The sequence below is a fragment of the Dromaius novaehollandiae genome, chromosome 9 (assembly GCF_036370855.1).
Source record: "Dromaius novaehollandiae isolate bDroNov1 chromosome 9, bDroNov1.hap1, whole genome shotgun sequence".
In the NCBI taxonomy this organism is placed as follows: Eukaryota; Metazoa; Chordata; class Aves; order Casuariiformes; family Dromaiidae; genus Dromaius; species Dromaius novaehollandiae.
In genome coordinates, this window is record NC_088106.1 from 14,604,966 (window position 1) to 14,748,014 (window position 143,049).

The 143,049-nt window shown below is 44.5% G+C and overlaps 3 protein-coding genes and 1 long non-coding RNA gene across 10 annotated transcripts in view; 2 read left to right on the forward strand and 2 right to left on the reverse strand.

The window, feature by feature from the left end:
• TMEM207 (transmembrane protein 207) overlaps positions 1-1,323 on the reverse strand; it is a 4,579-nt gene extending 3,256 nt beyond the window's left edge. Inside the window, exons 1-2 of one of the 2 annotated variants that reach the window (XM_026093459.2) lie at positions 1,213-1,323; positions 1,027-1,103 (exon numbers count right to left, since the gene is read on the reverse strand). In XM_026093459.2, coding sequence (XP_025949244.1) covers positions 1,027-1,101 — 75 coding nt within the window. In that variant the 5' untranslated portion in view covers positions 1,102-1,103; positions 1,213-1,323. The other variant, XM_026093460.2, reaches the window with a different exon arrangement.
• Positions 1,324-27,721: 26,398 nt separating this feature from the next.
• On the forward strand, positions 27,722-81,593 carry IL1RAP (interleukin 1 receptor accessory protein). Of its 6 annotated transcripts, XM_064516791.1 has the most exons (13): positions 28,222-28,357; positions 30,493-30,645; positions 30,901-31,008; positions 44,475-44,542; positions 58,129-58,414; positions 59,179-59,371; positions 61,035-61,200; positions 62,193-62,264; positions 63,452-63,581; positions 64,842-64,990; positions 68,672-68,821; positions 69,810-69,953; positions 80,206-81,593. In XM_064516791.1, the coding sequence occupies exons 3-13, from the start codon at positions 30,965-30,967 to the stop codon at positions 80,928-80,930; spliced, it is 2,127 nt and encodes a 708-aa protein (XP_064372861.1). In that variant the 5' UTR covers positions 28,222-28,357; positions 30,493-30,645; positions 30,901-30,964; the 3' UTR covers positions 80,931-81,593. The 6 variants fall into 6 exon arrangements, with proteins under 6 accessions (XP_025949282.2, XP_025949279.2, XP_025949284.2 ...); XM_026093496.2 differs by lacking the exon at positions 30,901-31,008; XM_026093497.2 differs by lacking the exons at positions 28,222-28,357; positions 30,493-30,645; positions 30,901-31,008 and adding an exon at positions 27,722-27,871.
• An 8,762-nt stretch (positions 81,594-90,355) lies between these two features.
• LOC112979398 (uncharacterized) lies at positions 90,356-96,681 on the forward strand. Its single transcript, XR_010390583.1, has 4 exons — positions 90,356-90,484; positions 91,610-91,746; positions 92,692-92,825; positions 96,483-96,681. It is a non-coding gene; the product is annotated as an uncharacterized LOC112979398 (long non-coding RNA).
• Positions 96,682-127,179: 30,498 nt separating this feature from the next.
• On the reverse strand, positions 127,180-136,322 carry GMNC (geminin coiled-coil domain containing). The gene is made up of 5 exons (XM_026093506.2): positions 136,245-136,322; positions 135,220-135,376; positions 134,987-135,072; positions 133,441-133,557; positions 127,180-131,955 (listed from the first exon to the last, which is right to left on the reverse strand). Exons 1-5 carry the CDS (start codon positions 136,320-136,322, stop codon positions 131,308-131,310), a joined length of 1,086 nt encoding a protein of 361 aa, XP_025949291.1. The 3' UTR covers positions 127,180-131,307.
• Between the last annotated feature and the right edge of the window lie 6,727 nt (positions 136,323-143,049).

The following is a 143,049-nucleotide window of genomic DNA, read 5'->3' on the forward strand; positions in this document are numbered from 1 at the left end:
TGAGGAAAAAAGAATAAGCAAGATGGAAGAAATTAGATTTATTAGCATATAATTTACGGATCATTACTTTACTTTGGATTTCCTTCTGCATATATCTAAAACATATATAGATTTCTGTCTTTCTTAGAGTCAACAGAATGCTCTGTTGTGTTTTAGAAATTTCTATATGGACAAATCTCATATTACAACTCTAATTAACAGGGCTTCTTTGTAAGAGTTTTGTTGTGCAAACCCTGTATCACTATAAACAACAAGATATCACCCCACAAATCTCTATAACATGCCTGATCATGTACACACTACCTTTCAGTTTAATGGGAGCAGGATCAGTCTCCGGTTTCAACAGAGGTCTTTAGGCATAACAAATCTTTCAAATAAAATATTATCCATGGAATTTAACGAACGGTTGAATCTTGGATGAAGAATAGGAAAAAAGACAGAAAATTCAAAATGAACTTTTCCAGATGCATCCTTTTAAAATTGAGCTAATTTGCCATGTCATACATGCACCACGGTGCAGAATATTTTGATTTTTTTTTCTCTTCGACTGATTATTAGAGTAACAGGTCAAAACCAGACAGCTGATTGCTGTGATTACATGTGGCCAGAGCACTCTTCATGGCTGTATGACAACCTCTGGATTCTCTTTTATCATTCTTTAAACAACCTCAGCAGAGCTTCCACAGCTTAGTTATATTGCAGCAAGGTGCATCCACTCTAAGGCAGTAGTCTATTAATGCCTCTAAACACCCACCTTTGCTGCTGAAGATCCATGATCTTCCATTTCAATAGCAATAGGTAGAATAACGGATTAATGTATTCATGTTTTCTCTGCTTTAATTAGAATTCTTGTGAATATTAAATCTTCCCCAAATTTACCAGGTCCTCCAAAAAACAAAAAAACAAAAAAAAACCCCACCTCTAAAAAAAAAAAGCACTGATGACTAAATTCTCCAGACGTGGAAATCTCCCCCTGCCCCCCAATCCCTAAAATCAAAATCTGGTCCCAGTGAAAGATTTGGTTACCTGGAAGAATGTTAAACACAGAATTCCAGTGCCTGTGATCCATGAAGTGAAACACAAAGCTTGCGGTCTCCACATCACTAACAAAAGAGATGCATGTAGAGCTTTGTTTGCAGCAATGTTTTACTCTTTGTTATCTGGAGCTTTTAAAACTCTACACATTGTGCCTTGAGCCACAGAATACATTACCCAATGGTTTCTTGTGCTTCAGAAATTACCGCTAGCCCAGGAATGAATTCTGGTTTGCGCAGACACACTCAAATGGCTGCTAGAAGTTAAATAGGCACTAATTTAAGGTCAGCACCTTGCAGTTTTTTCAGCTCTTTCATAGCCGTTCACAAATTCCTGTTGTTGCACCTCAGTTCAATATTAACCCATTGCTGTATTTAACAGGGCCTGCTACATATAAAGAACCAGTGGAGACTGTATCCTGAAGCCATGCTTTTGTTATATGTTGCCTTCAGCTGCAGTTCTGGCATTACAGTAAAAGTAGTGCTGCCTCCATCCATCTCTCATGTACTGTGCCAATGGGCTACTATCTCAAACACTGCACCCGGCGTGTAGGAAACCCCTCTCAGCCTGAGACAGCTTCCTCCAGCACTACAAAACTGGCTGATATGCAGTTGCCAGGGGTTGGCATCCCCAAAAAATGCATCAGAAAAAAAAAAAGTTTTTCATAAGGGACACAAAAATTCATCATACAATACAAGCAAAAGCCACCTGGGAGCCAAAAACTTATATGGCTTTGGTATGGATTTGATCCTGACTGGTAGATACATCCAAATGATGTAGGCAAACCAGAGATGGAAAATGGTTTGTACCACAGCTCTGATCACCTCAAAAAAGAAAACCCCAGTTTGTTCTACAGCCAGTAATAGATTGTCACTAAAGTTTACAGCCCATGGCTCAAATGCTCCATTAACTTTGGTTCTTCCAGGTTTAACACAAAAGGTGTTGCTGTGAATATGTTTAGTTGTTGATTCGGAAGTTAAACATTATGTCATGATGCCATTACTTTAGTAATGATTGACAAAACTGTTTTTCTTCAACTAAAAGTTTGAGAAGTTTAAGCAATAGCGATACACATACTCAAGCCAAGTTTGCTATCTATTTATTGTTTAAAGTTTCAGATAAACCCAGTCCAAACCCTGATGTTCTCAAACGTTTACTTTTAGTTCACTACTAATTAAAGGTAAGCCTCTAAAATGATGCACTCTGAGAAACAGCATCTCTTGTGATGCTGCTAAGTGCACACACTACTCAGTGTAAATGGTCTGAACATGCTGGTATCCTGGTTCAGGTGATTTCTGTTCAATTTTGTTCAATAGTGGATTGCCAAACCCATTTCTTAGTTTTTTTCTTAGAAGAAAAAGATCCGGCAGCATAAAAAGTGTGCACAGCCTTGCTGGGAACCTTGTGACTTTTACAGTTTCAGGCTTCAAAGAGATCATCCATCAGTGAGCTAATTTCAGATTTCTTCCTCTCACAATTACTTCCCTTGAAGCTCACCCCATGCTCCCGCGAGATACCTCTATCAGCATGCCAGTGCAGAACATCTCAGTGCTTTCAATTTAGAGCTACACAATGTATCATCCCCCAGTATTTTGGGGGGCACTGGCACTGAAAAATAACATGTAATTTCTGTTCTGGGTCCATTTCTGGAGGAAAAGGGAAAGAATTGAATTCTGCCACTACTTGGCTTCCTGGTCTAAAGGCAAATTTTGAAGTTTTTCGCCAGTTGGTCCCATACAGAGGTTTCAAATGATGGTGGCAATTTGTCGATCCTGTCCCTGTATTCTCAGTAATGAAGTCACAGAGGAGAGAGAGCTGGCTAAAAGAGGGGCCTAGGAACAGTCCCGACTTTTGCTTAAGGGGTGACCCACATACTGAAAAAAGATGTTGCTTCACAGTAGGGAAACTCTTCCTGACTGTGATCTGTTGAGCAGTTTGAACACATGAATATAATGAAGAGCCCTAGCACTGGCTCTGAGTGAGCTAGGCTCTGACAGAAAGCCAAGAGGAGCTTTGCACTGAAACCTGCAGAGGGCTGTGGACCCTCCTGCCAGCTCCGTGGTGCACGCTCCCCTTACTGCGATGCTGCTGCCTTCAGATTTTGCAATAGTGGGAGACTCGTTCTCTGAACAGCCTTGTGTCCAATGGTTAACTCCAGTCTGGGGGATTTTTCCAGACTTTTTGTCATCCTCCCCCCCAGAGGAGATATCTACACATATGTGTACGTATATGAAAGGTAACCCCTGATGCCTCCTCATCCACTTACTGATAAAAAGTTTGGCTTCTCCTTCCTCCTCAATGAATTACATACACCTCATCAGTGGACTTCGGAGGCTGCTCTCTGAGAGATGTTAACTCACAGTCATTAGATAAAAAATCTGTTATTTGCTAGTCACCTTATATCGTTGCTAGGTGACAAATGCATCTCCTATTCAGCATCAGGAACTATTGAAACATATAGCAATTTATGACTGCCCATTATCTCTTTGCTTAAAGTGCATGGTCTTTTTGATGGGAGGAAGATGTGCAATTCGAGGATCACCCAAAGGGTGACTTTCGGAATTGCTACAGTAACCACCTTCACCTAGGGCTGGGTCTTGCTGGGCTTCAAGAGAAGAGTTATAAGATGGGGAGACAGGAGGAATCTGGGGGAAGTTGATTTAACTTGCCAAATCTGACAGGGCCATGGCAGGATTAGGGGTCTGAATTTCAGGAACTGAGCTTGTCCTTGCATGCACATGCCCTAGAAAAGATGACATTTCCTTGCTTGACTGTAATACGATAATTTTCAGGTATGCTTTTGATTTCACCCAGTTTCAGAGAACACCACAGAGACTCTCTGAATTCTAGTGAGAACAGGAGGAAACTAATTTGTGGGCAAATAGGAGCCCACATGGATCCCCTGGCAGCTGATAAGCATAGTGAGCAGTTTAAACTACCTCCTTAGCTGTCTTCAGAACATTTGGTGGCTGCTTGGGACGCCTTTTGGGAAAGCAGTTGCCTTGCTAAGCTCTGATCACACTCCCAGTTCAGTCCAGAATGGGACTGTGAAATGCTCTTTTCCAGAAAGAAGGCAAGAAAAGAGACAGCAGGAGTCGGAGGGGTAGGACAGACACAAACCTGTATTGTGAGAGGGACGTGGGACGGGACGAGAATATGGAGAGATGCAATGCAGAAGGGAGATCAAGAAACGGAGGACAACCCTGCTTTCTGCATTGAGGTCAACTGACAAGAAGTGGCTACGTGCATGCAGGCTTTTTGATGTCTCAGTGTTTTCACATCATCATCACAATCAATTTTCCTCCAGCGCAAGTCTGCAGGGAGTTTTCCTCTCCACGTCCGATTCCCCTGCTGTGGCCGGCTTGGTCTTCCCTTTCACAGCCTCATTGTCATCATTTGGGCTCAACCAGGGTCCTCCCTCCCTGCCTGTCCTGGGAAGACTCAAGGCAAGTAAATTCAGATTAGCCCAAGAGAAGAGAAGGGTAACAAGGAAGACTGAGGAGCGGACCTTGTCTCTCTGCAGCAAGAGAACTAAAGGAGCTTGGTTACTTGTAGGGAAATGAAAGCTGCAAGGAGCTGCCCACTGTCTACAAATACACATGGAACAATATAAACATGGATAAATCCAGCGACAGGGAAGAGTTATTTAAACTAATGGCCACTGCTGGCACAGGAACAAGTAGGCGTTAACTGCTCATGAATAAAATGAGGCTGGAAATGCAAAGAAGGTTCACTCCAGCAGGGAGCAGTGGGGTTGTGCAGCAGCTCACCGGTGAGAAGAGGACAGGCAGGAAACCAAACAGCTCCCAGGATGAAAGCCTACAAGTTGTCACAGGGGATGCGATCGCTTCGGTTTGGCTCACTGACGCAGGGAGTCCTTTCCCATGCCATGAAAACCTTCCCGGATGGTCCATAAATCCCCAGCCCATCCACACGTACAGAAGTTAGATGGGAGAGTTCTGGGCCTGCGTGAACATGGCAGGATGAGCTCTTCAGAACAGGGCTTGGAAGAGCTGGCACACTCTGTTGTCTTTCAAAAGGATTATAACTAGCTACTGCTCACTGATGAATATGGCCCTTTGTGTGTGTGTGGCGGGGGTGGGGGGGTGGGGGGAAGTGCTGCGCTGGGGGAGGAAAGACTCCAGGACACTAATTTAAATGAGTGCAAACAATGATAACATTGTTCTGATGTATCCTCCCCAGGAGGAAAGCTCTGCAGGTCACACCAGGATCTAAGATAACCTCAGATAACTCTGTTGTTTCTGATGGTCCAGACAGCCCTTTTGTTTGTCTTGGTATATCAGCAGGGAAAATTCGGCAGAGAACAGGGTTCAGTGAAGCCTGTTGCCCAGCAGAAAGCTAAAGGGAAAGGAATTTTCGCCTAGGCTTGCATATTCTTTGTAATAGGGATTTCTCTTATTTGTGCGTGTGTATGCATATCTCAGAGTGAGAGCTATAGGATAACTGCTTTCAACACATAGCTATTCATGGAGTCCTCAAACTCTTAAACTGTGCATTCATGGGAAGTTCAAGCTTTAAGTATAAAGTCCACTGAACTGTTGTGAGAAATTGCTGTGAATTGTCCAAAATATCCCTGTTCCAATCCTATAATAAACACCTGACAAATAGATATTGCAACAACTGAAGCACTGAGTGTACCTAAAAGGATTTAGGCAAGAGCCTTCCTGCTCTGTAATTTGCAGGGGGAAGGAAGCAGCTTTGACAAGTGCACCTTTCCAGCAAGCATGTTTTGTGTGCCTAGGACTCTAGTACTGACTCTGCCCTCAACATTAGAAGGAGAAAGCCATGTGTGGTGTTGCAGTGCTGTGGGGAGCTGCGTTGTGAGGATACTGGGAAGCTGAAAGAATTGAGAAAAGTACTTCTTTTTCCCCTCTTTTTCTGCCCCTCCCCCCCTTTTTTCCAGTGGGTTTTGTTTTGAAAGCTTAAATTGGATCCTAAAAAGACAGTGCCACACCTAAGAGGATTTGGGCTAAGTCTAGAAGTTGTTAGCCTTTACAGGAGGTAGGAGAACTCAGAACTCACAGAGTTGTATTTTAAGATCTGCATCTGAGGAACTATTTTCATCTCTGTCACCAACTTCCAATCTGGCCATGAACTTCTACATATTACAGCTCACCCGTAAAAAAGGTGCAACAGACCTTTCTTTCATCTCACAAACTCTCCAGACAGGCACTGTCCCTCCCTTACAGCATGTCAGAAATCAGTTCAAAGGGCTGGATAGCCCTTGAGACTCCAGTAATAGAAAAGCAGAATTAGGGATAAAGCTGATAAAATGAAAAGCAGCTTGAATAAAGAGAAAGATGAAGGGGAATATCAGAAATACAGTTAAAGTAATCACTAGTAGAAGTTTTCCCCTTCAGGTTTTTAAATGTGAAATTGAAGCTGATTACAGCTACTCAAATCCTGAAGCCTGCTGCTGCCCCTTTGTGCTCAGACAGGTCCTCTTACTTTTAATCAGCTGAAATTGTATTTTAATCATTAGAAATTGTATTTGGTTTTTAATTCTTTCGCTTAATTTCCCTTCTTTTTTCGTTACTTCATTGCCAAGAGCTAAGAAATTACAGTTAAAAAATTAAATGTCTTTTGTATTTTAATCCCTGTAATTTACTTAGCTGCTGGATGTAAAAAGACAAAAGGAAAATAAATTGCTTGAAAGCAGATAGAGGCTTCATTTTCCCCTGCCTTTGAGTTACTGATATCACATTGGACACCACATGGGAGGTTTTGGCTGAGAAATTAGCATGAGAATATCTGGCACATCCTGAAACACATTTTCAAGTCAATTTTCCAGGCAGAATCACTTAGCAATGAAATGCTGAAATATATCATGGCTGACGGTCATTATCAGCTAGCACATGCACTATGTAGTGGAAAAAAACCCCACGGTCCTGGGCTTGGTAGAGCAAGAGGGGCTGCAGAGGCACAGGGGGACACACCTATCTCAGTGCCTCCCGCAGGACCCAAAGCTCAAGCACCAAAAGCTTTATGTGCCCTAAATGAAGACAACTACTGGCATTTCAGCTCAAGGCTAGCTTTTCCAAGTATCTATTGACTGTCACCACAGTTTATTGCTTAGCCATACTCTGAATCTTGAGTTCTTTCCAGTTACTCTTTACAGGCCTATTTCAAGTCGCCAGGGGTCTCAGGCAGGTGCAACCCATGCCCTGCTCAGGGCACCCTGCTTACAGCAGGAGAGAGCAATTCTTTCAGCACCTCTTCCTTGCAAGCAGAGCCAGCTCAGGGTATGCTGCACCTGCATATCAGGGCATCCAGAAATAGGGAGGATTCAAGAAATGTGGTGACAGCAAGCTGCTAATTTTTCTCTTGCTATAGGTGAAGACTCAAGAGCTCTGCCTGGGAACAAAGCACATTGGTGCCTACAGCACACAGCTGGGTACCAGCCTGCCTCGTTCTGCCTAAGTCCCCAGGCAGGCTGCAGCTGTGTAGGTAGGGACTGGGGTGAAGATCAGGGTGAGGAAGAGCTGACCAAACTCAGCTGTGTCCCTCCTCCCCACCAGCCTCTAGCAGCAAGCACCACACAGCCAGGCTGCCATCCTGCCACCGAGCCCGAGCTCCACTCCTCGCCAGGCTGGTGCCAGAGTGAGAAACACTAGCTAAAGGGACAGAAGGAGCACTCTTTTTCCTCCCTGTTCTGCAGGAGTTCACAGCATGTATCTAGAGACAGAGCCATGGGGAACAGTTCTTCCAGGGAGGACAGAGACTGCAAGCAAGACTGTGCAAGGGGCACTCCTCTCGGCATAGCCCCTCTCCCCCTCACCTTGCAACCCCCTTACCAGCTTTTCTGTTTTACTTCTTTCCTTAGTTTCACCGCTTTCCCTGGCAATATCATTGAAGAACACACTTCTTAAATTTAACACATTCAAATGTAGCTAGACTACTGCAATAACCCCTGTCTTTTAACTGCTCTCTAGACAGGCTCCGCATACTTCCTTCTCTTAAATTGTCCCTTAAAACTCACTTCCTCATTTCCCTGCTGGCTCCTGTTGCTGCTCCCTGAATTTCCCACTGGCCAAGTAACAACTTCTTAGTAACATGAATCTTCCCAAGCCCATCTCCCCTCTCTAGAGGCCTGGCTCAAATTCACCAGAAAGCTTCAGCTTGCCCTGAAGCAGGTTTTTATAATTCCCCCAGTTCCCACAGGCCTTTGCAGCTCTGCAAGCAAAGCATGCAAACACTCAGAGCTGCTCTTAAAACAGGTGAGGGTGTTTGTGTAGGACCTGCTCAGCAGGAGGTGAAAACGGTCTCCTCCCACTTTGCCCTGGTGTAATCTTCCTGTCCTCTAGCAAACATGCTCTAACTGGCTACTCTTATAAATTCCTTCCTTGTATTTGCAGTCGTCTTCTGTTTTGCTTTTGTGGAGTTTTCTTTTTGTTTTTTTTTGTTTTTTTTTTTTTTTGGCGTGTGTGTGTGTTACAATAGCATGTAGAGGCTTAGGCTGCAGGATGTTAGGGGCTGTATAAATGTAAGAGTCCTGATGTGCATGAGAATCCCTGTTTCTGTCTCCCAGTGAGCACAGTGTTTGGGACAGAGAGGGGACAAATGACCTATTCTATCAGTCTGAGAGATAATAATTGCAGCCCATCCCCAGGGCCTGGCACATGAATAAACCCGCAGGGACTGCGAGTCTGTCTCCAAGAGACCCAGACGCGTAGCCCATTTTAGGGAAGCCTTTAGGTCGTGCAGTGCTCTCTGCTCTGGGAACTGCTATCTGCTGGGGGCTCTGCTGAGAATTTCTGTGAGAAATAAAAGCATTTTACTACATAAGACAGAAGGATTTATCAACCCCCTTCTGGGCCTTTTAGCCTTCCTGTAACAGTCAAGATGTCAGGGAACTGACATTCTTCTCACTTTCACCTTGCCAGCAATCGATGTTAGATATGGACATATTTTTTAAACCTCACCATTCTTACAAGGTTCCCTCAGGCCAATGCCTTCACAAGCCCCATGATGCGAAGGAATGAAAAGGAAGGAAATGCAAAACTACCCCTCTGTAAGGAAATGCGTCAATTCCTTGACTGCATTGGAAAAGGGATTTCAAGCTATTGCCCACTGCTTGTGCTTCCTCCTCAAAATCTTACCTCATTTTCTCTGTTTCTCATCTTTCTTAGTGCAACAAATCTGTGGTGCCACAGGCACCCACCCCATCCGGCTGTGCGGGAGGAGTGCTGCCAGGAGGGCTCCACGGCTGGACTGGCAGCTGCGCGGGTGCAGCATCAGCACGCTTGAGATTCACCTCTATGGTCTCCACAGGCACAAGACCTGCTGGGAGCAGCTCCCTGTTGGAAATCTGGAGAAACCTACAAAGTCCTCAAAATTCATGGAGACACAGCTTCCACAAGGAAAAAGAGGAAATGTTCCAGAAAGCTTGGTAAATAATTACTCCTACAACTCTTCTCCCTGAGTTTCTCCAGTGTGCTACAGATACCAGTTAACCCCAATCCTGTGAGACCCCAGGGGCCTAACCCTGCACTTTCTACAGCCAGAGAGGGCGAAATGGGTCCTGAATGAAGCACAACCATCTGTGAATTTACTATTCCTTCTCAAATGCTAATTAGTTATTTACATAAAACTTTGGAACATTTTAATTAGTTGCATTAATTTAGAATTCACAAAAAGAGAGCTATAGAAGTCTATTATATGGGACGTTTATTCAAATGAAGCTTGAAATGGCACATGGTGGTGAACTCACAAATCTGCCAACACAGCGAGAAACAAGAAGGGGTGGCCAGGCTTTGAGTAAGGCAGCAGGGAGACTGGCATCTCTGCTGGACTGGGGAAGGCTGAGAAGCCTGTCCTGCTTAGGGAGATGTCCTTTCTCACTGAGGTCCATGCTTAACAGCTCCAGACTCATGTTGTCCCAAGATTGCTGCATTCGATATGTCCTTGGAGGCCTACAGAAAGTGTGTTGGTGGCCTTAAGCCATTTCCTAGTGGGTGGATATCTCTGTCAAGCATGTAGTTCCACACACAGGAGAGCTGTTTTTGTTTTCTGGTAGATTGGTGCCTCATAGTTGTATTCTCTCATGTTTGGTAAGACAGGTCTTTCTCTGCCATGGGGCCACGGGTAATTCTTTCTCTCTCCCTTTCTCCCTCTTCCTTGATGTCCAAGAAGTGCTGAACTCATATTGCAGACCTGCTCTCAGGGGAGCATTAACACTTCTCTCTTTCCTACTTAGCCTGTTATTTTTCCTCAACATGTAGGAATTTTCTGAAAGCATCCAAACTGGACTAAAACTGGACAGGATTTTCCAGAGCCATGGGAATGAGACTGATGGACAGAGATGCAGTATGATCATGCAGCCCTATGTCTTTAAGAGAGTAGGCAATGAAGACAAAAGCACTCCAGCACAATTTTGCCAGGTGGGCTATAATGCCCCCTTGTACTGCTTCAGAAATCTTTTCCTTTCAGCTCAAGCACTGGATGGGCACCATGTAGCTGCAGACCTCCCTCCTTCTCTGTGTAGACTCTGACTGCAACACTTTCCATGCCCAGACATGGTCCCTCTGCCGTCCGCCCGGCAGTTACCACCTGCATTGACAAGGCAGAGTGTGGTGGTCTTGCCTCAGCTGGACCTTTATTCTCAAGGCAGGTGGAGAAGGACTTTCTTTCATAAAGTTCTTCCTTTCCCCAGCACTAAATTCAATTAAAGCAAACCTGCATGTATGTGGTTAGACTGATAATTCAGTAAATCCATCTGTCTCAAGTTGTTACAGAATCTAAATTACACCATCACTATTAATCCCAAGAAAGAGAAATATCCAAGCAGTTACATAAAATAAGAGACACTCTGCCCTAAGATTTCATCTGCCAGGGAAAATTGTTTTCTGTATAAAATACAGCACAACTACCTCTTGAGGTTAAAGACTTGATTCAGTAAATCTGGAATTACCCCAAGCATACTTTTACTTGGAAACCATCTTCCTTGAAGGGGAGCTTCATCATATCAAGTTCTGATAGTGTTGCTGTCTGCCTGAAGAGCCTGAGGACAGCATGGAGAGAGGGGAATGCAAGGCTATATTCAAAACACTACAAACATAATTCACTAGAGAGGAAGTTAAAAGTGAGAGGGAGCCATAAACTGTTTTCTGCTCCATGACAAAACACCTGTTCTTTTGGGGCTCCCAAGAAGTCTAAGAATATTTTAATATGATTTTCTAAAAACAAACAGAACTGCCTTACAGTAGGAACATTACACTGAAATGGATCAATTCAACTAAAATCAATGGGTTAGCTGGGCTTCCTATACTTTTTTTCTGTCCCATACTGTGGCTCTTTGCAGACTGTTGGGCAAACAAGCCCAGAAAGGCTGTGTTTTCAAATAAGAAGGAAGGTTTTGGCTGTATAAACTCAAGGAAAACTAGTACTGTACACAGATATTGGAAAATGTAAGTCATCGCGCATAGCAGGAAAAGATCATAGAGGACTGTCATGAGAGGCAAGAGGTGACTATCAGGAGCAAATTACTTGTTCATTAGTTTATGAAATATTCTTGCAAGGCAAGAAGCAGAAGTCCTACTAAAAAAGCTGTTAAGAAGAGGAGCAGACTAAGGAAAATACGTTGTAAAGTTCAGTTCTGTGCCGTCTGGGAAAGCAGATGGACTAGTAAACCTAGAGATGGACTAGTTAACCTAGAGCTGGACTAGATAACCTGGAGATGGCTGCTTCCACCTCTAATGTTTTTGGCTCCAGGAGAGAGGACTGGGGCATAAACCAAGACTGTGATTCCGTGTGAGTAGATCTGTTGACTTGAGGGAGGTCAGCCTGGGGTTGTTGGTACAGTCTTTCTTAAAGATGAAGAGCCTGGAGGTAATCTTGGAGAATCACTGCCATTGTCAAGACAAAATGCAAATATCCTCTGGGCAAGAATTTGCTTGTTAGCAACAGCAGAAGGAAATGAAGCTAGAACTCACTGCCAGTGAACTAGCAGGTAGTTCATGGGTGTCAAATCCTTTAAACCAACCTTTTAAAGCTCATCAAAAGGGGCTGATTTTCCAGCCAGTGTATAAATGCCCTGTGGAATACAAGGCTGCTGGAAATTATTGAAGACAAGAGCCAAGCACAATTCAGAAAAGAATCAGACATCAGCATGGAAAAGGAAACCATGCAGAACAGTGGAGTATTTTTTGGAGAGCTTTTCTATTTTGATGCACCAACCAGGTTCACACCAACAGAGGTGAAAAAGAAATGTATCTTATAATTACTCTCTGCACTTTCTTCTAGCTGTTTTTGGAGCCAGGACACCAGAACTATGTTTAACAGAGCAATCCCTATTACCTATTCTGGGCTCCTGCTGTTTATTCAGAGCTCGTCCCATTGGCCTGTCTGCCTGTCATAAATTGATTAAGTGCACATGTCAGAAGGCTTGCCTGCAATATAAAGCAGTCAGTGAAAATGAAAAAGGGAACTGGAGGGTATAAAACAAATGGCTTTTTACTAGAGACTTCACCGTGAAGGGGCTGGAAGTCATGGCAAGGCAGTGCCACTTGTAAGAGCAGTCCAGAGGAAACACATGGAAACGCCCGGGGAGCTCAATCCAGGAAGGATGCACACAGTTATGATTGTCCTTCTCTGGAGATATAAAGAAAGGCAGGCTCCCTGGGTATCCTCTGGAAGGGCACTCCCAGGACAACCTCACTGTGTGCAGTAGGTCCATTCCAAACCTTGTTCCTCCTGCCCCCACTCTTCGTTGGTCTCAGCATTATCATACATGAAATCATCCTGATGTTTGGCTCCTAGGAGGCAGGGACATGCCATCTGACCACTCCACATGGAGGGAGCAAGCTGTCATCATGGCAAAAATTAATTGGCTTGGACTCAAAGAGTCTTCTTTGTGCCAGATTCAAACTGTGGTTTTAATTAAACTGAGGAGGAAAGGAAAGAGGATGAACGGTAAAATGTGGTTTGGAAGAGCATGGTAGAAGTCAGTGCTGGAGAGCGTTGGTTCCTAGCACTGCGTCACAGTGAGTTAGGAGACGTTGTCCCAGCACCTGACAGCTTGTGCCTTGAGCAAGAGTACAGCCATCTCCCCAATTTGTCAGGATTCCCCAGATCTACAGCCTGGGCAAGATGAAGAGCCTTAGTGAAACGGTAAATATTTCCTCAACAGCTGCGAAGGGTCAGTAGACCTAACTTTACACTTCATCAGAAAACAATTTTACAAAGCTTGTGTGTTCAGGTGCTGAAGAATTGCACTTGGCAGATAGCAAATGCACATGACATCCTGTAAATCTTTCTTAAAAGGGCATCACAGATTAATCCCTCTGCTGGAGTTCTTCATTTTTTAGAGCATCATTTATCAATTTAATTTAACATTACTTTAGCTGCTAAGGAGACATGATTGGAAACCTGAATCAAACATGTTTGAACACTAATGCTTGGGCATCTGATTAGAAAATATTCAAAACATCAAGCCGACGTCTATCCCCTCTAGCCACACTGTAAGCAGACACAGAAATGTTCCCTATTACATATGATAACACAGTTTATCAGTCAAGACTTGTAATTGTTGAGAGAGAGGAGCAAAATAACACAGGGTTTGAAAAAAGTGACTTGCAAATGAATCTCATTAGGTCTGAAATTGAACTGCTCTCTATGCTCCTGGCAGAGATGCTTCAAGGATACTGTAATTGCCTGTGCCTGTTGGATTGAGTTTCATATCATGATCCTTCTGCTTCACAGAGTAATGCATCAAGTCTCCATCATGCCAGTGATGGGAAGGGGGATGTTTACTTAGTGATGTGTGAAATGATGAATAAAACTTTAGGAAGTTTTTGGGGGAGGGGGCAGTGAGGGGAGACATTTATTATATTATTGGGTCATTGTCTGCTCCAGAAATTTTGCTTGACTTTGAAATCAGGAGCAGCAAATGGGAGAATGAAAGAAGGGTTTGATGTTTGTTCAGATTTGTACAGATCTGAAAATATATCTTCATCTGAATCAAATCTTGACCTATTTTTAATCAAAGGAGGCCAGAGTTTCTTGCAAACTCTGCTCTGCTCTGAAGGCTGGCGTTTCCAGCAATAAGCTGAAATCTCGGTGCTGGCTCGTGAGGGAGCAGCTGAGGCTCTCCGGTTGGGGACCAAGAGGCTCCCTGGTGTTGGTGAGGTGTGCGTGCAGAGGCTGCTCCATCAGGGCTGTGAACTGCCCTGCAAGGGTCTCAGGGCGCCGCTAATTATCACCGTCATCGCGGAGGAGGGTTGCAAGATGCACCAGGAATGAAATGACTTAGCTGTTGTCATATAGTAGCTCTCCACTGTGTCAGCAACTGGAGCCAAGAAAATGAATTGGGCCATCTAGCTCCCAGCCTGAGCATGACACAGGCTGTGGCATTGCATTGAAGTCCACTGAAGTGTCATGAAAAGGCAAGTCAGCTGTCCTAGAAAAGGACAAGACAGAGAGAGGACACTAATTTTTCTGCATGAATGTTTTCAAAAAAAAAAATAAGGAAGAGGAATGTTTTGAATATGATCCCACAAAATAAATGATAAATAAACAATATAGTATCTATGTACAGTCATACACACATACACACATACATATATGAATTATGAGGTGTTTTTCTTTACTCGTTATTTCCCTCAGGAGTTAGAAGATCATAGCTGGAAACAATCATTTGTATATGGAGATAGACAAAAATTTCTAGTTTTTACTCAGAAAATATTTTGGGAGAAAATCCCTAAATTATTGTGATTAATATTTCATTAATAACATTGGTTGAAAAAATAATGAAAAAGATATTTCGAAATAGGAAGGAAAGAAAAAAGCTGACTGATTTTGACATTTGTAATTTAATTTTATAAGTATTAATTTTATAACTTTATTCTTAAGAACTGACCTTTTCTGTTAATTCAACCCTTGTACAAGTCTTTTAAAAAATGGACAGTGAAACAAAAAGCATTGCACTGGGAGTGATTCAAAAACAAACAGCGGGAGAGTATTCACCAAAAAGAGGCAAAACCACTGGAATTTGACTTTAAGTTGTATCAGACCAATCCTTCCACTTTTCTGATTCATCTTCAAAGCCAAGAAATTCCCAGTTCTCCCAGGCATACTTGTGTTGTCTGACAACTGGGCAGCTGGGCCATAAGCCAGCAGCTCTGCTTGTTCCTGCCAGTCCCTGCATCACGGTCTCACCCTGGCAAAGGAGAACACAGTTGGGTCCACTTCCGTCCCAGCATTTCCACTTGTGTCCTGCATCTTCAAGCCATAAAGCAATAATCTCTGGGCTATACTATTTGCTCCAGGATCACATACTCTACTGAGCATGTAAAGATCAAGAAAACCAGAACAGTTCCTCTCTTCCATCAGGAGAACGAGTTTGACGTTACTGACTGATTAAAAGCAAGAAATTAATTAAAGCTTTTCCCTGGACCTGGGAGGATGAGATGCTCTCTGACTCTTGAAGTGGCTTTCAATCAGTGTTTCCTGCAGTTTTCCTGGCCTTTTGCAGTATCCCCCTAAGTTTATTTCTGATCTTAAACACTGAAGATTTAATCAATCATTGCTCCCCCTGCTTTTCGAGTTAAAGCAGTTCAAAGCGCTCACATTTGCTGAACATCATTAGGTCACTGTGATGAAGTAGCCATGCTTGTATCCTCAACCCACTGCTTATTAAAAGGCAATGTAAGATAAATCTCATTGCCTTACAGTGCTTTACCAAGTAAAGCCATGGACATGGTACCAAAACAGAATAGTGGGATGAGGAAAGGACAGATCTTCCACATTTCTCTAGGCTAATTTTAAAGGTTAATGAAAGGGGTACAAAAGATGTCTTGTGAGTTATTGCTTTGCATATTAAATCTTCTTTACTGTGTCGAATGTGAGGCTCAGGTATTGCTTATTTCATTGCAGAGACTGGTAGTGGTTGATTTTAGCCATAGTGCCTCCAAATTTTATCTACCTGGTGCCTGGAGAAGTGCTTCAGTAAGAGAGGACAAGCACTACCAGTGACAACAAAAGCACATGCCCTTTGGGTATGTATCTAACCAAAGTGCAAAGGATTCAACCAGCCACTTCCAGAAGTACAAGCACACCTGTTTACAGTGGGAGAGAAAAATTAAGAGCTGCTGAATGAGGCCTTGCAGCAGCTCCTTCCCTCCTCACATCGGCAGACGAGGAGGCCTGCAGAATTCACCGGCTCTCTGCTATACTGCGCACATGTGCAGCTGCTTTGGGAACAACAGCAAGTCTCCAGCAATCCGCCTTGCTCGATTTTTCACTATCTAGAGCAAGCCCCAGTGACAACTTCTGTTACAATTATGCCAGTGTCCCTGCCCCTCGGAGCTGCAAACAGGCATCCAAGCACAGTGCTGCTGCTGTCCTTTGCATACTGCAGCATAGGGAAAAGGAGAAGGAGACATGTTGAGCTGAGGATGAATATGCAAAAGAGCAAGGGTCTGTGCTGGATGCTCCTCCCGGGTAGGAGCAAGGGATGGCAACCCTAGCGTTGCTTTGGGAAGCTGGCATGACAGCAGCAGGCCTCCTCCCAAAGACAGCATCTTAAATCATCCATCTCATCTCTAATCCTTGTCTACGTGGCCATCCCTCCCTTACAGACTCTGCCCACTGCCAGTAGGACTGCATGGGCAACAAAGAGCACTCTTCTCTGATCATGATCTGCCAGGAGAAGGGAGTGAGGGAGACTGGCGGAGAGCGACCTGGGGAGAAGCAGCAGCCAAAGGTCTCCGTCCCACCTTCATCACTTCCTCTGGAAACCCACTAAGGCTTGTCTTTGCTCAGCAAGGGACCTGCATCCTACCTGACTGGCCTACGCCAAATTTGGTGAGACCTAGCTCTGAGGAGTCACTCAGATTACCCTGCAGTGAAGAGGGAACTTGAGGTGTTTTACTGTCCCCATTTCAGTGGCCTTGATAGGACCACTGAGTTTTTCCTCATGATCAAGATGAATAAATTAATTTATGGTCAGTTTTAAACAAAAGCTGATCAGTGGCCTGAATTCTAACCAGATGGGAATGTTGAAAGATTCACAGTCCCAGACACTCCCGTGTCAGGGCTCATCAGAATTTAAACTAACTACAATATTTGTTACAACTGCCTTTAGGGATGATAGAATTTTACTCCGTATTGCGCTCGTTGAGTAGTTCCCGTGGCCTCACTGTTCATAAACACATACTGAATACTCTGAGCAAATAATTCTTAGACTTTAGATTCCTCCCTTCAGGATGCTTCCTACTGACAATTACTGCTTCACGTTGAAATGGAACTGTTTCTTCAGTCAACAAATGAAATGTTTTCAAGCATGGTATAATAAGAAATCAGTCCTCTCTCCCCATCTACCATGAGGCAGGACCCAGTTTATCAGACTGAGGAAGGGATCGTGCCCCTGTTCAGCTGTCATCGCTTCATGTAGAAACTCCCCAAATGCCCTCCTTCCCTCTGTGCTCCTCCCTTGCATCTGTAACAAACACCATCGTAGTCACCATTTCTGAGGTGACTGTAGCTATGGCCTTTGGGGGCTGGATCCAGGATACACAGGACAGAGGCATCTGCCCAGAGTCACTATTTATTATAGAGACTGTAATACTGAAATACTGAAAGAATAGTCAATACTGAATATAATATTGAAATATTGAAATACTGAAATAAATACTGAAAAATACTGAAATAAAATTTCATAATACTGAAATACTTTCACAAGCAGGTGGAACATCTTTGAGTTCTTTTGCCTGGAACATCTGGAACATTTCTTTTCCTTGGGCAAGTAATTAAGAGAGTTTTACCCTCTTTTTCCATTAAAGATCACTTATGCTTGTCCTTAATATGGAGGATAGTATTAAAGGTTAAACTCACGTTAAACAACAAGCAGTTTTTTTCTTTTAATTAAGATTTATGCATGTTCTCATCTGTTGACTAAGCAATGAAGTCCGAATGAACAGAGATCCTAATTATGTAATCGAAATAATGGTGTGCCTCAGAATAAGACTGGTATGTTGCCAGATAATGGAAAAATGAGCTCCAAAGAAAGACTAAGTAAGGTCTATATGAGACTTTTGCAGTTCTTAGGAGGATGTGCATACTGGGAAACATCTAAACGTAGTATCCAAAAATGCATAAAGTGATATATAGCGTGACATGTCCAAAGATTTATAACAAGGTGTTGGTAATGGTTAAAGTTTAAGGGCATGCCTAAAAGTAATGGAATCAATTACTAATGCAAGACCGAAGAAAATAAGCCAGAGGAGGCTGCATGAAGTGATGTAGAGGAGAGAGAATAAGAGTATAAAAAGGGAAGTCAGTGGGAATCAGCACTGGTAAAAACAATCAACATCTGCCACAGTATTGGTCCCATCAGCTAAAGCCAGCTCCCTCCACACTCTGATTGATGAAATATACTTCAGTCTGATATTTTTTCTTGCCTAAATGACCAGCTGTAATCATGAGCTCCACACATTGCCACTCTCCTCATCGTTCAGCTGGTCAGGAAAAAAAGATAATTACAGAATGTTTGTTTAGTAATTGTCTAGTTCTATTTTGGAGTTCGCTTCTGGTGCTAACAAATGTGACTCCATTATGCCATTTATCATGTGAACAGTCAGGTTGAGGAACATTTTAAATCAGGAACTATTTTGGTTTGCATGAGAAATAACGCCACAGAACAACTGACAAGCATGTGTGAGCAGAAAAAAATCCATGCCTGAAAATGATAGGTTAGGTGGTTTCACAGAATAAAAAGCTTAAAGGAAGTCTCTTTTTTCATCGGCAGAGCAGAGTGTTCATTGGGAAGAGAACAGTTGTAGTCCCATATTTATCCTCACACAGAAGTCCAGATTACAAGTTATTTAATTGGCTTACTAGCAGACATTTGTTTTTTGTTACACTCTTTTACTATCATCCATTGTGAAGTAGACTTTTATTTAGATCTTTAACTTGCTAAATATCATACTCTAAACCTGACTTAAGTACAAGTGAAATATGTTGTAATTACATCTCAGATATGGCAACCTACATGGCAACTGGAAGGAAAATGGAAAGAGCAGAAAAGTGGAGCCTAAGGGAGGTCCCAGCCAGACAATGTATACAGATATGGTTAGAAAGTTGTGGGGGACTTGTCCAAGGCTTGTCCAAACAGCGCTCTTACCATAAAGCCATGTTAGATTCAGAAACATAAAATTCCCCATATTATAATGTAGCACCAGGTGCATGACATATTCCTGACTTAATATGGCCCAACGCAATGCACTTATCTATTAAGCTGGGATCTCTCATGTGGTTTTCATGTATTTTCTGTCCTATGGACAGGAGTCATCCTTGGTGAAGCCAAGCATGGTGATTTGGGATCAGCAAGAGAGAAAGGTGACTGGGAGAACCGCACTGTGTGAGAACAAACTGGAAATTTCCTCTAAGGGTATTTTCAACCTCAAAATAATTTGCTAATTGATTGCACAGCTGTGGAGTGAGAAACCTGGCTCAAGTGACTGGTCAAAGAAAAACTGTTCATTTAATAGGGTGCTCTTCCAGTAATAGTGGAACAGAAGTCGTTTGAGAATACTTTGGGTGATGTCTTGAAGGCTGTAAATGACTAATAATAGCAGTGCCTTTTTTCCAGAAATATGAAATTCACAAAAATGATGCTTTTGAGGGACCAAAACTATTTATAAACTGCAGAAGAATTCAGTGAAGAGTTTTGACTAAAAAGGAGTGGAGGAGAGAATTTTAATGTGCTTGAAATAGAAGTCAAATTTTAAAGAAAAAAAGGCAAATTTAAAGTATTTTAAATGTTTTTTGAAAGAAGTAAGTGGCTCAAACATGAAAGGAAGCTTTTTTTCAGATTAAATGAAGATTTTTAGTTTAGCAAAAATGATTTATTTTGCTTTGTTGAAAAGTTTCTATTTGAGTTTGACCCATATCAATTTCTTTCACCTACATTTTGGCTTCAAAAATGAAAAAAATCATCATTCATCCAGTCTTGGCCCCCTGTATAAGTTTCACTGCACTGAACCCACTTCTGAAATTTGCCAGCATTTGAATGAAACCTCAATTTTAGTGTACAGAATTATTCAAGGCTAGATTGGGAAGCAGGGAATATGTTGCCTCAGCCAGCATCAGAGCTGAAGAAAGAGCCTCCAGCTTGCAGGCACAAACACTTCAAAGGATTTCATAGTCCTACACCATGTCTGTCTACAGGTCTTACAGAACGCAAGTGCAGTAGTAACTGCACCTGGCACTCTTTCCCCTGGCATCTGCATGACACACTCACCATCACTACTGGCAAGAACTGGCAGATCTGAGCTTGCCTTCATCAAGGAGAATAGCTGTGGGCTCCTTGGTCCTTTGGCCGTATCTCCATGGTCATGGTCAGCGTCAGCAAGACAGGATGAGGGACTCTGCTTTGAAACTTCCTCCTACCTCAGCCTTCCGAGGATGGGCAGAGGTCGTCAGTTAGCAGAGCAATTCACACAGGACTTTTCATCCTTGCTATAGACAGAGAAATATAAACACAGAGAAATTTAACTGAAAAAATAATCAAAGGTTTTAGGAGCTTTTACTTGCACCATAGGGTAAATTGTGAGCTTACTGTTCATTTCACTTTGTTCATTTTACTCACATCGAAAGTTTCTCTGGCATGTTATGAAGACTAAGTGTTAAACCTATGAGGTCGTTTAACTTACAGCCTGTCGAGCACATCTTTACATCACTGGTTAGCAACTTGTAAACCTCATTGTCACATGCTGTTTACAGCTTTGCATCTCCCCATTAATGGCTTTCTGCTATGAGCCTGGCAACTGCCTGGTTTAGAGGGAGCCACTTGCCCCTGTGAAATTCAAGTTCGTTCTTTTTCTGCTCTCTTAACTCTCTCCCTGCAAATTTATGACTTGCTAACAAATGCATTGCTCTTGATTGCCTCCTCTTCAGTGATCTTTAAGATCTCTCATCTCATGAGAAAGAGACAGGTGGGTGATCTGCTTCAAAAAAGAAAAAAAAAAAAGAAAAAGAAAGAAAAGGAGTTCCCACAAGCATAGCTTGTATCTTAAGGCTGCCTGTAATTCCATTCAATTTCCCTTGGCTTAATTTGGTCTTTTTACATTGCAAAAATTAACTGCCCTAATCAAAGCATTTTCCTCAAAGGTGCCCACATTCCTGTGAGAGCTGTAGGTTGTTGTACCCACGCATGCATGCAGCATTCTTTCCTCATTCTTCATATAAATTGAATACTTCCTCTGATGATCTTTGCAACTGTTCTCTATCACCTTCAATTAATAAAATATTCTTGTGGCTCACCCAATGCTTCAAAAGCCTTTTTCCAAGCTTTTTATGCCCTGAGAGGCTAATAAAACTTATTGCAACCTTGCAAATTTTGGTTCAATCCCTCTTCCTGCTCCAGGAAAGAAAATAGTCCTATGGCCTTCTGATTTTCCCTTTAAGACAGAAGAAGCAGCCCAAGGCTGGAAGGGGCCCTGAGCGTCCCAGAGTCCTGTCCTCTGCTCTGACAGAGCACATGATGTCATTTATAATCATACCGGTTTCCGTTTAAGCAGCAGGGTGGGAGGAATGAGAGCACACTCTCAGTAACTGTGCAAATGCAAGGTTATCACACTTACAGCAAAGTCTTCTCTGATGCAAAGCCAGCGAGGTCAATGGATTTAGAGCAAAACTAGCCATTCTGCTTTGTCTGCTATGCCCATTTTCATAATGATAGATAACAGCTATTGAGAGAAAGGAACTTCCAAATGCCTGGAAATACACTAACCTGTGAAATGAGCTGCAGGAAAGCCAGGAATTGTTTTGTGCAGATGGGTATTCTGCGTAACCACAGCGCTCAGCGTTGCCAAAAACTTCCACTAGCATGAACTGTTACAGCTCCATTAGCTCAATGCTGATTAACAGGAGCTGAGGGTCCTGCCTCTTTGTTAAAACATGCCAGCATGTCACGGAGCAATTCTAGATTTTGGGAAGTAACATCATCTCTGTATATCTAGGCCTTGCTAACCTGCAGCCGCCCTCTCCAGGGACTGTGTAAGTTTTTTCTGCAGTTTCTGAGTTTGCTCCTAAAATCCTCTGTTACTTGTGTGACCTTTCTAGGAGTTACACAGAAGGACTGTTTTCCTTAAGAAATCCTTAACTTATTCACAGATAAACTGCCAGCCTAAAGGTTAGTGTTGCTTTATCACTGCTGAAGTGAAACGAAAGATTTAAAAGGCCATTCTGCAGAATGATCTTGCATTTTTAGGGGAAAAAATCTGTTACTGATTATAATAATAATTCTTTGGAATGTACAAATGGAAATTTCTTCATTCACCAAACATAATATTCTCTCTTCTCCATGACCACTGCAGTTTGTTATGGCACAGTTACTCAGAAAAGCTGTTTTTTTTGTTGAGAGAAAAGGCTATTGAAAAGACTATCAAAATATCAAAACATATACATAAACAGGTGTCAAGACTGGCAAAGACTTCACAATTAAATAGGACAAAAGCATGGTATATTAAGGCTTTTTCTGCTTTCATAAAGTCTTTTAATTGGCTCTGTTTTCTCAGAAAAGAGCAGTAAGAGTACAAACAGTAAGAGTAACTTACCGTTACTTCAGTGCTTTCCTCCTGCAATGGTCAGTAAAGTACTGTCAGCAAACCATCAGACAGACAGACAAGGTATCAAAAAACAACTGCAGAGACCACTCTGTGAAGAAATGTCCAGCAGTAGAGAACTGCCTACACAGCCAAGGAAGTATTCTGATTATCTAGCTTTATTAATCTGTTGACAGGCTGTCACTTGTCACTGGCCTCAGTGAGCAGGTGAGATAAGCTGCTGCTAATTAGTGCCCAGGTTAGATGCTTACTTCAAAGGCTGTTTGAGACAGAAGCTGGGCTTGTCCAGCTCAAACACCGACTCAGTTTACATCTGTGCAGACAGGACAAGTGTCCCTGCAAACTCCAAGCTCAGACAACTTGTACAAATTCTGTACATTCGAATGCATTGTGCTGAAGTATGTTCAGGTATCCTGAATACGAAATTTGTCCAACTTGTGTGTACATTTGGCTCAAACACCTGGCAAAAGTAGAAGCCTTTGGCAGAATAAGAAGATATTCCTCCCCAACGCTGATCTGAAATAGTTTTAGTTTGTATGAAGCACAGACTCATAGGACTGGAAAAGATCTCTGGCCCGAGGCAGTATCAAACCATTTGTGACAGATTTGAATGGACTTAGGTGCAAGTCATGTAAGGTCAAGTCCCCTTTCGAGAACTGCTCGCATTAGCAGTCCTACCACCACAGTAACACAATGAGAAGAGACACCAACAATACCCAGCGCATGAAAATCGACAACAGCTGTGTACTAGATCCTCAGGAATAAATGTAGATGAACTCATAATGAAGCTGCACTTCCGACAACTCATCATGTACTGTTTTTGTGTGTGTGTGTGTGTGTGTACAGAGGTTCATATAACATGCTTCACCTGGGAAGTAAGGTGATTTGAGATCTGGTTTGGATGTAGCGAATAGGGCTCATCATACATGAGTGTATTAGTAAAGATCAACTGAAGCAGGAATAGTTACAACTCTTTGTGCATTTTAGTAAATGAGCACTGCATACTTGTCTGAAAGTCATGCATGCCTACAAAGCCAGGCCCAAGTTCCTCACTGGAAAATGCTTTCAGCAGACAATATTCAGCCATTACACCTGAGTGTGGCTAACCTCAGCTTCCTTGACAAATGCAGATAGGAGGTCCATGTGCTGCTATGTTAGGAATATCTTTCATCCTCTGGTTTCTTCTATGTCCTGTATCTCAGGTTATCAGGCATGCTCTTCTCAATGCCATTCAAAGCGTAGGTGTAAAACACAGAAGGCACGTTCATTTATAACTACACAGACTATAATTATACAAGTCTAGGGCTTGTTTCCTGAACTAGGAAGGAGGAAAAATAGGTTAAGTGGGTGTGAGTAAAATAACAAGCAAGAACTTGTCTTTTAGACATTATGAAACTGCCTTGGTCTTCCAGTATCAGAAATGCTGGCTAAGAACAAATTAGAAAACCACAGGCAGGATGAGAGTTGGGACAAATGCAAGAGAACTGGAATCTGGCAAGGGAATAATAACAAGTTCCTGATATAATTTGGGAACTTACCATTGGAAGCAAGAGTAGAGGAGAAATATGAGTCTAATAATGGATCAAAGGATGATGAATGGGCCACCACTGCAGTTTAGCTGTGAAAAGATAAATGCAGTCCTGGGATCACCAGGTGAGATATTTTAGGGAAAAACAGGGCGTCTAATGTCATCGTGTAAAGCCTCAGTGAGACCTCCTCCCATTTAATACTGTAAATAAATTTGTAATCCATATGCAGTTTAAGATTAATGTAAATTGAAGCAGATGCAGGGAAGAGGTCCAAGGGGAATGGAGAGTCGTTTAGGAAAGGAGACTGAAAAGCTTGTCTTACGTAACTAGGGGGAAAAGGAGGCAAGAACAATTTCTATAAAAATACCTGAGTAAACAGCAGGGAGCAGAACTGAAATGAGAACCAATGCTGGTGCCAGTACACACGGGAATAAACTGGCCATGGGAGTGACAAGAAGGTTTCTGACCATTAGGGAGTTGGACAGTCTAGGAAAATCTCCTAAGAGGAGTAACAGGGACAGAAAATATGAACTTGTTTTAAGATGGAGCTTGGTCCATTCATGGAAAGGATTACAGGACATTGTGGTGGATGTGGCAGAGAACAGGACTGTGTGATCCAGGTTCTTTGTGTGTTTCTGGTTCTAAAGATAACTAACGGGAATAGGAGAATAGCTGCAAAACAAAGTGTTTGGCCACTTGTAACTGAAGATCTGTGGAACATTTTCCCAGCAGTTGCAATACCAGCAGCTCCAGTGTCTTGGCTACACTCCAACATATTCCTTTGCTATTGAAGTCCTCCCCTGTGGTTGCACTTAGTAAATGCTACACTTTGCTCCCTGCCTAAAATTGTGGCATAATGCTGCTTTTTTTGTGCTTAAAAATGTTTTATGTTTACTGAATTGCTCTTCAAACTGTAGTATAATTCACTCTAGGGTGTAACCATGTTGCATTTTAACCCTGCATAGAAATAGCACGCACTAGCATAGAGAGCGGATGGGAGAAAAAATAGCAATACAAAAATAATCCTTATGACAGCACTGAGCCCATGAGAGCAATATTACCCTCTTTTTACAGTAGGGAGTTGCTGATTTTTTTAATCTGTAAGCAAAAAAAGTCTGAAAAATTTCGCAAGAAAGCAAACAAGCAGGTGTGGTTTGGGATTTTGATACCGGCGTTAGTCTAAGAACAATCTCTGGAAACTTGGCCTTGAACCTTAGTTCATAAGCCTTTCAAGAAAGTCTAACGCTGAATTCTGGCTTTCCACCAAAATCAGAGAAAATTAATGACATTAGTGTAAAACCCCTCATTTGCACTGATGGAGGTAGGCTTTAAAATTTTGGAATTGTGCAAATTTCTCAGGGTGCATGTATGTATAGATGACTGTTAACCTGCAATACTAGTATTGCAACAGTGCCTAGATCCTCCCAAACAAGGGTAACAACATGTCCTATCCCAGATGTGTATCTATGGATGGAAGTCATTATATAGGGCAAGGTATCATTATTATTATTATTATTAAACTCTTATAACACATCAGCCACCAGAGCAGCAGAGGTACTCCCACAGCTGCATTAAGTATCACAACTAAAATATGCAATGCTTTTGTTATTTCATCCTCTGAGGAAAAGTGGACTGTCTTGTTTCGACAGAAGGTTTTAAGCGCATATATTTCTCTATAGGTACGTGGAAAATACAGATCACAAAATGTGCCTTACTACTCCAGTTTTGTCTGTATTCAACAATAAAGCTGAGGATACAGACACATAAAGTAACTCCAGACAAGCTAGTTCAGATCCTGGAGCTGTGCAGTTAGCATGGGGCAAAACACAAATTAATCTGCCCTGAAAGTACAGTAGATTAGCCTATACGGAACTCTGCCTTAACTTGTAACTTGAAATACTTGGATGGATTTAGGTTAGAGATGGCTAGAGTAGAGCTGACTCTAGACACAAGTCAAGTAGACAGTTTTTCAAGGGCATTAACCAAAGGGACAAGAAAGGTGCTAGGACAAGAAAGTTTCTCCCTACTTTTCCTGTGCCCTGGAAAGGAAAGGGTAGAAAGGTTCAAGACAAAGAGCTAATTCTGCAGGATGGTGCAGATGGAAAACACGAACCCTTCTGTCACACAAGAGCAGGAGAAGCAGCCAGCCTGGCCTCCCATCACAACTCGTTTTTGCCTTGTGGCATAGCCAGGCCACAGCCACTCTTCCTCGGAGGAGGAAAATTCTCATGTGCCCACCCTGACGAGCTGGGGTGGGCTGATGAGGACAAGGCCCTCCTTCCACAACAGCACAGCATGGGCAGTGTTCACCTACATGGCCTTGAGGAAAATGTGGGGAGACATGTGCTAGCATCAGCTGTGAGAGGTTGCGCCAGGTACCTTGACCAGGCCCTCCTGTCCAGGACAGGTTTGTTACAGGTGTGCTTCCACTGTGCCAGGAGCTGGATTCCCAGGGGCAGTCCCTGCACTGGGGCTTCAAGAGATGGAGTGAAATTTGGTCTTCTAGATTTCCTGGGCCCATGGCCTGGAGATAAGCACTGGGATCTTGAACTTGGTCCAGTGTGGAAGGAATATTGTAGCCAATATTGCTAAGATGTGCTGCAGCACTTTGAACTAATAGAACTTTCCTTAGTACTAAGGGCTTTGTGTCCAGATACATCGCTTTGCTGTCAGCTGGCCAAGAGGTGATAAAACCATGAATAAGGCCAGGTCATTTGTTGCCAGGATGGAACAGAGTCTCCTGGCCAACCTGGGAGGACAGAAAGTTTTCATCCCTGCTCAGGGTAAGAACACTCCTGCACTAGCGACTACATTGATTATTGCTGGCCGCTTTCGCCATGAGAAGGTGCTGGCACAAATTTCTGCAAATTCTTCTTCCACTGATCAGCGTCACTACTGTTTTCCTTGGAGTCAGCTTCAGGCATCTGTTCTTCATCCATGAAATATCTCAGTCTCATCAGGGCTATGTCTGTGGTGGAGATAAGGCAAAGGGTGCATGTCATGTTGGTACTGCTGATACAGAGCCGTGTGCCAGGTCTGCCAAGCAGCTCCTGTGGATATTGAAAAAGACCTGCGGGTGCTGAGGAAAGGGCCAGCTGGTGGCAGAGCCATTCCTCTCAGAGCCTCTAGACGTGTCCCACTGTGGCAGACCAGTCATATTTAACATGTTGGATTGAGTAGCTACCACGTCTCTGGGGTGAGGCTGCACTGCATCGCGCTAGGCACTGTGCAGTGCCACCGCTCCTGCTAACGCTGCTAGCACACCATGGAGGGGAGAAGCGGAAACGGCACAAAGCCACCTTTTCTCTGAGCCCTTTGCTTTCTCACAGGGCAAGTGACAAATGGGCAGCGGAGAGGGTGAGCAGCAGTATTAGGACTCTGCACACTATTCTGGTACTTTATTGACAGACTCAAAGAGCTCCAAATGTCATTTAGCCGCCTGGGAGATGGAGCTCTGAATTTAGACAGCTTCCTGCTTCCCGCTTCACTGCAAGAAGCTTAAAGTTGGGAGAACAAATTGAGCCAGGAGAGGGAGCCATGGCCCGTGCGTGGCCGTGTAACCCACCTCCTCCCCTGCAGGACCTCGCAAACTGGGAGATGGACATCGCGGGAGCTTTGCAGCTCGGCGGCCGGAGGAGCTGCTCCTTCCCCGCCGGGGACCCGCTCTCTGCAGGGGACAGGGCTGCGCGGCCGTGCCCAGAGCTCGCTCAGGGCCGGAGGAAGGTCCTGCATCGCCGACTGCCCTTACAGCCCCCGGCACAGGGTGAAGGGCCCCGTCCGCCTCGGTGCGGGGGGGGGGGGGGGGGGCGGCACCAAGCGGGCGCCCTTGCGCAGCGCCGCTTCCCCCGCGGGGGCCGCGGGCGAACATCTGGGGAGGCCCTTGCCTCCCGCTCAACAGCTGGAATAGCCGCCCCTCCCCCCCCGCGAGGGAGGGCTCTTGGCGGCCACATCTGGCAGAGGGGGGCGGCGCAGCTGGCGGGCGCGCCCCTGCCCCGCACATCTGGAAAGGCCCCGGGGGGGGGCTGTGGAAATGGGGAAATCCTCCTGATTTGCATAGCGGGCCCGGCCTGGCGGGGGGCGGGGCGGCGCGGGGGGGATGCGAGGGCCGAGGCGGCCCGAGGAGCAGGAGCGGGAGCAGCAGGAGGAAGAGGAGGAAGAGGAGAGCGCGGCGCGCGGGACGTGGCTGCGCGCGCCCTGCCGCGCGCCCAGGTGAGGCGGCCCCGCGCGCGTGTTTCCGCGGGGCGTGGGCGCGGGGCGGTGCGCGCGCGGGGCGGGCTGCGGGAAGCGCGGTCCCGCTGCGCGCCGCCGCCGGCCGGAGGCGCCGGGCCGCAGGGCGCCGGCGGGGCCCGCCCCGGCCCGGCCCGGCCGGGAACTTCTCCGCGCTCGCCGGGAAACTTTTGCGCGGAGAAGGCGCCGCGCCAGCGCTGCCCGCGTCCCGCCGCGCCGCTGCCGGCAGCCGGGGTAAGGCAGCAGCTCTGCGCTCCGCCGGCCGTCCGTGCACTTGGGAGAGTCGTTGCGCCCGGCGGAGGGGGTGTTTTGGGGGGGAGGCGTTGGGGAGCTGGGGCGCCGCGCCGCTTCGCGGGGAGGTCGGAGGTGCCCTGGCAGCTCGCGGCGGCGCCCTCGGTGGGGCCGCCCCGTCCCGTCCCGCCCCGTCCCGTCCCGTCCCGTCGCGGTGGGAGCAGCGGGACCGGGGCCGCCTCGCCGGGGGCTTCCCCGCTAGGCACCGTGGTCCCCCCGCGGGGCCGTGCGGGTCTGAACGGACGCGGAGCCGAACTGCAGGAGCACAAGTGCAGAGCTCAGCTGCTCCTGCGGCTCCGGGAAATTAGATGCGGAGCGGTTTGCTTGAATTCCCTCCCTTGGACCAGGGAAATTTGGGCATGTGCCTCCCTAGCTAGACTGCTGCAGGCGCTGATGGATGCAACTTTAATTTTCATCTGCATTTCCAATGTGTGAGCCTGTGATACCTGTCCCCTTCTGCTGTCAAACGGATCTTGGAAATGAAGGGGAGCGAGGAAGGGGGTCAGATTTAAGCCGCAGCAGGAAAATGAAGTGGAAAAGGCACATCTGAGAAGACAGCCTGAAAGCGATGAGACGCTGGCAGCAGGATGCTTTTTGCCATGTGTTTGTTGGGATCAGCTGCCCCCTTCCGCAAAACGTTTTGTGGGGGAGTCTGGATGGCAGCTGGCTGGTAGGAATGCTTTCCTGCAAAGGAAGGAGAAAATAGAGACCGTCAGGGCTCCAGTTCTTCAGGTGGCCCTTTTCCGTACCAGTGGCACTTCCCTTCGTTACGGTGGCTGTGCCTGGTCATCAGCCTAGGTAGGCTTCTCCATGTGCTTGTATAGCGCCTAGCACAGTGGGATCCTGATCTCAGGGTCCTAGCATGTTATTGCAAACCAGATTATAAATCCACTCTCACACACACACTCCCTTTCCATCCTAGCCTCTGCTTTGTGAATAGGTGGTTGTAATGCTTAGGGAAAATTCTGTTTTCCTTTACAGATCTTCTTTTCTTATTAAATGATGGTCTTTGTTTCATGTTTTTAGTTTTGTTGTCTCAGGAAGGGCTTTTTATTTCTGGACTTGGGAGATTGCAGCAAGCTCCTTATCTTTTTTACAAAATATTTGCAATTTAATTAAAAAGTAGTATTTTCCTGACACTCCATTTTTAACTCTGGCCCCTCTTGGGTAAGCAGAGCTGTCACTGAACCTATACTTCCACACACAGAAAGATCACAGGATATTATTTATTAGCTGTGTTGTAGAGAGTCCATATCTCATAATGTAGAGGGCCATTTATTACAGGTTGCTTTTGGCAGCTCCAGAAGATTTACTTGTATTGTGTACCTTGCAGGAAACACTTCTCCTGTATGCATGGGGAGAGCATCACTCCAACCCAAAGGCTCTGTGGTGGGAGGGCTCAGCGCTGGGGCAGTCCTGCTTTTCTGCCTCCCTATCCTACCTGGCTCTGATGAGCAGGGAAGGGCAGGCTGAAAGGGTTAATCTTTAAGACCTGGACACTTGGAAATAGATGCAGAGTTGTTCCTGCTGGTGGGAATACTTTCTCCGTAGGAGCCTTTGCTCCATTCCTGAAAGAGTAAGGAGGTAGGATAACAGGGGACTTGGAGAGTAAAGTCATGAGGAGGGACTTGGGGTGGTGGAAGCTTGCAGGGCATCCAAATTATCTGGAGACATGGAACTGGGAAGGTGGGAGCTGCTGCATGGAGATGAAGCAGGGAGCTGTGGGATGAGATGCTAAATTGCTGAAGAAATGCCTCTGTGCAAGACAGAGAGCCGGTTTACACACATGCAGCCCTGTGACCTTCTTCCCATGTCTCTGGATGTAGTTTGAGTTCAAAGCGTCGACATATTGCGTAGGATGAGCTGTGCGTGCTCTGGTCTGCCCATGCCCCATCCCTGCAGAGTCCATGAAGGAAAGCTTGCACCTCTGCTGACGGGCTGAGCAGCTCTGGGGTCCCTCCTCCCAGACCTCTGCGCAGGTACCCTCCGTCTGAGCGTTTGCTAGCGTGCAAAGAGGGTGGGTGCTGCACAAGGCTGGACTTGAACAGGCTCATGTCCGGGGTCGGGCATCAGGGTAGCTTGACCTTTAGGTGCCCAGAAGGAACAGAGAGACTGTAGGGGGTTGGGACAGCAGTGTGGTGGGAGGTTGGATGGTGCCTGGAAAAGTATGGGAATGGAGGACGCCTCCTTGCTGGCCCTGGTGCTGTAATTTTATCCTCTGAATATGCATATAGGAAGGAGGAGGAAGAGATAGAAAGCTTGTCCCAGCTTTATTTCTGCAAGACCTGCATATGCTAGATGCCAGCATCGGGGAGAAGCACTTCGCTCCTTCAGATTAAGAGGTGAAACATGTTCCTTATTTCTTCTTCTCTTTTATTGTTATGTTCTGAAGTCTTATGTTGGTTGTTTCGACAAGCAAATAATTTCCTTTCCTCCTCCCCATCTCTCCCAGGTTCCACTAAACTGTTGTCAAATGTCCTCCCATTTTAGCAAGACTCTGGGTTGCAGAAACTTGCTGTGGAGACCCTAGCAGCTGGCAGTGTGAGAGCAAAGGTGTCCCAGCTTGGCTCTGGGGGCATGGGTTGCATTAGCGAGGTGGACAGTTAGGAAGATTATAACCAGCATGCGAAGGCGTTCAGATATCTGTCAGCAGCTTCAGCCATGCTGTCCAGTCTTGCTTTTTATCATACAGTGACAGGGAATACTTTGGGAATAAAAATAGATGTATGGAAAAGCCTATATACGCTGAAATCTGTGAACAGCACTACGTTATCTGGGAACTGAAATACTTTTCACGGTGGAGCTCACAGTGCAGACACTGCCTGCCCTCCTCCTTCCTCCCCTGCCTGTCTCCTCACACAGCTCGGGGACTTCGCTGCCCTCGCAAGCAGAGCCGGGAGCTGGGTCCTCTATGCTGCCTGGTGGAGGCAGCTGGTTGGTAGCATCTTCGTACCTGGCAGATGTGAGCGGGTGCTGCTCCAGGTGTGCAGGGAAGGGCAGACGCAGGGGCAGAAGGAGAGCAGAGCTGCCCAGAGGTGACCTGCTGCCGCCCACCAGCTCTGGAGTCTGCTGCAGCGCCGAAGCCAAGGTGCCGGCGGGTTTCCTTCTTTCCGGGGTTTGTAACCGCTTTGTTCGGAGCTGCTGCTGTCGGTAGAGGGTATGGCCGTGATTTGGTCGCTGCTGAGCTGGAACGAAACAGCTGCTTATTTTTGGTGGGTTTAGGATTTCTTCTTCCCCTCAGAGTTTGCACAAAGCGGAAGGCTAATCTCACAATTCTCAGTCATAGTTTAGAAATAGTACGGTAAAAGGCTGGTAATTAGTTTGACATGAAACTCCTTGGACAGTTTTGTTGTGTGACTGAAAGGCAAAGAGACAACGTGAATCACACACTCAGGCAAATACTTCAGAAGCCTCTTCAGCTTTACTAAGCTGAGGTCTTATCAGAGCTGGAAAAAGACTTAAAAAATAAGTTTTTAATACCTTTCTGTCTCTGTAACAGAAAAGCTGCAATATGTTTCTTTTGCAGTTTTGCTTAACCCCTTGCATTAGTGGAATAAAACATTTTCTGTCTTCGGCCTCATCCTGTCCACTCATAAGGTTGTGATATTTTCATGATATTCGGAGGGACAATTCTTGTACATTCAATCAACTTGTATGTAAAATCTTGAAAACCGTGACCTAAATGTTTATCCTTAGTGCTGACAGGATGGTGTAGAATTCTGTTTAACTATATATTTATAACAATTATGTTGCTTGGTGAGAAAGGCGTGACATTTTCTTCTCGAAGGGAATTTTGGCCTGTTTCTGACTTTTTCTGCCTGTTGTTTCTGCTTATAGTTGTTTTTCTTTATCATTTTACCTTTTGTCCTATATGTAAATAATGAGCTAATTGCAGTTAATCTCAGTGCAATGGAATTAGATTTTTAAAGAGTGAAAAATAATTCCCATCTGTTAGATCTGCAGTAGTGTTTTGGGGAATTGCCTTCTACTCGGAAGGAAGCCAAAACTTCTCTTGCTCGATTTAAAGTTTTGCTTGCAATATTTAAACTGGATTTTTAATTATTTAGAAAACAAACAGAGATGGAAATAGCTTTTCAGATTATATTTGGCTGGGTTCTTAACATGCTGGTTAATAAACCTGAACAGTTCCATCATATTCCTACTAAAATCAGTTGAAATCTCACCGCCAAATTCTATCAGAGCAGATTAGACCCCTTATCCTGGAAGAAACATCTATTTTTCATAGTAGTATATTGCATTTCTGTGTTTCCTGTCTGCAGGGGCCCCTTTTGCCCAGCCAACCAACCCAAAAATGACTTCTTCCAAGGGAGCTGCTGCTTAAGTAGTTGCTATTTAAGACAGGCTCAGAACCCAAGTTTTCAGTGGCGAATACGTGGTACATTTATCCCCATCAGATGCAGTGACTGCTGAGCTCAGGGAATTGATCTATACTTTGCACTCATATGTTATCATTCATCTCAGCATCTCTAAGCACTTTAGAGACAGTAAGATGCATAGCTCTGGTGTGAGGTGGGGAGAGGTTATTCTAAATGTGGCTAGGGAAACAGAGGCACAGATTTCAGAAGCCTCTCCTAATGCGTTCAGTTTAGGGGATAGCCATCTGGAAGCTGTCTGGTGCCTCATTATCAGGGACTCACTACAGTTTTTCAAGCACTACAGTTGGTACTTGGTGCCTCTGTAGGTTTCATGTAGATCAGTCAGAAGCTCATATTGGTACCCTGCTAGCGGACTGTTTAAAAATCTTCAACCTTAGGGACTTATGAGAGCACAGTAAATGGCAGAGGCAGCAGTCCAAACTTCTAGTTATTTCTTTACCAAATAAGCCCTACTGCAAAAAGCAAACCTCACAAAGATCCAAAAGTAAAACAACCCCACCTCCATCCCACCACAGTAACATCCAGTCCTCCACCCACATAAATTTATCAGTGACTTATTGATTTAAAGCTCTGTGATCTGCAGAAAATGCTTATTCTGAAAGCAAGGGCTGTACAAATGCACTCTAATACAAATAATTGGATTTGTTTTCTTGAGAAATAACTGCCTCCCCCTCCCTCTTCAAGCATAAACATCTTCCAGCCCTTGTTTATAAGGGAACCGGATAGTGGGAGGAGGATGTGTGTGCTGCTGCCTAGTGTGATCGCGTTGGCAAGCTCTGAAGGGCTTGTAGGGCACCCATTCTTTTTGAATGGGCACAGATACCCTGCTGCATCCCAAACTGTGTTGCTCTAGGAGACTGTGCCAGTTACAGTTCAGCCAGCTGGGGCTGATGTTGTGTTGGGATGACTAAAAGACAAAATGCAGATCCCAGTGGAGTGATGGCCTCACAAATTTTGTCGTCTTTCCTCTTCCTCTGTCCTCCTGCAGAAATAGGCTGCAGTGCATTTTATCCATCTTCCTTATTCTCTCTAGAGTTGCTGTGTGGGCTTGAAGGAGCCTCAGTTCAGCTCTGGCTCCTTGGAAAGCAGCACACATGCAGATACCCCTAATCTGAGGCCACAGAGAGGGGCAATGCCTTTCTCCAGGTATAACAGGTCCTCCTCTTCCTCTGCACAAAGAGGATGCATGTTGGCAGTGGTGCATCACCCTCCTGCAAGTGTCCCTGGCATTTCAGCCCTGCTGAATAGCCCCAGACTGCGGCTACTCAAGAAGGCAGTATTTTCCCCTTTCTAAGAAGCTTCTTCTTGTCAGCCAGGTGCAATGACCCTGCAGCTGTTGACAAGAAGTGTCAAAAGTGAGAAGGGAACTCAACCCAACCTTCCAAAGATGCTCAGTGGCTCATCACTTCTTCTCTTCCTGCAAGGAGATGAACTGGCTCAGGGCTAGGGTCTGGCCGGAACAGGTTTAAGACTATTAAGGCACCTGCTTCCTAGTATTAAAAAAACTCGGAAATAAAAATTTTTGAGACTGCTCAGATTTTTGGCCCTTTGCAACAGAGTTTTAACACAAAGAGGTCTTTTCTCCTGTCCCTGCTCCTTGTAGCCTTTGGAAATGTCAGCAGTGCATACATTGCCTTTTGTTTGTCATTCAGCTGGAGAAATGAATTCATTGCCCTCGTGAGATCAATCATATTCTCCCCAAATAATTAATATTGATGACAATCACAGCATACTGTTGCCTGCAGTTCTGTCCCAGCCTTCCTGTCATGGAGGTGCTGTGGGTCACAAAGCAGACCTTCTCCTGGGAAGCTCCTAGCCTCAAAAATTCAGGATCCTGTTGTTTGAAGGTTGAATTTAGTGCTATTCTGGTAGGGTCAGTGCAGACAGAGCCAGAGCAAGTTCCCTGTTATGGGATAACCTCATATTTGCAGAAGGAAATGTTAGACACATCAGGAGCAAATGTGATAACACATGGCATGTGGATGATTATCTCGTTCTGTTTCTCTTTTCATCCTTTGTTTCTCTCTGTACCCAGGTTTGTCTAGCCCCCTTTGCAAAGTGCAGCTATGCTGTGTTGTCCAGGAAGAGGCAGGAACGCAGAAGCAAGTTGTCCTAGCTATCACTGGGAGGACAAAGTGGGTGGGTTGGGAGCACGTAGAATGGGAGGCCCAGGGAGAGCTGGAAGGACCTCTGGAGAGTGGTTTGTAAGTGAGTTTTGTGCTAGGGGAGGAAGGTGACTCCTAGGTTTTCAGTGTGTTTGCTATTCGTTTTCATAATGCTTTAATTTCTGTTCTTGATTGATGCATAAAGCGCACGTGCAATGCAGACTGTCTGAGCTGGGGGAGAGGGGATGAAGCATCTTCACATCTTATTTTTGTTTGTTTTTCTCATAAGACTAAATGTGTTTAAATTAATCTGACTGATAGAAGTGCCATGTGTGGAAATGCTGTGTGGCCAAAATTTGAATCAGGAAGACTGAACTGACTCTCTTTTATCCTTGAATATGTTGCTTATCCCAGGATAGCTGGATTCATTTGATGAAAACCTTCTTTATGCTGCAGGGAGAATTGGAGATCAGGTCTTTGCCACTAGCAGCAGCCTAGGTAAACCTGCCTGCGGAGTGGGAAACATTGCAGTCTGCACGAGGACTTTGTAGCAACGGCACAGTAAAAGAGGCGCTTGAAAAGGGAAGCAGAACACTGTGATGTTGCACTTCGGAGCACTGTGTTGCTTGGGGGCCTTTTGCCTGCTGTTTCCCTGTCTGGGGGAATGAGAATGAGAAGAGCTTGGGATAACAGCGAGATGCTGGCGTGCCGTGGGGTGCCAGTGTGCAGCACAGAGATGCCACTGAAGGTCCGGGCGGTGGTGTGTGCTGAATATAGAGCAGCCAGCCTGGGAATCAGGCTGCAAGCGCGGCGGTGGGGGGAGAGGAGGAGAGGGAATGAAGGAGCAGGTAGCTGGCAGTAAGGGCTTGCACTTACGAAAAGGAACTCTTGGAGCATATCTCGAGACTGAGAGCACATTGCAGCCAGGGGTCAGCAGAGCTGGACGCATCCCTGGTTGTGATGGGTGCTGGGCAATGGCACAGCTGCTCTCCAGCACGTACTCTACCAGGCAGTGCTTACAAGGAGACACCTCTCCTTCCTGGGAGATCTGCTCTGGGATCCAAGAGGCCCAAGCTGGTCCTGTGAAAGCTGGTAAGCCCAGCTGATGAGCCTGCTTGAGTCTGTATTATATTCTTTGGATTTAGAGACTTCGGCTGAGCTAGCTTGGGATTGCTGCTGTGCACTTCGTTGCACAGTGTGGACATGCCGGTGTATCTACAAAGACAGCAGAATAACCTTTCAGGGAAAGCAGTGGAGATGCTTACTTTTAAAAGTCATTAAAAAGGGAAATGGTCTGAAGGAAGAGTGCATAAACTGAATGCTGGTTCTCGGATGTCTATAGCTGCTTCGATGAGAGCTAATGCAGACTCTTCCAGTGGGGGAGGAATCGCCTTCTGGATTCCTGAAATCTCCTTACTTCTTTGAGCTGTGTTGGCTGTAGATGTCTCTCTTTCTATGCAAAGATTAGTTTGTCAGTTTATTTTGTGATAGCGTAATACATGGGTATTTCTCAGAGCTCTTCTTTCACTGTAACATTGCCATCCAAAATAGAAGCATTGTGTCGTGCTTCATGGAAGGTCTCAGCACTTGTTGAAGCTCTGTTGGAAGCTTTTTATTGCCTCGCTATTCAGACTTAAAAAATAGACTATCCTGGCTGGATACTTTTTGCTTGAGCACTGAAGTGCCCTTGTAGATTCATGTTTGAACTGTTCGGTAGCCAGCGTGTGTGTATTTGTGATCTGTGCTGTTTGATTTCATAGCTGTGGCTCAACCTGCCCCTCTTCAGCCCACTCCACAGATCTCTCAGTGATAGTCACAGATGTTTATTTGTCTTGTCCAGGTGTGCATATATTTCTGAGAGACGACAGATTATTGAGATAGTTTATTTTAAATGTATGAAATGCAGCGTGCTCTGCTTGTTAAACAGCTGCCAGGGCATAATCAGCAGCATGCTAGGCTCCAGCAGAGCAGTGTGTAAGATCTGTAGCGGTTTTGCTTAGCGAAGCCTTGAGAGGATCCCATGAGAACTGAAAAGGGAGGGAGGGGATCCTGACTTTCAAGCCACTCACACTTCTCTCTTCCCCTCCACCTGTCTAGGTCACATTTTTTTCCTTTTATTTTGTGGGGGGTAGCTACTTCTGATTAATTCTGATTATTAGTTTTAAATCTGTTGATCCTAGAAGATGCCAGAAGAAGATGGTATCTAAATGCCAAAAATGGATCACAAATTGCCTAGCAGTCTCCTGTACTGGCAGAGGCAAATCTTGCATTCCCATGGAGGCTCCCAGAAATGACTTCTTCTTAAAAAAATACCTTCCCACTTTCCCCAAGCCTCAGAACTTGAGGTTGGGCTGCCGAGTGCTCTGCACACTGGAGCCTGTGGCATTGCTGCTGCAGTTGGTGTTGGTGTTTTGAAGCAGAAATAGCTTGGGAGTCATCCTCTTTCAGGGGTGCAGCCCCTGAAGTGATGAACTGGTCTGTGCGTTCGTCCCCAGATTGGTGTGCGTAATGATTATTAAAGAGCAGAGGAAAAAAAATGTTTCTTGATTGTTTCTTTTTCCCCTCTTGCTCCATGGGTATCTTTAAAATTGCTTTGAGATGACAGAAGGGATCAGGTGTCCTCAGATAGCACGGCTTTAGGATGGTGAGAAGAAGGAAACAAAATCCCTCCTTCCTCCCACTCTGACACCTTTAGTGTGGGCAGATTGGCTTTGAGCAGGGCGGTGAACTCCAGTTTGCCTTTGGATCTGCTGCCACGCACTGCAGCCAAGCGAGGTCGCTGGCAGAAGGCGCCTGGGACTCCCGGGGGTTGCGTCAAAGCATGGTTCTGATGTTTGCAGCTTTCTGCTAGGACCTCAGGCAGGGCATGGACAGATCTTGCCAAACAGGCCTTGCCAGCAGACTGGAGCCCTTGCCCTGGACGCACGGTGCAGAAGGCCAGGGAGAGGCTGCAGTGGTGGCGGGTGGACGCTGAGGCCACCTTGGGCGTCCCATTGTCATCCTCTGGCTGCTGCAGTGCGTGGGGCTGGCCAGGGGGCATCTCATCCAGGTGGGCCCTGCTGGCTTAAATGCCAGCTCTGTCTACTATTTGGGGTAGAGGGGGTTTGGGCTTACTGACCTAGTTGGTTCCTTCCAGGTTTTCTTTTTCTGACTAAGCATCCATACACCAAATTTTGGCTATTCAGCGGAGCTGAGTATAAAGACTGTTAGCTGTCTGTGAGCACTGCTGATCTCAAGCATAGGAAGACATTGCTTCCAGGTCCTGTGTGACGGTGGCCAGTCCTGGCCAGAGGGACACAGGAGATGCTTTGTGCTAGCAATGGGGGGAGACCTCTCACCAGGGTAGCTTTCCATCTCACTCCCACTAGTTTCATTATTTTTTCCTCTGCGAAAGCAAGTGTATAATATTTGCTGTGAAACTATCACTTCTAGCTGACGAAAAGGTTTCAGTTTGATAAAATGTGAATGTTTCCTTTGGTTTTGAGGATATAAATTGCTTTTAGAATAAAAACATTTCAGAACAAAATGCTTTCAGCCCACTCTAGTGTTATGCACACAACACCCTAGTGAGTGCAGCTACCCCCATTCCCACAGACAGGAAGGCTGAGGCAGGGAAGCCATGGGCACAGCCAAAAGCAATGCACAAAACTTATGGCAAAAGCATCAATCTCGCAGGTCCCTGCACTGGACGTGTCTCGCCATCAGCTGCGCTGTTGGGGTCACTCTCCTATTCTCACCATATCCCTGATTCAGGGCCAGATTTCAGCCCTGGCTGATTCCTGCTGAAATGTGCCTGGCTGTTATGATGCTGCTGCCAAGACGAATTGGGCTCTCTGCCCTTAGAAGAGATGCGAATGCTTTTCTAAGGACAGCATTTAGGGCCCTTTGTCGGTCAGCGTGCCTGCATCTGAAATGACGAGTGTGGCATAGCGTGCAGGCGAACAGGGAAGTGCACTAAACTGTTCACTGTATTCATCACCAAATTGCTGCTGATTTCTTCCCCTGTTCCCTCCTGAGAAACAGCCTAGGAAGGAAAATGTTAATGAATGTGCTACTTCCTTCTGGAAAGGAAAGACTGGACTTTCAAAACCCATTGCCTGTCTTTCTGCCCGTGTCTTCAGGATATTTCAGTGTAACATTATGTTGCTGAGGACTTTCCATAGGACAGGCAAACTCACTACAAGAGTGATTTGCTTTGGGGAGGGATGTGAGTAGAAACGCTGAATGTGTAAGAAAGAGCAGTGCCGTTCAGTGCCCAAATTGCCTCCGGAAGAGAGGCAAAGAGAAGCTATTGCGAATCCCAGCTCAATGGCACCAAGATGGTTTATGCTACAGTAATTCCAGCCATTGTCTGCCTGACTTCTGCGTGTACTGAAAAGAAAGAGTGTTTCTTGGAGGGCTGAAGGGCCTTTTCCTGGTTTACATTAGTGTTTTTCCATTACTTTTTCTGCAGCTGCTTTTGCTGACTGCCTTTTGTCTGCCTTTTGGATTCTTTTAATTTGCTTTGACCGTACATACATTTTCCTTGTAAGAAAACCCAGCAACCTCATCGAGCAGCCTTCTCCAGTGCGTCTATGGGCAGATTCACAGATCTAGGCTTAGTGCATGCGGTGACATAAGAGGAGCTGTCCTGAGCGCCACCCCGCTCTGCAGCACATCCCCGCTGTGGCTGAACCAAGTGCAAATGAAGGGGGCAGACCTCACTGGCTCAAACATGCTGTGAAGCCCTGGCAGCGTCAGCCCAGGAGTGTGATGACTGCTTGTGCTGCCTGCCCCTTGTTTGCTAGCCTTGTTGCAGGCAAGTGCTGGAGAAGGGAGAGGAAAGCAGCCCTTGTGCTGCCTGGCTCTGGTGAGAGGCCATGTACGGGACCAAGATTGGGTGCCTTCAGCCCCAAGCCTACGTGGCTTAGAAAGGAGAACAACTCCTCAGGTCGCCCATCCTGTATCAGCCTCCCTACCCTTGGAGACAGTCCTGCACTCTTGAATCCCTTTGACTCAGCCTCTTGGCTGCTTGGGGCAGAATGACGTGAAGAAAATAATATGCCAAACCTCCTCTGGCCCATTTGAACGGTGTTATGTTTTTCCTCTTTCCAAAACTGTTCCATTATTTTAAATGCCCTTTCAGCCAGAGCACTTAGTGGCAAGGTTTTGAAGGATGCTTTTGTTCTGCATACAGTAGTGTGACTTCTCAGTGAAAAGCAAAAAATCTGTCAGATCTCTATAGGTGCTCGTGGTTAGAAGGGACAAAGGCAGTTTCTTGAGAAATGCAGCATTGTTCTTTAGAATTGGTGCAATACCTTTGAGAATAAGTGTGCAGTAGTTACTTTGACTGTCACTCTCTCCATTAATTATTTGTCATCTGTCTCGGTTCTTAAAATTGTTTGGAAAGTGTGGAGACTTTGTGGGGTCCACATTGCTGAAGGTGGAATCAAACAATTCCTCACCTAGGTCTGTTTGGAAAGGATGTTTTAATAAAAGATGTTTTATGTAAAAATATTCATGTTTTTTGTGACATTAAGTCCACTTCCTGCTAGTATCTATTAAAAAAACAAGCCTTCCCACTTCTTCAGCTTTTGAGAACACGATTCTCTTCCATGACCATATTATTTGCTCCCTAGTAAATAGGAGGTGAAAATTTAAAGGGAAGAATGCTCAGGAACCAAATTAAAACCATTTCCGATTTGAAACAAAATGAACATTTCAAATTTTCCTAAAAAAACATTCTATCAAAGGCTGTAATGGATTATTTTCCCCAATGTTTCTATTATTAAAATGTGAATTTATGGAGGCATTAAGAACACCTCAGAGCGTGTTGGTCTCGTGAGATGTTCCTGGAGCACTGAGAATGTATCTGAGCTTTCCAGTCTTGTTCTGGCAACCCTGATTATCTGGGTTTCTAGCTGTGGTATGGTTTCTGAACTGGTGTCTGCTTGCTAGTTTATTCCTGGTTCCCTTTAGTATTGGCTTTTTATTTTATTACATGATTTATCTATCACGCTAGATGTGAGCTCTGTGACCTTTTCGGGTGAACACAGCCTTGCAGGTTGGGGTTTGCACTCATTGACCTTTGGCTCCCTTGGTTGCAGCTGGAAGTGCCGATGTTTCAGAGTGGTGATGTGAAATTGTGTAAGACGTTAATCAGGCACTGCTGCAGTTTCATCACATACAAGCAAAATGGCATCATGCTTTCTGGTGTCATGAAACAAAGCAGCAGATTGCTGGAAGAGGCTGAGAAAACTTTTGCGTTCCTGGCAAGGCTGGGGTGGGTCATAGTCCTATGGCGCCATGTTCTTACAGTGTTACAACCCCCCCCCCCCCCCTTCTCTGCAAACAAATGGGTGCGTTTTGTGGTCTGATAGACAGAATCACGTTAACCTCCATGTTGAGAAATAAGCACACTATGTGACCCCAGGGCTGTTCTGGGAACACCTTTCTCTTTGGACATATCACAAATTTTGGGCCATTTAAATTAACGCCTCTTAGAGTACCGTCAGCACTAAGAGGTCTCTCAGTACACAAGAATTGGTCCCTGTACTATGTTAATAGTGCAGATCATCAGATTATGTGGCATTAATTTATTTTGGAACAATTATGTGCCACAAGAAAAGATTTGGACTTCGGGAGCTGTCCTGCCATACAGTCTCCTTTTCCTTCTTTGCTGTGTGTGAGAGCTCTCCATTTCTTAACCAAGGGAGGAGAAGCCTCTTCCTTCATTTCAGATGGTAAATGATGGCATGGGCAGGGCATCCGGGAGATGTGGTTTGTTCCCCTTGGCCAGCCTTTGATTCTCTGCGTATCCCTTCCACAGTCCTTTATATTTTGTTATATTTTGTAAAGTGTCAGAGCAGCCACGGCCATGGTCAAATGAGTCCCATTCCCATAATGGAGAAGTTGCTGTAATCTGACAAGCTCTGTGTCCATCTGTCTCCATTGATAAGATCTTCTTGGAAGAGCCTAGAATGAGCCAGAAGTAAATCGAGCTATGCAGCGCTTCTAATTCTATATCTGGGTAGGATAAGAAACAAGAGGTTTTCAAACTATCAGGCGGAGCGTGGAAATGTTAGCTACCTTGCCCAGCACCTTGCCCAGCACCTTGCCTGTAGGAACAGAGAGCCAGTGGTTCTGTTGAGACTGCTGCAAGGAGCATGTTCTTACGAGCATAGTTAATGGATGTAAATATTAACTCACTGCAGAGTTCATGTATCACTGGGTAAAACATAATAGTTTATTTTGGCCTCAGGCCATATAAATGGCCTTGCTGTAAGTGAGAGAAACTCATCCAAAGGCAGTAGTTGTTCCTGCTTGCTTGAGGGCTGAATTCAGTCCGATCTGTGCAAATGTAGGAGAGAATCACTGCAGAATAAAGGTGAGGTAGGACACACTGTGCATTTATCTAATCACCAGTGGAGAGGGAACTGTTAGGAATTTTTATTATGAAAATGATCCCCCTTTCCTATTTACAGTTCTTCCATTCCAGCAGCCAAATTCCCCAAAGTTCCTAAATTCCCAACCAAAGATGCAGCATGTTGATTCTGTCTGTTCAACCTTATGGCAGAAAGATGTTTTATCTTTCTTGAGCATTTCCAGAGGGTAGGAATACTTAATTTTGTTTCCTCTCCGTGGAGTCTTCCTATGTGATACTGGGAATTAGTTGTAGATGGCAGTAAAGAAGGGTTTGATTAGCAGCTGGCATTCCAGTTTGGATTAGAGAAGTAGGGGAAGACCTGCCCTCTTAGCTGAATCCCAGGGAAGAAAATGCACCAGTCTTCTTCCCTGCTTCTTGCAGGTTTGTGAAGGCCTCAGGACTTCCAAGGCAGTCTGCAATCCTTTGCATGGGTCTGTGCAGGGAAGAGTAAGCTTGCTTCAAATTTCCTTAACGCTTAGAGAGATGACCCCAACAGAGGGAAAGCATTGTGCCACAGCTTTTCAAATGCAAGTGCTGAAAATGAAGAATTCAATATCTGCTGCTGGATTTTCAGTAGTGCAGTTCACATATCCCATTCCCATTAATATCTGCAAATCTGTGCAGTCTTAGGGGCTCTCTGCTTATACTTGAGGACCTTTTGAGTAGTGTATATATCATGGACACACTTATAAGGGACATGTTTTAGGGAACTCTGTGGCTTCTCTCTGCAGTGTTTTAGCACATCCTGATGGAGCAGGTTTCCTTGTCATCTCATGAGCATACTCTTGACAGTATCACTATCCTCATTACCACATCTGCCCGGCAAAGTTGAGATTCTTTGATGAAGTTTAGCCTTTTAACTATCTTTCCTCCCCCTGTGATCTGACAGCACCCAGGAATATGCAGTGTAACCTTCACCCCGTTAATGAGAGCATATAGTAAATGTCAGCTTTCGTGACTAGCGGCTTATAGGTTGCATCCTGGAAAATCTAAAAAAAAAAAAAAGCAAAATTTATTCTAGCGAGTAAGCAGCTCTGAGGTTAGAATGCCAAATACCAGAGCATGGGGCACATGAACTGGCAGTCTGCATTTATCTGAAATCGCAGGAAATTGTACACTGTAGTGGGAGCTGAGAATTGTTGTGAAAAACAATCTGGGATGGTTTTCTGCCTGGCTATAGGTGCTTCTTTGGAAGTATAAGCCCTTGTTCAGGTCATTTCAGGAAAAGTATAAACATCTGGAACTTAATGACTCCTTCAAGGTGTCTGTTTTAAGGAGCATTTGACTGGAAGTAGCTGGAGCCATGTCCTGAGCAGAAATGCCTGCAGGAGCGGGGCGAAGCCACTGCTGTCTGACAGTCGCCCATGGCACAGACTGTCAGCAAACAGACCTTGCAGATTCGAACTGCGCGAGCGCATTTATTACTCCAAACTGTCAGACTTAGGTTCAGAGCAAAGGTGCTTCAGCCACTGCTCACTGTCACGAGTGCTGTGTGCACTTGTTCATATAAACAAGCAAGTACTTTGAGGTCTCAAGGAAGGACCTTGCTGTTTTGGGAGCCAAAACTTGGGGTTTGTACTCTGCCATATGTGACATACAAGCAGCTACCTTACTCCATGTGCACATGGACATGGACTATTGCTGGTGGCTTCAGTCAATAAGCCAGCCTTCCTGTTCTGCGCTGTCCCCTTCCAGGCTTGGAAAGCTCCCCTGCAGGCAGGATGGCATTTCCATACAAACACTTTTCTTGAGGAATCTTAATGAAATAAAAGACAACATACCAGAATTAAGGATCCATGGGAACAGAAGAATAAACACACACACTCAGAGTTAAGGAATTCTCTGCAGTGACAAAATGTTGTAAAATAACCAGAACCTCTTTGCGTGTTTTTTGTCAACAGGATGAAGATGATCGGTGCCCTGCTAGTTACTCTATGGCTGTGTATGATCACCCTCAGCAGCAGCTCCGGTAAGGATGTGGCATGCCTGCTTATCATGGGAAGAGCTGATCTAAAGCCAGAAAATTAGCTGAAGTAATTTGAAGCATTTACAGTAATCCTGGATGAAATGGTCATGTGTAAAATACTTCTGGAAAATGCATGAACGCTGTTTTCATTCTTTATATGTGCTGTATAATGCTCAGACATAATGGCTGTGAGCATGGTATAAATGGTTCTACAAACAAATAGATGGGAGTAAGCAACAGCTAAAAGTGCTTGGAAATTCAAGTTCCATGCTTGGTTAATACTGATATTCCCCTTCTGCAAGGGGTGAAACCAGGGCCCAGCACGTGGCATCAGCTTGTCAGTGAGTACAAGCAGGACCTGGGCTTGAACCTGAAATCTGCCTTTCGTGCCTGGATCCGGAGGGGGCTGAAATTCCGGCTCTCAAATTCTGACTCATGCCTCAGTAACGCAAGGGGAGAAGGGAACTTCTTGAATAAGATGAGCTCTCATAGCTGCCTCACTGAGTCACTTTCCTGACAGGAAATATGTTGTCATGCTCACCACTCCGCTGGCACACATTCAGCCGAGCTCTTGTGAAGAGGCAGATTGTGTGTGTCTCGGCTCTGGACTTCCTCTTTGGGGGCGGAAGGGAGACAGCACGATTTGCAGAAGGCAAGTGGAAAGAGGGAGGGAGGAGAGAACAAGCACCGGCTTTATGAGGGGGAAGCGTTCAGAAACGAGCACTGCAGGCTGGGCTGGGGGTTTCGCCAGTCCCCCCATGAGCACTTGCCCCTCTGCAGCATGGGCAAACTGGTTACAATGCCCAGCGCAGACGAGCAGCTCTTGTATCGTTGCATCTCCAGGGCCGGATTCACAACATCCTCCTCAACAAGGTTCATCTCAGTGCAGCGCAGAGGCTGAAGGCTGGGAGGCTTTTTTTCCCTAGGTTGCCATAGTGCTACTGGCATACTCAGAATAGTCATTAGTAGGGTATAGCAAATCCTGGATAATTGTGGAGCTGGCGAGCAATGGGGAAACAGCAGAGGGGAATGAATATATGGCCCAAGTCTCCGCCACTGAGCCCTGCATGGTCGGAGCGCCTAGGAAAGGGGGGATCCAGTTGTGCAAGTTGCTATTGCTCTTCTGGAAACTCCCTGCTTTGCGTGCGTTTCTGGACGTGCCCTTCTGCTCCGCGTCATTACTGCTGTCCATCAGCGCAATATCCTCCTGCTGCTGAGGTGGTATTTTGACACCTCAAGCGCAGTCATCTCAGGGTTTTTCAGAAATAGGAAGTAGCTGCAACTGAATCAGGACTGTCCAGGAGATTTTAGAGCAACTCCAGGCCAAGCCTGTCAGCTGGGAGCTACAAAATGAGTGTCCTGGCCTTTGGTCACACTGGCTCATGCCAGCTGATCTGGCAGAACCCTCTATGCATTTGTGTGAGGTGTCCAGTGTTTTTTAAATATTTCTCCTTTAGCAGAGGATTTCTGTGCAGGATGGCTGGGGTAGTTAGAGCCCTTGGAGGGTGCCTCAAAAACATAGGCATTGAAGGATGATGCATGGGACATGTGAATACTTAAAATATGTTTCCTCTGCAAGTCCACTGTGGTGTGTGTGTTTAATCTTCTGAACATCTGTGGATGACAGACCCACCCTTCAGTTCAGAGCTCCCTTCTTCTTCCATGGACACCATAAACCACTTTGGGCTGTGAAAACACCTATTGTTAATGCTAAAGAGCTTGTATGGCAGTTTGTGTTTGGATGGATGGGCAGCCCTCAGTTTTTAGTGTGGTTTTCTGTGATTGGCACCAAAAGGCAACTAAAGATTGTTCAATCCCTGCAAAGTCATAAATACAGTAAAATGTGGGAGACTGGACCTGCTCTGATACTGATATGGCATTTGAGCTTTCTTTTTCTCCATGCAGGGATTATAGGTGAGAGATGCAGAGTAGAGGTTATCTGGAGTGAAGCCAGAAGGGCTGTGTGAAGTCTGGGAGCTGCCCCAATGGTCTCCTAATACCGGCTGAGTTTGTATAGAGGGGTAGCTGCCACCAAGCTACCAGGCTTCTCAAACATTTAAAGTGCGTTTGGATGAGTTTTTTGAATACCTTGGAACTCACCCTCACAGGACTTGTAGTGGATATGAGCTTGCTCTGTGTGTACTCTCAGCCAACTCAGTACGAATTACTGGCCCAGGCACCTTGTCCTTGGTTAGGACGAGGCTGAGCCCCAGCTGAAAAGTCCTTCTGAGTAGCTAGTTGGGTTGTGTTTGTGCAAGGGCCTCATCAGCTTGGGAAGGACAGGAAAGGAGAGGTGATGAATGGAAGTGGCAAGCTGGTGAAAGTAGCAATACAGACTGGGGTGGGAGCAGGCCTGTGGAAGGGTACAGATGTGTCATTTCAGCTGAATTTCTTCTGTCACAAAGCAGGGTTGTGGAGTCATTCGCATGATGAAATCTGTTGAGTTTCCTGCTTTTTGGTTATCCCAGTTGCTTTTGTTACCTTCTCCATGCATTGTTATATTGGTCAAATGCTGTATTCTCAGGACCAGACCTCTCTCAGGCCCAGTCCTTGGGGCTGGCAGTGTGCTTGGGGAGGCTGGAGTCCTGACGGAGACCTCCATCCTAACTCCAGGCTGGAGACTTGATGTGGTTTGCTGCTGCCTCTCCTCCCTGCCTCTGCAGATGCTCATTGCTGGAAGAGCAGCGTAGGCAGCAGCACTGAACTGGCTGTCCTGAGCCAGGGTTACCCACTCTACCCGATCCTAAGCTTTCTGTGCTTACAGAGGGCCGACACTTATTAAAATTCCAGCTATAAAATCAACACTGCTCCAGCTGTAATGCTGAAAGCCTTTCTGTCCAGCTTAGTCAGCACGCCTGACTGTCTCCCTGGCAGCATGTCAGAAAGCTTCAGTGTTGTGTTTCACCCTGCTCTTCACTGGAGCAACACACCTGCAAACTCTTTTTTTCCAAAATTTTGACCGCAGCACCATGACGCTAAACATCCATCCCTTTGGTTCTGCTGTTTTTGCTTTGTGTGGAGGCTAATGCTGGAGCAAAATCATTTGCTGAAAGGGAGCTGCAGGTTGAAAGAGAAAGAGGTGTGATCTGTTTAGTTTAGAGTAAAAGACTTGGAGTCTGAGATTGAATTTGTGCCTAGCGCTACTACTAACTCATGCTGTATTCTTGGGCAGATCTCTTCTGGTCTTGAAAGTATATCTGATCTGCAGTGCCTTGGTTTGAATTCCTTACTTGTGACCTTTGGGGCATTATTTGCGATGGTGTTCAGACTCTTACTGCTTTTCTTGTCTCAGCTAAGCCATCCTTAAGATGGAAATAAGGCTTGTGTTGTAGGATGCTTAATGAACCCAAATGTTTTCGTATCCAGACAAGGATGGCAAAGGAGCCTATGTACCCAATTCTAGTCTTACAATGGTCTCTTTGATAGTACTGGAGTGATTTAGATACATACCGGCTTAAAAGAGGTGAAAAACTGGTCGGACAGAAAACATAATGGCCAGTATGAATAAGGAAATATGTTATCTGTTTGTTTTCCATCAAAGCTGGCCTGTCTTTGATACTGTCTTGTTTTAAGGACATGGCTATAGTGTGCTCCGTGTTCCATTTTCTCTCTCTGCTCTCTTATTCTTCAGGGGCTTCCAGCTTTTGCAAGGTGATACCTCAGGAGAGAATCACTGTTAGAGTTATTGTCCTGGGAATTAGAAAGGACTGGGCAAAGGCAGAAAAATACTGCTGCCAGGAGGGAAAGAATAGCCTTGTGCTGAGTGCTGATTATCTAAAGGATCCACCTAATGTTAACAAGTAGCTGCTGTACAGAAATGATCCTTTGGTGCCAGGAAGCACTGTGTTTGCATAGGAAACTCCTGTGAGTTCCCCTGGGCATTATCAGACAGGCTGTATGGTAGGATGATCCCAGGATTGGAGCCAACTTCTCCACTGATTTAACACTCCCAGTCATGGCAAACAGTGGTTGTAAGGCAGCCTGGAGCCTCTGGAAACTCCTGGGAGCTTTGTTTGGGGCTTTGTTGTTGATTTGCTGAGTTGTGAGTAGACCTGTTGCACTCCCCCATACCAGTGGTTTTGTTCCCTCTGAAGTTAGTACCAAAACACCAGACATCACCAGTGGTTCTGGGTTTAGGCTGGTCCTGGAGTAGCAAAAATCTGACCACAGTGAACCAGAGACCAAGATCAGGCTCAGGAGGTCAGAGCTGTCTCCTGCACAATCTCTATCAAGTACGAATTTGGGCTTTAAGTCTCTCTTGCACTTAGCAGAAAGGCAGAGTAGTTACTTATGGCCAGGGGAAATTTACAGATTAATAAATTACTGTCTGTAAAACACTTTGAAGATAGAATGCCCTGCACAGCTCCTCAGGATTATTGCTACATAGCTCTTACTTTACTGATGGGGTTCCAATAGCCTTATTTTCCTTATGATTTGTGACAGCCCCAGAAGCTGAGAAGCTTATTTTAGTGTGTAAAGTCAAAAGAAAAATAGATTAAGTTGCATTATTGTTTTCTAAAGAGACTAAATCCCTCCCCCATCTTCTTCTCCTGGGATTTCCTGATTTCCTCCTACTCTTCCAATCTCAGCTTCTTGCTGTCCTAATTTAGGACATGATTTTATAACCACCCATACCAGTTTGTGAGTTACTGCAATTGTAGAAGTTTATGGTGCTTGGGGGGATAAAGTTATTCACCACTGAAAGAAAAGTGCATAGCCTTGAATGGAGATAAAACCTGCAGAGCAGAGCTAGCCTGGGAGCAGACATGTAACCTGGAGCCATCAACCTCCATCCTAACCAGCCAGAATTGTGGCTTGGGAGGAGAAGAGAGGAGAGGAGAGCTCGCTTTTGCTTCCTGCCATCAGAGGAAATAGATAGTGAGGGGTGATTCTCGTGCAGATGAGAACGTGATGTGACCTGTCTGCTCACACCTTCTCAGAAATGCAGAAATGTGTAGAAGAAAGCAGCCCATTTTGTGTCCGTCACTGACATGGTATTGGGTGGTCGCCTTTACTCCTCTGTATGTATCAAATAGGCTATCAGGGAACATCTGTAATCAGTCTCCTACCCTGCTTAGCCATCACTTCCCACTAGCTGCAGACTCATGGCTGTGTAATGAAGTGTATGAGAGTGAGTGCACACAAGTGGCTTCTGCCAGGATGCCTGGGCACTTCCATCTATGTCTGGCCTTTTCTCTCGGCTCTCAGATACTAGTAAGGCACCTGGATGACAGCAGTGCAAACGGTGGTAGACAGGAGCACTTATTGCAGCCGCATGGCCGCCCTTGTCTTTGTCTAAACTGAGCAGGGCTGCTGCTGCTCACCGTGCGTGGCCCTGAGGGGACCAGAGGCAGGGGTGTGCATCGGTGGGGAGCACTGCTTGTTTGAACGGCTGCCAAGCTGTTCTCCGGAGAGCTGAGCCAGACTGCGGGAGAGACAGACATGGCAGGAAAGTAGAGAGGTGGAGGGCATTAAATGTAGGTGCTTTCACAAGGAGTGAGCATGTTAATGCCGGTGTGTGGACTCACATTCCAGCCAGCCATGGACCATTTCACCCTCTGCTGCACTCTTCAGTGTCTGTCCTCATCAGGTGTGCAGCGTCGCTTGTCCTGGCTGTTCCACACACGAAGTACCTGCTCTGCAGCTGGACTGCCTTGTGCTGTCCTCTGAGCATATCTCATACAGTTGTCATTCACTTATCACTGCCGTGCGGCGTTTGGTCTAATCTGCGTGCTGCTGGGCAGGGCACCGGGTCGGAGAGACTGTGATGTTTGCTGGCAGCCAAAGAGCACCTGGGCTTGAAAAAAGTATGGCTAAAATGAATGTTTGGAAGTGGGGGCTGAATCAAGACTTCTCTGGCAACCCTGTCTGGAGCTGCTTTATGCAGACATTACTGTGGACATTGGTGGTGGGCCGAGTGCAGAGCTGTTAGCTATGTTTTAAGCAGGGTGAGTGGCAACCAAGGTCCTGGTTAAGTGCGGTAATTAGGTTGCTACGGTTTAGTTAAATGAGTCCCTGGCAGAGGCAAGAGCTGAGCCTGGACTTTCTCAAGTTCCCATCTGATGTCCCGGCTGCACAAAGAGCCCTCATCAGCCTCAGCACAGCCCTACCACCAGTACTAATCAGGTTAACCACCTTTCCACACTGCCTCCTCTTACCAATGATTTTGCAATAGGCTGCTCCATTTCCTCTTTCTCTCTCTCCTCCTCCCATGCTTCTCTGCTTTACTTCATGCAGCAACTTCCTCAATGAAATGGGACAGAAAGTAGCTATTTACCTCTTTTTTCCTTCAGGCTTTGAGGCAGTTCATACCCCCATACCTTTATCATTTTGATCTCCACTTTAAAAAGGCCTCCAGGAAGACAGGTCTAGCTTGCCAGAGAAAACTGAATAGTATTTTTTCCTGCCCAGTTGCTGGAGGTAACGAAAACACTGTACCACATAGTGTAAACACAGCTTTAATCAGAGATCGAGAGTGAAGGCGTGGAGCTCACTGTGGAGCAGTTTTAAAAGACACAGATAAACAACTGCTTCTCCTCGTGTTACAGGCTATGCCGGATTGGATAAGGAAACTCAGAGTCAGGAGCTATGGGCTCCATTACAGAATCATAATTTTTGGAAGTCATGCTTTGGTTTCTTCTTATGAAGTCCTGGCTATGCTGAAGTCAGCAAAAGTTTACACAGTCAGCTTGTTTTTCATGAAGTTAGCAGAATGCAGATTGTCACACCTGTTTAAACTAGGTTTTCAGTGTCCAAAGTTGAACAACCACTGTGTGCAAGTGCTTTTGGAAATGCTGAGCCATTCTGCAACAGAAAATATGCTTTCTTCTTCCTTTTTTTGTCTGTTCTGTCTATTTAAATGATAAGCAGTTTGAGAGAGAGAGACTCCATCATCATGTGCAGCATCTAATGGAGCTTGCTTTCACTGGGGTGTTACAGCACAGCAGTGATACATGTGATGAATACTGTGAGACATGCTAGAAATGTAAAGGCATGCTGCCGGTGCCATTGCAGCAGAATTGCATGGAAAGGGCTAGACATGCTGCTGTGTGTTGGTGCGGAACTGGGTGCAGCACTGAGCATGGGGAGGTTCGTGCTAGGACCACTTCCAGTTGCTTGCTCTGTGGAAGAGGCTGTGTGAAGAAGGCAGTGAGGTTATAGGAGGGCCTTTTCGACATGGTCCCACTGGAAGTGAGGTTATAAGTTCCTGCAGAATTCGTAAAACTTCCTGGGTGGGCTTCCAAGGCAGTGCTGAGCTCCAGTCACTTTCTAGGCATCTGATCATTATTGCCACTTTGGAAATACTGGGAACAAAATCAGCTAGCTGATTTTGGTTTGGGCTGATGGAAGTCCTCTGATTTCAGTGGACCTAGATCAGTACTTCTCTTCTTCCAGTCCAGGGAGATAGTCTCGTAACTCTTTTTGCTCTGTGCCACCCTCCCCTCCCTTTGTTGTGCAGTCAGATGAGATACAGGCCAAGTGGGAAACGCTTTCCTACTGCACTGCTGTATTTCTCAGCTGTTGAGCAAAGTACACGGCCACAGAGCAGGCTGCTAAGGAACGGACTTGTGCCAATGTAAGTGTAAACATAAGAATGCGGACAGAGTTGGTACCGATGCAGTGTAAGAGTCGGTGCTCCTGCTACCAGTGTAAATAGAAAGTGCACTTACATGTGGCTGGCTGCTGGCCACAAACGGTACCTTCGTTATTCAAAGTGCGGCTCCTTTATTCAACCCAACTTCCTCTGGTGCTTTGTCACTGTCCTATCTGCTGTGAACTTGAAAGAGAGTGCAGGAATTTTTTTTAAGGTGGTAATGATTAATTCTCACTGAATTGCTTTGCATGACCAGCTTTTTCTGACTCCTTCATGCCGATTCTTCTATCAAGCTAACAGCTGGCCTACCTGCCCTCCCAGCTAACCCTGCATGGAGGCTGAGTCATATTAGCTTTACCTTATGATAATACAGCAGTGGCAGCTGAAGAAACTAGGAAGCTGTTAACATAGTGCTACCCTGTCCGATACTGTTGCTGCAATGATGTGGGGAGGGAGAGCTCAGAGCACTTGACTGTGTAATTCAACCAACACAGCTTCACGTCCTGCTATTGCTGCAAACCCAGTTCTGTGTGCAGGGTGGGCCCCCTTCTGAGGGTCGGAGGCAATGAAGAAGGGCTCATCGATTTGGCAAATGGAAGAGTAATTTATGCCGACATGATGGATGGCCTGTCAGAAGAGTGGCTCTTTATTATTTCTTCACAGAAATTTTAACTAGTGGAAGCCTTTGCTTGTAGCCCCAGGGGAGGCATAGGGAGAGAAGGGGTGGAAGCAGTGTGGAGCTCATCAAATTTCAGTGGCTGTAAGTTTTTGAAATGGAGGTACTGTGAAGATACTTGAAATGACTGCATAAAACTGCCAAACTGCAGAAAAATTGGGGTAGCATTTCTTGATTTGGCCTTACTCTATGGCTTTTTTAATCCCCCAGTTCAGCAGTTTGTCTCCCTTGACAATCCAAATAATTGCACCAGTTTCACCTGGGTGTTTTGAATGTGTGGATGCTTCTAATGGGTGCTGCAGATGCATCTCGGAAGGAGGTTTTTTGGATGTGTGTATTCAGAGCCTGTTCCCAAGTGGATAAATCAGTGCAGTAAGTGAAAGGTTGAGGAAGTTTTCCAGAAATGTCAGTTTTCACCTTTATGCAGCTGAGCAGCATCATTATTTTCCTTTCTATCCTTTCATTTTCTACTTTGCGTCTGGAGGAGCCACTTTCTTCATCTTCTTTTGGCTTCTGAGAAAGAATCTGGTTCAGGATGACTGATGTTTAAGGATGTTGTAGCACCAGATTTAGAAATGGGGCTGTTTTGACAATTTCTTTCACAGAAGAGATTGCTGTCCCTGCTATCAGTAGTAGATGTCCTCCATGGACAAGGGTCACAACATACAGTCCAAGCCAGGAAGATATTTGAAGTTAACTTTGCCAATTCACCCCCCCCCATGAAAACTATCATCAGAGGAGAACAGTAGAAGGCAGCAGTCTGCTCTCATCTTTATGTCCAAGCAGCTGAAACAAGATTGGCATCCTTACTGTGACCTTTCTGTCTGAGCTTTCTCCTCCTCCTGTACTGGAGGTGGGTTTTTTTCCTTCTAACATGCAGCCTCCTTCCTTCTTGTATAATCCTCATCCCTTTCCCTAAGCAGGACTACAGAAACACCCTCCTCTGTTTTGCCTACAACCTCTCAACAGCTGGTGTGGGCCACACACCAGTGCTTTTGTCATCTGGCTTTTCCTTCTCTCTCTGCTCCTCTTTCACTGCCATTCCAGATCTCCTTACTCTTCTGCAGCACATGATACTTCTTACCTAGTCCTTTCTGGGACTGGTGGCTTGGGGACTGGAGTTGGTTTGGTTCCCACCACGAACTCTGTTTCTGACCTTGGGTGAGTCAATCCCTTGCTGCCGGAGTTTGCTGTCAATGCAGTGAAAATTCAAAAAAAAAAGGTTCTTTGTCTTGCCTTTTTCCTGTGCTGTCTGTAAGTGGTAGGTATTATAGGAGATAGACTGCCCTGCTTTGTGGTTGTACAGCACCCAGCAGCAAAAAGGGTCAGCCGAGAGTTCTGCAGTACACATGATCAGTAATGAGAAAAGGGTGACTTCTTTCAAAGGTCTTTTGCAGAGGCATTTTGAGGAAAATGCATTTGTGGGATGGTGGATTTTTAGAATTTTATCATCTCCCTCTGTAATGTGTTTTGTGCTCCACTTGCTGCCATGTGGAAGGGACCATGGAAACACGTATAGCCTCCTTCCTACCTCTTGAGTAGGTTTCCGTTTGTCTAGTGAATTCCTGAAGTCACAGAGAGAATGCCAATCCCACTTGATTTTGCTACTCTTTAACTCCAGCAGCTCATTTGTGCAGGAAAAAATTCAAGAGAGAAGAAATTCATTTTCTTCAGCTTAGCCAGTGAAAGCAAGGGCATGAGTTGGTGCAAACTGGCATAGCACCATAGAATTTAGTGCTGTCTCTTACAGTGAGAACTGGGGTCTTGCACATTCTCTCACAGTGATCTGTCATGCCCTCTTGAATATTGTTGGGACCAGGATATATTGATATGTAAGTATATGTATTTTTTCCACAGTGGGAGCTGTGGAGCTTCCACTGAGGTTCAGTGTGAAGTCCCATGACCTTTCTTAAGCTATCTCCAGTTTAGACTGACATGCGTATTTGGATGCTGGTGTTAGCAGCAAATAGGCTTTGAATCTCCAATGAAGGTTAAAAGAGCAGAGAAGGCACAAAGCATCACAGGAAGCTGTTGAATGCAAATAAAATTATAGCAATAATAACCAAAGCATCCAACCCTCCCTCACAAATATGTGCAGGGAGTGTAACCAGCTGTCTGGACTTGACCCATCCAGCAGGATTTGCTACAAAAACATCATCATGGCAAAGGGTGTTGTTAACGCAGGGAGAGGAGCCATGTTCTAGCCGAGGAGGAAGAGGGCTCACAAAGTTGTGTCTGAGGGACACCGTGCACTCCCCTCGCTTGCTCTGTCAGGCAGAGCTAAGATGTCTCAGGCAAGAAGCACCCAATAAATTGAAATACTTGTGCTACTGTCAGGCTGGCACAGGGAGGAGGCAAGAAGAGAAGTTATGAGGAAAGTCACAGTTTCTGGCCTCAGTGGTTTGTGTGTGAGGGAGGTCTCCCTGCCACTCCCCACCCCATGCTGTGTCTGCCATCCCTGCAGTGAGCGAAGGATCGCAGCTTTGCTCCCTTGGACCTGGGCTTGGATTGACTTTCCTCTGACAGCCAGGAGGAGTAGTCCTTGCCAGCATGGTGGCAAACACAAACTGCACTCTCAAGCCATGTGTCTGCTTCTGTGGTCTGTGGTGTAGCTGCTCTTTCTCTTCACGGCTACGTGTGGCATTTGGGGCTAAGGTATGCAGCACCGCAAGGCAGGACACACCTAAACAGGTCCTGACAGTGGGAGCCTTAGGACTGGCCATTCAGTGTGACAATGTTTCTGAAGTGAGAATTAGCCAGCTCTGAGACAAAGTCTCCGTGTACGTCTCTTATCATAGTGAAGAACAATAACAGCTTCTTCTCCCAACCAAGAAAACAAGGCCCAGCCAACTTTTTTTCTTTTTCCTGAATTAGCTGAAAACAATGTATTTATTTTCAATTACTCTTTCAGGTAGAAGGGGTAAGTAGTTTTACAATGCTGATTTATGAGCTGTTGCGAAATGCAAAGAGCTGTTCATGATTGCAAAATTCATTGATTTTGACTCCAAGAATTTCAGTGCTATAATTTTTAGTACAGTTTTCTCACTCTCCAGTGCTGCCATTTGAAGTGATAAGGACAATTTGCCTTTATGCAGCCCAAGAGGACATAGCAAAGTCAGGTGCAGTGAAGAAAACCCCAGTGTCCTGATTTGCAGACCCGTAAGAATTCTTGAGACCTCATTCCTTTCAGAAGGAAAGGTTTTCTTTATAAAAACAAATGGCCTCACATGAATAGCAATCAGAGCTTTATCGTGCAATTAGCCGGCAGTCACTGGCAGACTCGTTTGTCTTGTTTGCCACTCTATGGAAACTTGACGGTGCCTAATCCAGTAGCTTGTCTCTGCCAGTAATAAGCAGCATACTGGTTCCAGTTGGCCTTGCCCGTGGCAGTGATTAGTGATTATGCACCTTCTCATGGTATGAGGCTTTCAGTAGTGGTTTTGGTTACTCAGAAAGTGCCTCTGGGCTGGCTGCGATAGCAAGGATGTTGGCTGATGCTGTGAACTTTTGAAATATCTGTGTGTTTCTAAGATGAAGAGGTAGTTGCACTCTCCAGCAGTTTGTTTTCTTGTTTGCTACTAGAGAATACCTGTATGCATTAGCTTCACCACCTCTTCCTAGCCCACTTCACTCTCTTTCTCTAGAAGCAGGACTCCATCATGTGGGTGTTTAGCATACCATAGGAGAAGCAGCTCAGTTTGCATTTACGTTTATATATAAAGCAGCCAGAAAACATTTCTATTCTTATTGGCTCAGATTCCTCCTCAATGTGACTAAACATTGCTGAGCCACACGAGTTTGCATTGCTGCCTTTAAGCACTGTGAGCCCCGTCTTCTCAAAGGTTTGTAAGCCTGTCTCTTTGCTTTTTTTAATTAAGTATGAATTTGGGGCCAAGCTATATTCCAGTGTCTATTTAAGGAAGATAAAATGCCAAGAATCCTGCTTTGGGCCTATGAAGTCAGTTCAGAAGAACTGGGCTCAAAGAACATATTGTACTCTGTTTTTCTCTCTGTCCAAGTTCTTCTAATATCTGCAAACCAGAGAGGCTTCGCAATGTCATCTCTGGTGTACCCGTGATATACTGAGACACCTCCCCAGGGACAGTTGTAGGTAGCGCAAGTGCGGCACCCCTTTTCTGTTTAACTTGTTTAGGGCTCTGAGGCATCAGGCTGCCCTAGCTAATGCCTCCCAGAAGCCACAAGAGATGCTCTGGGGAAGTGTGCTGTGCCATGCCATGCCTTGTCAGCACGGTAAGATGGGAAGTGCAAGGATGTCTGCTTCACTGTGCATCTCGGCGGCACAGGGAGTGTAGGATGCTCGCAGGTTAGCTGGTATCCTGGCACCGTGCTTCACTTGCAGCTGGTCCCTTTGTGACGGGGCATCCTGATGGGTGGGAGGAACGGGGTGGAAAGGAGCTCTCTGAAGACAAATGGGTTTGGAGTGTGCTATTTGTCCCAATCCTGTTCGCTAATGGCGAGAATCAATAAAAAATTCACTGAACAGGTTTTTTTCTTCCTGCTCAGTCTCTGTGTCAGTCCGTGTCTGCAGTGATCACACTAGTCCTGTTGGACAGTGCTCGGAGAGTGCACCTGGGGCTGCACGGTGATCTCCAGGTGAACCTATTGTACCCTCCTCCATACTGTCTCTCCTACCTCTCAGCCTCCATTCCCAAACTTTACTATAAACAGTTCCTAGGTGCCATTTGTTGCTGTTCTCAATTTTTGTGTTACCATAGTGCATAGGAGTCACATAACCAAAAAGACAGTAACATTACAGAAAAGACAGTCTTTGCTCCCAGAACACACAGTCCAGCTTCCTCAGCTTCCTCTGGCAGTGGCAATGGTTCATAGCTCTAAGAGTAGTTTGATGTGTGCAGTGTTAATTTTTTCTCTTCTTCCAACACCTCTCTTTCCATCCCCCTGCCACTGTGTGTGAACACACGGGCACACCTCCAATATTGTTTTCATGCAAATTTTATTTTCCCACAGTGATTATCTTTAGGCTTGAATTTTCTCAGAGATCTCAAGGAAGTCTCATGTTATGCAGGAATATCCCATCATATTGTCCAGGTGGGGGATAAATACCTTGGAAGAAATGTAGGAGGTGTACAAATAAAAGTAGAGGTTTCAACGTTTATCCAGAACAAAACACAGTCTGCTTGCACTGCTTTGTAACATCCAGGATTGCTTCCACTGAAAACACTAGATTACTGCCTGTGATTTCAGAGGGGACAGGACCAAGGGCTGTGGGGAACATGGGCAGAATTGTTTTTCTCCTGCAGACTTGCAAGCGAAGTCATCTGTTCTTCCTGGTTGCAGAACGCTGTGATGACTGGGGTGTGGACACCATGAAACAGATCCAGATTTACGATGGCGAACCTGCTAAGATCAAATGCCCGCTCTTCGAGACCTTCCTGAAGTACAACTACAGCACAGCCCATTCTGCTGGCTTAACCCTGATTTGGTACAGGATTGGACAGGACCGGGATCTGGAGGAGCCCATTAACTTCCGTCTCCCAGACAATCGCATCAGTAAGGAGAAAGACACCCTTTGGTTCTGGCCTGCCCTTCTAAATGACACTGGGAATTATACATGCATGCTCAGGTAGGTTGTGTGGTACAGCTTCTGTGTCAGACTTCAGGACAATCAAAGGACTTTCATGGAAACAGGAAAATTATGCTGTTAGCTTCAGATCTTTCTGTAGGGAGAAGACCATTTACATAAGCATTAATGTAAAAAAATGTTACAATTATAAGAATGTTCACTGCTGAGCCAATTTACATTGTAATAATGCTTGGAGCCTTGCAAGCATTAACGAACATGCTCTCCTTGCTAACTGCAAGTGTCCATGAAAATATTATTGCTGAGCCCATGGCAAAATCCACAGGCACTCACCATTAAGAAGTGATCTGTATGTCTAGAGTAAAAAATAACTTCAGATGCAGGGGTAATGTTTTGACTGGATGCTAATTTGGCGAAGATTCATGAGATTCAGACTTCTAGGAAATTAAAAGTGTCTCTAAGTGTGGTATAAAATGAACATAGCATCTGCTATGCACTGAGCACAAGGGCTTTTTCTGATCTCTTTCTCACGTTGTCTCTTGTTTGTCACGTCTTTGACCCTATTATCTGCTTTACCACCAGGAGAGTGGATGCTGCTTGTTAGTCATGTTTATAGGATTTTCTGAGGTACTGTGTGTCCATCTCTGACGATGTTTTCTTTCCCGTATGCAAATGAGTCAACTGAGGCTGTATATATCTCATCAGAGCTATGATGTTCATTAGCGCAGACATGTTTTTTATTTCATTCCACTACTACATAAGTAAATGAGTCTTGTTTAATCAAGCATATCCTCCTCTGTCCTTAGAAATACAACCTACTGCAGCAAAGTTGCGTTTCCCTTGGAGGTTGTTGCAAAAGACCAATACTCTTGTGTCAGTCATTCGATAAAACCAACTGAGGAGATGTTCTACCTGGAGCACGCTAATGAGAAGATTATATGTCCAGATATTGATGGGTTTTATCCTGCTAGTGTAACACCAACTGTCAAATGGTACCGGGTAAGAAGGACATAACTGTTATCTGGGCATTGGGGGAATGTGGTGTTTCATCTGAAAACACAGTGGTTGGCATGAGAATTGTGGAGCTATATTTCAGTGTCTCGTTAGAGATAAAACCCTTAAAATTAGCAAAGCTAGCATAAAGAACTTCGTTTCATTGAGTTCAAGGGTTAAATTGCTCTTGGAGGAATTTGTATAAAATTGAGAGCTAACTGGAATTTTTTGACCAGTGTGCACAAGTGGAGAACACTCTAACAGGGATTTAGGAACCTCGGTTCAGTTCCTAGCAGTATCCATCACTTGCTCTGTGGGCAAGTCACTGGCCTCATAAAGAAAGTTGTGACTCATTTCCCCTCTTCAGTAAAAAGCCCTCCTTGTGAGCTAATGATAGTAGCATCCTTTCTAAGATTCCTTGAGGTCATATAATGAAGTTGTACATGCAAGGGCTATGCAAGGACCATGAGAGACCAGTCTGACACAATTAAATGGAGCCCTTTCCTAAAGATGTGGACACTCCTTCCTCACTTTCCCTACTGTTCCGAAAACTAGACCGTTTCCAGCCATCTCCAGGCAAGCATACAGAGTTACTGCTCATTTTATTATATCTTGACCTCAGTGTCATTCTCTGGGTGGATGCCTTCAGTCAAGGGAGAATAAGAAATTTTCAGACGATGTGCAGCCAGGGGGTTATGGGACTGAATTCTCTGACTGCTTTAAAGCACTTTTAGATTTCTAGATAGAAGGTGCTGTATGAGGGAATTTAATAATAAAGTTGGCAACAAATATATCTGCTATAAAAAAGATACCCAACTCCAAAGCCCCTCAGGAAAACATTGTATTTGTAGCCAAGAGGAGCAGTTTCACTACAGTGGTTGAAGTGCCTTACTTGTACCAACCATTGAAATTCACATTTCAACAATCAATTAGCAGAATGAAACAAAAAGCCCCACAGAAATCATTTTGCAGGCAGCAAGTCACTGCTTGCCTAATAAAAACCATAGAAGATGTTGTATGACCTCTGTCTTAAACTGCCACATTAGGATATATCTGACTTGGAAATGTACCATTCAGAAATAATCTCTTAGGAAATGTGCAAATCTTTGGGTTTTATGACAATCAAGATGTCATCTGCATAGCCCCTTCCTGAAAAGGGATCTCTAGCTTGGTGCTTGGCAAGAGGTTTCCTGCCTCATCTGACAGGAAGAGAAGAGTTATTAAGGTTTCTGTACTATAGATTCTCTTTTGCCAGTTGCCCATTTTGGGGCCTCATCCTCAGCTGACGTCAGTCAGGGTAGCTTGATTAGCTGCAAAAGAGTTAGAGAAGCTGACATCAGCTGAGGACATGTTCTCTTTTTACATTCTCACTTCCTTCTGCTGAGGTGTTCACCTTTCTTGCAAATGTACTTCTAGATCATAACTCTGTCTTTTATAAAATTGTCCATGTTTAAGGTGGGATAAAACTATTAGAGTCATCTGCTTCATCACCTCATTTTCCAAGTGAACGTACCAGTTCCTGTTCCAACATGCTCAGGATTTGTGGCATTTAAGTCTAGCCTACATCATAATCCAAAGTACCATATTCATAGTTTCAAAACAGATCTTTATAGTAGTATTTAAATTTATCTGAGTCCTAAAACTCAAGTGTTTTTCTGCCTGACTCTAGAACTGCAAGCTGGTGGATGGCTTCTACGAGCGATATCCCCAAGGGCCCAAGCTTGTTATTGGCATTGTTCGCAGTGTGTATGAAGGGAATTACACTTGCATTGTGACATTCAAGGACCACGGAAGAACGTACAATCTCACTAGAACCATAAAGATGAAGGTTGTGGGTAAGAGTGGCTTTAGAAAAGTGCAAATTTCAAATGGATAGCAGCAGATGCGGTGGAAACAGTTTAAAAAGTCTGTCATGGGATCCATTTATGGATGTGTTCAGTCTGTATTACCCGGTTCACCTGTCACTGGTATATTTTTGCTTGCTGGGGTCAGCCTCGTGTGACTACCCAGTGCACGTCACACTGGAGGTCCTACCAACTGCCAGGCCAAATGCCCCAAAGAGCACAGCAGGCCATCAGGCTTAGGCTGGCAACATGCAGCCCATGACATGGTCAGGGGTACCCTCTGCTGGCATGTGAATGCATAACCCTGGCACTGTTAATATTTCTCTCCAGTGCCTTTTGCTTGTCATAAATTGTAGGATTGTCCCATCATAGCCAGCTTGCTTTAATCTTCCTTCAAACTTGAAGGTTTATGTGCTGAGGCTGAGGCTGCCACTCAGCCAGGCAGGACTGCTAACTCCAGTTAGCCAGCCCAGCGCTCGGAGAGGTCTGTGCCAGTGACAAGAGCTCAGTCTAACTGGCAGTGAATTGTAGAGGGAGCTTAGAAACCTGGTGAACAGTAGAGCACATGCTGAGTCCTATGGTGACTGCTGCTTTCAGAGAAGAATTAAATACCCATGGCAGGAAATCATGTTTGTATTTTATTTTTAGGAGCAGCAATAAGAAGAAACTCTGTTATAGATTGTGCCTCATGAGAGATGTACCCTCCAGGACCCAAAGGGACATGGGAGTGTTTTGATGTGGGAGGGACCAAAACCTTCCATCTGGATGTACCTAAACTTTGGAGGAGTTTCAAATTCTGTGTCTGGCACTGAATTTGGGGGCTGGGACTAGAGTTCTCATTGGATGAAACTCTGCAGCAGGGTTGTATCACAGGTTAGATCAGGGCAAGAGCAGTGGGGGGGTATCATGAGAGAGGCTGCAAGAATCCCAGAATCTCATGAAGTCTGGGCCCCCGGTGGGGGACTCTCTGCTTTCTCCTACAGGGTCTCCCAACAAGGCCTTGCCACCACAATTCACGTCTCCGAATGAGAAAGTTGTATACGAGCTGGACCCAGGTAAATTGCAATGCCAGTGGCTTGCTGTGCCTGCCCTGGCAGCCTGCCCGCAGGGATGGGGAGACACAGCCAGCCAAGCACAGAGGGGTTCCCCTTCCTCTGCTCCCGCAATGCTTTCCTTGACTATTTTCCTCACAGAGCAAGAAAGCTGCCATGAGTGGTCTAGCAGACAGTGTGGGGTGCCAGTTCTCAATGACAGAATAGGAGAGCACAGCTTTAAAAGTTTGTTTGAGCACACATTTTTTTGAGCTATTCAGGCATGGGGATGCAGGACTCCAGCAGGCTGGAGCAGCTGCAGAAGCAGACAAAACGGGGACTGTCAGCTGCTCAGAGAAGTTCCTGTAGGACTTTGTCTCAGCCTTGTCCCTGCCTGTTTGCTCCAACCCTCCCTCATTTGGCCCCTCAGTGGCTTCACTCTTCTGCCACATTTTGCTCATCTCCCCTCCCTTCTTCTTTTATCTGGTTACTTCCTAATTAATGGCAACCCTCCTTTTGCTGACCTCACAGCATTGTGTAATAATGTGTTGCACTCCTTCTCCCATCCCATCTGTTTAGACGGATAGCTCCTTGGAGCAGTTCCCTAAACTTGTCCCATTATGAGTTGATCTCAGTTGACTGCTGTAATAAATGTGGTGCCAATGATGATGATTAACTGCAGTCTTCACTTTTAAAGCACCGCTTTTTGGCTCAAAAGGTCAGAGTTCTCCCACAGCCTAGCTGTGAGACAAAGTCACTTAGGGTCCGGTTCGCAAAGATTTAGGCTCCAAAGCCTGATCTTGCTGGGAAGTTAAGTACCCGAACAAGTGTTCTCACACCAAAATGCTTCTGTGGAATTGACCCTGTTCCCTAAGGCAACTGCCCCCTGTGCAGTGGGAATCATTAACGCTGCCCTGCTTTCCAAGGAAGTGGTAGGCATGGACCATCTCCCATGGGTGGATCATTTAGTGCAGTCAAGGAATTTCTAAAGTAACTAGGAAGGCAGGATATTTTTTGCTATCTATTTGTCTGTCGCAAATCAGTGTGCCCAGGGTGTTCAACCATTATCAGTTGTTTGAAGGTGTATGCCCTCCTTGTTCCCTCCTGGGAGGAGGCAGAGCTCAGGCTGACAAGGTCACCAGAAAGCACAGGAGTCAGGATGGTGCTGTTCCTGCTGTGCCATCCCCCTCACTGTGTTCTCTTCTTCCCAGGAGATGACCTTGTTCTGTCCTGTGAAGTCTTCTTCACTTTCTTGAAGGACTCCCGGACTGAGGTGTGGTGGACCATAGATGGGAAAAACACAGATGACATCATGGACCCCAAGATAAAAGTCACACAAAGGTAACACTTAGTAGCATAGACCTTCATTTGTATCTCACCCTCTCTTTGGATCCTGCAGAGGGGTCCTGGGTACGGATGTGCGAGAGTACTGTACCTCTGCTGGAGCTGCCCAAAGTCCCTGACCATATATAGTGGATAGGTGTTGGCACATAGAGCCAGGAGGCAGCTCACTTCTGAATGGTAGTTCACAGATTGCTCCAGCAGATCTGTGTTTATGTGGCTATCCCAATCACCAGGGAAGTGTTTAGGTGAATGGTTCCAGACAAAAGAGCATCAGACCTTTGGAGGCCTCCTACCATCCCTCTACTCTTGCTCTTCCACCACAAATAATGAGGACCAAATATCCCAGTTGTTTCGTTTTCCCTTGCAAGGGAGGATGGAATTCCTCCCTCTGTTACTCAGAAAACCCTGTGTCCACACCACCCCATGATGAGGGCCAGGAGCTCTGGGGAAGAGGCCTGTGGGCCCTGCCAGTGCCTTGTCTTACAGAAGGATTCAAGGCAACTTTATCTGGCAGTTCACATCATCACTCATTCAGGTCCTGATAGGGTGACAACAGCTGGAAGTATCAAATCCTTAATTGCCCAGGTTTGCAAACTTACTGTGGGATTTCACTTCTAGAACATGGACAGACACAATTTTGTTTACAGGAATGTTCCAAAATAGCACAAATGAAAAAATGTTTCAAAAGCCAGAGGCTGAGAACAAAAATGTAGTATTATATGTAGTAGTTATTAGGAAGAATAGAGGTTCAATTACATGAAGAACCCAAATGAGGTTCAGAATCCCATTTGCTGGGTACTGAACCATGTGTTGAGGCAGTTGCTGCTCCAATCAGTTTGCAAATCTATGTAGAAAAATAAGAGGCAAAAGGAAATATTATTATCCCCTTTTTGCAGATGATAAGTTCAGGCACAAAGTGACTCATACAGGATTGTGCAAGGAATGTGCGATGGACTCTGAATCCAGAGTTCATAAAATGTGTTGCTTTGTAGGCAGGAAATTCTTTGTCACCAAAATACAATGTGATACATCTGCAATGAGAGAAGTATGAATGGCAAAATAACGTAAGCAAAATCAGATAAAGGAACAGTCACAGCTGAAATTTTCCAAGTTAAAATGTGAAATATGTATCAATTCTTAAGTGTCAGTTCAGGTGTTCTTTTAAAGAAAAGCACAGGTTCCATCACGGAAGGACTGTTCATCACTAAGAGCTCACTGCGTTTTCACATGTGTAATGTTCTAGCTTTTCTCTTCCAGTGAAACTATTGAAAGCTTTGAAGACAAAACTATCATAAGGACTCTAATGGTTGCAAAAGCCACACCAGAGGACTTGAAACGCAATTACACTTGCTACGCCAGAAATGCCAGAGGGGAGGACCATAGCCAGGCCATAGTGCGCATGAAAGGTAAAATACTTGCAGAGTATGGGTGTAAAATGAGGCACGCTCAAACAGGACTGTTGGTCCTACAGAACAAAAGGGGAACAAATAACTCCGTCAAGTGCTTTTCCCCAAAACACACTATTCTGTACACACTGCTGTATTACTGCTGCCCAGATTGCATTTCTTCTTGCAGAGGATGCATATCAGATACATCCTACTGTGGTTAAAGGTCTGGTGAGAAAGAAGGAGGCGTAGAACTGTTTTTTCATCCCATCCGTGTACCACAACTGAAGCAGACCCAGGGGCACAGGCTGTTTGTGCCAAAAATGATTTCAGATTACTTGATTTCCCTCTGAACAGGGAAGGAGCAAGGAAGGTGTTATGAAGTCCCTTCTCCAAGCAGATGTTGTGGTTTTACAGATAAGCAGATACACGGAAGCGAACCTCCATATAGCAGTGAGATGGAAGTCGAATATGTGAGCCTGGAGACAGCATGGTATGGCTGGGAGGGCTGATGGAAGGGGAGCACGGGCTGGTCCCCTTCAGAAGATGCTGTTGGTTCCCCAGGGATTGCACTGCTCCATGGCTGCACTGGGTGTAGGCAAATCTGGAGTGACTGCTGGGGTATCACTGTCCTTAGCAGGCCTGGCTGGCTCACTCCCTTGCATAGTTAGGATTCCCGCTGCCCCGCAGCCCACAGCCAATGCTGCTCTGTAGTCAGATGCATGAGATTTTTGTGTGACCCAAGAGCTACCAATTGGCCATCCGTCTTTTAGAGAGTGTAGACTTCAAGCCAAGACACCTTACACTGTACTGCATTGCTACAGCACAGCAGTTGCAGGACCTCTCTGGGTGATGCTTTCCCACCTAGTACTGAGAGTTTCCTGATTTCCTTTGCCCCCACATTCACTTCCAATTTCAGTGTGTGCAACACAGGGGAACACACATGTATCTCCTGCAGCAGACTAATCCAAGGCTCATTTCTTTCTAGTCCTGGCCTGTTTTACAGGGTACATATAGCAAGGGCCATCAGCACAGAACAGAGCAGCTCTCCCCATGCTGGGCAGTAGGAACTGAAACACAAACCCACCCACCACCAGAAAAGCATGGGTGAGTTGGACTCGTGTATCAAGGTACATTGAACTGTGAGCTGTCTTTCCCTTTGCAGATTAGCAGAGGTCAATATTCCAGAGAGTTCCTTGTGCCAGGGTTACTTTTTATCAAATTTTAAATACTACCGAAGCCCAGAAAACTCCTTCTGGACTGAATATGGAATTGTTTTAACTGAAGTTTGTCATCTTCTGTTAACACTTGCATTTGCAGCCTGGACCAAACTATCTTTTGCTTGTTGCATAGAACAGGCCCCTGAGATTGGACTTTACTGAAAAAAGCATTAGACATTGTTAAATCAGTGTTTGTTCTTGGAAAGCTGCCAGAAACTCTCCCTAAATAGGATCTCTGCACACTGGAGATGCCCATAGCTCTCTCCAAGCTTGGATTTATCAGCAGGTCTGCAGCAAGGAGGGTGTGAGGAACAAGCAATCTGCTGGGCTTGAGCTTTTCAGTGTGAGGCCCAAGACCTCCTCTAGAAGGCAGACTAAGCTCTTCGACATTCCTCCAGAAGTGGGACAGTCTAAGCGCAATGCCCAGGAGTTTTACTCCATGCTGTGATAATGTCCCGCTCTAGACACAGGCATCGCAGCATAATTGGCATGGACTGATCCAGCAAAGATAAAAAGGTCAATTCAGAGTGGTTTTTGCTTTTGACAGCTTTCTTTCATCAAATGTGCTTGTTTTTTCCTGTTTCAAAAACACATCTGACAGTAATAAGAACTGAGCCTTCAGTATGTGAGATTTCCTGACTAAGGTGGATATTTCTGCCTCCTTATCAACTTCCTCTAGACCTTTGGGACCTACTTGCTGCAACTTAGACCTCCCCTCTCCCATAAGAGATGCTGCCCTTCCTTGTATAGGTCATGCCAGACACTTTCTTCCTCCAATTCTGCCCTATTAACATGTGAGGGCTCACAGAGATCTTTACTGGGAGAGCTTTCCTTCTTTCGTACTGGTAATAGACTTATTACCAGTGTGGTTGCTGGAAGGATAGGTTGCAAAGTCTCCTTTTCACCAAGGCCAGTACATCCTTAGTCCTTGTCCTCTTTCAGTTTTAGTCCCGCTCATTTGAGATAACCTTTTTCTGGATCATTAGGAAGGAACAATAGACCAAGCACACAATTAAAAAAGGCTGGAATCATCTACCAGCATGTTGATCCTACATAATTTTTCTGGAATGGCAATATTTGTACATGTAACAGCAGAGAATCTAAAGCTTTCAAATTCTTTCTCTATACAGCAGCGCCTAAATGCTGTTTCCAACAGACTGATCTTTACTATCCACTCCCTGCTCTTCCTCTCCTGCTTGCTCCTGCTGCATCTGAGGCAGTTGAGTAGGTTCCCTTTGAGTAAGGCTGGTTACTTACAACCCTTCGTTTCTGCTCCATTCCACAGCAAATTGCAAGAACCGGCCCAGACCAATGCTGGCAGAACAACCTTAAGATAAGCTCAAGGCAGATCATCCCATCACGTATAGGAATATCAAGCATTCCAGAACCTAATCCCCCACTTGTCTTCCAGTTTTTAGCAAGTAGCTATACATGTTGGCTATAAGAAAATGTCTCTCTCCACCCCTGTCTTTATATTAGTTTATATATCTTTCCTACTTTTCTGGATGGTTTCCCTCTCCTTCTCTTGTACTGGTGCTGCTGCTGCTGCTTATCACCTGATGGAACTTGTTAAATTCCTTCCATTCTCTTTTTGGTGGTTTGGTTTCCAATAAAACTTATTAAATTTTGTAAATTTAATGTTTTAAATTTTGTAAATTTAATGTTTTGACTTACTGCTCTTCTGTTATCCTGCAGTTTACTAGTGTGCATGTCATCTGCCACCTGAATCACCATAAAAACTGAGTTGCCCAGAGATATAGTTAGCAGAGTTATTTCCTGTCCTTAATATAAGGAAACTGCAGTGCCATGTCAGACACTGTGTGGAAGGAGTCTGCCATGTTGTGGTTTGATGTGCACAAGCTGTCCTATTTGTTTGCCAGCATTTCAACTTTCCTGAGATGAACTCAGATTCTTCTTTCCTGACAGAAAAAAATCAGGTTGTGGCTAGTTACATCTTTGTTATCAGTCTGGGACAAGCCACAGGAACTGTGTATGTTTGATGGGGAGGGAAGATGGTGGCCATGGCTTTTATTTTGCTGCAGGTGAGCTTTGGTTGGCTTTTTGCTGTGGTAATGCTCTATGAGGTTTCACGTCCTCCTGAGAAGGCCACGGTCCATGAGCTGGCTTTGGAGTATAGAAGTAGTTTCCATCCACAGGTCGTTGTACCAGCTGGCTGCTCATAGCGCCTCACTCAGAAGCAGAAGTCCAACCCTTGCTCTGACTTGTATTCATGCCTGTGCCCTGCCAGTCCCACCCACACCTGGTATCCCAGAAAGTGCACTCTAGGATGGCCAGCCATTGCATGTCCTACCAGAAAAGCCTTGGCTTGGCCATGTTCCTGTGAAGGGCCAGCTTAGCTCTTGGCTGTTATTCCTAGTGTTCCACTTTGCTCCTTGGCTGCACGTAATACAGACTTGTTCGTACTTAGCTGAAGGCCCAACCTGTTCTGTAAAGCAGAACCCCTCTTTCTTTTCAAACTCAGTTGTGCCACCAAAGTACACCGTGGAGCTGGCCTGCGGACTGGGAGCAACCATCCTGCTTGTTGTGGTGCTGATAGTCGTCTATCACGTTTATTGGCTTGAAATGGTTCTCTTCTATCGGGCCCATTTTGGAACAGATGAAATCATTCTAGGTAAGGATTTAAAGACGTTATGTTCATTTTATCCTGCTACTGGCCAGACCCTTCATTTTATATAGGACTTTTCATATAAGCTCTTTTTAACCCTCTTCACAGCATAATATTTTGACCTTCCGTGTTTATACCTGCAGTTTTCTGGGTCATTTTAGAGCAAGAGGAGTCAGACTTGGGACTGGGGGAAAGAGAGAGAGGAGTCCTCCATGTTCTCGGCAGGGTGGAGTGTGGACATGTCAGGCTCCCTGGAAACTGCTTCACTGAAGGCTAGCTATTTCATGTGATCTGAACAGTCAGAGATAAGCTACCAAGTTTCAACAAGGCCATGGTTTCTCTGGTTACTCTGTGTAAGGATTAGAGAAGCAGGTGTGATTTGTTTTAAGATGGGGGAAGGCATCCGAAAGGGGGAGGTAATTAAGCATCTAAAGCACAGGCTCTGGAAATGACCCTTCTATCCTCAGTTTTGCCACAGCCTTCTCATGTTACTGGGAATTCACCTCTTAGGACTCGAAGCTGAGATTTCTCCCTCTGTAGGATGAGGAGGATGTTAATTTCTTGCCCTCGCAGCCTGTTGTGTGAACCTGCCGAGGGAGTGCTGAGGCTCTCAGAGTGTGTAGTCAGGGTGCAAATCTCTTGTTTGGTGGGATTGCTTATGGGACTTGACAGCAATGAGAGCAAGCAATGTCAGATATGTAAAAGTACAAGGGGAACTCTGGACAGAATGAGATGGTCATGTTGCTGCAGTCTTCTGCTTCAACAACACAGTGGTGTCTGGGTATCTGCACATTCAGGCTGGGTAGTCAAAGGAGCACCACTGCTCTCTTGTGACTATGGAGATCAGTGTGTCTTAATCCATGGTACCTGGAAAGCCCTGAGGGCTCAAAGTGGGCCTTCATATTTGATCTTCCTCTGAAGCAAGTCAAAGACTCAGCTGATATCACAAGTGTCTCTTCTGCTCTTTGTGGTTCTCTGTAATCGCAACGCTCAGATGGGAAGGAGTACGATGTATACGTGTCCTATGCACGAAATGCAGAAGAGGAAGAATTTGTGCTGCTGACGCTGCGGGGAGTCTTGGAGAATGAGTTTGGGTACAAGCTGTGTATCTTCGACAGAGACAGCCTCCCCGGGGGAAGTGAGTATTTCACAGGGTGCTGTGCTGCATGCACATCCTCTCTTCCTTATTGTCTTTGTGGTACTGATAACTGATAGGAGCTGGCCTCTCCAGCTTAACTTTATCCTTTATTTTCCCCATCTCTGTTAATCATCTCTTGTTGGTATCTTCTAGTATTTTTGCTTCACGTTATAATTTAGCAGATGCTCCAGGCTGCCTGAAAGTCTGCTGTGGTAAAGTGGTAGAGGTTGCTCATTTCCATTGCTCTCTCCAAGACTGATGTACAAGAAGTGATGGATCTATCAACACAAGGCAGCTGGCCCATTGACCTTTGTAGAAACTTCTGAGCTGCCTTAAGAAACAGGGGTAAAGTCAAAGCTAGAAAGGAAAGACGTGGGGAGAGTACGATACTGGACCAGACTGGTAGGCCTCAGACAGCATTAATGAGTGACCGTAAATACAGGAGTGTCTGCTTCAGGGAGGGTGGAGAGCACCCTACCAATCAGTGAGAAGATAATGTGTCATCCCAGGAGGCCTCCCACTCATCCTCATTAATTTGAGAGTCTATGTCTAAGATGACAGCATACAATTGATAGCTATGATTAAGAATACTTTGTTGCATGTAGTGGGACTCATCTCTTCACTAAGGTGTAGATATCCTTACTGTTGTTTCAAGCTAAATCGTATGCCAAAGCTCTGGTCAAAAAGTCCCCTACAAGGATGAAGGGAATCGCCAAAAATGGAAGTTTGTGGAACTCTCCAGATACACGTATAGTCACAGAGGTACCAGAGCAAGGACACAAATCTACCCAGCACTCTCAATTTCCAGTGTCTAGGGGGCCAAGATGGCTGTAGGGTCCCTGACCCAACTAAGAGTTTAAAGCCTAAGCCATTGTCAGTGCACATGCTCCACTTTGAACTCATGGGTTAAGGTCAGGACCCCATCAATGTCAGAACTTGTGCAGATGAAGTCTGGGGTTGGCTCATTTACTCACTTTTGGGTGGGACAGGTGGGACTGCTGGAGTCCCAGTCCAGCCTGAGCTGTGTGGGAGGAAGAAGAATCAATTCAGGATCCTTTTATCTTTCTCTCCTAGCTCATTGCCAGAGTACAGCATCTCAAAGTTTAAGGGCAAGTAAATACAAGTGCCCTAGGGATGGGAAGAGAGCTGTAATCCTGACACTGTTAGTTCTAAAGAAAGCCTGAATCACTGGCATGTCACCCTCCAGGCTCTGTTTGCTTGGTGCCAGTGTCAGGCTCAGAGCATGTTTGCAAGTGCTAATAGTTCAGGTTGTTTAATTTGGGAGGCTAATCAGTAGAGCAGCTTCACCCTCTCTGTGCTGCTTAAGACTGCTGTAGGCCAGTAGTGTATTCACAGGTTGAGTGAAGGAACTAGGTTTACTTGATAAGGCTTCTTGTCCTGTTGCAAATATTGCCTGCTGGCTGGCTAGCTGTGCTGCCTGCAGCCACCCAGCCTTTGGCATTTGCCCACCAGATTGTGGTCTCTGCCCATTTATCCATGGCTGCTGAAGTTTGAGGAGATCTCAACTGATGGCAGCAGGACTGCAGGCAGGCAGCTGCCTCCTTCCTCCCACTCAAACCTGATCCAATTTTCTGCCAGGTGAGAGAGAGAAAAAATAAAAGGCAGAGCTAAAAGATTAACATCAGCCAAACCATGCTGTGGTGAACAACAGCCTGTGTGGCAAAAGAAGAAGCCCTGAGTCAGGCTGCCATTTGTCTTGGTCATGGGTAGGTGTGAAGCGAACAGCTAGCAGAGTGGTTGTGGATGCATACCCTCCTCTGCCTCACTCTTCTGCTGTGTGCATGGTCAAGGACACACATGGCTGCACATTGAGCTGTGCTTGCCATAAGGAGATGCCCTGCTGAAAGCTTGGATCTTGTGCCTGGTCCAGAGATGTGTGTCCTCAGGTTGCCTTTGGCTTGTTCCAGCAGCTCTCTGTGAAACAGCAGTATTGGCATCATGATGCCCCAGTGCAGAGCTCCTGAGGGGAGTTGCAAGAAGGACATTGCAGCTTTACTGCAAAAGCTTGTCTGAACAGATGCTGGCCGCTGCCTGTTATAAAAGGGTTGCAAACTCATCAGCAAGGCTAATGGATAGATGCTAGCTCTGCCATTCCTCCACTTCTCTCCTGCTTATGCACAGACATGGAACTGTTGAAGGGAGAGGCATACTGTCTACCAGGCAGCCTGGCTGCTGAACTGGGCTTTCCAGAACCACCACGCGCTCAGAGCTCTAGACAGCCCCAGCTAGCTCCTACAGACACACCTGCTCTCACCAATTGTTCCTTGGGACTTACATCTCCCTCCTGTTCCACTCTGCCCCTTCTTTCCATCATTCCCTTTTTCTTCCCAACTCAGCTCTCTGCCCACAGCGCTGCAGGAAGTGCTCCCATCCCAGCACACAGCAGTGACCACTGGTTGCCTTATTCTGATGAACTCAAAGGCCAAGCCTTCCTGAGCGTTGAGAGGGTCACTTTTAATTGCAGTGCCATATGCAACAGTATTGTGGCTTCCCCACCGCTTCTTAGCTGGGATTTGACTAATCTCCTTCTTGGGGAAGCACGCCAGGCCAGGAAATAGCTTTTGGCAGCTGATGTCTTGCTTCTGGTGTGTGCATCTGTGTCATAGGTAGAGAATTATGTTGTCCTTCATGAAGAAACAGTGGGAGATGGATTATCCTGCTAGTGTGCTGACAGGAACTAATCAAACGTGCTTGACAGCTAAATGAATTTATGTGTCAGTGTTACTTTATTCTCCATTGTATTTTCTGACCAGTCAAGAGCATTCCCTTGTCAATGAAGCGTGGGAGATCCTGCAACAGAGGGAGCAACCACGGGGATTCACAGTTGCAAAGAGGCTTCACATTAATTACAGACAAGGCAATCTACCTGCAGATGTTAGAAAACCATAGAGGATCCACAGTTACCATGATATGTCTCCAGCTCTAAGGGTGTCATTTTTGGACACTTCATTAAAAATCCTCTGAGCAGTTGCACTTGTCACTTCTAGAAACACACAAATCTGCTTTCATCAGTGATGGTAACAGGAACAGCTCAGTGAAAAACAGTAGTTAGGATGACAGGATTTCCAAAGTAAATTAACCTGTAAAGACACTTAGGGAGGGCATAGATAATTCTTGTGCGTGTTTGCCGTTGGGAAACCAGTGTAAGAGAGATGAAAGGGTCACCCACAGTCGTTCTGGACATCAGCCAAAGGAGGATTTAAGCATAGTCTTCATGCTGCCTATTTGGACTGTCTTTTTTCACTTGAGGTCATGCATTGTTCAGCTGGTCGAGGGATCAGGCCCTGCAGTTTTTATGCTCTGCTCTGAACAGCCTCCTTTTCCACTGTCTCTAGAAGGAAGCTAAATCTGAGCCTACCAAAGCAGCCCCCTTTGCTGCTTGACATCGTCATGGCATCAAATGGTATCACTGCCATGCAGTACAGTGTTTTTTACATGTAGCTACCTCAGACACCTTGTCTACATATCATGGAGAGACAAGCAGACTGAGGCTGGGAGCATAGATGTCATCATCTGGGGCAGTGGGTACCAGCTGCAGGGTAGGAGGCCCTACCTAGGATCACTTGCAGTGTTGGGAAGCATCAGCATAGTCTCTGGAGAGGGCGTCCAAGGGATTTTATTGTCCTCTCTGAGAGGTACCTGGCATCATCTTAGCAGCTCAGCAGCCTGTTCTCACCCATCACTAATGACCTTGATGTTTCTTTCTCCCAGTTGTCACAGATGAAACCCTGAGCTTCATCCAGAAAAGCCGCCGCCTGCTTGTTGTCCTGAGCCCCAACTACGTCTTGCAGGGGACACAAGCCCTGCTGGAGCTCAAGGCTGGTCTAGAGAATATGGCCTCCAAGGGCAGCATCAAAGTCATTCTAGTGCAGTACAAAGCCATCAAGAAGAGCAAGGTGAAGGAGCTGAAGCAGGCCAAGGCAGCCTTGACTGTCATTAAATGGAAAGGCGAGAAATCCAAGTTTCCGAAGGGCAGGTTCTGGAAGCAGCTGCAGGTGGAAATGCCGGTAAAAAAAATGAGCAGGAGTTCAAGCCTCGATGGGCAAGAGCCTTCATATTTCTCCCTGAGAAATGTTTGACGCTATCATAAAAAAAAAATCCACAAGTTAGGCTGGGGAGTGGGATGGAACTCAGGGTTTGCCATGAAGGACCCTGTCCCAAACATTTCAGAGGACAGTCGTGCCTCCCTTCAGCTTTCCTACTGCCCTGACCAAAGATGGACACACCTCCTTTCTGCAAAAGCTAACACTTTAATCAACTACAAAAGTCCCAGGCCTAAGGTCTGAATTTGGACTGCGTAGGTGGGGTGCAGCCAGCACCTGGTGATAGCATAGCATTAGTACAGGCCAGTACTCCTAGCTCCAGTTTCTATTGGACCCTCTTTAAATTCCTGGGCAGGACTCTTTTCCTCTCCTAAGCAGCTTCACTCCTTCCTGTTCGCTGGTCCCCACTGTGGAGGCTGGGGAACGGTTTGAACAGTGTCTCCAACATGGAGCCTTTCACATGTGTCCCCACCTCATAGTCCTGCGGGATCGCAGATATCTGCTTCTGGGGGGGAAGCGCACTACAACCCCTATGCTCTTGAGGCTCCTCGTTGTCTGTCCCCACACTCCTGTAGGAGCAGACGCATTCAGGTAGTTTGCCAGTGTGAAATGGCTGTTACAGAAGCAAACCTTTTTGGTTTTTTAAAGCTCTGCTATGTGCTATTTGTACTGTATCATTTCTACTAATAAGTGGTCAGTCTCTGGGACTCTGCAGTCTTCCAAGTGTCTCAGATCCTTCAGGGCTGTAATGCTTTTAATCCAGGGGAATCTCCTGTTAGCACAGGTCATGGAGCATGCGTGAGAGGTGCTTATCTGTAGAATAAACTCAGGGACTTCACAAGCACTGCAGGAAACCCCAATTTACTACTGAACACCCCTGCTCTGTCTGTGCTGCTCCAGTGGGAAAGCATTGTGGAAAGTGCTGCCGAGGACACCAGCATAACACTAGATATCTGCCCAGCTTCCCAGGGGACCCCACAAACTTATCTGACCTTTCTTTCCCTTATTAAAAGCTATTAAGTCTATCCAGCTGGATAGTAGCTCTCGGATGATACTGCCTGGGTATGATGGGCATCACTGTTTTTGTAATTCAGGGCTCGGATTTAAACCCACCTCGTTTTTTACGGAGGAAACCTCTGCCCCTCTTGTTCTCAGTCCAGAGTTGCAGAACAGAAGCTCTATCTCAGCTTCTGCAGTCTTTCACAAAAGCCACAGAGTACCAGTCCTTGCTTAAATGGGAGGCAGTAGCATAGGAAAGGGCCTGTGTGTTAATGCACCTGCAGACGGCCCTTTCAGACGAAGGGGGAGTGTCCCCTCCCTTGTAGGACAGACCAAAGCACAGCAGGCCTTGGCTGGTACTGTTGTTCACGATGTTTTCACAGAATAGAACAGGCTCTGGGGGTGCCTCCATATTCCCGTAACTACCTATACAGGGACCTTCTCACGTAATTGTGGAATTCAGTGTTACACACACTAAATGCATGTTTAGTTTTTGTAGATAATGATCACTCTTGAGTCAGCTGTGACTCAGGCTTTCACTCTGCTGGTGTCCAGTGGATGAGGTGTAGCCATCCATAATGGCATTAAGAAAAGCACTACGAGTTGGAGTATATGCACTGTTCACTTAAGTGGGCTGCGAGGTTTGTGGGTGACCCAGCAAGCAGCCCAGCTTTAAAGGTGTGGGGCTGATTCCTGGTGTCAGCAAAGCCCCCTTGCCCGTATGATTGTATGTTTGCTAATGGTATTCCAGGGGAGCTGGGAGCCCCAGCCACCCACACCACTGGGCCAGGTACTGTAAAAACGTGGAACAAATAGAGCTTTCTTCTTTCTTGCCTTTGCCTTCATCTGCCCTCCCCCCCACCCCCAATAAGCTTTGTGTTAAGCAGGTGAAAAATTGCAGTCAGCTTCACTGAAGGCAGTGGAGCCTCTCATCTGCTCAGAGGTGCTTAAAACTTTTGCTGTTGCTGAGCCTTCCTGCTATGTCTGTCTGCAGAAAGGCAGAGCAGATTCCCACACTCCACGAAGCTTCGTTTGTATGAGACAGCACCCAAAAACATGCTAAGCTTTGTGAGGCCGTTGCAACTGCATCATTTTGCCCAGCTTCACCTTTTTGTTCATGTTTTCAGCATCTCTGTAAGCAGCTGCCAGATCTGCAGGCAGAGGGAAGGCCCTGAGGCCAAAGCAGAACTGTGTTAGATTCCAATTTGATTTTTAAAAAATTGTCTCAGAAACATGCATAAATTCAATTAACATCCCAGACCTCGCCACATTGCATCTCACTTTTGGCTGAGGCCCCAAGAAAGTTTCTGCTGATACTTTACTAAGTCTGATTATTTAGGAAATTAAAGCCCCCTGATTTACTTTGCTGTTTTTATTCTCAAAGTTTTCCAAATAAATAACGGGCCTGGTCTTTCTCTGGCATACAGTGCAATGGCCTTTGATGCCATTGCAACTCCAGAACAGGATTACCAAGAGATGTGAAGCAAAAGCTCAGCAGAGCACCCACAAGGCAAAAGGTGAGGTGATCTAAAATGGGCATGAGATGTCAAAAGGGAGCAGTGTGGAAGGAGTGGACTGGAGCTTGACCACTGGCTTCAGTGGGAGCTGCCAGACCAGGGGCAAACCCAAATGTCAGCTGCAATGCAGCTCTGCAAAGCTCCTCAAATAAACCTTCCGTTGCTTCCTATGCCACATGGGGTTTCCATTAGAGATGATCCTGTCACAGTGTCTGTCTAGTTCAGTTGATTCATTTGAGTCTCTGTGCTGTAACCTAACATTTATCAATATGCAGCTCGTGCAAAGTTCCTCATTGTTATTTCATGGGGAAACAGCTTTGCACAAATTGGAATGGATATTTTCCCCTGTGCTGTTAGATGTTTTACAGCTGTTCCAGAGTTTTCCCTTCTGTTTTCTGTATGTTTTTGCCTTTGTGTTATTTGGTCTGTGAAGTGTCAGTGTTATTTTATTTTGCTTTTCAATAAAACATTTTCACTTTTGCATTTCAGTCCTTGAGCATTTCTCATGAGTATCATTTTCCTCCCCATTACATCTGCAAAAGGTTGTTAAAGAAAGATGACTGTGTAGTCCAGGCATCTAGATCATCTGGGGACACCTCCTTAGAGGGTGGGATTTTCCTGGCTGCATAGACCCAGCCCAAGCCTTAGACACCGTTCCTGGCACCTGGGCCACAAAGGCAGAAATGCAGAGACATGCGGCAACCAAATGTCACTCAGTAGTTGTACATGCACTCACAGAAAGTCTCTGAGCCAGGGAGCACTCACTCTGCAATCCCAGGATAGAAAAATGGGAAGGAAACACCATCCCTTTGCTTGAGAGACCAAACAAGTAGCTGGAGTTTTGGACAGAGCTTGGAAATCTGCTGTAACCGCAGCACATACTGCTTCTCCCATCGCCTTCCAGGTAGTTGGCTAAAAAAGGTTCATTCATCTTCATTTTTCCCCTCCAACCCATTTTCTTGACTTTTTCCCTTGACTGCATCCTAACATATTAGTTAATAGAGACTTGTGACACTCTGTGGATTTAACTCCACAGCTTTTATTGGGCTAAGACAAATGCACGGCTTTTAAATGCTTCCGTTCTATCTTCGGGGTGCATTAGGGCAGACACAAGTAATGCAACAAAAATTTGCAGAGTCCTTCATGACAATTGTGTAGTACAGATGGAAGTTCTTTCTTCTTTTTTTTGTGAAGGGCAGATATCCAAAGGTATCTAATTTCCAGCTCTGTTAGTACCCAGACCCCAGCAACATTATTCCTGCCTGCCCCATCCTTCTCTGTTGGTGTCACTGGGAGGAACCATCCTGCCTGCAAACACTGTGAAATGGCCACCTGAGATTTTTTTTGTGAGGTGGGATTACAACATAATCTGGACATCTGATTGTAAACCTGAGTTGTCTTGGTCAGCCAAGTCTAAGGGCATCCCATTCCCAGAAATGAAATGTAGCTCTTACATTTTCCATGATGAAAAATGTTGAGTGTCTCAAATTGTAGCAAACCCAAACTCTGATAAAAGAAAACCATCATTGTCATCTCAGTCTAAAACATTTCAACAGTTTTGGAATCATTCACATTAATTCTATTTGTTCTTTTGAGCAGGAGGGTGAAATAGGTGACCTCCCAAGGGTTGTTCCTGCCTATGTTTTTCTATGATTCTGTGATTTCGGTTTCAAAAAGAAAGGTCTTTCAAACCAGCAAAGGAGCTTTTTCTTTCACAAACTGTTAAAGCCTAGCTGATTTCAGAATAGATCTCAATCAGTTATGGAAGGGTTTGTATGAGGTCTGGACTCAATAAATTGGGAGATTGCTGCCAGTTCCTTGTGCCCCTTGTGCCTTTGAAATACGGTGGTCAGAAAGTTTCACAGCTTTAAGTGATGATTTTGACAGAATTGACTTTATCATCTACTTTTCGATTCAATGAATCAGTGTTTTCCTTTGTGTGTGGGGAAAAATCCTCAAAAAGCTTACATACAAGAAAAAGAGTTTTATTTAAATTCCAGTATTACATTATACAACCAAATAGTGCCTTACCGTCTCTGTTAGGATATTATTGTTCAGTCATTTTTTTTATCCCAAGCCCTTGGTCCCCAAGTAATCTAGTGACAGTTTTACAGCTGGCCATATGTCTTTGAAAAAAATATTTCTTTGTGCGGTTTTAAAATAAGATGCATTCAGGTGCAACACAGTGCACTTTCCACTGTGAAAAAAGGAAACAGAAACAGCCAAGTGCTGGAAGAATAAAAGGCACTGCATGGAAGGAGCAGTATTTTTGTTACATAAAACACCACCGTTCCACTGGTGAGGAGAGTCTCCAAAATGGGGCATCAAACAGGGCTTACAGATTTTTTTGTGGTGATCTACCCATGTATCAGCTCTCACTGGTGTCAGGATGCCAAAAAGGGTAACGCACCAAGGTGGAAGCCCTAGGAATTGCAGCCCTGTTCTGCTGGCAGCTTCAAAGAGCTCTCCTCTTCCTTCCCACCACTCTCACTGCATGGAACAGCCCCCAACCCCTCACAGCAAATAAGGTAAATAGAAGTGGGGCTGAAATTGCATAAAAGAGCTGGAAGCTGCTGCAATATCGCCACTTCCCATTGCATAGCCCCTCTGCGGCTTTAGCAGTACAAAAGGAGATGGAAACAGCAATTAGCTCTTCTCCCACAAGAAAATTCTTTACCAGCCATATCCTGCAAGAGGGTTTTCTCACTGAGTCTGCAAGAGCTCCCACTCCAGCACTCCCTGTCCTGGTTAATACCACCTTGTCCTCAGGTCCCCCTGTACCAGGCACCAACACTCAGCAAGTGGGCAGCTTTTACATGTTCTTTAAGTTTTCACAACCATTCTGCTAATCAGTTTGAGTTAATTTGCTAAGTGCCACAGCTCTATTAATTCCCATCCTTTGCACTGCTCGCCCATTAGCCATAACACTTTCAATATGCTTACTGCATCGCAATTCATAGATAGAAGTCCAAGGACATCCTTCAGGTTTGCTGCTTTTCAGTGCTCATAATAAAAGAGATGCTGCCCTTGCCTGGCACCATTCCAGCTAAGCATCTTGCTGTGCTTTACAAACTGCAATTAACCATAAGAAATGCTTTGAAGGACAGTATTTTCACCCCACATCACAGCTAGGGGAACTGATGGAGAAGTTTAAGGCTGACATTTCCAGATTTGTAAGTTTGGATGCTTCCATTTCTGGATAAGCAGCATGAGAGGGAGGGAGGTGGATTTTAGCCTTGCTAGTGCAAGCTGAGGCCTGATTATGTGATTGCTTCACTTTGTTCTCCTGGTGCAAAGGGCTGCTAGAGCTGCAGCAGATGGCTCTTGAGCTGCCCTTTATGAAACTCCTGCATTTCTCTGTGCAGGAGGTGATAACATGCAGGGCTGAAGTCATAGTACTGTGCTGGCCAGACCACTTGTCTCTCCTGTTGTCCTGGCCTCTCATTTACCACTTCAGCCTTCTCAAAAACCAACTGCAAAACAAAACTGTTGATATTGCTCCTGCAGTCAGGACTGTGGGCAAATCAAAATTCACTGGGCTTCCACCAACTTCCCTTCTTCTCTGGGAAGGGTGTATCTGTGCAGGTATGCCATGAAACAGCTTTCCTTGGCTTTTCTCTCTCTGTTCCCTCCCTTTTGTGCACCCCAATCCCTCTGCCCTTGCACTCATAGATACCACTGAAGCAGTTTTCGACTTCATTCAGAGGAGCCGTAGGATGATCGTGGTCCTGAGTCCCGATTACTTGACAGAGAAGAGCATCAGCCTGCTGGAGTTCAAGCTCGGCATCATGTGCCAGAATGCCATCGCCACCAAGCTCATTGTGGTGGAGTACAGGCCACTGCAGTGCACCCACCCCAGCATCCTCCAGCTGAAGGAGTCCGTCTCCTTCGTCACCTGGAAGGGGGAGAAGTCCAAGCGGTCCGGCTCCCAGTTCTGGAAGGCACTGCGTCTCGCCCTGCCGCTGCGGAGCCTGAACGCCGGCTCCGGCTGGAACGAGAGCTGCTCCTCCCAGTCAGACATCAGCCTCGACCCCATCCAGAGGCGACGGAGCCGCTTGAAAGGGCAGCCCGAGGTGCAGGGTGCCGCAGCAGGAGCTGTTGCTCCAAGACGGCCAGCTGCAGCCCCCAGGTCGAAAGCCAAACACCGAGCCAAGCACTTCTTGGCCTGCCAGTGCTGTGTGACCTATTGCAATGGTGACAGCAGACTCCAGCGCAAACATCGGGCTGTGACTGAGTCCAGATGGGAGACTCACCTCTGCAAGCCGGGCTCAGGCAGGCCTGAGGCGCAGGGGATTCAGGACAGGAGTCGGCCAGAGCCCCCGCCTGCACAAGTCCCCACTCTTGCCCTCTGCCATTACAGTGATTTATCGAACAACAATGATTTCTATGTCCTCTAGCCAAGCCCACAGGCTGCAGCCTGCATTTGAAAGCACTGCAGGAGCTAGGTCTGCAAAAGAAATTCACTGAAGCCTCCGCTAAGTTGTTTTTATGATATCACAGGCTGACTTGGTGTCTTTCTATGTCATGTCATTCATGTTCAGGCCCACAGGAGCATCCAGTAGGACTGCAGCGATACCATGGAGTGTCTCACTGCTGGTGATACGAACCAAGGATATGGAGTAACATACAGAGCAGTGGTTGGGAGCTTCTGGTTCATGTGTGCTGTAGGGTCCTTCTCCTTAATTTAAATTGCAAAGTGGAGCTGAAAACACATGAGTGTTTCTCTGGTGGAGTATTTTTCTTTTTACCAGCTGCGGTTGTGTTTGCCACAGGTTTCCTGCTGGGATCATGTGCGGGAGGGCAGGTGCCCCTGATGGGGAACTGGGAGGGAAGCGCAGAGGGGAGAAGCAATGCACCTCACAGTAACGTCTGCAAAAGTTTGAGGCCTGCAAGCCTATACCTTTGCATTTTGTAGAGAGTGAAACTTTGCTGATGAGTTCAATGGGAACCCCTGCCAGTGCAGGATGGTGCCATGCAGGACAGAGCTTTACCCACTGTGGTTTAAAAGAACTTGGTCAAAACTTTTAAAACAACTCCTTTCTCTCTAAATAAAACTGAGTTCTTTAACCTGCTATTGTTATAAGTGGCATGTACAGTCTTGGGAGCTGGTAAATGTTGGAGCCGGAAGCCTTGTTCACCAAACAGCACTTGGGGAGGTGATTTACCTGATCTGATCAAGGTACCCCTCTGTTCCCAGTGCTTTCAGAGCGCTCCTGGGCTTGATCCACCACCCTGCTTGAGGAGTTTGCTCTGTTGTTTGGGTGGCTTTTCACGCAGTAAGAAAGGAAAGCACTACAATTTTAGAGAAATATGATCTAAAAAATTCTCCAAGTAGTCAATGAGCTCAGGGATACGAGCAAAGCCTAAAATACTCATAAAAAAACCTCAGCTGTACTGAGCTGTGCTCAGTACTGAAGTTGAGGGGTCCTAAGTTAACAGCACTTCATTAAACAACCCAAAGAGCCTTTGGCCAGTCTCCCTCGGGTGGCTATTTCACTCATCAGTTGAGCTTGCTGTTGGCAGTATTTCCCACTGTTCATCCAGAATAAAACTTCATTTGCCTTGTTCCATTTTGTGTAACAACTTTTCTCCTCCCCCTCAGAGAACCTGCTAATCCTGGGAGTTAGCTGCCCACCTTCAGCTGACGTTCAGACACACTATAGTGGATAATACACTAAATTTGTTTTCTTTCCCTGAAAAAAAAAAGTCTTCCTAGCCATTCTAATCAATCTGGTTGCTGCCTCACAAGTTCACAAGTTCTTACTTTTCCTGCCTGGGCAACATGAACTGAGTCCTCAGAGTACAGGGCCTGTGGCCCCTAGGACAGACCCTTATTTCATGCCCACAGGTGCAGCCCTAGTGACATTGCTGGAGCTGTAAGGAAGGAAGGGGCCATGTCTCACCCATTTTAATAGTGCTGAAACCCAGTTATAATTCACACATCACTTTCCTTCCTTCAGCAGCCCCTCCTCTGCAATATAGCTTAGACTTTTTCCACCCTTTCCTTCAGAGATCAAACATAGCTGATGACTTTCTTGTTACAAGTCTCTGTGAGCTGAATCCTAACAGCATTGCTGCATCAGACTGAGAAAATAGAGCAACCAAAAAACCCGGAGCTGAGTCAATCCAAATAAAATAAAGGCAAAAAAGCCCACCTACCAGCTCATAAAAATTAGAAATTCAGATGATAGAGACCTCTTCAGGTGTGGATTTCTCTGAGATTTCAGGCAGACACATTTCACATGGCTCAAATAAGTTTTTTCATTAGTGGTCATTCTGAGTAATCAAATAGGATGAGGGGGAATGAGATATTTGGAAAGTGAGCTGATAAATTGGAGAATGCTTTATAAGAAGTAATCAAACCAGCATTAAATGGTTAAATAGTTCCAGCTTCCTACAACTGGATGTGTTGTGTCACTGTCAATGAATCTGGTAGAACTGAAAACACAAGCTGAGAAATACAAATAATTTGCAATCAAATATCCTCCCAAGCCAGTATGTTTGCTATTTGCTGGCATTTTACCAGGTTTGTTTGCAAACTGTGTCCTCATTTGACCATATTGTTCACTCAGTCAACTACAGCAGTCTGAAGATACAGGTAACAAGGTAACATCATCGGGTGGAGCTGGTAATATACATACAAAATGCCCAATTCCAATCTCTTGGGACAAGGTCTCTATCTCGAAGAAAGAACGAAAGCAGACTAGAAAGGGCCATTGCTGCTCCTCCAGCTTCAGAAGAGCTAATGCACTTCTATGACCTTCAGAACCGACACAGGCCTTTGGTTGCTCTCATGACGAATGTGGAGAGAAGACAGATTTCAGTGTGTGCACAGCTATGGGCCTTTTCTCCCAGAGGCCAAGCTCACAGAGCCTGAAGGCATGCTGTACTACATGAGGTGTCTCTGCAGGGACAAAGATACTATGTCTTAGAGCCAATTTCAGTCATATTACTCTCTCATCTTAATCACGTTGGTCAGAAATATCCTCAAGCAAACAAGTTTTGCATCAGAACTAAGTACTGCTTTAGAACCAGAATAGATTCGTTGCACAGGGCTCAAATGCTGCTCTGTGAGAATCAGTTAAATCTGTTCATATCCCATCTAAGACTGACTGGTGCAGATGGACTATAGTCACTGTTCTCTTCTCTGGTACACATGTATTTGGAGATATATTTAGGCTGCTTCTTGCTGCAAAAGGTAAAAGAGGTTCCCAATTTGCTTGTTTGCTTTTTTTTTTTTTTTCTTTTTTACATATTCACATCAATTGTATATGAAAATACAATTGTAGCCAAAGTTACCAGTGTCAGCACAGTATTACTATCCCCTTTATCTTATACACTCCTGTCAGGAGATTTGTTCAGGGGTGAATAGATTTAGTATATATGGAAATTTTCCACTAAATCCTAATGGAAGACCATATTCATGTAACCTGGTACATTCTAGCTATGGCATGCAGCAGTACAAGGAAACCAGGTCATAATATGCAGTCCTATTCGTACAATATTTCATCTTTGTCTAGATGTCTGTAATAGGTGGAAGGCTGGTGCCATCATGAAGGCACTGAATGGAGTTAGCTAAGGGAAGGCAGGCAAGTCGTGCAGCCTCGCTGAACTTCAGTCTATCTTTACTTTAGTGACTGCAAAGCTCTAGTACTCAAGAGGTCTCTCCCTTGCAAGATCCACTGGACATGCCAGTAATGAGACAGTCCCCACATCTGAAATATGGATGAATCACTAACCAGCAAGAAATTAAAACAAGTTTTATTTCTAACATTAAGAAGAATTTTGAGCTTATTCATCAGACTAGATACCGATCTTGGAGCATTTGATCTGAGTGTATTTATAGCAGACATTTTTCCCAAATGATGACAAGACCACGAAGGACTCAACAGATACCAGAAACAGGGGGAAAAAAAAAATGCTTTGAGCCCTTAATTCCATGTAAGATCCATGTATATATTTTCTTCTTCTGCTTTTTGTCCACCACAAATCCAGGCTCTGTGAAGGGCCAGTAGACAACACCCCAGTCAGTAGCGTGAGATAACATCTGAAAGCCATGCCAAGCAGCCGAATGGAGATCACATCAGGGTACACGAGAGGGATGCAGCTATAGCACAGCCCTGCAGCCAGGGAGAGGTACACCTGTGCTCACCACCAGGCCACCCAAGCTTATTTGGCACCTGGTGTCCGGGGACTCAGAGAAGCTGTGGGTTTGATATTGTATGATTGGGGGGTGTATGCTAGATAGCATTACTGATCGTGCCATGGAGAGGCTATGGCTCTAAAAAGACATAGTAAATGTATCACCCATTCTAAAGATTTATTAATAAGACACACAAATTTTACAACATAGTTTGTAGAAAAATATGACTTTAATTCCTCATGAGATCAAACAGGGTAATGCCAGCACAGGGGACACTACCTTTAGATTAGTATGCCTTTAACCAATGTAGTGATTAGTACTTTGTTAAAGCATACTTCCACAAAGTCATTTGATCTTGATTTGAAAACATCAAGGAGTTTTCAAACCCACCAATAGTTTGTTCCAGTGAATAATCAGCCTCATCCTTAAAATCTTGCTTGACTTTTGTTTTGCTTGGTTTTAGCTTCCAGACAGGGTTGTTGTTTTAGTTTTGTCTGATGAAGTAAAGAGACTTCCCAGAGGTTTTTTGCCTGTGAGGTTATTTACAAACAGTTGCCAATCATTCAGCAAACCTTTGCTCATGAGAGAGTTTTTTTCTCAAGCTTTCTAAGCAGTTTTGTTGCTTTTCTTCACTGTTTAATTTTTCAGCATCATTTTCAGAACATGGTTGGCAGAGAGATTGCTCCTGTCGCCTGGGCAGTGCAAGGCAGTGAAGTCGCTGATCCTCAGTTACTCACTGCTTCCCACTGATTCTTTTATTTTTGCCACCGCACCTCAGTGGGAAATCAGATTTCATTGCTTGTCCATTCCAACACCTTTTCCAAGGAGGTGTTATGGTTGAGGGTGCACCCCGATGCTTCACCGGCATGGTCGTACATGGCTTTGTTATTCTGTACTGTATCTGCTTGGGACCAGTTCATCAAGCAATCCAGATCACGTTGTATGCTCAGTGAAGTGGGAAATAGTGGTGATACGCAATCTTTGTGCCATCTGCCACTGTTATTAGCAAACGATGTTTTATTTATCTCCAGATCAGCCATGAAGACACTGACTCCCATTAGAAACATCATCCTCAATGAGAAGTTCTCTTCTTTTGAGACCTACAGGTTAATTGAAGAAGAACAGAATACCTGCCATTACACAATGTGTACACAATGTTATTGTGTGTGCACAATGTTATGCTTACAAAACACTACCATTCCTGTGCAACTACAGTTAACAGCCAAGCTGGAAATGTTGTTGAAGGAAAAAGGTCATTTAGGAATGTCTACTTCTGTTAGAGCCATGTTCACTGGATGTTAATTAATTATGTTGCTACCCTGAAATTCCATATGGGTGGAATTCCATACTGCCTTTTCCATTACTTTGATTCAATCTGGAAATGAACCTGTAGTTATGCATACAAAGCCACAAAGAACCAGGGCTTCCAGTTCATAGGCACTCCCATTGTTTTCTTTTTTCTCTCCTGACATCAAAACAGAGAGAAAATAGCACAACAGGGCATCAAAACTTTCCATAAAGCAAATGTTTTCATAGCAATTTATATCCATAATAAAAGGAAAATACTTAATTCCCACTTTAACTTATATTTTATTTAACACATAGTTTGAAAGTTTTTTAAATAAAGCTCCAAGTATGCTATACCAAGAGTGCCAAAAACATGTTGGCGTTTCATCTCTGCTTTGCTTACAGCATGTTTTGTTGAAACTAATCCCTTTTAAAACACATTCAAACAGCATTTTCCTTTAAAAAGTAACTTCAGTTATAAATATGCATTCAGGTCTGCTCCAGTCATCAAACTTGCCCTTTTCTGCATAGTGGCTCAGCATTCTCTGTTTTCAGTATTTGTAATTTCCCAGTATTCTAAGACTCATGAAAGAATTAGGCCAGTGATGCCATGGGCTCCTCAATCAACACCTCAGCTGTTGAAAAGCTTGCCTCCAACCATATTCTTACAGCTAGCTGGAATAAATCAACATGTTTGCATATCAGATCATGTCAGCTCCTCAAATCTCATTCATATTTGTGTTTTGGGTCCAAGAACATGGCTGTGGGTAATTTCTTATTACCTTTTCTCTGTTATATATTGCCAACAAAAACTGAGATGTGTCTAAAGGCAGTAATCCATGCATTCTGCTTTGTTTGCATGATCTTTCAATGCACACTGTTGCCAGTGAAAGAAAATACTGCTCCATTCATGCTTAGATTTGGATTGGATGCTACTTTGTGGAGGCAGGCAAGAGGGACATCTATCATTTTCTTTCACATCTCTGTCTCAAAAACATCTGCTTCACTTGTGGTGAAGCACTAGGGAGCAGCTGTTTCCTCCCATTCCATATCAGCCTCATTGTCCCACATTCATTTACCTGCATTTAGCATCCTTATGGATTCAGACAGCGTTTCAACTCACTCACTACACCCTTCAGATATGTACCCATGAACAAAAATCAAATACCTGGCTATTGTCCCCAAATATAAGTTTCTGCTTTGGCTATTGTCTTCCACTCTAGAGGCACAATGCTGCCAGAGCCCTGATGAATTAGCCCCCTCCAGGTTCACCCAGCCAACAGTAAATGCTTGGTTGGTCCTGAGCACTAGACTACGTTATCCCAGTCTTTGGCACAAAGCTAGACCAGAGTGGAGAAAGTGAGGGCTATGTCAACACCCCAGCTTCCCCAAGTAGCAAGACAGCTGTTTGTGCTGGATGCTAGTCTTCTTGCCTGGCCTCACGATTCCTTTTCCCTTGGGCTCTTTGAGGATACAGTTTAGTAAATATCAGTTGTGTCAGCAGAGTCCATTCATCTCATTCTAATTTTAAATGTTTAGTATTGGTCTTTTTTAGCACATATGAAAATAAACCCAACTAACCAGAGTTGCAGTTTTCCCTGTAGACATTTTGCAGCTTTGCTTTGCCTTGTTTCTACCAGTGAGCCAGGCCTTGTACCACATGCACCTCTCTCACTTCTGCCAAGCTCCCATATGGAAACACGTTTGGGAAAATACACGGAGCTTGCTCCAAACCTCACAGTTCACTCAGTTCAGCTCGACAGCCTTCAACATCTCTTACATAAATTTTATGCTTGGGGAGGCCCAAGGGCATTACCTTGTAAACTAGATCAAGATAATTTAGCTTTCCATCTTCATTGCTCGTTTATCTGTTCTTCTTTCTTGTTTGTTTGCATCTGAAACTTCCTGATGGCCCTGCCAAGTGCACAACAAGCATCCAAATACTTCCAGCTGCTCAACACACTAGTCTGAATATTAGATGGAGACAGACTCGATAGGTGGGAACTCATCATCTGGCTATACTCCAACCTGCCTGCTTTCTTTGCACTGCCCTTATCTATTCCTCACTGAAGTACAGGCAGCTCCCTCTTGCCTTTATTCCCCCATTATAATAGTATCTAGACACTTCATGTGTCTTCACATGCAGTGTATTTTTTCTCCTCATCCCCTATAGGTAAGGAAGTGTGTGCCAGATACTACATAGATGTCAGGAGCACTCTAAAGAGGCTCTACTCATATTTTATGCAACCCCAGCTACCATACGTAGGCTGACAGTAAAGCTCCCAAAGTCTCCCCAGTTTTGCCCTGCCTATAGTGAAGAGGTCAACACAGCAGATGCTTTTGAGCAGTGACTTCATCAGCAAACGTGATCCGAGTCTGTGTGCAAATGTCCATCTGCTACTTGACAAAAAAAATAATGCAAGAGCATCCATTCCTAGCAGCCTGGAGGGTGTCACCTCCTTTCACTGGTTGTTTCAGTTTGGTGGGTAGGTTATATTTAGTCTCTGGTAGGTTACATTCTGAAAGGAGGTGGAAAAAGGAAAGAATATGTAGCAAAGAAGACGGATCATATCTTTCCAATTAAAAAATGGATTCATCCAGGCATTTCCAGTCGTACTTTTATTTATGGCAGAATCACCTTTTTGGAAAAAAACAGCACTTGACAGACAAATAGCAGCTCTCCATTACAGCACTACAAAGTGAAACTCTGACCACTTATTTCCAAATACAGGTAACTTATTATCCCCTGTTTAACCAGTGCTTCTACTGAGATGCTAGAATAGGAAGAACAACTTGCTCAGGTGCAACATCTAGGACTATAGTGGAGGATTCACAGCTACCTGACTTACACCTTAACAGGATTTCCCATTAGCTGCTATCGCCTTTATAACCCAATTGGAATAACTACTACAGTATTTGGTTTTCATTCTTTTCCTCTCAGGTTGGCATCTGGCTCTTCTTTTTAAATACCATGTGCTGTAACCTCCCTCCCCTTACGACTACGGATAGTTAGAAGCTCACCCTACTTCCAGTCTCTGGCTGAAAGAGCAAAGCAAAAAGGAATTAATATTACACAGCAGTTATATTAATATATTTCCCTTCCTTTCAAAAGATAAAATATCGGAGAAAGAGTACTAAGCTCTAAGAGTACTAAGAACATAGCTGAGAGCATCAGCTATCCTTTCCCTCCATCTTTTACATTGCATTGTCTCAGTTGTCCCTGTAATATACCATCATCTTCCAAACATACCCACAAAAAAGCCAAAAAGGGCAGCTATTCTCTGTCAATAAATAACCTTGCTGGTAGAGGGAATCCTTACAAGTCCTTTCTTGCCTCAGGCAACTCCCTTAAGGTTCACTTTGTTAGCTAGTTAGTCAGTACATGCTAATTACATCAGCTGTGTTTGAAAAAGAAACCCAGGGCTTGGGGGGGGGGGGGGGGGGGGAAGCGAGGGGAGGGTTATATATATCACCACAGGTGCCTGCTGAGCCCTTAAGGTTAAGGCTATAGCAGGTGCTTTGGAAACAAGAGGTGAAAATGAAAGTTGTGAGAGATCTCTTTCCCTATCAATCACTAAAGAGCCTACTATCATCTTCTTTAAGAGAAATCACTGAGAGCTGGGTATGTAAGTACTTCCAGGTACCTTACTCTAAATGATTGCCTTAAGTTACATAGTTACTTCATAGCAGAGCAGAGAGTTGAACTTTTGCCTCTGATAAACAGCTTGTAGCTTGTTCTATTAAAATATAGCTTCTGCTAAGGAGAAATTGGGGTCAAGTGTGTCAGTGCTTCACTCTACCATTTCCAAAATAAGACCCTTTTGAGTTTTGGGGGTCCAGATTCCCAATGTCTGCAGAACTGACTAGACAGGTTGCCCTTTTCTGTGTATCCTCAAGTCCTGTTACATCTCAAATGAATGTTTTAACTAGTGAGCTCCAAAGTCCTTAGAACTCTCTCTCCCAGCTTTTTGTGAATCTCATCAATTTAATTAAGCCCCCCTAGACTAGCTGTCACAATGCATGGACTGTTCTGAACAATTCCAGTCTGAATCAACCCAAAACAATTTTTCTCATGATTTTTCTGGCTGTCTATAGCTCCTTTTCTGTTAGCCAGCTGGTTCTGGTAAGAGATGCATGTGGAATCTTTCAAAGGTCTGGATTGTATTCCTGATTTGCTCTGCCCAGAAGCAGTCAGAGAATATGTAATTGATAAATACATGTGAAAATCTGCAGCTAGTTTGTACTGTTAGTACCTTTCCCCACTGTGCCATCAGCTGAAGCTAGTACTGGCTGATTACTATATTGGGAGTATATTACACTCTTCTGAATGTGTGGGTGTGGTGGGGGTTGGTTGGTCATTTTTTGTTTGTTTTGTCCTGCTGTGCTTTTTCAGGGATGTCTGCGAGGCCCTGGGCTCCTAATGAGTGGTTTCACATATAAGGGCAATGGGTTCAGTTTTTGCCTTATTGTTGGAGTCTCTGGCAACTGCACTTCCCTGTTAACCCTTGCTACGTTTCCAAGGTAGGACAATAATTTGCATATATTATGGTGTTTTCTGCATATAGAATCAGACAGTGTCCCCTCAGGTCCAGGCTAAAAGGAAGGTTACCCTCAGCGAAAATGCAACCAGCAGCTTACCCTTCTCGCTACGTTAAACAAATGTCACAGAGGTCTATAAATGACTAACAGGGGGCCTTTCAGATATGACGGCAGCACAAGGCTTGGCTGCAGAGTAACTTGCTCAGACCACTTCTGCTTACATCCACCTTCTATGAGCACTGGGTTCATTCACATTTCTACAACAGGACAACATACCTTGCCACTCTGATAAGCAGCTCTTCTGAGAAGACTTACTTCTTCTGGACACACTTTCATGGAAGCGTCAGCTCCTATTGCATTAATGTGCATATCAGGAGTGCTGTGGTATTTGCTTTGCCCTTAGGATGGGGGCTCTTCTGGGCACCCCCACCTACTTTACAAACAAACACACATACTTCAAGCTGTCCAGTGTATCTCAAGAGAGTGGAAAGTATTGCTAAAAATATTTATGCAGAAATTATTTATGGCCTTGCCCATATCAGCCCTGTGGCAGCCGTTACACAATGCTGCACAAAGAAGCCCTTATCCAGGGGAGCACACAGCCAGTTTACAGCTCACAAGTTACCAAGGGGCAATCTTACTGGCTTTTGAATCAAATCCTAGGTATTTGGGGTCTGGACCTTCAAATCATTAGATGTCAAACCTCATCAAGAGGTTTATTTTCTAACACCTCCCAATTCAGATGGAGCTCTGGTAGAAGGGAACAGAAAATGCTAGAGCACAACTCCAAGGCAAGGCACCTTTCCACCATGAAGCTGGGGCAGGCAAAGCATGTCTCCACAACTGGGATTTAGTTTGAGATTATCATTGTTTTTATTTTTGCTCTCTAAATTTTGGAGGAAGAATCACAACTGCCTACAGAACAGGGAAGGAGACTTACCCCTTGGCTGATAGTGGACACATGCCCACAGTGGTAGGCACAGAAATAAGATCTGGGTTGCAAATACACAGGCTGCTAGAGTGCATAGCTAACCTAGATGGCTTTTGGCTCAAGCCCTAATAAAACTATGAAGAGTTTATAAAATTCTTCTATTTATCTACATCCAGGTTTGAAGAACAAAAGTCACTCAAAAATCAGTGCAGGGGAAATCCAGCCTTTTGTTTTGGACTATCTCCACCTTTCTGTGGCCTCTTTTGATTACATTTATATTCTACAGCAACCTCATGGATGTTGATCTTTAAAGGTCTGTACTAAAACTACCAGCTTGAGCTGTTATGATGAGGACATGACAAACAAGCTTACAGAAGAAAGAAACTAGAGTGTACTTTTGATGTAATGGTACTGACGGGATGCAAATATAATAGAGGAATTACAGGAATCCCAGCATTTCTCTGCCCTGTTGCTCACTACTTGTGCCTGGGAGTCAGCTGGAATTAGAGAATAATTCCTTAGTTTACTTACGAGATGGGATGGCAGAAGGAATAGTGCTGAGAGAGTACTGAGTACTAAGGTTAAGCTAAGATCACACACATCAGCTTCCCCTTCCCTGTCAGGTCAGTCATCTTGTCAAGGAAACTAGATTGGTTTGACATACTTGTTCTCATCGAATCCCTGGTGGCAGCTCCTTATAATATTATTATCTTTTTGGTACTAACAGTGGGATGCTTAATAATTGCTCGCATGTCCTGGGTCCTGGAAAGGCTAATCCCTGTGGTGTTTTTTTGCCCCCTTTTTAGGATAGGTGTTGCGCTTGCCTTTCTCCATTCCCTTGGGACCTCTGTCTTCTATGCATCCCCAAGTGCAACCACTAATGGTTCAGAGATTTAGTTCAGCTAATTCCTTAGGCAGTCTAGAGGGGGATTTCAGCAGCCCTTGCCAGCTTGAACACACAGTATTTCTTTAAGTCTGGATATTTCTTTAACTCATCGTTCCCCTATGCTGCTTCAGAGTAACCTATTTCCCTTACTACAATTAACTTGGTTAATTCCCTGCTCAGAATCAACTTGTTTGCGAACAATGAAACAGAAATCATTTTGAGCACTTCAGTTTCTCCATGCTTTCCACTGTTTGCTCTTCTTCCTCACTAAGTAATGGGCCAGTATTTCCTTTTGTCACGGTCTGTTCCTCTTTCCCGTGCACCTCCGTTTCCCTTCTTGCTGATGGCTAAGACAAGGCACTGCTTTCACAGTCCTTTTCAGAGAAAAAGTGATAAAAAGAAACCTTCAGAGTTGGAGAATTGGGCTGGATGTGCTAAGAAGACCCATCCGCTCCCAGGCAAATCTTCATGGCACAGCAGGATTTGCTGGTAGTGTTTGGATACAGGTGAGTTCTTGGCCTTTTATGCATTTGTTCATTTTGCTTGCTCATTTTGAGCTTAGTCTTACCTCAGCTGCTGTCCAAGTCTACCCTGCACTTCTGTGCAGCTGGGACTGCCTGGTAATCCCCACATGTTTTGCAGTGAGCACACATCTCTACATGACATGGGCAAGAAACCACCCCCTGTTTAGATGCACGTGTGGGAACTGAGAAGCCATTGCTTCTGATTAACCCTTCCCATTGCTTCCTGGCCTTCCTGAGTTGCTTTCCTGCTACAGGGTTATCAGCTGTTGCTGCACGTGTTTGGAAAATAGCATAAAATTTCTTTTTCTGATGCTTTTCTACCTCTTTCAGCTGTTAAGGAGAGCAAAGGAATGTGATCCTCTAATGTCAGATGATTCAATTCTAGTTTTTCAAGTCTAAATCAGTTGCTAACTGCTAAGATCAGTAGTAAACTCATACAAGAGAGATTATCATACATCTGCTGCTGTGGTTTTCCTTCCTCTGAAGCATTTGGTTATTATCAGAATCAAGATCTTGAACACTTGGTTATGGGTTATAGGACAGTCACTCATATGTCTCTAAAGAGTCAAAAAACAGGAAGCAGATTTAAAAAGCCTCAAAATCATTGTGTTTTAACCAATCATGATTTTCACATTAATCTGATTTTAAAAGGACTGACTGCATTAGTTTACAGTGCTTGGGTATGGTAATGCTAAATGTAGATAGGCATCTGTGTGCACTGTAGATGACAGTGGAAGCAGGTAAACAGTTTGCCCATATAAGAGCAGCCTATGACTTACAGATACCTTCTAGGTGATTTTACTCATTTTTAACATTACCTTTTGTGCTCATAACGAAAACAGGGCCATTCTCAAAAATGAACTACCTTTAGACTTGACTTGCTTGATGCCATCTAGTGGTTCTGTGAAGAGGGTAGCTTTGGGAGAGCAGTACACAAAACCTGAAAGGTCACAAACTGTCTTTTTGAAAACAGGCACTGCAAGTAATAGCTGTTCTTGGAGTTTCAAAGCTAAAATCAGATGAGATGGCTTCTGATTATCTGTTAGCATTAATAAATCCAGCGAATTCACAGGAGAGCCCCTGCATAGACTCTGTGCATCAGAGATTGGCCAGCTATTTCTTTAAAAAGCCTGACATGAAACAATCTGTAAAAGTGAATTCCTCATGGAAAAACATAAAAATACAGAAAAATAACTTCCTTAAAAAAAAAAAAAAGCCAGCTCTGAGCAGCCAGCATGGATATAGAGACAACACCCAGACAACGGTTTCAAATACAGTCAGAGATTTCTCACGAGTCTCTCTGTTCCTTCCAAAACCTCTGCAGTAGTTTCTTTTACGTGGTTTAACAACAGGAGCCAAATGTTTCTGCCCTACCAAGACTATCCCAGTTGATGATGTTGACTTGCAGCAAAGCCTAATTATGACTAATTACTTAGGTGCAGTTTTAGGTACCATAATACCCAACTGAAATACACTTTGAAATCAGCAGTAGAGCAAGTCATCTAATGCAGCCTCTTTTCTTCTATTCACGGAGTAGCTGAGGCAGACTTAGGTTTTTACTGAGTCCAGTGAGTGGTTTGAGAGAATGGCTTGCAGCCTGCCTGGAATATTCATGTTAACACATCTGCACAGTGCTCAAGATTGTGTCTGGGCTTTAATTTTCCACTAAAATTCATTTATAATCCTTTTTTTGTTTGTTTTTGATTTAGTGAGTGTTAGGACTCAGTCTCTTTTTAATCTTCTTTTTTGTGTATTTGAGAAATGCTAATATTGATTCATCAGAATATCTGGATTTATATATTTAGAGTTTCTATAAATGGCTAATTTATATATAAAAAAATAGTTTTTTCCCCATCATATCATTATAACCCTATTTTCTAGTCACAAGAATTGACTCTACAAGGCTTTCCAAATGGGATAGACTCATTACTTCTACTGTAAGGTTAAGAATTTGATTTCTTTCATTTCAGTGTTACTGAGGAATCTAATTCCATTAGCTTTCCTGGATTATCTGCAGTAAAAGTCTCTCTAATTTAGCAAAAACAGACTAACGTTTTCAAAATTTAAAATATTAGTGTTTATTTTTATGTTTAAAGGAAAATAGTTTGTTTCTAAATAATATTTTCAGGCAATTTGCTTTCCATACAGCTCAGCTATCTCAGCTATCTAGATATCCTCTCTAATCACTCTCTCCCCCTGCTGCTGTTTAAACAAAGATCAGTGCTACTATTTTCCCAACTAAGCTCTTTGAATAGTCTCTTACACAGACTATAGATCACAAAGCCTATGACCCCATAGATCACAAAAAATGAGCTCATGTTCTGATGAACTGTCAATTGTTTCCAAAGGGTTTGTAGGCAACATGGTTTTAGAAAGGAATGTGGAGCGGCTATTTTTGCTTCCGTTATTCATCCATTCCTTTTTCCCCCAAATAGCCTCTTTTCAGTTCCAATGCATGTGCAGACTAGAAATAGCATCAGCCCTGGAGGATTTTCCTTTACAATTCACTCAGACATTCATTCCGCAATTTAGGGTGTCTGTTCCCAACTTTTCAGAACAGTGTCTCCTTCCCCTATCACTACCGCATGCCTCCCATACACAAGTAACGGCCAGGCTGCCTCGGGAAAGCGTTAATCTCAATTAGGTCAAACAAAGTCAGAACAACTCCCCTGCTTGCCTGCCAGCCAGCAGATGTAGCAAGGGGCTGACTTTGTTAATCAGAAGAGATGGTGCAAAATTCCCTGTTTTCCACTTAATAGTCGCTAGAGGGCAAAGCAGGTCTCTGTAAGGCAGTCCTACAACCTGGAGGAGTTTTACCTGGCACAGCTCTCACCCTTGGCTCCGGGGCTCTGGTGTGGGCCTGTGTGCAGTGACAGAGCTGACTGTGTCCACGCTGGCTCCCGGGGGGCAGCCTGCTGGGGAGCAGCCTGCTTGCTGGCAGAAGCTGAGCAGCAACCAGGGATTATTGGGATTAATTACTGGGATTAACCAGGTTTACCTGGTTTGTGGCACAATCAGTTTTGCCCAGAGGCAGCGATTAACATGTTTCTGTTTTTTTCAGGACAGTATCAGCATGGTTGATATTGCTTTGCTTATATAAGAGCATCTACGTAAGGTCAGGACAAGGGTCCTTGTAGCCCAGCATCCATTTAATCAGGTGTCTCGGTGTCTAATAACAGATACCAAAGGAAGAACATATTGAGCTCTTTCCCCAGAGGAATCTCCCAGACAAGTGTGGTCTGTTACTCAGACTTTGGGAGCCAGACCTGTGAGCTTTGTAGTTAATGCTTTTGCTGAAGCTTTCTTCTCGAATTTATCTGTCTGCCTTTTGCAGCAACCTTTTGGGATCTACAGTGTTCTTGGTCAAAAGGCCTAGCATTCAACTGGGCATTGTGTGAACAGGTACCTCCTTCTGTTTGTTTAGAATATGCTGCTTGATCCTTTCATACCGAATCTCCCTGTGCTGGTATTAGAAAAAGTAGAAAGCTATAGTCACTTTTTCATCCTCAGCAGGCCCATCACGAATTGAAGTAGTTCTGTCATATTTTACCTCAGTTGTTTCTTTTCCAGAATGAAAACTCCTAACATATCTGCATACAGGGTTTGGACGTTCACTGAGTCACTCATCCTACCTTGCAGATCAGGAATCAGCCCTCAAAGTTGGTATGGAACTAACTGAGGAAAAGTGGAGTGAGAAGGCAGAGTGGGGTATTGAATCTTGGGAGATGACAACTCCAGGAGCAAGAATATTATCTTCTTAGCATGGCTGCATCTCCAGCATATTGAGAAAACCCAGCTGAGCACATCTAAGCCAGAAGAATAAAAGGTATCAATGAAACCCCAACTGTCAAATGTGTAAGAATATGTTGTTGGTATAGTCCCAGAAGTAAGCTGCTTGTCAGGTCAGTGTTCACGAAAATCCTTTGGAAAGTGTCTATGGAGCAAGAAGCCTGACTTTAAACCTAATAGTTGTCCTTCTGATCTTTCCAGATTCTCAGCATCTCACTGAGCATTAAGGCTCCCAAAGTTAAGAACAGAAGTGTTTCAGTTTCCAAAATAATCAGTGAATTTCTAGATCTGCTGACCAAAAGAGACCTCAACCCAAGCAGTTCCAGTTTTGGAACATAGCCTGTGCTTTGGATGAAGCACTTAAAAATCTTTCACCATTTTCACAGACCTGAAAATTCGTTTTTCAGCCAACTCTGCTACAAGCTTTTAAGTACCAAGAGTCAAATCAATGCCTGCAATTGATTGTTATCACTCCATACTTGCCCACCTACACTTGTCTTGCTCATATGGGGAATGGTCAGCTTACACAGGAGAAATGAGCCACTTGTCAATAACTGGTACACCTATACCTGGTGCCACACAGAGAGACTGGACATGAGATGCAAAGGGTCTGCATTGGGTTGGCAAGAGATTTTGTGTGAGCAGCAGGGTTTCCCTTTCCAGAGTACGAGAATACTTTTTTCTTGCACAGGAAAGGCTTTTCAGACCCTAGTGCTTCACCCCTGAGATGTGGAGTTAGCTCATAAATAGCACCTTAGGCGAGTCAGTACATCTGACCCTGAGCCAAAATCAACAAAGCCTGTGCCTGAGCCATGTTCCTGAGAAATGATAATTGCTTTTTGAGTTATGCAAATGCCCCACAGAAAACCATTTATCTTAGATCTATTATTACCTCAAAATCCCTGAAATGAGGGGGGTGCATGTAATAGTCAAGGCAGTTCTGTGGCAACCCAAATGAGGATGGAAGGGCCAGCCAGCTGGGCATACAGCTCCAATTCTCACATTCATCAGATTGGTGGACTACCCACTGCACAGCCCAGGAGGTGCAGAGTGGTGCCAGAGCTGTGGAAGCCCACAATATCTGCTGATCCCCTCACTGGAGCTAGTCTGCAAGTAGGATAAGGATCCAAGGCTACATTTTTTAACTTTTGCCTATATAAAATGAGACATCTGAATGCCTAGTCTGGACTTTAGGATTACTAAGCAGCCACAGCTTGCACTGAGCACAGGGATAATTGTAAATTCTTACCACTTCTGGAAAATGGACCATTAAGTACAGCATTAGTTCCCTCATTTCAGCCAACCAGGTCAAAGAAATTTGGCTGTTGAAAGGCAAACAGAGGCTCAGATTAGCACTAAATGCAGACCAGCTGGCCATGCAGCTTTTTGCTACTATACTCATGGCACTGAACAGCATAGGCAAGCTGGGAGTCTTCAAACATATGCCATAAAGTCCACACGTGCATTTAATAATCTGCCTTCTCATGAGGGATCGGATCTTTTCAGAACTCATGTTTCCAAAATGTAGAGGAGATCCACAGGCCCGCATGACCTCTGAATGTGGAAATCAGAATTTTTCATTTTTATACCATCGACTCATAATTTCAGGTTGAAAGGTCATGCAAATGGTAGCTCTTAGCATCCTGCTATAAAATGGGCTGACTGTTGCCTGTTTTGGAGGGTGACTATCCACAGGAAAAGGATCCTGCTTCCCCTTCTAAGTGACCATCAGTCTCCTATGACCATGAGAGTGACCATATTAACTCAGTCCAAAGGCCCGTCTATCCCTGTGTGCATCTCCAGCAGTGACAAAAGCAATCCAAGGGAAACTGTGCAAGAACTTGGCAAGGATGTATGACTCTCCCAACTCCAACAAGTTTCTGCTCAGGAACTGCCAGAGCCAGGAGGACTTTTTATGTGCTCAGTAACTCTCAACAGATTTCTCTTCTAGGAACTTGCTCTGGCCCTCATGTAAACTTTCAGCATTCACAGCATCCTTACATGTGGATGGGCTATATGAATCTGAAAAAAACAATTAGAAAGAATACATATGATGAACAGTTGGAAGCAGCACGAGAAAGAAAGTTGGCTCTATTCTGGTTCAGGTTCTCCTTGATGCAGCTCTAAGTAGACCTTTTTCCAGCATGCTGGTTCCTTACCACACCTTTGGATTTGCTGAAACAGTTTGTGAAGAATCAGGAAATCAGAAAAAAACTAGTGAACTATTTAGCATGAATGTGAGCAAATTATGCCAACAGTGGGACTATAACATGACTCCACTCAAACCTGCATGTGTTCCCATAGGTCCCGGAAACACAACTGAAGGCTCAAATAGCATCATTGTACTAGTGAGCTCTCTTTTTTGAAACATTTAATGATAAATGTTTAAACAGCTGCCCTCATAAGATTCAGGGAAGGAGAGCAGTAAGGCATTGTCTTGTATTAAAGCCACAACTGGAGCTTGGCCAGAGCTGAAGAGTTTGTAGGTGACCAGAGTACATTTTTCATGCATTTTGCTGAATCCCCTGCATGGCGTAACTTTCTCTGTGGGAGATTTAGCCAAACAGTCCAAAGAAAAGAAAGAAATGCGGACAAACCAGCTTCTGTGATTTATTGCCTCAAAGCCATTCACTGGAGATTGTCCCAGCTGGGCATAAACTACATATTTCCTACTTCAGTGGTGGAGAAGGAGGGTACTGGATGAACATTTTGCCCAGATAGAGATCTCTGTTCTTTAATTTATCTCATATACTTAGGACAAATGAATAGTAGTGTTGATCTTATCCCCTGCTTCATTTCTTGTTTATTTTTCTTTCCTTATTCCTTCTTCCCCGCCTTTACCTACCACCTCCAAGGTCAGGTGAGATTAACAGAAAGAGGAATAGGCCCATCCCTTACTCAACAAGATGGGAAGTTTCTTACATTAGTTTTATATGTGGCTGGAGGGTTGATAAAACTGATGAATCAAAAACCTCGGCCCTCCAGGCAGAGCAAAGCTTATTCATCTCAGCTCCCTAGTAACTGTAATGTCTAGTCTGGTGTGATTCCAAAGAATACAAGTATTCAAGGAATACATTTTTCTCTTGACACTGCTGATTATGTTGTTCTCCCTAAATATGGATTGAGATTACACATCCGTTAATTAGAACCATTGTGAAGACTTGAGAGTGTGTCTGTGTTAGTGTTTCAGTTCAGATCAGGAGCTCAATTTGGAAATAAATTGGTTTGCATTGTGGAGCCATCTTAAGAGTACTTGAGTTAGTTTCCTTCTGGAGGAAAATAAACTGGAAGATGTGCTGCTCTAATCCATTCTCTAATCTTTTTCCAGTCACTACTGGGCAATCAGTCCCTAGGAACAGATTGTGGATAGCATGAATTTAAAAAATAATGAATCCCAACCTGAAATGCATATATTGTGGAGGTGAGGTCCTCAGTACAAATTATTTCAGTCTATGGCTCTGCTCTTGGTCCATGCTACCTTCTAATGTGGACATAGCCTTAGAAAACCCTACAGTCAGTTAATTGGAAGGCTTCATGGCTAAGCAATTCCTGCATAAACTGCAAAGTAATAGTAAGAAATTAAATGAGTCAGAGTTCAGATTTGTCTGGCCCTTCATGCTGTGTGTCATCCATCTGTTTCCCAAACATGTGAAATGCAACTATTTTTTGTTGTGACAGATAGGGAGTGCTTAAAATATAAGTGCTCTTATTTATTTCGCTGTTAATAAAGTTCTTATTTGTTCAGCATACTGAATTGTTGGGGCCTGGGAAACCCACTTCAAAAAGGGAGCAAAGCTGAGTTTCCTCTGGTGGAGCTGCATGTGCCACAGGCCTCAAGAGTAGATTGGCATTGTACCAAATTTCACACCACAATACATTTTTCACTGGAAAGGGACTTGCACAGCCCTGCTGCTGTATACGTCTAGTGTATACCACAGTGACATGTGATACAATAGATGATACACAGGGATATAAAACTGTTCTCTTCAGTCCAACCTCAGAGCAGCCTGGACAGTACAGCTACAAGAGTTCATGAAATGAAAAGACTGAGTTGTTGTCTGCCGCCCAGCTGACATTACCCAGCATCAATGTACACGAACAGCAGTGATGCTGGGTGGACCAGCACTGTTTGCACTGCAACCCAGCAAGGGTCTTCCCTGATAGCAGGTTCTTCTTTCAGTGCCTGATGCTTGTCACAGGCTACATCTCAGCTACAGGAATCCTGCTCCAAAAACAAGCCTTTGCTTCATCCTAAACCATAGCAAACCTTTCTCTTAGCTTCTGGTTCTAGAGTTCCACTGATATTTTTTTCGATAAGGAGCTGTATTTTCCCTTCACTGCAGTATTAATATATCACAATTCTCAAATATTGCTACAGTTGTCATTTTTCTTCTCTTTTCTACTGGAAACATACCCAGAAAACCATTTAACATGGAGGCATTTGTTTTCTTGGGAACAATCCTACACACCTGCAGCACCAGCATCCCACCACTGCCTATGGCCAGAGACTTTGCTCTGCCTTTGGTCTCAGGGCCCATGACCCACTGAGCACCATGCAAACACAAATCCCCACATCTGCTCACCTCCCACACCATTCACCTCTGCTGTCACTTCAGATGACTCTGATTAAATCTTTCATTTGTCAGAGCTGCTTAAGGTACAGTAATTAGAGCTTTACAGGGGCACAGTGGGTGCCATATGACTGAGCCTGAGCTGTCAGGAGTGGGATTAAGTGTTCTTTGCTATCACACCTGAGCAGGCCAATTCTCTGCACACCAGCCTCCCACTCTCACCTAAATGTACACACTTTGCTTTGCTGGTGACAAAGAAATAAGTCAAATCATCTGAGACTGTTTCTTTTGAGAGGGAAAGAAGAGAAACCGAGTGAGACGAGATGACTCACATCTGATCCTCAAGAAGCTGCCCATGTGCAGCCTAGTGGATAGGTAGCAACAGCCCAGTAGCAGGTCCTGCTCCGAGCTGAGTCAGAAGACATGGAGGTGAAAAAGCAGATGCTACTTCTTCCACCTCACTACATTAATGTCCTCCAGAAGTGAGCCAGGAGGATCATTTTGTTCAAGTATTGGCAAGATCTCTGAGCATACAGTGGCTGGTTATGAAAGGTTTCTTGGTTTATTCTTTGGGGATTTCCATAAAACTACTGAGTGCAAACTTCTTTTTATCTCTCTTTCTGATACAAACACACACACACGTACAGAGGTGTTAACACCCCACCTTATGTCAGTCACCATTCAAGTAATATGAAAGAATCACTTTATCTTAAAGTTTTACCCATAAGCAACCCAGCTGCAGTCACCATGAATGCAGTTCATGATGGTGCTGAAAATTAGAACAAAACTTGGTGTCTAGCTCTGCTATACATTTTTTGTTAAAATATTTTATAATTAAAAATGGCAAATCAATAAAATGTGTTTTGGAAAAGGTTAATAGTTCTGATCTTCTGCCGAAAAACTTCTTTTTTCAGTTAGGAGATATTACTTCTTCAATAGCTTAAAGTTTTAAATGCTGTTTTCTCACAACTTTTAAGAAGTTTTAAAGGATTTTTAATGCTTCTGACAAAATGATATCCTATCAAATCTACTTTATCCTCTTCTGTTTAATCTATGCAGTCTGATATAACAAAGTGCTTTGTGCCATCAGCACCCATAAAACCCATTTTCTACCCTCTCTGGTGTACTCTTCAGAACTGCAATTGTTCTTTGGGAAACAGCTGACACTGGGGCTTCATCCTTTTCCAGATAATTTCCATAAGAACCTTGCCCTCTTTTTGCCCACCCTTTCCCCAGGCCTTTGTGGACACTCTTTCCATAGAAAAAAAGGCTGATACAGAGAGAACTAATCGGCCAAACTGTACTTTCCTTAGAGGGACGAGATCTCTGTATGGAAGTATCTTACAAGCATAACCCTTGAAAGTCAACATACAGTCTTTGGATTTAAGGACATAATCAACTTCAGCAAAAATTAGCAACTCAGTGAATGCAAATAGTCCTGGCCTCTGTGCTACAGCTAATGTATGATATACTGCTTCTGCAAACACAGTGGTTTATAGCTGACTAAAAGAAGAACTGCATCCTGCAGCACCCACTAACTTCTGCAGCCCAGGAGGTTTCCAGACAAGGTTTCCCACCTGAGTTTCTCCTGGTCTGTTCTTATCCTGTGGAGAGGTTACAGCACCATATTGTCCACAATTTCCTTTATCTAACAGGTGATAATAATACTTTACTTCACAAATGAGCTATTTCTTAAAACATCATGAGAATAAATAACTAGTATAGCTGGAAGGAATTAAATGTTAGGAGAGGGAGGGGAAGGCAAAGAGTGACTTTGCAGAGAAATCCTCCACACTATTGAATTATTTCTGGCAGAGAAAAAAAGCAAACAGCAGAAAAGTCACGCTCCAGTTCTCCACTGTTGCATTATCTTTTTCCTTTTTTTACTGGTTCAAAATGCCTGCAAGTATGCTGCCCTCCTTGAAACAGCCTCCTTGAAAATGAGGTGTACATTTCAAAGACTGTGTACAATACAATTCATTGTGTTTGGCTCAGAGAAACATTTGTTGGGATGAAAAAGAAAAAGGAACTTTAGTACCTGGTAATAATCAAATGTTCCATCACTGCCTGACCAAAACACATTGAAAGTAAGGACTGCTCTTGACCATGCTGGACAGGAGTAACATCTTATGACCTTGGAAAAGATCTGGATCTCTTTACAGAGCGCTGCAAAATCGCACACCCCCAAGACTTGTCAGGCACACTTCAAGAGATGGGTAAGTTCACACCTGTGAATGTGACAATGACACACAGACAATGATGAGGACTGGTTCCTTGGCATCTATCTCCAGTGCTGGGCAGGGTCCTAAACTCCGTATGTCTGGCATGGCTGTACTGCTGCCTGGGCATTTACTAGACGGTTGGAAGTGGTGCTGCATCTACACAAGGAGCGGTTGAGATTATAAAGTATGTTACCTGAGAATTTCCCCTTCCTGCTCCCCCCACTTTGACCTCTGTATCCTCTCAAATCCTCTTCGAGTCAAAAAAATACAGATATCCTGTGTGTGTAGATAGGGACCTGAGGCCCAGACAAAAAGAATTAGAGACTGTTCACACATTGCCTCTAGTTTATGCACTAAAAGTAACTCCACATTATCTACTGACTTTACCACTGATAAAAACCAAGATGTGTTTTTTTAATCCCAAAACTTTGCTACTTGATTCCTAACTCTTGTTTCCCCACTTGAGTCTGATACTTGCAATATAGTACTTCTGGTGTGCTGGCAGGAGGAACGACGATGTACTCACCTCCCAAATGACACACTCTACTAGCTCTAAATTCCCCAGTCAAATCAGGGAGGACAGCTGATTCTGCCTGGCTTTTGTTTGCTGAGCAGTGCACTGATGAGACTGATTAGCTCAAATAAGTGGGTAGGACTGGTCTTTCTTAATATATATTTGTTTTTTCCTCATTTCTTTTCATTTGGTCTCAGGTGCCAAAGCCTGCCAAACACGTTACCATGATGATGAATATACTGAAGTCTTGGTAAATTAGAATTAAATGCGTGTATTTTTTGTAAGTTGAGACATCGTAAAAAAGAGAACTCTAACTCTAGTGTAAATAGCTATCAACCCACTTTTGTTTGTGTTTCGGTCCAATTGTCTAAGTCTGCTGTGCCTCATTTTTAAAATAATACCTGAGCTGAGCTGATGCCAGGCTGCATCTCTCTTTGTTTAAAGTGTCTAAGTAGCACATACCCAGCTAAGGAGAACAGGACAGGCACTTAAGTCCTTTGATTCCCTACTCAGCCAGCCCTCTGTCCCTTTGTGCTTCAGCTGGGCCAGGGGTGAAACATCTGGATTCAGTGTCTTTTTCAGGCACTAAACAAACCAACAGGAAGGATTTGGGTTTTTTGTTTGTTTGTTTGTTTTTGTTTTTTTTCAAACTGCCATAATTCTCTGTGAATTAGCATTTGCCTAGGCATATTTTTAGTTAACTTAATAAATTGGGTTTTGCTTGAGTCAGGACCTGAATTCTTCCACCTACTTTCAGAGAATATGAAAGATATTCCCTAAATAAGTTTATCTGAAGCCTCAGTTTCATGCAAATCTTGAAAAAGCTCAGTCTTACATATGGAAAATGAATGTCAGTTAGTGTTTGAAACCATTTTTAAAGAATGTGCTAATTTCTCCTGACTTGTGTGACTTTTAACTCAGATCAGTTTGAGAGTTCTCCAGTTTTTGACTGATTATGGCCTGAAGCTGTCCCAAAGCAGAACTGAACATTCAGAAGTCTCATAATTTCAGAGTATTTTGAATTTTGGTTTGAAAACAAATGTCACTTCCCTTGAAACAACCATAAAAAGTAATTAAAATAATTTCGTTTTGAAAGATCACTTTGCAATAAAAAATGGGAGTGTTCAATTTAAAACAGCGTTTCAACATTTCAGAAAACCTTCATTCTTTTTTTGGCTTTCCTACACCACCCTGCTTTTTCATTTAAATGAAAACAATGTTTTGATTGACAAACCGTTCATTTAAAATTTCTCCTCTAGCTCTCTTCTTGGCCACACAAATTTGCTTTGGAAGTGCTTGTTCCAGAAGGCATATAACTATTCCTGGGTATGGGCTGTAGCACTATCTGCTCTCCTGTACTCGGCAGAAGTTACAGGAACATTGACTTGATGTAGGCAGGCAGAGCCTATATCTGAGGTCTGTCCTCTGAAGACGCACATGGCATCAGATTGCTCCCTTTCTTTGACACCCCTTACCAGGGACTGACAGCAGGTTGCCTGCCTAGGGACCTCTGAGTTAAGGAGTGCATTGCTCCCTTCCGTAGGGAATAGACAGAGCAAGAGATGGCCAGTGAAATCAAAAATGACAAGTTCAGAACCAAAGAAAAGAAGTACTTTTCGATTCCAGGTACAATTAGACTGGGAAGTCAATGTCATTTGAAGTCATTGTAGTCAAGAATATCACAAGATGCACAGTAAGTCCTGGACTTGAGATTAATGTATGTATGTATTTCTGTGTGTACATACATACATATTTCCAGAGTTATCATAACTCATTCTAATACATTTGAAAGTAACATTAAACCTTCTGCCACTGTGTTTCTGCCACAAAGATGTTTAGGCCCTTATCTGTACTTAGGATCTAAGTTCCCATTGAAATCTAGGAGCATAGATAGGCTTGTTTCCAAATACTTTTGTTCTCCTGCTGTGATGTGTGCATTATTCCAGCTCAATTAATCTGACCTGAGCACTGTGGCTCCAAGCAGAGTCCTACTGTGCCAGTCTCAGTGCTCTTGAAGATGCAGTGTGTAAGCAAAAACCTGGCCCACCTGGTGGCAGGTATTGGGGTGGGAGAGCAGGCTGGCTGGCTGTGCTGGCATCATGTCCGCAAGGCAGCAGGTTCCAGTGGAGTCAATTGAGTGGGAGCTGCCAAGGATTGTGTGCGCACACCCAAGCTATGAGTTTGAAAGCCATTGGGAAGCAGTGAGTCAGCAGAGGGAGCAGAAAGGATCTGATAAATTCTTTGTCAAAGGCTTGTTCCAGTCCTAATTAATCACATTCAGTAACAGTTCAATTAGACCCATGAGTTAAAAATTACCAAGTTAGCTGCATACACTGAGATGGACACATTCAGGGCTGAGATAAAAATAGCCTGGCAGAAATGTGAAGCATTGAATAAAGCAAGAATCTCCTGGGACATTTCTGGAAATTGTTCAGGTCTATTTTCTGTGTCCTCATTCTCTGATTTCTTCTAATATCTCTTTCCTTCTCTGACTTAGGCCCTCCACAGCTTTCCTCCCACACCTTATCTCTTGCTAAAGAAAAAGAGTGGGAGTTACTTCTGGTGTAAACATGTCAGGGACAGAGCTGCTGTGATTAGGAAAGCAGGCTGGAGCCTCTTTGAGAAACTCAGTCTCATTCTGCTAATAGCTCTCTGTACATATAACAAAAAGCTAGACAGTGGATGGGAAGCTCTGGGAGGACAGATACAGACAAATCAGCAAGCAAAAGGAATATGACTAAATAGGAACAGTTCCCAAGACAGCCAACGGTCCCAGCAGTTTAGCAGTCTGTCCTTGGGCTGCTGGATATCGCACTCAAATTTACCAACAGGAAATATGCTGTGCGGTGTCTCCTTCTCACTTCTGCTGTAGACCATTTCTTTTTTTAGTTCATCTGTTTTCTTTTATCTTTTAGCTTTTATGGCTCTTGGAGCATGTTCACTGTTTATACGGCATCAGATACAACAGGGTTCTGACTTGGCCTGTTGGCTGTTAAAATAGCAAGTCAAGTGCATGTCATCATGCTGGGTTTTTTAGCTTTAAAAATTCAGTGATATAAACACACTAAAGGAGTAGAGAAATTCTTCTACCAGTGGGGAGCAGAAAACACCAGATTCAAAATTTTAAGGGATTCTTTTTATAAGAAAATAAAAATTAAACAATGGAAACTGTAATCCCTAAGCCAGGTCCGTATTCTACCTTGTCTCTTTGAGGTAAAACATTTTTTGGCCACTTCTCCAGCCGGTTCTTCCTACTTTTTCCATTTTTTTAGTCCTTTTGGAATACGTCAGAGAGAGATCCTTCACCAGAGGAAAAGGGAGCACAAAGTGTCAAGGAGATCTGAATCTGTACAAACACACACACACACACACAAAGATGTCCACGCCAACACACCAGCAATGTGTCTATGCTGTCTCTGTAAGTATCAAGCTGATGGAGGTACTAACCCTTGTCCCACTTGAAAGCTGTCCTGTGGAGTAGCTTCCCCATAACCAAGGGTGTTTCTGAACATTTCTTCTCTTTTTTAAAAATTTCCAGAATCAAGAGCACTATTTTGTTTTGAACCAAACTTGTCCTGTTTTTACTTGAACTCAGATTTCACTGCTCAAACGAAATCTTACCAGAGCGTGGAAAGAGTGACTCTCACACCCAGTGCATCTCCACTATATAGCTGTTCATAATAATAATCTCTTTGCTCATTTTGCATTGAAAAATACAAATTCCAGTTGAAATCAAGAAGCAAAATATATAACATTTTGGGTAAATAATTTGGAAGCAAAATTAATCAGAGCTGTTTTCCCTTATGTCACCAACTAAGAGACCACTGGAGCAGTACTAGCGATGGGGTTAACCAGAGCAATGCACATGTGAAAGTGTGGAAATGGGGGTTTTGCAGAGGAAAACAGCAGCAAAATGAACATTTGCATCAGCAACCAGGTGAGTCAATGGGAGTAATTTCTTCAGGACACTATGCCTTTCTGGCTTCCAGCATAAGTGCTGATGTGCTGCTGCTTGTTCACAGATGATTCAGAGGCCACTCAAATCACAGGAAAGGAGCTTGCTGTTAATTTCTTTGAGCTTTCTGTTTGACTTATAGAGGCAACTGTTTACTTGTTCAAGCCACAGATGCATAGAGATCTCTCTCTAGGATGAATTAATATATTGAAGGATGGTCAACAAGAGCGCAGAAAGAATGTGGGAACTCTCAGGGTTCCCAGAGCATCTTCATCACCTTCTTCTAATAGCTAATACTGCTGATGACAAACGCGGAACTACAGCCTTTGAGGTCCATTCTTCTAAACATATGTCAGGGCTCTGAGGGCACTAACAGGCTTTAATGGCCCTGAGCAACCTCACCTGGGGCCTCCAACCACACCCTTTGCCCATAGGCCCAGAAGACCAGTTAAGGGTATTCAGTCATAGGCTAAGCTATGTTGTAGGGATGCTGGTCTTGGCTACAGCCATGCCCTTGCTTGGCTGTAGACCCTGCTGACCAAGATCTCTGGGCTGACTTCCCAGCTTGAGCTTGGATCTGCCTTGTCACCATGTACCTGCCTGACAGTCACTGGACCTGTGCTGTGGATTGGCTTCCTGGCTTGACCTCAGACCTGACTCATCACCATGAACTTGCTTGATGATATGGACTCTTAGTTGAACCTGGCTGCCAGCCCCAGCCTCCCTGGCTCATCTTGTTCAGGTACTGTGAGATGGGGCCCTGACTGGTCTCTGGCAGTATGCTCAATGCCCAGGACACAGGAGACCTCCATATGTTGGCTGGAGATTTTCTATCTAGTGTTTCAGCTAGGGACTTGTTAGGTAGTCTTCAAACTTGGTAACTGCATCAAAGATAGGTCTCTAACCCCAAGGTTCCCTCTCCCTTGGAGTAGGAGACAAAAACAGGTGAAGGTATATGCCTCTCCTGCCCCATGCAAAGCTTTGTTTTGAGGAAGATATGTAGTAGCCTGTCCCCAGCTACTCTGTTCCACACGTTCCTCAGCTGAGTGTGCTGCAGGAAATCTGGGTTTGTTGCGCTCATTCAGCCTGACTGTTCTGTGCATGCAAATCAGGTCTGGCCTACACAGGGCTCTGTATTCAAAGAAGCCAGCTTTGACAGAGGGAGGATCAGGTCTGTGATGCTTGGAGATATCAGCATCACATTAATGGCTTAACCAAGACCCCACAGTATACTAGATAATAAGTCCTTTTTGGCAAGGACTATCTCTTCAGTGTGTATGGAGCACCTACTATTGTGTGGTCTCAGTCATGCTTCCAGGTGCTGCTGGTAATGTAAATACTCATTATAGTAATATCCAAGCTCAAGATGCCTTTGTTATTCTTTCCATAAGTCCACATGCCAGAGAGGGCTGGAATTCATAAGTAACAATAATAGGCTCTTTTTTAAAAGTTGTGCTGTCATCACTGGCAGAGAGTGGCAGTATGTAAAGGTGGGTGAGGTATGTTGGCAGGTAGTAGACACAGTTGCTCTTGGGAATAAATAGCCAAGATTGCTTCCATGAATGCCTTGAGGATTGTTTATTCAATAGTACACATTCTGCTCATTTAAAATATTTAGCTTTATTCATTAGTTTGGGAGGAACCTGTTCTCTTCATTATTATTTGCAAATCTAGCTCTTACCTGGCTAAGTTGGTGACCAGTTATACTATTTGATGGGCTTTGGGAGTTTGTTTTTATGGCTAGTACTGGAAGGGTGAAGGGAGTTGGTAATTTTTTTGTGCTGCAGTTTGCTTCAAGCTTATTTGGAGACCATCAAATGCACTGAATTAGCACTGATTAAGGTTGGCAGTAGGGACTTAATGCTTACAAAGCGCTAGAGAAGAAGGGTATATGCACTCCAATAATAACCTTTGCATAGGGGTACTTAGTTCACCAGACTGTGGTGGTACCCCTAGACCAGGTTAGTATGGGCAGTCTCAGAGCTCTAACCACCCTGTGCTTTGTGTAATGAATATAGATGACAAGCTAACTGGCTGTGTCTTGCTGTCATGATGAATAGTCCCACTGAGCTTTAGAGACGAATGAACACAAATTTCTTGGGATGGCCACCCTCCTTGATCCTGGGTTTGTAGAGCACCCAGTAGAGCAGGTCCATGATTTCATCTGACACCCCTTAGGCATGACCACAGACTATATTAGTACACTCTTGGAAGAGCTGCACATAACCAGTGCTAAAATGTCATTACTTGTGTTACAAGCTGGCACCTTTTTAAAAGCAACCTGTCTGAGCCAGGAAATGAATTGTTCCTCAAGTGACTTTGCTTTTCTTTGCAACTTCCATTTTATTTCCACCTCAGACATGGAAGCTTATCTGCTCTTGGAGAGAAAGTGAGCTTTTTCCCTGCCTCTTTCTAGTACAACTTATTTCCAATTTTTCAACATGGCAGACAGTCTTGTGAGTCTGTCATGAGCATTAGCAATGTATCACCACTGCAGCTGAAAATGGACAGCTTTAGCATTTGGGTTTTGGAGATCTGTTCCATGACTTTTTCTCCTCCTGCGAAAAAGTTTCAGATGTGTTTGATTTGCAAATGTATTGTGACTGCTTTTTGTAGTAAAGTGGTACGGTTCAGCACAAACAAACACCTGTGCTGTTTAAGTTGTGCCCAACCTGGTCTGATGTGGAAGGGACTTTCAGCTCCATTACATACATGTTGTAAAATAGCTATTTCACTTTGAAATATGTAACAGACTTTACAGGGTCAGATCTATGTATATGTTTTCCTATTGGAGTAAATGATGCTGTTCAAATGAACAAAAATTTGCAGGATCAAGTACTACATACATGTATATAGGCAAAAGTACATGTGTATATATAAGCTTTTGCTGTCAGTTATCATCATAAGAAACTAAGACACTGAGTCTCTCTTGATAAGAGAGCAACCCATGTAGTATGGTGAATAGAAGTGAAGCTGTCACGGTCTTGATTCCAGCCTCCCAGCCCTGGGAGGCAGGGGTCCCTGTAGCACAGTTCCCAACCTTGCCTATGGGATTTGCAAATGAGCCCAAGCCAGCCTCCTTCCACAAACCCCTGAAGAAATGGACTTTGTCACATTTGAAGATTAGCCCTTACTATCAGTTCCAATGGGGAAATATGGCTCTGGGGTAGGAACAGAGAACCCTGTGACTGTAGGACATGCTGGCCAAATTTCTAGACCTTCTTGGAAGGTCTGTGGGGTTTAAAAAGCTGGCTTGTGTTTCAAAACTTATTTTGTTATATAACGAGTTATTTCAAAGGAAAATTCCTTCAAATCAACCTACTGTGTTTTCAGACAAATTAGAGGCTGTGCTGTGCAAACAATAGACACTGCAGTGCCAGATTCTCTTGCTCAGTTGCAATAGTCCATGCACTACTTATGCTGGTGAGCTGGAATCTGAATGCTCATGTTCCTGAGCTGTGTTTAAAGCAAGCTGGTTAAGAAGGTCTGGGATTGCAGAACAAAGGGAAGGATTGCAATCCTCAGGAGAGAGGAAATGAATTCTGTGTTTCACTTGTGGCCTGGGAGCTTTGGTAACAGTTTGCACTTGGATCATAGCACGGTTCAGGGCACTCCTTCAGACAGTGCTTGCACAGACGTCCCAGGGATTCCAGTCTGTTTCAGAATTAAATTGCCATTTTTATAGACCAACAGTTTAATCTGTAATGTCTGACCAATTGCTTTGTAAGGGGTGCAACTTCCCTTTGTGATCTGCTGCCTTGTATCTTTTCCTTTCTTGCTTTCCTACTGCTTTCTTTTTTCCTCTCTAAGACTTCTGCCTTTGTTTTTGTTCCCACAGCTAATCCTTATTCTTTCTGAGGTGTCTGCTCCCATCTTCTTCCCCATTACCTCCTCTTGAACTTAAAAAATCTTCAACATCTGCTACAGAGGTACAATTTGCAACTCTAAGTCACTGTTCCGGGCTCTCTGCAGGCTTCAGCAGTTTCTATATTACTTATACTCAGGGCCTATCTTTACATTCTGAAAAGTCAGAACCTTCCTACTACCTGGAAGTTGGAATTCTGCAAAATGTGGACATTAATGCAGACCATCTGTGTGTGCTCAATGGCCTTTATACAGTCCATGGATTGTATGCCTGAACCTCAGTGTGAAGCAGGGCTACTCTGCACTGCAAATTGCAGATAGAGGGTTATGTTGCTGCTAAGATAAGGTGCAGACACACATTTTTTTATATGTGGTTCCTTTACTTCCTATAAATTCCATTTATTTGTGCAAGTTCAGAGGACCCTCACGGACTTCATTAGAGCTGCAGCTGTTCTCTGGGTTTAATCTCAATCACCTCAATTTGCTCAGCTCCGTACTGCAATATTGTCAGGACCTGGTGCTATTTGTAAGGCATAGATCTTCTGTTGTGATGGTGGAGGGTGTTACTAACAGGCCAGAACCAAAAATTTAAGACTCATTTATTTCTGCTTGGATTTTGGTCTTACTGCAACTTATGCAATGGAGCCTAAATCTGCAAATGTAACAGCAGAAGCAGTTGTACCTGTAATGCTGATAGATGTTCTTAAACACTCTCCTGGGAATATGTTCTCATGGGTGTGTAAGCTACTTCCCTGAATTGCTATTAATTCTGTTTAATGTGAATGAAGCCTCAACGAGCCTACCATGGCAGACTTAAACAGGGGGAAAAAAAAAAATCTTTCTTCTTCAAGGAAAAATTAGAACAAGGACAGCATAGACTCCTGGCCTGGTCTCACTGCTGCTTGATCTCTTCAGACATGTTCCTTATCACTGTTCATTGGCTTTCAAGCTCAGTGGGTTGTACAGTTCACAAAAGGGGAATGTAGAGGTGATAAAATCTGTTACTTTTACTCAAGTGCAAGTGAATTAAGGACCAAATTTTATCACTTCAAATAAGTTTTTCCTAGATGTAAAGGCATATTACAGTGATTAAGAGACAGCTCAAATGCTTTAACCAGTAGCACCAGCTGCATTGGACTTTAACAATGGCACAATCACAACACAGATCAGATTCACTTGGAAATGGAAGTGATTTCCTATCAAATCTTGACACAGCCTTTTTGTGAGATCCTCAGAGAGGATTTTCTGAGGAAATTTTCACCCTCAGAATAACGGAGTTTTTGGCAGTCTGGATCTCATCATGACCACTTGATTTATGGGACTACTATCAATGCTTATCCAGAAAAGCAGAGCCACTGAGGGATAAGCTAGTATAATTGAAGATTGATCTCTGCACAGAGAGATACAGTCCTATACAGAGATAGGACTAGTCTGATTGCAAGTGCACCTTGACTTGAGCACCTTAACTGTATTCTCTTAAAATAGTTGAGTGCAATAGATATATAGTTTTATATATAAAACTATATATACTTGTTTATAGATTCTATCTATTTAAATAATTTATCTCTTTATTTGTCTACTAAACTCTTTAAACAACTAAGAACAAAGTCAGTAGAATTTGTCAAGCTACTTGTTTGTAAAGCAGGCATATGCAACCAGTTGTCACTCAAGTCCAGGGCTCAGGAAAGAAATGTCTTCAAAAATGTGTCATAGTAAGAGCCTTTGTAATCTGAGTTTTAACCAAGCTTACATGCTGAAATTATTACAAATCAGAGATGAAGAGAAACAAGCTGCAGTTCATAGATTACTGAAAGAAGTGGGAAAAGAGCAGCCATTCTGAGAATATCCAAGGTCAGCCCTATCAAGTAACACATGAAGAATAATCCAGGCATTGGAAAAGACCTGGGCTCCCACTCATTTAAATGGTGTGTAGGTTTTGTTTGCTGGGGGGGAAAAAAACCCTGAACTGGACAGACAGGGGAGAAGGAGGGTGCCATGGTCTGCACAGGCAGCCCCCTCACTGCCTGCACATGGTGCTGCTTTAAAGGAAGGACTCTGCTTTTGAACCATCCTCCAAAGAGCAAAGGAAAAATGGGGCAGCACGAACAGTGTCTGGGAGAACATGCACAAAATGCTCCTGCTACACATTGCTTTAGGAATTGCAGAGACCACCCTCAGTGTGCCAAAAGCAGCTGTCTGGAGCTGTCCCAGTCTTTGATTCAATCAGGTGTACTTCTTCAAAAGGAGCAAGGAATTTAGCTTTTGCTAAACCCCTTGCTATCATGCTTGCTTTCCCTCCTATGTCCTTCTCTATTCCATTTTCTCTTTAGTTTAACTAGAATTTGTTTGTTGCTCTTTTCTTTTCTTCTGTTTTAAATTTTCAGTTAAACTCTAGCTTGTTTAACTAAAGGCTAAAGGGAGCAGAGCTTGGGGATCAGCCAAAAACTGTCCAGATTATTATTTTGGAATCAAGAGGTGTGACAGGTGTAAATATTCAACTGCTTCCCTGCTGTGTGACTCATGGCCACAGAGCAGGTACTCCTTGACAAGGTGTATGCAATTATAAGACATCCAGACTTCTCCTTTGTCCTTCAGTCTGCAGGGAGAGCTGGGCACATGCTCTGTTGCCTGACTCTAAACTTCAGGAAATCAGGAAGATGACTTGCATGAGTTTTAATGCTGTGGGTGCTTGGTGTTGTATTCAAGAAGGGAAAACACTGGAAAGCTGAATTTGTGCAATGCTTTTCTAAAGTGATGTGAAGGAGAGAACAGCTCCTTCAGCCTAGGCAAAAGGAGCCTCACTTTGTGAAAATGAGGCCATTGGCAGAAAGGACCCAGGAAATGGAGTGTCATTTCCCATTCAGGTGCCAGGCTCGGCATGATAGCAAACAAAGTTGAACTTGCCCTATCTTTGCTTGTTTGGATAAATATAAATTCCCAGCTTGGCCAGTGCTGTGACTCTGGGCATTGCTGGAGTCATAGGTCACAACTAGATCACTGCAAACTGTGATGTGTATATGCCACATCTCATGTTTTGGGTCCAGATCAGATGTGCATGATAGGTATGGAATGTTTGTTGAATATAGATTTCAGCAGGTTTTAGTCCTTTCCCAAAGGTTAAAGTCAGTTTAAAGGCACTGGTCTGGATAAGATCAAACTGTTGCTATTGAGTCACCTTTTATAAAGGCTGTTTTTTTTTTTTTTTTTTTTTTTTTTTTTCCCCAGTCATGAGTGCACTGAAAGACTTGATTAGCCATTAAGCAAAGTACTGGAAAGAAAATGAGGTAAATGTCACTTAAAGGTTTCAGTGAGCGTTGCTTGGCTTTCAAACATCTTCAAATTATAAGCAGAATTTTTCACAAAATCACTTTTTAGCAGCTGTTACAAATGAGCAGTGAACCCAGCATACCTGCTTTCATACCCTTCCTACACACCAGCACAACTCTGCAGCCAAGAGCAGGAGCTGTGCTTGTGGTCTAGTATCTCTCACGTGTCTCTGCCCTATATTGTAGCTCATTTTAGCAAGGAAATACACTACACCCTTCTGACCAGAAGATGGCAATGAGAAATGAGGTTTTAAAATTTATACTCTTAATTTTATCTCTTTATCAAGTATTATACAAGTTATCACTTTACATGCCAAAGCCTTCCAAACAGATTTTTTGACTAATTAAAAAAATCTCCTCTACAGAGATGGGCTTGTTACAGAAGGCTGATGGATAACACCCAACAGTATGGAATCCAGGACGTAGTTAAGATCATTTCTCCTATAGCTGCTTTTTCATAGCTGTTTTCTATGGACTGTGGTTGAAACTATCTCAAACTTTCACCAGTTGGCTGGAATAAGCTCAGCAATACAACAGGTAACGTTGCAGCTGGGCAACAGGATATCAGTGTAACTACCACACCAGAGCCTCAGCTGACTGATTTCCTGGATGTTGATGTCACACTCATCTATGGAAAGCTCTCAATTCTTTGCACAGAATGGGAAAAATTTGGAAATCTTCAAAACTGTTTCCCACTAAACACTTTTTTTTTTTTTTTTACACATTGGCTCTTTATATATATATATGCGCGCGCGCACACACACACACACACACACACACACACACACACACACACACACACACACACACGTCTATTGGAGTTGGGAGAGGCATACCCAAACAAACTGGTAGAAGAGATCTCTATCCTTTAAGTTCTGTGCTTGATTGCAAACATGGATCTGTGTGCATCCTACGCATAAACATGCTGTATGAGTCTTACTAATGGGGATCAGCTTAAAATGGAGCTGTTTCTATATTGATCTGTATGAATTATCTGCTTTTTTTTTACTTTCTGCTCAAACTTGAAGCAAAAAAGAAAAATTTTCAGATAGGTACTTGTTTACTTACACAATCTGACTCTAGCTCCTGGACCTGCCACTCTGAATCTCTTTTCAGGGAAATGATAGCATTTGAGACTCACTCCCACTTCACCGTAAGGTAAGGGGATGGGACAGTTTGGCATGCATTGTATATTGTGACAGTGATTTGTGTACCAGTGCTTCCTTGTTGATAATTCAGTTCAGCTGTTATAATGAAGAAACTCCAGTGTCCTCTACTGTTTAACAATTCAACCAGACCAAATGTCAACAAGGAAGAAGCTAATCAAAGCCTGTTAGTGTAAATGATCAGATTCAGGATAACACAATTAAAGCACATGCCTCCACAAGTGCCCCTCGCCTACTCTGTCCTTGGTTTCACATTAAGTTGGCATTGTCATTCATCTTCACTTTGGGCAGCATGGGCTGACAGTCCCAACCCTATCATTTTATGGGACTGCATACATGGAAGTATCCAGGTGAATCATCATTCTCACTGCCTTATTCTTGTCATACGTTGGAGCTGTGAGTTAGCTTTCCTTAGGAACAGTCAGCAGAGATTGTCTCCAGTAGGAAAACTTGGATTAGAGAGCTCAAGTTGGTTTGTTTCTTTTATGGGTCATATTCTGATACCCTGATTCCCACTCAGGCAGGTTTGACTGCAGTGACATATGACAGGATGCATCATGAACAGGTTCTTTCTCCCACATCATTCTGGGTTTAATCCTGAGTTTTTTGGATGCATGCTGTCACTTGGTAGTTGCTCAGTTGTGTTAGGAACACAGGACTGGGACCATGGGAGCCAATGTGCTCAGAATAACTATGATCACTTTGGTTGTAGTCAGTGCTCAGCAGGGTGATGGACATGGGGCAGAAGCTGAGTATTAGTACTGCAAATCTGTGAGTCCAGTATCTGGACGCTCCACATCAGAGGCAAGGAAGGCTGTTACCGCTGCCTGTCTGAAGACCCCACAGATCTTTCTGATGGGAGTGGGGTGGGGGGCAACTTCTGAATAAGAATCTAAATTCAGAGGCTCATCTATTTGATTGTGTGCATTCAAGATTCTGTATCCCTCTGTACAGGCAAGGATTGTCCCTGATCTTTGGCCCTGTTGGCACATTTTAGCTATAGGCTGTGTGCCAGTGGGCTGCTGCTTATTTGAGCCTACAATGGGGAGGCAAATGTGATCAGATAATTCTTCTGCTAAAGAAAAGAGAACAAAACCAGAGTCAGCAGTGCAAAATGCAGCATGCAGCACCCAGAGGTCCTTTGACAGGAAAATACCATAAAAAAGGTAAAATATTACTAGTTCTGCCCTTTCACCTTCTCATTTTTCACTGTTTTTGTATGTTTTTTTTCTAGTCTCTGCTTCTTTTCTTTATATTCCTCATTTCTGCTTTTCACATGCAAAATGTGTTTTGGCAGCAGGCATAGAGACCCCAATCTGACATTAGTCTCAATCTAGCAAGGCACTCTCTGAGACTGCTGGACCTCTTGAAGAGTCTGAAAAAGTGAGTGGCTGTGGTGTGAATTCAGCTGTGCTAAGACATGTATAGAGAAGCATTACAATTCGTGCGGGTGCAGAAGGGAGGTACCAAGCAATCAAAACCTCTTTACACCATGGCAAGTAATAAGTCAAGGCTCTGATGTATTTTGGGCAGTAGATTGTGGAGCCTTCATGAAGGAAGAATAGGAGTTGTGCCAGCCATGCTGGTTATTCATCATCTTCTCCATCAGTTTAGTCAGCCTTAGGTATTCAAGTTGTTCTTTTCCTCGTTTTATTTCCCACTAAGCATTACTTTATTTTTTAGGGAGCACAGAAATAAGAATAGAGAATTAATATAATGATGACAAATGGCTGCTTTGGCCTTCTCTGGAAAGACTGTGATAACCTGGGTCTGGTCTTTGTGTGTTTCTCCTGCCTTACAGTAGGAGTTCACTGAGGTGGCTCTGGAATGGCACCTCTCCAACTTGGTGTGTGTCTGACATTGTTCAGTGGGAACACTCTGTGCAGAACCAGGCACGCTCCTCTCCTCAACATCAGAGGAAAGAAAACAAAAGACCTTGGTCCCAAGTTTGTTGGCCTCGTCTGCACTCATTATGGCCTCCTTTTTCAGCTTCAAAAGGCTGTTGCAGCTCCAAGACCAGATCACTTATGCTATATCCCTCTTCATTTGCTAACACTAGATAACTGGATCACTTGGAGTTGATGAGTTATGCTTCTCCACTGCAGGTTATGACTACAGAGAGCTGAACATCAGTAAATCACTAGCTGTTGTCACCCTGTCTACCTTCTTGCTCAGCTTAAGTGCCATTTAGGTTCAAAACTGATTCCACCAAGGCCTCTGTAGAAGCTGGACCTCCCGTGGGGTAGAGAATTTACAATTGAAGGTTCTGTTTCTGCTACCCCTATCTCTTCCTTTCAAGCTGAGAAAAGCTTTCTATAAATTTCAGCAAAGCTGTTTTCCATCAGAAAAATGCAGTTCTATCAAAATAAAACTTCAAGAGATACTGTTGATTTTGAAGAAATCACCACCTCAGATAGGAAATGCTTCACAAGTATGTTCCACTTCAATGTCTTTGTCATGAAATTTCATAATTTTCTTTGTTTTACTTTTCAAAATAAAAACTAAGGCTATAATGCTTAATGCTCCATAAAAAGGAGTTACCTGTTTTTAGGCTAGCTTTATTGAAAAATCAGTCAAATGGTAGGTGGAAAAATTAATATCAGATTTTTTGGGTTGACATAGGGATGGATTACTGTGGAACTGCACAGCAATCTCTTTCAGATGAATTAAAAATCAGATTTCAAGGGCTTCTCCAGCTCTTTACTGAGAGGCTCCAAACTTCCTGAGAAACCTAGGACATAAAATTTCTTTTAGCCAGTCTGAATGCAACTCTCCATTTATGAGTAAACAGCTGGTGTTGACCTCCCAACTCTCCCTCAAGCTGAATAACTGGAGTGAATGTGAGGGTGCGAGTGAATAAAGAGAATGTGTTGTGTGAACAGTTAATTGCCAGAACTAATAATAGTTTGATTCTATTAATAACAGCTTAATGAATTAAAGATGTGTTAAGAAATACTGGTTGCGACCTATGTTTCTCATACTTCATCCCCTGTTAAGGAAAATTTACCACTGCTGTTGCAGCTGGCAACCTGAACACTCTCTCCTAGAGTCTGTTCCTGAGAATGAACACCTGTGTCCAAAGTGACTGTCTAGAATGAGCCCTAGTGTCAAGCTGTTTTCCCCCTTAGATTTTTTTCACTCAGAATTTTACTCTGAAATGCAATAGTATAAGGTAATGGTGGTCTTATTTGCCTTTGCAGCAAGGGCATAATACCCTGAAGGCTCCTATCCAGAGCAGAGAAGCAGTATGTGGTCTTGGGCTAAACTGCATCCTGCATAAACTGTTGTAAAAGTTGCAGCAATATGCCGACTTCAAGCAGACTTGTTACGCAGGGATGTTCCTGCGTTTGCCTTGCAGAGAGCAAACTGAAAGGGTAGCTCTCCAGCCCCAGTTTCCTCTGCTATATTGGGACCGGTTAGACCCTCTCCTGAAGAGCCTGTAATGCAAGCTAGTGGAGCACCATCAATAGGAAACTGGGCTCCAGTGAGAACATAGTCTCATGGCCAAACTGTGCAAATGTCTGCAGTGAGCATGTTTCCAGAATGGGTGCTCAGAGTGCCATCCTGCAACCCTGACGTGTACATCCTCCTGTACAGACCAGGATTCAAGCCCCTGCCTTGGGGTAATGATGAAGCAGGAGGATACAGCCTTGGGACAGGCTTGTGTCTATGCTTAGCTAGTGACCTGTTAGTAATGGTGCAAGAGGAGGTGCTTCCACTTGCACAGGCTTTCTGGTATTGGGCTATTGGTTGAGTAAGTAACTGGGAAGTATTAAGAGGAATCTAAGCAGTTATCTTCTCTGTTAATCTGAAATAGCAAGAGATAAACAGTTATTCTACTCATATTAAACATTAGACATGAAAGAATCCCATTAAAATACTCTAGAAGAAAGGAATTAATTGAGCCTTTTTGATCTGTGGATGTTCCTTTTAGATTTGACCCTGGCTTGTGTCCGGCTTGGTGCACTCAGTTATATTTTAAACAGTTGAGGTTGAATTATCCCTTTGAAAGGGAAAAAAACACATACTCAGGGTTAATACAGAAACCACAGAAGTGAATATTTTTTAAAATGCCTAGCTGAATGGTTAGAAGTGAACAGCTGGGATTTCTAGGTTCTGTTTTCAGATGTGCTTGGACATAAGGGAGATAATATGGGGTTACAGGTAAGCAGAAGTGGCGGATCACACTCTAGGTACTGTTGGATGGTCAGAAGTCCAAGGCAGATGAATGCTGAATGGCTGTATGTTCAGGTAGGTGCTACTGGAGAGATGACTGAGCAGGTGAAATATTGAAAATCTGAGGTAGGAAGGGACCTTTAGATGCACAGTCTAGAGTCCAACTCCCAGCTCAAAGCAGGGGTAATTTTGAAGCTAAACCAGGTTGCTCAGGGTCTTGTCCTGCTATGTTCTGAATATCTCCAGGGACGTAGATGCACCCCCTCTCCAGGCACTTACTGTAGTGTTTGACTGCCTTTGTGATGAATCTTATATCTGGAAATAAATACATTCTTGTGTCTGTGCTCAACTCAGTAATGGAAATCAAAGGCAAACACAGGGAACCGTCTTAGGGAAAATAAAAAAGGACTGGAAACTGCCAAGGAGAAGAAAGAAGACTGAGCAGATGCTGTTGCTCAGGTGATAAGATTTAGCTTCAGGGCAAACAAGAACTTAAGGTAAGGGAAAGAGACGATGCTGTTCTCTCCTAGTCTTCCTCAGAAGAGGAACCTAAGAAGCTAGGAAAGACAAAGGAAAATAAGCAAATGCTCCTTGCCATTCTTTGCCCTTTCTCCTCCATGCCACTTAGTGTTACCGTTTGCTTCCCTGTCTTTTGGTTTTCTGTTGCCCTAGAATCAGAGAGGAGTGATCTTGGGTAAGCGCTATAACTCCCTTCTCCACTTCAGGGCCTGCCAGGGAAGGCAATGGGCTTCCAGCTGCCTTGGACAAGCAGGGTTTGCTGATCTTATGGGCTAGTGGCCAGTACATTTGCTTTGTCAATTGTAGCCTCCATCAGGATGAAAAGAGTGCCAGCCATGGATTTCACTAATTCCACCATCAGTTGGTCTGAATTCATTGCCACTAATACAATGCTTTATTCTATATGCTGTGCCAGGGGCCTTTTTCTTTTTTTTTGACACCATGTGTGACCTCCTGTTATTTCTTGACAAATGTTGGCAGGCACAACATAGCCAGCAGAGCAAAACAGCACAGTGTGCCACAAATTGTGGAGTGCATCCATGCTGAAATGAACAGCCAATTCCAAAATAGGCTGAAAAATTCAATCAATAAGAAACAAATACACAAATATTGCTCCCCTTTCCTGCAGCTTCTACTGCTGCCTTCCTTTTCACACATGCATCTCTCCTGAATTCGATGCAGACAACAGTACAAACAAGGTTATTTTTGATTTCCTTTCTATACTTTGAAAAATTCCCAAGACTACTGTAAAATGATGTTTTTGAGCTGGTCCCAAGCAAAGTACCAATTCCTTCCTCTGAGCTGATGTTCATCCCCTGCTTTTTTGCCCTCAACAGGAGGGTTTGACCTGGTCAAATCATTTATTGCAAGTAGCATCCAAGGTAAATGTTGGTTTCCATCACTGTATAATCCACTTTTCTCCCTCTCCTTTTTTTTCTTGGGTTCAATGTGCCTCTCCTCCTTGTTGCTCTGTGTGCATGGGTGTTCCTGTGGAATAGGAGAGAAGAGTGAGACATTGCAGTTAGAGGCACAAGGAGTTTGAGATTTTCTAGTGACAGAAGTAGCTGTGAAGTTTTTTAACTGCTCAGATGCAGGGCACAGAACTGCAGTGTTGTAGAGCATGTCTGCTGGGGGTTTGGGGTTGCTGCTTTATCATTTGTAATGTGCTAAGGAACAGGTGAGCCATCTCAGAAACCCCCACTTACACCACAGCTAAAACCAGCCTTGCTGCATGCCTCTCCCCTCTGCTCAAGCCACAGAAGAGAGTTCAGCCACTGCTGTCAGCCTGGGGCTCTGACTACTGTGACTTGCATGTTCAGCCCTAAGGATATTCAGCTCTGTTCCTGAGGACTAACACACAAATATGTTTGGGCTCATCTACTAACAATTTGATGCAGCATCTTAGGATGATGATGGTGGGAGGCCAGTGGAGGTGTTTGTGGAGTGGATACATGCTGGAACACCCTCTGCACTCAGTCATATATATATTTTGTGTGCTCAGAGTAGGTATATTTTGTGCTGGATTTGAGTCTGGAGATATGTTCCCCTGTCAACATGCCTTCCAAGAAGGCTAGACAAAAAAGCTTTAGTACAACTATCCTGCAGCATGGTTCTGCAGAGAAATGTCTCTTTCTGGCACGGAGGACAGCATTTTAAAGCTGATGAGAAAATCCAACAGGCTGACTTACTTGGATGCTTCAGCACTTCTTTGACTTTAGCCAGGGGAGGCCACAAGGGGGGGTAGAGAAAACCAAAATATAATGCTGCATGGGGCTTGTTTGTATGCGCTGGGGCTTGCAGACACTTACTAAACTTGTACCTACATGTAGGCCAAGTGGAAAAGGAGGGCAGGCAAAGGGAGAGAAAGCAATCAGCCCTTACAAAAGGCAGATTAACTTCCACAGTTAGCAGCTCCAGGTGAGACCATGCAAGCTGGAAAAGTGAGCAAAGTAGGAGGCCTATGCTTGCCTGTCTGTACATCCCCTCTGTAATCATACTTCCTTGCAGAGGATTGCAGCTGTTCCAGGCCCTCTGGCTGTGCCCTCCTCTTCCTCCCTGTGTGAGCAGCCTCTTAGAGCTGGGGACCACCAGGTGGCACTGGTGAGATAATGTAGCCTGCAAACAGAGAGGCTAACCCCAAGTCAGAAAAGAACAGAAACAAATCCATTTCTCTTTATTTTTGTATTTATTTATTTTTGTGAGTAGGCCTTACTTTCCCCTCTGCTAAATTGACTATCCCAGAGTAAAGTGGAGGATAAGTAAAGGTTCTGGATGAGGCACAGCAGGGCAATGATGCATTGCTAGCATGAACATCCATCTTCTACTCTATTTTCTGAAGCTAGATGGTCCGTAGGACCCTTGGTGACCCTTTCAAGGTCATAGCAGATTTCTGTAAACTATGGGGTGAATTTCATTGCTCCTCTTGCCAGCGTGTTTTGGAGGCAGAGGATGACACAAGTAGCAATGAGGAGGTAAGAATAAGCAAGTTCTGAGATGGAGAACACCAGGCAGCAGCAGTACTTCATATTGTTTAGGAATGGGCAAGAGTGGCCAATCATCCTGGCCCAGGGCTGGCCCAAAGATTCGTGCATCGCAGAGCCACAGAGAGGGCAGTGCAGTGGCAGTTCACTGGAGGAATGTCAGTGGCTCAGTCCCTGGTGGCTGTTGTTAAAGCTAGGCATGTGCCCAGGCATTTGCAGTTCTCACAGAAAAAGCCATGTCCTTGGATGCTCTTTGGCTCTGTTTGAAGTGTATTTAGGGAACAAGACACAGTATGTTCCCACGTGATGGGGAGTACCATGTTGCATGTCTGGAGCAGCAGCGTCAGTGCATGCGATGTCTACTTCTTTGACAGACTCCTGGGCTTCTGTTACAGTGCAGAGCACAGAAACCTGGATCATAAGAGCATTCTAGTTTTGTGTCCCACAGTGCTGCTGCCTCCAAATATAATCAGCCCTATTTGACTGCCTATACTAGAAAATGAATGAAATGAGAATTTGCCCATTACTAGTCATTCCTTCCCTCTGCTGCCTCTTTGCCTTTAGTATCCAGCAGCTCAGACTCAACTGTATCTGCTTTCAGTGCCTTTTTGTGTGTTCTAGTCACATTCCCTGGAGACCTACTTCAAAAGTTGAGTACTGGTAGCTTTTCCCTTTCTGGTCAATCTAGCAAAACTGTCCGGAAGTGCCCTTGGTTTCTGGATTTGTGGTATGCTACTAGTCTTCTCCCTGTGAAGTCTGAATTAATTAGGACTAACTTTATAAGGAATTCTAGATAATATCCACCACTGTTCACAGCTCAGCCAGGGTGTAGCCCAGTAGTCTGAATAGACTGTGATTTACTGCCACCAGTGGAATGAAACAGAATCACTTTCTCTGATTTATATCCTCTATTGTAGTTAAATATTTACACAGTATCAAGATCTTAGTAATTGAATGGCTAACAGATAGGCAGCAAATGTTTATACACCTCTAAAATAGCCACAGGGCCATTGAGGTAATGATATTTCATACTGATAAAAGGTCTTTCAGTAAGAAGAAACTTAAAACTTTCAGCTCCATTTTGTTCTCAGGGTAGTACTAGCTCATGCTGATTTTAGTGGGTTTGTGTAATTTTTACAGACTGCAAAAAAGAACCATTTCTTTCAGAAAAATACTATTGCTGAAATGAATTTTTGTGGAGGAACACAATAGTTTTTGCACAGCAGTGTTGACTATTTCAGGTAAGAGGGTAAAAAAAGAAAAGAAAAAACAGATTACTATTCCTTGGAAGGAAACTGAAGCTGGCAAATTTAAACAATGCCTACTAGTATTAAATCAGGACTTCTCCTTTTACTTGCCAAAAGGTACCATTAAGTATTTCATGACCCACAGGGAATCAAAATTACCTCTGTATCTTGCTCTGGAGCAAGAAGGGATCATTTAATTCCTACTTGTTCTGTTTAATTCTAGATCCAAGTGAGGAAACTGAAATTCAAAGCAGATGCAACAGTTATAAGTGAGTCAAACTGCTGGAGCAAATTCTACCTCATTCACAGTAAAATTCAGAGCTTGTAAGTAGAGCTCATCTGGGCTATGCTATAGTCTGTCTGTTTAGGATTTTGTCTTTCGTTAGCCAGAAGTGCACATTTCTGGGACAATGCAGTTACTTGTGTCCTGGAACTGTGTTTCTTTAAGCAAAGAAACATCAACCTTGCTTAAAACTAAACGGATCTGCATGGAAACTTTCTATTTACAGAATTTTCCTTTTCCACTCTTTTACTATTGTTTGCAATTGTCACATAGTTTTGCATTGCTGGGATTCAAATGGGACTAGAAGGCAAAGGATAGGGGATCAGTGGAAAGACAGTTCTTGTGTTCTTTCCCTTGATTACTGGAAATTGTCTTAGCAGCTGATTAGCCTGTAAATCTGGACTGAATGTTGGAAAAGTACAATGAAACACTTGATTCTTTGGGGGGGAGGGGGGTCCTATTTACAATGGCGCAACTTAGAAAAAACTTTTTAGAAAGCAGAGGGGCTAACTGGCATCCTAATGAATGCAACTGAGATCAGAGTTAAATCAGAGAACTGCTACAACTTTGAATACAAATCCTCATAGAGTAGAGACCATATTCCTGTCTGGATAGTCTAGTTAATCCTGTAACATAAAAAATAAAGTAATGATGATTCTAAATCTCTAGTAACAATTATGTTGCTGTAGTTCAGTTCAGCTTCACTTATTAAGCTTGGTATCACATGTGAAATAAAACATGCACATGCTTCAGAGATTAGAGGGGATGATGCTTCTCAAAGATCACAGGGATTTTTTTTGGTTTGACTGTCCTAGCTGGGGGCAATTAGAGTATATCTCTGCATTCTTCTATATCTGGGATAAAGTGCAGTCTGTAACACCAATGAGGGGAGTTTTCCAAAAGACGCTTGCTCTACCTGCAGTGATATATAGTAAGATACTTGGACGTGCAGACTCAGGAATGTGCTTGGATGTTATCCAGCTACCTCAGATACTGCACAGAGGAGCCCAGCACTGTGTGTACTTGTAGACTGTGTCAATTGTGTTTACCAGAGATGCTGCTCTGTGCACAGGATTTCTCCCCTTGTTCCTTACTTGTAGTCTTATGAAGCACAGATTACCTCAAGAGATGAAAGAAAGCTCGTATTTCTAACCAGCGACAGTCACGGATGACCCGGTCCTACCAGCACCGGGAGTCCCTGGTAACTGGCCTGCCCTGTGCCTGCCACCGCGGCCTGCGCCGGGCCCGCGGCCGCGCGGGGAGAGCGCACTTCCCGCGGGCAGTGGCGCGGCGCTTCAGCACCTTGGACAGCGCCGGAGCGGCCGCGGGCAGCGGGGCTCCCTGTGCGGCTGGGCGGACCGGCACAGCTGGGCAGGCGGGAAGAGCTGGGCGATTCCTGCACAGCTGGGCAGCATTGCTGCGCAGCCGGCCAGGGACGGAATAGCTGGGGTCTCGATGCACAGCTGGCATGCACTGGCACAGCTGGCGTCTATCTGCACTGCCTGTGACAGTGCCTCAGCTGCACAGGAACAGACAAGGCTAGTAAAGGGCAGGACAGCTGCTCAGGCACAGCTGGGGCTGCTGCAGGACAAGGGGCAGGCATCAGTGCAGCAGGGGCCTCTGTAACGCTGCTGAGCATGGCTGGATCATCTGTCCATGCAACACCATATCTGGGGCCTTTTCTGCACATCTGGGGATGTGCACTGTGGTCTCACCTGGACAGCTGCATATGGATTGGTACAGTTGGGCTGATGCTGGCACACCAGGGCCATCAGCTGCACAGCTAGCCATGCAGCAGCACTGCTGGGCATCCTCCAGAGCAGCTGGACCCTTGGTTGCACAGCTGGGCATGCTACAGAACAGCTGGGAATCAACTGTCCTTGACTGCACAGCTGGGCCAGCAATGGTTCAGCTGGGACATCTTGAGTGGGTGCTAGTGCTTGTACGCAACTTCCATCCTCTGGAGAGGGCTTTACGTGCTAGGCATTGTGCTGTGCAGTGTGAGCAATAGCTTCAATGTTTAATAGATATTTAAGTGGGCAGTTGTGAGAAGAGAGTTGCTTCAATTAGATGTTATTTCAAGTTTTATTAGACATAACTTAATGAAAATAGTAAAATTGGCTCTTACATATAATTATAACCTTTTTCAATCACACACAAATCATAAACATCAACATATTAAGTGTTAAATTAGCTTCCATTTCTATTAGCTCATATTTCTAAAGACATGTATTGTTTCAAAATGTGCAGGTTCCATTCACATAACAAAGCAAGCAAACTTCAAATAAAAAAATAAACCAACTATGTTAATATAAGATGGATATTTACAGACAATGAAGTTCTCCACTGCCCAAAGGACCTCCCAGTGCCTCCAGACCATTCAAGTCATAGTTCCCCATCCTAGAGGTATATGGGCCTAATGCTCCTCCTTGGCAAGAGGGAACTTTTCATACAGTTTGCAGCAGCAAGTCGTGTTTTCTCTTCAAATTGCTATGAACTGGTCCAGTGTCGGAACCAACAGAAGCCAAAGTACAGAGATTAAGTGCATTACCAGAGGCAACATCAGAACCCAGAACTTTGCCCCCTGCTCCTCTATTGCAGCTGCCTGACTTGCTTTTGAAGTTACAAGGACAGGCCCATCAGCATAAAGCTGCAACCCTCCCTCATCTCTGTTATCTCCTGACTCCCTAGTTGTGATGGCTGTGTAAAGCACTGGTTTATATTTCCACTTTTTGCTTTCATTCCTATTGATCTCTAGCTGTCTCTGCGGCATTACATCACACTCTCCATGAGTAGCAGTGTTGGTCTAGCTCTGTTTCAGCACGGGGAATGGAGACAAAAAGGACACACAAGAGGCATAAAACCTAAACCAGAGCTGAACAACCATCTCAAAGCCCACTTTAGGCTCTGTATGGGCAAGACCTGCTCTCTCTTGTCTCTGCAGACCAAGGAAGTGTGATGCTTTGGCTTTCTTGTGGCAGTAGGAGCAATATTTAACCAAAGGAAGAGTTTGGTCATTGGGACTTCTCTTCAATGAGAAGTGTACCACTGAATTCAGTGGGAGTATTACTATTTTAAAGAGAAACAGAAAAGCAGAGATGTCCCAGTCCTTGCCTTAGGGCTGACTTGCTTGCTGTGGATTGGTGTTAGAAAAAAGGCAGCTTGTTTGTACTGTTGTTCATGATAACTCAGGAAATATTTGTTCAAATTATGCTAACATTCTTAAGGAAACACAGTCCATTTTCTTTTTATTAGAAATGATTACTGTCAGGGAAAAAAAAATCCCCTAAATGTTTGCTTTGGAAACTTCTTTGGTTTCCTCTCCAGCATGCTCCCTCCATTACAGCAATCAGCAGCATTGCTCACACAGAGCAGATTGCAGAGTCCTTTGCTCAAGCAGTCTAAACCTGAATTTTAAGTTTGCATGTGCAAGACAGTGGCACCAGTCAGCTGACAGGAGCAGCACCATGGGAACCTCTGCGCAAATGAGCTCCAGTAGGCCATGCTTGGGCAGAAATCCCTGCCACAGAATTTAACACTTCTGTGTTGAGTAAAACTCAGGAACCCACAAGAAGAGGAGGTTACATTTAGGTAAATTATTCATCAAACAGTTCATTTATATCTATAATTTATTTGCTAAGAGACAAGAGGGCCAGTCATCCCTCTCCAAAAGGGTGGCAAAGGTTCAAGCACCTATTAGGTTCCCTGATACCCTACTTTGAGGTTGTATCAGAGATATGACTGCCTTGTGCCAGCTCTCCCCAGAAGGAGATGTTCTCACATGCAGTGATCTAAAAATGTGGAAAGGAAGTGTCAAAGAGAGAGAATGTCTTTCTCTCTCTTTATAAAAAAAAACATAACATGATTTAATGGACAGGACTAAATTTAATTTAATTGACAGGACTAAAATTATATTTGTAACTGCTGCTGACTCCATAATATCAAAATCTGTAAACTATAGCATTCAATAGCATTGGAATACATAGACAGATCTTCCTCTGCTCCTGTTTTATGGCTGCTTTGAAGATGTGGCATATAGAGCTGCAGTGGATGTAATCCTCTAGTCGCACTGTCTATTTATTTCCTGCATATTGTTCATCCCACATCATTACACACACCAGGGTCTCCCATCACATCCTTGTGTTAAGGATAGGCATTTTCTACACTCTGTACTACCATACGCTACAATAAGAACTTTAGTAACAAGAGCATTTTCTTCAATCTACCCTTTATAGTAGGTCAAGAGAATGTTAATAGAAAAGAAATGAATTGAAAAAGAAATGAGTTGTTTGTAAGACAGGATTTTTTTCTGGCTTTCATTTAAAAGCAGAAAAGTGCTGTAGATACATTGGTCTTATCTGACCAGTTTTCTTCAGGTGGCCACAATAGAACCCCCAAACAAACTGTTGTACTTTTTCCATGTTCTTTTTCTTTTTTTAATCCAGGACAATAATGCCTGCAATAAATGCTTTCAAATTGCCTATTCTGAAAGTCTGTTCTATCACTTTAAAGCTACTATAAAGATATGTGGAGATATTTGTTTGTTTAAAAGTCTTCTTGGAAATGACTATGGCTCCTGACGGACAATCCCAAATACTGCAATTCTAAGGCACAAGAGGCTATTGAGAAGACATTTTTATCCTCTAAAAATAAAAGAATAGATAGTTTTCTATAGAAAAATAAGCAACTCAAAGGAAATCTCACATATGTTTATTTTTACTTATGTGAGTGGTTCCTTAATGTCACTGGGACCATACTGAAAGAAAGAATAACCAAATAACTCCCTTTATTTCTATGACTTAGGCATCAAACTACTGTAAAGTAGAAAACAAAGGTAACAAAACATTACTGGTGAGCTTACTTCATATCAGTTGACTTCATATTATTAGTAGTGTTACTAACAGTTCTGCACAGTGCTAGAGCAGAGATTTTAAAGCATCCTTGAGACAGTGATGGTCTTAGCTTCAGAACACCACTGCTTGACAGGGATACGGCCAGGCAAGAGCTGGTGTTTAAGACCGTGGTTCCCAATCAACTGTGGTTCCCACTAACCACTAAGTGATAATGCCTCCCCAAACCAGGAGAAACATTTCACATAGGAAGCATGGACGGAGGGAAATGGGAAGCAGCTCTGACCTGTTTATATTAACAGGAACACCTGGAGTACAAGTCAGGGCTGACAGGCGGACAAATCTTTACATAATCCCAGAGAGCAGGACAAAGAGGTCAAGAAGTTGTTCCCTGGAAAGCAAATCTCCAGTTTCACATGTGCAGCTCTTGATGTTGCATAAAGCCCCACTGAAGCCACAAAAACTGCTTGTGTAGCCATGAGTAGCTCCCTTTTACAAGGGCTTCCAACATCAGGCAAGTAAACATGGAAGAAAATCCATTGAGAGGCTGATGGTATGTTGCACGTGAAAGGAATGAATCCTTTGCAGGAGAGAGGTGCACTCAGTGCCTGTTATCCACTCATGAGAAAACTCCTGTCACTAATATATTGGGCCAGGGCCTTGGCTGGTGATGGCAGTGTCATTATTCTGCTTTACAGAATCTCCAGGTCTAGTTCCTGTTCTATAGCTAAAGTGGGTGAGAGACAGGGCTCAAACTTTTTAAACTCCATTTATCTGACAGTTAAAATACCTTTAAAACATAATGCAGTAAACACATTAGTCTTCTAATCACAGCAGAAGAAACCCCCTAAATTTGCTGAATTATTTGTAACTAAGTAGCCTCCAGGCAATAGAAGCAAATCCTGTATATTTTGAGGCATGGTCAAAAAATGATAGCTCCACATGAGTGCAGGCAGGTCAGCCTTGTGTAGCTCATTAATAAATATCACGGTTGCCTCAATCCAAGGCAATCTATGTAGCCAAGAGAGACCCAAATCACTTAGAAACTGCTGATCCTCAGCCACTGACCTATGCCTTCTTTGTCATCTGTGGACATCTGTGATAGAGGTGATATTTCCAAACTGTATTCCCCAAATCCCTTCCAATTTGGTTCATGTGGTAGTGACTGTTGGTGCTGAAAGCAATCCAGTTTGGAAGCTACCAGTTGGCAAGGAATAGCTGATGATACAAAAAACATGAAGCAAATAAAAGTAGGTCTCTCATCATAGGCACAAGAGAAATAGATCCAATTTGTATATCTGGCTTGGGACAAATACATGTCCAAGTGCAATCTGGAGCTGCTCCTCTGAAAATCTAGGAGGGAATGAGGAGCAGGTGGGTAAGAGAGTAGCATTTAACAGAGCCCAGAAGGGAAATCTTTTCTGTTGCCTGAACTGGTCTCAAGCACAAGATGAACTGTCTGTCTTCTGTTTTCCCTACAGGTGGCCCTTGAAGCAGGTGCCTTATTCAGCCTGCTTGGGCACCCAGGTGAATCTCCATCCTCCGTCATCATCTCTGCGCACGAAGGCTTGTCCTTGGTGGAAACTGTGTGTTCTCACATTGCGGTGAGGACTCAGAGATGTTGTGAAGGCCACCTCTGTTTTGTTAGGTGACAAGTTGTTAGTCAGATAAGGCAGCCCATAGGGTGGGAGGGAGGAAAGGCGCGGCACTGGTGAGGAGACACATGGTGCTGAAGAGAGCTGAGGAATGAAGGGAGAGTCCTCACTGCACAAATGGGCACTGCTGTTGGCTGGAGGCATCTGTCCACAGCTATAAGTTGCTGCTGCACCCTCACTGTGGTCATAGTCTCTTGCTTCACCGGGGCTCAGGCAGTATGTGTCTTTTCCAAGGTCTGAGGACAAGGCACTGTAGTTAGCTGATAAGGATTCATCAATAGTGTTGATGTCTTTTAATCCTAAAGTCTGCAAGACCCAGCTATCCACGGTAGGACTGGCTTGCTCTTCGCAGGCAGTGAATTCATTAAAGAGATTCCTTCTAGCTTTGGAGGCATGAGGAGTTTCTTGAGGAGCAAAGCAGTGGTCATCTTTTAATCTCCTTTTGGTGTTTTTTAGAATAGTACAGTTCTTCTGGCCATGGCAGGACAGCAGTTTCTATACAAAAAAATGAGGTGGAGAGAGTAGATTAAAAGCTGATTCTCTAGTTACCAGAAAGCAACATGTTTATGTTTTCAGATTTAAAATGGGCAAGCTTGTCAGTACTGTCTTTATAAGATACTTTGCTTCCACTCTGTGCTCTTTTTTGCTCCTTAAACATACAGATATCACTAATCATTTTGTGTCTTTATAGCCTCTGCAACAACTTAGTCCCTGAGACAGAAGAATTTGACAGTGTCAATAAGGCCTTTGCTTTGACTGCATTCTCACTCAGTAAGGCGTGAAATGAGAGTTCCCCCCTTGCTGTACAGCACTCCTCTGTGCTGATGCTGCCAGCAGCATTTGGCAGGTGAGTGGGGTCAAGGGGGAATGTGTGAAGGTGAGCCATGCCAGGGCAGGTGAGATCTCAGCCAGGGAGCTCTCTGAGCTGTGGGGCTTTGAGCTTATGAATCCGCCTCAGTTGCTTTTAGCCCAGGACCAGAGTCATTCAGACATCCAGGGGTGGGCAACAAAAGACAAGAGTAACAAGGAAACTCCCCACAGATGTCATGAATTCAGTGCTCAGCTACCTCCCATGAGGTGTTCCACACTGGACTCTCCTCCACATCGCATGGAGGGGTGGCCACATCTCCCTGCTATGCCCGATGAAGGAGACCCTCTTCTACTGCCAGAAGCCAGATCTTGGCATGGGAGGGGATGTGCCATGTTGCCAACAGGGAACAGGATGGAAAAGGGAAGTTCACTGTTTTTGTAAGTATTTTTACTTCATGTCCATCCATAGAGGTAAGCAGATAATTCTTAGTTTGTTTTAACTGGCAAGTCTAGAGTAGTAAAAAATGTTGAAGTTGACAAGACGGGAGAGAGAATCAAGATATCACTTTTTTAAATAAATACATTCATATTTAGTTTAACAGAGTGTTTCATCCAACTTAAAGTGTTTCATCTCAGATTCTACCTTTTAAAATAATATATAATACTTTTTAATTAATTAAAAATGTAAAGAGCGGTGTTCTAATGCAAATGAATCAGAATGTAGCCTTGGAAGATGTTACAACAAAATATATAAAAAAGAAAACATCCATAACATAAAAAGGGGAAAAAAATTCATTATCAAAAGGCATAACTGACAAAATAGACAAATTCAAGAAACATTTTGGTATGGCGAAATTTGACCTTTCCACTGAAGAAAAAAAAAAAGCTTTCAACCAAATAATTTTACCTTGCTCTGCTTCTAAACCAAACTTAGCCTTGTGTGATGGTATGTGGCTATACAGTCTCCACAGTTAAAACCCAATAGCACTTCTTTCCTAAGGGAAACTATCACCTTACATCATGACCAGCAATTTGACAGCTCTGTAAAGTTAAAATAGCTCTTGTGCTGCAGGTTTCGACACTGTTGTTTTTTCCATATATTTTAATAGCATGCACCTATTCAACCTGTTTCTTGTGCATGTGTCTATACAACAGGTTTGAATACAATACCTTGGCTTTTTCTTCTAAACACTTAATCAGGGCAGAATTCAGGTATTGGCGGAGGTTATTATTTTCTTCATGTAACCTAGCAAGTTCCTCTTCCTTCTGAAGCAAAGTATCTTGAAGCTGTGGAATAGAGATACTGATGAATAGATGTTGACTCTGTAACTTAATAGCAATTGCCCTATGGTACAGCCTGCTTGGATTTGATGATCTGGGTGTTTGCTCTGTGAATTCAACCCACCCCCTCAAGCCTCTTGCCTCTGTAAATCTAAGTGGCATGACTGTTCAGTTTTCACTTTTGACTTTCTTTATTCTTCAGCAAGTGATTGAAAAGGTTACTCTGAAAAAAAATGTAACCACAGAATAATAACAGAATACAATTGCAGGTAGCTCCGTAAACAGTCAGAAACTGTATGGGCATGACAGCAGCTTCCAGATTTCCTTCTGGGTGGCAGTAAGCTTCCCTTTGCATCCCTCTCTTTCCAACAAACAGTTGGCTGGTGGGCAAAAGGTGAAGGAAGGAGCTGCAGACTAACAATTTCTGTGGTTAGGGTGCAGAAGGAAGATCCCACTGTTATTCTTTGCATTCCACTGGCACTCAGGGATCCCTTCAGACCTTGACTGAAGAGTGAAGATAAGCTGTGGTCCCAAGAGTTGAACCAGTGGTTTTTGATTTGCAGATTGCTAACAGTTTTTCATGGGAAGTCTGAAATACCCATGTATTAGCATAGAGGCTTTTGCCTCCTGATCACAGCTTTGGAGGCTCCTTTAGAAAAACAAAGGACCTTCTGCCAAGGACCCCCGGCATCCACTGACCACAGGCTGAAAACCACTGATCTAAACAGTTGAGACAGAGACAAAGAAAGAAGCACACTGACATCTGGAACTGGGGTCCAGCCCCATAGAACTTGAAGTTACTAAGTTCCCATTGACTTCATTGTGTCAAAATACTACTCCAAGTGTTTGGTGAGGGTGATCTGTGGGGGATTCCTTCATCTAGGATTGTTCAGCGGTTCTCCTACTGCTTGGGAAGATTTACCAAAAAAAAAAAAAAAAAAAAAAAAAAAAAAAAAAAAAGGAAAAAAGAGAGAAAATAAAGTAAAGGAAATGATCATTGGTCCAAACAGTTGATCCTCCATGTGAGCAACTTTTCTCCTGTAGGTAATCCCGGTAGACTCAGGAGGACAGATACACAACTTGTTTTTAGTTAACAGCACAGCACTTTGCAACATCAGAACCTGAGGAACAGCCCATTGATCCCCCCGATCTTCTCTAGTACTGAGGCAGCTAGCGTAATGTGCTGTAGCCAGAGAGGAGACATGGATAAGGAGCTCCACAACAGTCGTTCTAGCTTCATGATACAGCACAGGGGACTGAAATATCTCAAATATGGGACAAAGGGCATCCAAACAAAGCAGGTTACTGCTGTTTCCCACATCCGAGCGATAGACAGATACATGTCTGAGACTGACCCAGAGCGAGCGATGCCTGAAATGCGGTCCCAGGACACGGTGGGGAGGAACGCGAGGTTGCGGGGGGCCCGGCCCCTTACCTGCTTGTTTCTGTAGAGCTGGGAGGACAGCTGGTCTCCCCGCCACGCTGCATGCTGAGCACCAAACCCCAGGGCGCACGGCAGGCCTGGGCGAAATGCAGACCCCGGGGGTTAGCAAGCATCGACCTCCTCGCCCAGCCCCGGTGGAGACCCAGGGCAGCCGGGCGGGCCCCGCGGAGGAGACCCAGGGCCGGGCCGGGGGGGCCCCGACGGCGGCGGCGGAGCGCACTTACCCGGCGGCCGAGCCTCCCTCCGGCCCTCGCTGTGCTGCGGCGGCTCGGCGGCGCAGACGGCAACCCAGGTCTCCTTGGAAACCCCGGCGGGGGCGGACCAGGGGCAGGCGCAGCCCGGGCCCGCGGCGAAGTCCGGCTCCGGGCACGGCACGGTGCTCTGCGGAGGCAAGGGGCCGTGGCGGGGGGGCGCCGGCGGCCGGGGCCCCCCGCGCCCGGGCTGAGCAGGCCCCGAGGGGAGGCGGTGTCAGCCCGGCTCCGGCCCCCCACAACCCGCCCGGGGGCATCCCGGCTCTGCTCCAGCCGCCGGGCTGCTCCCTGCTCCGCGGGGAAGCGCACCCCGCGCCCCCTCCCCGCCCCGGCCGGCCGGGTTTGCCCATCCCGCAGCAGGTGCCTGGCGCGGAGGAGACGCGGCCCCGGCCGCCCCTGCGAGGCGCTGCCCGCCCCCGGGGCGCTCCTAGCGCCGCCACGGGCGCCCGCCCGGGACCCGGCCGCCTCCCGGCACCGCTCCGCGCCGCTCCCCCCGCTGCCGCCTCTGAGCACCGGGCAGGGAACTCCCCACTGCAGCCCGGTGCAGGGGCTCCCAGCAGAGGTATGCCACGACGGTGGCTTAGTTTCCTGAAGTCCCTGAGGAAACACTACGGTCCTTAGCGTGTTTAAGATGAAGAGAGGACCCCAGGCTGTCCTTGGCCAGTCCATTCCTCCCATGCTGGGGGCTTGGTTCAGCTCTAAGGCTGCACAAAGTCAGCAGAGTCACGTCCAGGCTGCTTGCTGTGCCTTCTGCCTCTGCAGTTTTGCAGGAGTCCCAGTCTGCAAAGTAGCAAAGCGCAGGGTTGTCTCTGGAGTCATCCCTTCCTCCAAATAAGCGCAATCTGCAGCAGTCCTGAATCTCTGCAGGGCAACGGCACAGCCTGGAGCCTTGAGAAGGGAATCTACTCATCCATGGGAAGGCAGAACAGCACAGCCTGCTTTTGCAGGTAGAAAGGAGCCCTCTTCCTTCCCCACCTTAAAGAGGGCACAAAACCTACTGCACACCCCCAGGGCAAAGAGCCCAGCTTCTCCTTTTCTGCCTCTAGGTCGAGAGAAATGCAAATAGTACTTACCATGTTAGTGGCAGAATGAAATGCAGGTCTTGGGAGCACGTTTCTGTTAAAGCCCCAGCGAGGTTTAAATGGCTCTGAAGGAGGGGGAGAGGGGGGAGACCGGGGAGGCGAGTTTAATCTAAAGGAGCTCCCAGTGACGCCTCAGAGCTCTCCTGAAACCCAGCAATCTGATTTGGTGTAAAGCTGTCAAACTTGTGACGTGAATAAACAGCAAACTTGCTGAAATCAAAGTCATTCTGGCCCCACAAATCAACACAAGGAAGGAGGGAAAAGAAGAGAAGGAGAGAAAGGAAAAAAAAAAAAGCCTCCACACACTTCAGGACAGCACTGAGCTGATATGTCTGAGTTTCACTCCAGGAAATGAGCAGGGATCCAGGGAAGCATCCCACATGTTCAGAGCAGAGCTGTTGGTGTTGCTGGTGAGTTTTGTTTTGTTTTGTTTTGTTTTAAAGCCTTGTTTGCAGTTGTAATATCCAGCAGGAAGAAGCAAGTTCACCCAACATGCCTGGCTCAGGGAGTGGGTTTTCCACTTCTTCCCAGGGGTGTGTTGAAGCAAACATGATTCAGGGCAGTTCTGAGGAAGAAAGTGTAGATTTCAGAACAGTGCAGTCTGCAAATGACAACTTCCAGCAAATGGCTTATTTTTTTGGGAATTAGTTTGTTATCAGACCCCAAGTTTCTAGGAGAAGATCTCATGATATAAATGAGGTGTGAATGGAGTAAGATTTACCACCACACAGGGTAATATAGCAAAAGCCATATGTATGCATGTGAAAGACAGAAAGATTGTCTGTATATACAGGCAATTCTAACTCAAATCAGACTTCCATGGTAATTAAAATCCATAGATAGGCTTAAGATTTCTTCCAGGAAAAAAATCAAAACAAAAAACCCTCTTCACTGGTGGTCTGTCTTTGCACAGTGTGAGGAATGGTGCAAAGAAGACTAATAGCAGAGCAGTTGTTCAGTCAGGATCCTGCCGCCTGCCATGGCAAGGTCTATTAAGAGAGGTAACCTGACCTGCCTGCACACACAATCTGCAGCCAGCCAAGGGTAAGGCTGGGCCGAGGGCAGGCCAGGCTGGCATATGGGACGGTCTTTCATTTCCCCCCTGGAGGATGCTCAGTGCTCTTACTCCATTAGCAATGCTCAGGGACAATAAAAACCAAGGGGGCCATTTGCCTTCCATTCTTTTCTTACTGGCATGTTTTCCTAGGTCGCTGCCCAAGGTAAACTCACAGCCATGCCAAATTAAATCAATGCCTTCTCCCGCCTTGACTTCTGGTTTTTTTCAAGGGAGATATTTTATATATGGCTTGTGCTGTATGTCCCCGCCATACCCAGCTTTCAGTCGGCTGGTTAAAGCAGCTTTCCTAAACCCCAGCTCTGCACACTATGTTAAGTAACCGCAGCAATAACCCACATCATGTGGGTGCCAACCCCTCTCTCACGTGCCTGGGGGTGCTGGTGGTGGTGGTATATGACAGCTAACGGGAAGCACAAGCTCCACAAAACGCTTCCAGTGAGCGCCCAGGCCCTGGAGCCGCCCTTCTTGGCCGTGTTTATTCCCCTCTCCTGGCCCTCTCCGCCCTCAGGAGGGCTCCGGGGGTGATATGGGGAACAGAGGCTCCCCGCAGCTGGGGAGGGCTGAGCCTGGCACCGCAGCCGGGTGGGCCAGGAGCTCGCCCCCCGGGGAAGGCCGATGAGGGCGGGCAGGGCCAGCGCAGGCCCCAGCCGCGGGGCTGCCCTGCACCCGGGGCCGGCGCGCAGCCCTCGCAGGGGCCGGGCGGCGAGGCGGGCAGCCCCGGGGGCGGGCTGGAGCGGGGCGGCAGGGCCCGGGGCAGCGCCCTGCGAGGTGCGGGAGCCCCGCGGGGTCCGCCTGGGCGAGGCAGCGCCTCCGGACGCCGCGGCCTCGGCCTGGGTCCTCCCGAGACAGCGGCCATGTTGGGGCTGCCCCGCGGGGAGGCGCGGGAGCGCCAGCCCCGGCCATTGGGGGAGCTGAACGGTTGGAGCGACGTCATCACCCCGCGCCCACGCCCGGGTTGGGGGGGAAATGGCAGTTGGCGGGGCCACCCCTCCTCTCCGCCCTGCTGCTGGGCCCAGGCCGCCCTGCTCGGGGCACAGTGCTTTCCCCTGGCCTCAGGCCCCCTCTGCTGGTCCCCGCGCAGCCCAGGGGAAAGAGCTAGGCCAGCCCTGGGGGGGGGGGAGCCCGCAGGGGTGCCAGGCTGTGTGAGGTGTCCCCCTCATATTGCCCTTGGTCTCAACAGCTCGTCCATGTGGGGACAGAGAGCAGCCACAGAGAGGGGAAATCTAGGTGTCTGAAAGGAGGGTCAGGCCAGAGCTGAGGGCGGGCAGAAAATGTTCCCTTCCTGCTTCACGGAGGTGGGGGTGTGGTGGGGTGCTGCCTGCTTCGGACTGCTCTCAGCAGGGTGCTTTGCTCAAACCTGCTTCCTCTTGGCAGAGCTTCCTATACCTAGGTATGCTTCATACTTAGGTATGCTCTTTGCCTCCTGAGAAGTGGTGGCAGGAGAAGGACGTGCTCTTTGTGTGAAAACCAGGTATGGAGATAGGCTGTAGCTGCCCCACTGGTACACCAGTTCTCTGGAAGGCAGCGTGCTGGTTTGGTTTCTGGCAGTGCTTTGCTTTCTGAGCTTGGCTACTTAATTTTGACTCCACGTACCATGGTTTCTGTGCTTGGGAATGAAGGACAGTGCATGGGTAAAAGGCCCCCAGATCAGGGCTCAAGAGCCTCACAGATTTTGGGAGCAAACAACTTCTGGGTGACTTTCTGTCAAGGAAAGACAAATGCTGTTGGTGTTAGAGAGAAAGCTAATTTTGCAAAGTGGGGCATGGATGTCACATGATGATGATAGAAGAGCTTTGAATCATAGTAGCAGTACTATTTGCATATGTAGAGTAAAACAGCAAGAGATAACAATCATCAGGTAATTAATCCTTTTCCTGCTGATCTGAGGAGGCTGCTTGCGGAGCTCTTGCTTGTTGAAGTTAGTGTTCCACTTCTTTGGTCAGAAGTCAAGTTCAGGGATGGAATGTTTCTCTGATGATGACAAATGTTGCTGTTGAATTCAGTGGAGATAGGATTTCACTCTGAGTTTCATAGCTGCTCTTTCCTAAAGTTTTAACAACATGTTAGCATATATTCATGTGTGTAACTCACGTGTTCTTGGTGCCTATGGCTGTATTAATGCTCCTGTTTTCTTCTGTAAATTCCATGTTTTTTCTTGTTTAAATGATAGTGATGGGGCTAATTCTGCTTGGATTTTTCTGGTTTAATTTATTTTTATATAGAAATGGGCAAAATGTTGTGTTTGAACTATTGTGAACTGGTTTCCAGCTGGGATTTTACACAGAAGAAGAAGAACAATAAATTGTAAAGCCACAACTATTGAATTGGAGTAATGTTAAAAACATTTACAAATGGTTTAAGTTAACTTTTATGCTAGATTTACCCCAGTGTAAGCATATTATTTTTCATGCTAACACCTGTTCAAGGTGTCTTGCCCTACCCCAAATCCTCTTCATTTATTCTGTCATATTGTTGCTGTATTGCTCCTCATCCCTCTTGAGGATGGCTAGTAGATCAGAAGTAAAATAAAGGCTCACTTAATATCTCCAGGTATTAGCCCTATAATCAGGTACGTGCAGGTAGCTGGCAATTGCATGCATCTCTGCTGATTGTGAGGGAAAGGTGTGATCAACTAAGCCTGATGAGACTGATGTGCGAAAATATGCCTGAATGCAAATTTCTGCAGATATAGGTTCTTCTTGTTCTCTGATCAGTCTTCCTCCTGGAACACAGGACTAAAAGGCACTTCCCAAATCCAATCCCCTGCTGTCGTGACTTTCTTAAACTTTCCAATCTCCCTCTTAAAACTAATTAGGTTATGTTCCTTATGTTATTCCCACTGTGAGGCTACTGCATACCCTCTGAGCTCCGATGGCTAGACACTTTCTAGTTTCCACTCTGAATGCATTCATAGCAGGTATAATCCCTTTTGTCCTTGTGCCAACATTTTACTTTAGACAGTTCTCCTTTCTCTGTAGTGTTTATCCTTGATGTCTTTGCAGACTGCTGTCACATCTTGTCTTTTCTGTTGCTTTTTAGGTCAAATAAAGCAGGTTCAGTTAGAATCATCCTATAACATAAACACTATGGGGATCCATCTCAGAGAATATTCCATCTGACATTAACTAGTTTTTCAGATGGATGACCAAAATTACCCAGTTTGTTGGGTGCTGCACCAATGCTTTAGAGAAAAGCACTGGCATGTGTTTATCTCTTTTATCTCTTCCTGGTACATTTTAGGGTAATGCTTACCTTTTTGATCCCTTTCTCACACCAGTGACCAGTTTTGAAATCACTGTCAGCTGTCAGTAAATACACCTGTAGACCTCATTTACTCTAAAATGCAATTAATCAAACAGAGCCATTGGACTCTGGCTCTTCTGCTTTGGTACAGTCTAGTATTGGGGAGTTTCAGTAATATTTGGAAGCGAACAAACACAAAAAAATGACTTCAAGATGTAAAAAATTTAAAGAATCCTTCTGGGTTTGCCCACGGTTTCTCAGAGCTTGGGCTGTGAGTCAGTGGATAGAAGCTATGTTACCTAGATGTGATTCTTGCAGTGGCTTCAGCACATTCTTCTGGCTTGAAATAAAGGCACACAGTGAATTTAGATACAGTGTTACTGTGTTTCTATGTTTTCTCCTGCACACTGGATAAAATTGATTCCTGACCTGATCCTCAAAAGTGAATTTGGTGTTACTAGTGGTTAATTTGCTGAGATCAGAAAAGGGTTGATTTTCCTAAGGAAATATGTTGTGTTTTAGCAGCAACATGGAAAAGAATTATTACAGAAATGTAATTGCTGTAGTGGATATTATTTGATGGATTTGTGTGTGTGGTAATGTGTACACTTAAAGAAGGTAATGAAAAGCCAAATGAATTTATATCATCTTCAGTTAATCTTGATTGGCTTTGAAACTCTATGGATTTTTAGAAAGTATCTCAAAGTGTTTAAGGTGCTGGGATGTTATATTCCCCCAGATTTGCAATTGTCTTTCACATTTATCCTCTGAATAATTAAACACAAGGAACTTGTTATCTCCCTATTCAGGCATTAAGATAAGATTTTGGAGCAAGATTCTGTATTGGGCATGATGAATTCTGAAGTGGAATATCAAGTTCTTACAAAAATTCTTATAAAAATTTCCCTAGAGTTCCCTAGATTTGCAGTGATGCTTCAAATTTATCTGAAAAAAAAAGAAGTTTTTATATATGGTAGTATCCTTTTTATGTATGAAAATATCCTTGCAGATGAAATATGTCTAATAATATTATTGGTATGGATGTGTGCCATGTGGTGTGTGCAGAACTGTTCACCCATCTGTTATAAGCCCTGCTCTGTTAACAGCTAAACTGGTAGCAGACCTGGGAACTGCTTATGCGTCTTCAAATGTGGGTTCTCTCATATGGATGAGACTGGTGCTGCACAGGAGACAGAGAATCCCTGCTTCAGAGAGAGAAGCTAAGCCATGAGTAACAGCTTAAAATGGCCTAGGACTAGAAGGAGCTTCTGGGTCATCTTGTCCTTCTCCTGCTTTAGTTAGGCAGAGAGTTTATAAATTTCAGTGCTGTCCCTCCAGTGCTTTATCCTGCAAGACTGGTACTGCTTCTCGCTCCTTTGACAGTTCAAAATACTATTCTAGTTTCTGGTCTAAATTTATTTGTAGAGATTTGTTCTTGTGCCATTTTTGGACTTTAGCTTACGTGGTTCTCTTTCATCTCATGTGTTTGCCATCCCGATGCTCTTATAAATAATAATGTGTGCTGTTTTTATCTGGTTTTGTGCAATGACTTTTCCATTTTCCTGGTCATCCAAGAAACACTTATGCACCTCTTTAGCAGGCTCATGGGGTCTCCTGAAAACCACAGGTGGGAAGGTGTTACTATTGCCAATCAGATTGGAGTGCAGCAGAGAAATACGTTCTGCTCCTGGATCTGATGTTACACAGTTCTACAGCAACATCTGTTCTGAGGCTTCAGACAAGCTCCTGAGAACATCTGTTGTCTTTCTTTTTACTAGAGCCTTTAGCAGGTTAACAAGAATTGAAGTAAGTTCTCATGTGTGTTACCAATTTACTGTATAGACCCAAGTCAGTCCTTGTATCTCTGTGTTTTAGTTCCTTGTCTGTCAAACAGCAGTAGTATGTCTGCTTAGATTTTATGGTTGTAAAATCATAAATATTCATGTATCCCTTAACAAAATGGGTCCCACTGTTCTTGGCTGTGGCCCCCCACTTGTGGGATCCACAAGTACAACGTTAATTTTGAACAGAAAATTTCTTTCACAAGTTTTGGGGAATATTGGATGGGAGTTTTAACACAAACCTTGATTTGGTTTTGGAACTGAAGCCTATTTTAGATCTGGCATCAGCAGCACACTACTCTCATGTTTACATTTCTCTATCCAGAGGTTACTACTGTGCTGAGTTGCTGTGCTGTGGCTGAAAAACAAACCTTTCCATCACACTGAGTCTGCAGTGTAAGCAGCTGCACTAAAGTAGCCCCATGGTTAAATGACAGATGATAAAAATAATTTCTGTTTCTCTAGACTGTGTTATGAGGCTTGGCCATCATGGTTTGTGTGAAATTGCTGGGTCTATGAAAGAAAGAATGTGTGCTGAAAAGCCATGTTTTTCTCCATG

What these genes read in the sequence shown, in the direction of transcription:
- GMNC (XM_026093506.2), bottom strand. Translation starts at nt 136,322, where the DNA reads ATGGTAAGTACTATTTGCATTTCTCTCGACCTAGAGGCAGAAAAGGAG. An exon ending in AGCTCTACAGAAACAAGCAG is followed by an intron (nt 133,558 to 134,986) that starts GTAAGGGGCCGG and finishes TCTATTCCACAG; the next exon opens with CTTCAAGATACTTTGCTTCA. An exon ending in GTTTAGAAGAAAAAGCCAAG is followed by an intron (nt 131,956 to 133,440) that starts GTATTGTATTCA and finishes TTTTTTGTATAG; the next exon opens with AAACTGCTGTCCTGCCATGG.
- IL1RAP (XM_026093494.2), top strand. Translation starts at nt 28,245, where the DNA reads ATGCGAGGGCCGAGGCGGCCCGAGGAGCAGGAGCGGGAGCAGCAGGAG. An exon ending in CATAAAGATGAAGGTTGTGG is followed by an intron (nt 61,201 to 62,192) that starts GTAAGAGTGGCT and finishes TTTCTCCTACAG; the next exon opens with GGTCTCCCAACAAGGCCTTG. An exon ending in TGTATACGAGCTGGACCCAG is followed by an intron (nt 62,265 to 63,451) that starts GTAAATTGCAAT and finishes TCTTCTTCCCAG; the next exon opens with GAGATGACCTTGTTCTGTCC.